Below are 144,179 nucleotides of genomic sequence, written 5' to 3' on the forward strand. Positions count from 1 at the left end.
GCCTCTTCCCAGGTCATTTCAACACAATGTAAAAGGTATTTTCCATGGTCATTTCAACACAGTGTAAAAATCCTCTTCCCTGGTCATTCCAACACAGTGTAAAATAACTTTTCCCAGGTCATTCAAAAACAGTGTAAAAGGCCTTTTCCCTGGTCATTCCAACACAGTGTAAAAGGCCTCTTCCCTGGTCAATCCAACATAGTGTAAAAGGCCTTTTCCCTGGTCATTCCAACACAGTGCAAAAGGCCTAATCGCTGGTCATTCCAACACAGTATAATAGTCATCTTTCTTGGTCATTCCGACACAGTGTAAATGGCCTTTTCCCTGGTCATTCCAACACAATGTAAAAGGCCTTTTCCCTGGTCATTTCAACACAATGTAAAAGGCCTTTTCCCTGGTCATTCCAACACAGTGCAAAAGGCCACTTCCCAGGTCATTTCAACACAGTGTAAAAGGCCTTTTCCCTGGTCATTCCAACACAGTGTAAAAGGCCTCTTCCCTGGTCATTCCAACACAGTGTAAAAGGCCTCTTCCCTGGTCATTCCAACACAGTGTAAAAGGCCTTTTCCCTGATCATTCCAACACAGTGTAAAAGTACTCTTCCTTCGTCATTCCAACACAGTGTAAAAGGCCTCTTCCCTGGTCATTCCAAAACAGTGTAAAAGGCCTTTTCCCTGGTCATTCCAACACAGTGCAAAAGGCCTCTTCGCTGGTCATTCCAACACAGTGTAATAGTCATCTTTCTTGGTCATTCCGACACAGTGTAAATGGCCTTGTCCCTGGTCATTACAACACATTGTAAAAGGCCTTTTCCCTGGTCACTTCAACACAATGTAAAAGGCCTTTTCCCTGGTCATTCCAAAACAGTGCAAAAGGCCTCTTCGCTGGTCATTCAAACACCGTGTAAAAGGCCTTTTCCCTGGTCATTCCAACACAGTGCAAAAGGCGTCTTCACTGGTCATTCCAACACAGTGTAAAAGGTCACTTCCCAGGTCATTTCAACACAGTGTAAAAGGCCTTTTCCCTGGTCATTCCAACACAGTGTAAAAGGCCTCTTCCTTCGTCATTCCAACACAATGTAAAAGGCCTCTTCCCTGGTCATTCCAACACAGTGTAAAAGGCCTTTTCCCTGGTCATTCCAACACAGTGCACAAGGCCTCTTCGCTGGTCATTCCAAAACAGTGTAAATGGCCTTTTCCCTGGTCATTACAACACAATGTAAAAGGCCTTTTCCCTGGTCATTTCAACACAATGTAAAAGGCCATTTCCCTGGTCATTCCAACACAGTGCAAAAGGCCTCTTCGCTGGTCATTCAAACACAGTGTAAAAGGCCTTTTCCCTGGTCATTCCAACACAGTGCAAAAGGCGTCTTCGCTGGTCATTCCAACACAGTGTAAAAGTCGTCTTTCTTGGTCATTCCAACACAGTGTAAATGACCTTTTCCCTGGTCATTCCAACACAGTGTAAAAGTCTTCTTCCCTGGTCATTCCAACATAGTGTAAAAGTCCTCTTCCCTGGTCATTCCTACACAGTGTAAAAGGCCTCTTCCATGGTCACTCCAACACAGTGTAAAAGGCCTTTTCCCTGGTCATTCCAACACAGTGCAAAAGGCCTCTTCCCAGGTCATTTCAACACAATGTAAAAGGTATTTTCCATGGTCATTTCAACACAGTGTAAAAGTCCTCTTCCCTGGTCATTCCAACACAGTGTAAAAGGACTTTTCCCAGGTCATTCCAACACAGTGTAAAAGACCTTTTCCCTGGTCATTCCAACACAGTGTAAAAGGCCTCTTCCCTGGTCATTCCAACACAGTGTAAAAGGGCTCTTCCCTAGTCATTCCAACACAGTGTAAAAGGCCTTTTCCCTGGTCATTCCAACACAGTACAAAAGGCCTCTTCGCTGGTCATTCCAATACAGTGTAAAAGTCATCTTTCTTGGTCATTCCAACACAGTGTAAAAGGCCTCTTCCCTGGTCATTCCAACACAATGTAAAAGGCCTTTTCCCTGGTCATTCCAACACAGTGTAAAAGGCCTTTTCCCAAGAGTTTCCAACACAGTGTAAAAGTCCTCTTCCCTGGTCATTCCAACACAGTGTAAACAGCCTTTTCCCTGGTCATTCCAACACAGTTTAAAAGGCCCCTTCCCAGGTCATTTCAACACAATGTAAAAGGTCTTTTCCATGGTCATTTCAACACAGTGTAAAAGTCCTCTTCCCTGGTCATTCCAACACAGTGTAAAATGCCTCTTCCCAGGTCATTCCAACACAGTGTAAAAGGCCTCTTCCCTGGTCAAACCAACACAGTGTAAAATGCCTTTTCCTTACTCATTCCAACACCGTGTAAAAGGCCTTTTCCCTGGTCATTCCAACACAGTGCAAAAGGCCTCGTAGCTGGTCATTCCAACACAGTATAAAAGGCCTCTTCCCTGGTCATTACAACACAGTGCAAAAGGCCTCTTCCCTGGTCATGCCAACACAGTGTAAAAGGCCTTTTCCCTGGTCATTCCAACCCAGTGTAAGAGGCCTCTTCCCTGGTCATTCCAACACAGTATAAAAGGCCTCTTCCCTGGTCATTCCAACACAGTGTAAACGGCCTTTTCCCTGGTCATTCCAACCCAGTGTAAGAGGCCTCTTCCCTGGTCATTCCAACACAGTATAAAAGGCCTCTTCGCTGGTCATTCCAACACAGTGTAAAAGTCCTCTTCCTTGGTCATTCCAACACAGTGTAAAATGCCTCTTCCCTGGTCATTCCAACACAGTGTAAAAGGCCTCTTCCCAGGTCATTTCAACACAATGTAAAAGGTATTTTCCATGGTCATTTCAACACAGTGTAAAAGTCCTCTTCCCTGGTCATTCCAACACAGTGTGAAATGCCTCTTCCCAGGTCATTCCAACACAATGTAAAAGGCCTCTTCCCTGGTCATTCCAACACAGTGCAAAAGGCCTCTTCGCTGGTCATTCCAACAGAGTGTAAAAGTCCTCTTCCTTGGTCATTCCAACACAGTGTAAAAGGCCTTTTCCCTGGTCATTCCAACACAGTGTAAAAGGCCCCTTCCCAGGTCATTTCAACACAATGTAAAAGGTCTTTTCCATGGTCATTTCAACACAGTGTAAAAGTCCTCTTCCCTGGTCATTCCAACACAGTGTAAAATGCCTCTTCCCAGGTCATTCCAACACAGTGTAAAAGGCCTCTTCCCTGGTCAAACCAACACAGTGTAAAATGCCTTTTCCTTACTCATTCCAACACCGTGTAAAAGGCCTTTTCCCTGGTCATTCCAACACAGTGCAAAAGGCCTCGTAGCTGGTCATTCCAACACAGTATAAAAGGCCTCTTCCCTGGTCATTACAACACAGTGCAAAAGGCCTCTTCCCTGGTCATGCCAACACAGTGTAAAAGGCCTTTTCCCTGGTCATTCCAACCCAGTGTAAGAGGCCTCTTCCCTGGTCATTCCAACACAGTATAAAAGGCCTCTTCCCTGGTCATTCCAACACAGTGTAAACGGCCTTTTCCCTGGTCATTCCAACCCAGTGTAAGAGGCCTCTTCCCTGGTCATTCCAACACAGTATAAAAGGCCTCTTCCCTGGTCATTCCAACACAGTGTAAAAGGCCTTTTCCCTAGTCATTCCAACACAGTGTAAAAGGCCTTTTCCCTGGTCATTCCAACAGAGTGTAAAAGTTCTCTTCCCAGGTCATTTCAACACAATGTAAAATGTATTTTCCATGGTCATTTCAACACAGTTTAAAAGTCCTCGTCCCTGGTCATTCCAACACAGTGTAAAAGGCCTATTCCCAGGTCATTCCAACACAGTGTAAAAAGCCTCTTCCCTGTTCATTCCAACACAGTGTAAAATGCCTTTTCCCTGGTCATTCCAACACAGTGTAAATGACCTTTTCCCTGGTCATTCCAACACAGTGTAAAAGGCTTCTTCCCTGGTCATTCCAACATAGTGTAAAAGGCCTCTTCGCTGGTCATTCCAACACAGTGTAAAAGGCCTCTTCCCTGGTCATTCAACCACAGTGTAAAAGTCCTCTTCGCTGGTCATTCCAACACAGTGTAATAGTCATCTTTCTTGGTCATTCCGACACAGTGTAAATGGCCTTGTCCCTGGTCATTACAACACAATGTAAAAGGCCTTTTCCCTGGTCATTTCAACACAATGTAAAAGGCCTTTTCCCTGGTCATTCCAACACAGTGCAAAAGGCCTCTTCGCTGGTCATTCAAACACCGTGTAAAAGGCCTTTTCCCTGGTCATTCCAACACAGTGCAAAAGGCGTCTTCACTGGTCATTCCAACACAGTGTAAAAGGCCACTTCCCAGGTCATTTCAACACAGTGTAAAAGGCCTTTTCCCTGGTCATTCCAACACAGTGTAAAAGGCCTCTTCCCTGGTCATTCCAACACAGTGTAAAAGGCCTCTTCCCTGGTCATTCCAACACAGTGTAAAAGGCCTTTTCCCTGATCATTCCAACACAGTGCAAAAGTCCTCTTCCTTCGTCATTCCAACACAGTTTAAAAGGCCTTTTCCCTGGTCATTCCAAGACAGTGCAAAAGGCCTCTTCTCTGGTCATTCCAACACAGTGTAAATGGCCTTTTCCCTGGTCATTACAACACAATGTAAAAGGCCTTTTCCCTGGTCATTTCAACACAATGTAAAAGGCCTTTTCCCTGGTCATTCCAACACAGTGCAAAAGGCCTCTTCCCTGGTCATTCAAACACAGTGTAAAAGGCCTTTTCCCTGGTCATTCCAACACAGTGCAAAAGGCGTCTTCGCTGGTCATTCCAACACAGTGTAAAAGTCGTCTTTCTTGGTCATTCCAACACAGTGTAAATGACCTTTTCCCTGGTCATTCCAACACAGTGTAAAAGGCTTCTTCCCTGGTCATTCCAACATAGTGTAAAAGTCCTCTTCCCTGGTCATTCCAACACAGTGTAAAAGGCCTCTTCCCTGGTCATTCCAACACAGTGTAAAAGGCCTTTTCCCTGATCATTCCAACACAGTGCAAAAGTCCTCTTCCTTCGTCATTCATACACAATGTAAAAGGCCTCTTCCCTGGTCATTCCAACACAGTGTAAAAGGCCTTTTCCCTGGTCATTCCAACACAGTGCACAAGGCCTCTTCGCTGGTCATTCCAACACAGTGTAAATGGCCTTTTCCCTGGTCATTACAACACAATGTAAAAGGCCTTTTCCCTGGTCATTTCAACACAATGTAAAAGGCCATTTCCCTGGTCATTCCAACACAGTGTAAAAGGCCTTTTCCCTGGTCATTCCAACACAGTACACAAGGCCTCTTCGCTGGTCATTCCAACACAGTGTAAATGGCCTTTTCCCTGGTCATTACAACACAATGTAAAAGGCCTTTTCCCTGGTCATTTCAACACAATGTAAAAGGCCATTTCCCTGGTCATTCCAACACAGTGCAAAAGGCCTCTTCGCTGGTCATTTCAACACAATGTAAAAGGCCATTTCCCTGGTCATTCCAACACAGTGCAAAAGGCCTCTTCGCTGGTCATTCAAACACAGTGTAAAAGGCCTTTTCCCTGGTCATTCCAACACAGTGCAAAAGGCGTCTTCGCTGGTCATTCCAACACAGTGTAAAAGTCGTCTTTCTTGGTCATTCCAACACAGTGTAAATGACCTTTTCCCTGGTCATTCCAACACAGTGTAAAAGGCTTCTTCCCTGGTCATTCCAACATAGTGTAAAAGTCCTCTTCCCTGGTCATTCCTACACAGTGTAAAAGGCCTCTTCCATGGTCACTCCAACACAGTGTAAAAGGCCTTTTCCCTGGTCATTCCAACACAGTGCAAAAGGCCTCTTCCCAGGTCATTTCAACACAATGTAAAAGGTATTTTCCATGGTCATTTCAACACAGTGTAAAAGTCCTCTTCCCTGGTCATTCCAACACAGTGTAAAAGGACTTTTCCCAGGTCATTCCAACACAGTGTAAAAGACCTTTTCCCTGGTCATTCCAACACAGTGTAAAAGGCCTCTTCCCTGGTCATTCCAACACAGTGTAAAAGGGCTCTTCCCTAGTCATTCCAACACAGTGTAAAAGGCCTTTTCCCTGGTCATTCCAACACAGTACAAAAGGCCTCTTCGCTGGTCATTCCAATACAGTGTAAAAGTCATCTTTCTTGGTCATTCCAACACAGTGTAAAAGGCCTCTTCCCTGGTCATTCCAACACAATGTAAAAGGCCTTTTCCCTGGTCATTCCAACACAGTGTAAAAGGCCTTTTCCCAAGAGTTTCCAACACAGTGTAAAAGTCCTCTTCCCTGGTCATTCCAACACAGTGTAAACAGCCTTTTCCCTGGTCATTCCAACACAGTTTAAAAGGCCCCTTCCCAGGTCATTTCAACACAATGTAAAAGGTCTTTTCCATGGTCATTTCAACACAGTGTAAAAGTCCTCTTCCCTGGTCATTCCAACACAGTGTAAAATGCCTCTTCCCAGGTCATTCCAACACAGTGTAAAAGGCCTCTTCCCTGGTCAAACCAACACAGTGTAAAATGCCTTTTCCTTACTCATTCCAACACCGTGTAAAAGGCCTTTTCCCTGGTCATTCCAACACAGTGCAAAAGGCCTCGTAGCTGGTCATTCCAACACAGTATAAAAGGCCTCTTCCCTGGTCATTACAACACAGTGCAAAAGGCCTCTTCCCTGGTCATGCCAACACAGTGTAAAAGGCCTTTTCCCTGGTCATTCCAACCCAGTGTAAGAGGCCTCTTCCCTGGTCATTCCAACACAGTATAAAAGGCCTCTTCCCTGGTCATTCCAACACAGTGTAAACGGCCTTTTCCCTGGTCATTCCAACCCAGTGTAAGAGGCCTCTTCCCTGGTCATTCCAACACAGTATAAAAGGCCTCTTCGCTGGTCATTCCAATACAGTGTAAAAGTCATCTTTCCTGGTCATTCCAACACAGTGTAAAATGCCTCTTCCCTGGTCATTCCAACACAGTGTAAAAGGCCTTTTCCCTGGTCATTCCAACACAGTGTAAAAGGCCTTTTCCCAGAGTCTTCCAACACAGTGTAAAAGTCCTCTTCCCTGGTCATTCCAACACAGTGTAAACAGGCCTTTTCCCTGGTCATTCCAACACAGTTTAAAAGGCCCCTTCCCAGGTCATTTCAACACAATGTAAAAGGTATTTTCCATGGTCATTTCAACACAGTGTAAAAGTCCTCCTCCCTGGTCATTCCAACACAGTGTAAAATGCCTCTTCCCAGGTCATTCCAACACAGTGTAAAAGGCCTCTTCCCTGGTCAAACCAACACAGTGTAAAATGCCTTTTCCTTACTCATTCCAACACCGTGTAAAAGGCCTTTTCCCTGGTCATTCCAACACAGTGCAAAAGGCCTCGTAGCTGGTCATTCCAACACAGTATAAAAGGCCTCTTCCCTGGTCATTACAACACAGTGCAAAAGGCCTCTTCCCTGGTCATGCCAACACAGTGTAAAAGGCCTTTTCCCTGGTCATTCCAACCCAGTGTAAGAGAAATCTTCCCTGGTCATTCCAACACAGTATAAAAGGCCTCTTCCCTGGTCATTCCAACACAGTGTAAACGGCCTTTTCCCTGGTCATTCCAACCCAGTGTAAGAGGCCTCTTCCCTGGTCATTCCAACACAGTATAAAAGGCCTCTTCGCTGGTCATTCCAACACAGTGTAAAAGTCCTCTTCCTTGGTCATTCCAACACAGTGTAAAATGCCTCTTCCCTGGTCATTCCAACACAGTGTAAAAGGCCTCTTCCCAGGTCATTTCAACACAATGTAAAAGGTATTTTCCATGGTCATTTCAACACAGTGTAAAAGTCCTCTTCCCTGGTCATTCCAACACAGTGTGAAATGCCTCTTCCCAGGTCATTCCAACACAATGTAAAAGGCCTCTTCCCTGGTCATTCAAACACAGTGCAAAAGGCCTCTTCGCTGGTCATTCCAACAGAGTGTAAAAGTCCTCTTCCTTGGTCATTCCAACACAGTGTAAAAGGCCTTTTCCCTGGTCATTCCAACACAGTGTAAAAGGCCCCTTCCCAGGTCATTTCAACACAATGTAAAAGGTCTTTTCCATGGTCATTTCAACACAGTGTAAAAGTCCTCTTCCCTGGTCATTCCAACACAGTGTAAAATGCCTCTTCCCAGGTCATTCCAACACAGTGTAAAAGGCCTCTTCCCTGGTCATACCAACACAGTGTAAAATGCCTTTTCCTTACTCATTCCAACACCGTGTAAAAGGCCTTTTCCCTGGTCATTCCAACACAGTGCAAAAGGCCTCGTAGCTGGTCATTCCAACACAGTATAAAAGGCCTCTTCCCTGGTCATTACAACACAGTGCAAAAGGCCTCTTCCCTGGTCATTCCAACACAGTGTAAACGGCCTTTTCCCTGGTCATTCCAACCCAGTGTAAGAGGCCTCTTCCCTGGTCATTCCAACACAGTATAAAAGGCCTCTTCCCTGGTCATTCCAACACAGTGTAAAAGGCCTTTTCCCTAGTCATTCCAACACAGTGTAAAAGGCCTTTTCCCTGGTCATTCCAACAGAGTGTAAAAGTTCTCTTCCCAGGTCATTTCAACACAATGTAAAATGTATTTTCCATGGTCATTTCAACACAGTTTAAAAGTCCTCGTCCCTGGTCATTCCAACACAGTGTAAAAGGCCTATTCCCAGGTCATTCCAACACAGTGTAAAAAGCCTCTTCCCTGTTCATTCCAACACAGTGTAAAATGCCTTTTCCCTGGTCATTCCAACACAGTGTAAATGACCTTTTCCCTGGTCATTCCAACACAGTGTAAAAGGCTTCTTCCCTGGTCATTCCAACATAGTGTAAAAGGCCTCTTCGCTGGTCATTCCAACACAGTGTAAAAGTCCTCTTCGCTGGTCATTCCAACACAGTGTAATAGTCATCTTTCTTGGTCATTCCGACACAGTGTAAATGGCCTTGTCCCTGGTCATTACAACACAATGTAAAAGGCCTTTTCCCTGGTCATTTCAACACAATGTAAAAGGCCTTTTCCCTGGTCATTCCAACACAGTGCAAAAGGCCTCTTCGCTGGTCATTCAAACACCGTGTAAAAGGCCTTTTCCCTGGTCATTCCAACACAGTGCAAAAGGCGTCTTCACTGGTCATTCCAACACAGTGTAAAAGGCCACTTCCCAGGTCATTTCAACACAGTGTAAAAGGCCTTTTCCCTGGTCATTCCAACACAGTGTAAAAGGCCTCTTCCCTGGTCATTACAACACAGTGTAAAAGGCCTCTTCCCTGGTCATTCCAACACAGTGTAAAAGGCCTTTTCCCTGATCATTCCAACACAGTGCAAAAGTCCTCTTCCTTCGTCATTCCAACACAGTGTAAAAGGCCTCTTCCCTGGTCATTCCAACACAGTTTAAAAGTTCTTTTCCCTGGTCATTCCAACACAGTGCAAAAGGCCTCTTCTCTGGTCATTCCAACACAGTGTAAATGGCCTTTTCCCTGGTCATTACAACACAATGTAAAAGGCCTTTTCCCTGGTCATTTCAACACAATGTAAAAGGCCTTTTCCCTGGTCATTCCAACACAGTGCAAAAGGCCTCTTCCCTGGTCATTCAAACACAGTGTAAAAGGCCTTTTCCCTGGTCATTCCAACACAGTGCAAAAGGCGTCTTCGCTGGTCATTCCAACACAGTGTAAAAGTCGTCTTTCTTGGTCATTCCAACACAGTGTAAATGACCTTTTCCCTGGTCATTCCAACACAGTGTAAAAGGCTTCTTCCCTGGTCATTCCAACATAGTGTAAAAGTCCTCTTCCCTGGTCATTCCAACACAGTGTAAAAGGCCTCTTCCCTGGTCATTCCAACACAGTGTAAAAGGCCTTTTCCCTGATCATTCCAACACAGTGCAAAAGTCCTCTTCCTTCGTCATTCCAACACAATGTAAAAGGCCTCTTCCCTGGTCATTCCAACACAGTGTAAAAGGCCTTTTCCCTGGTCATTCCAACACAGTGCACAAGGCCTCTTCGCTGGTCATTCCAACACAGTGTAAATGGCCTTTTCCCTGGTCATTACAACACAATGTAAAAGGCCTTTTCCCTGGTCATTTCAACACAATGTAAAAGGCCATTTCCCTGGTCATTCCAACACAGTGTAAAAGGCCTTTTCCCTGGTCATTCCAACACAGTGCACAAGGCCTCTTCGCTGGTCATTCCAACACAGTGTAAATGGCCTTTTCCCTGGTCATTACAACACAATGTAAAAGGCCTTTTCCCTGGTCATTTCAACACAATGTAAAAGGCCATTTCCCTGGTCATTCCAACACAGTGCAAAAGGCCTCTTCGCTGGTCATTTCAACACAATGTAAAAGGCCATTTCCCTGGTCATTCCAACACAGTGCAAAAGGCCTCTTCGCTGGTCATTCAAACACAGTGCAAAAGGCCTTTTCCCTGGTCATTCCAACACAGTGCAAAAGGCGTCTTCGCTGGTCATTCCAACACAGTGTAAAAGTCGTCTTTCTTGGTCATTCCAACACAGTGTAAATGACCTTTTCCCTGGTCATTCCAACACAGTGTAAAAGGCTTCTTCCCTGGTCATTCAAACATAGTTTAAAAGTCCTCTTCCCTGGTCATTCCTACACAGTGTAAAAGGCCTCTTCCATGGTCACTCCAACACAGTGTAAAAGGCCTTTTCCCTGGTCATTCCAACACAGTGCAAAAGGCCTCTTCCCAGGTCATTTCAACACAATGTAAAAGGTATTTTCCATGGTCATTTCAACACAGTGTAAAAGTCCTCTTCCCTGGTCATTCCAACACAGTGTAAAAGGACTTTTCCCAGGTCATTCCAACACAGTGTAAAAGACCTTTTCCCTGGTCATTCCAACACAGTGTAAAAGGCCTCTTCCCTGGTCATTCCAACACAGTGTAAAAGGGCTCTTCCCTAGTCATTCCAACACAGTGTAAAAGGCCTTTTCCCTGGTCATTCCAACACAGTACAAAAGGCCTCTTCGCTGGTCATTCCAATACAGTGTAAAAGTCATCTTTCTTGGTCATTCCAACACAGTGTAAAAGGCCTCTTCCCTGGTCATTCCAACACAATGTAAAAGGCCTTTTCCCTGGTCATTCCAACACAGTGTAAAAGGCCTTTTCCCAAGAGTTTCCAACACAGTGTAAAAGTCCTCTTCCCTGGTCATTCCAACACAGTGTAAACAGCCTTTTCCCTGGTCATTCCAACACAGTTTAAAAGGCCCCTTCCCAGGTCATTTCAACACAATGTAAAAGGTCTTTTCCATGGTCATTTCAACACAGTGTAAAAGTCCTCTTCCCTGGTCATTCCAACACAGTGTAAAATGCCTCTTCCCAGGTCATTCCAACACAGTGTAAAAGGCCTCTTCCCTGGTCAAACCAACACAGTGTAAAATGCCTTTTCCTTACTCATTCCAACACCGTGTAAAAGGCCTTTTCCCTGGTCATTCCAACACAGTGCAAAAGGCCTCGTAGCTGGTCATTCCAACACAGTATAAAAGGCCTCTTCCCTGGTCATTACAACACAGTGCAAAAGGCCTCTTCCCTGGTCATGCCAACACAGTGTAAAAGGCCTTTTCCCTGGTCATTCCAACCCAGTGTAAGAGGCCTCTTCCCTGGTCATTCCAACACAGTATAAAAGGCCTCTTCCCTGGTCATTCCAACACAGTGTAAACGGCCTTTTCCCTGGTCATTCCAACCCAGTGTAAGAGGCCTCTTCCCTGGTCATTCCAACACAGTATAAAAGGCCTCTTTGCTGGTCATTCCAACACAGTGTAAAATGCCTCTTCCCTGGTCATTCCAACACAGTGTAAAAGGCCTCTTCCCAGGTCATTTCAACACAATGTAAAAGGTATTTTCCATGGTCATTTCAACACAGTGTAAAAGTCCTCTTCCCTGGTCATTCCAACACAGTGTGAAATGCCTCTTCCCAGGTCATTCCAACACAATGTAAAAGGCCTCTTCCCTGGTCATTCCAACACAGTGCAAAAGGCCTCTTCGCTGGTCATTCCAACAGAGTGTAAAAGTCCTCTTCCTTGGTCATTCCAACACAGTGTAAAAGGCCTTTTCCCTGGTCATTCCAACACAGTGTAAAAGGCCCCTTCCCAGGTCATTTCAACACAATGTAAAAGGTCTTTTCCATGGTCATTTCAACACAGTGTAAAAGTCCTCTTCCCTGGTCATTCCAACACAGTGTAAAATGCCTCTTCCCAGGTCATTCCAACACAGTGTAAAAGGCCTCTTCCCTGGTCAAACCAACACAGTGTAAAATGCCTTTTCCTTACTCATTCCAACACCGTGTAAAAGGCCTTTTCCCTGGTCATTCCAACACAGTGCAAAAGGCCTCGTAGCTGGTCATTCCAACACAGTATAAAAGGCCTCTTCCCTGGTCATTACAACACAGTGCAAAAGGCCTCTTCCCTGGTCATGCCAACACAGTGTAAAAGGCCTTTTCCCTGGTCATTCCAACCCAGTGTAAGAGGCCTCTTCCCTGGTCATTCCAACACAGTATAAAAGGCCTCTTCCCTGGTCATTCCAACACAGTGTAAACGGCCTTTTCCCTGGTCATTCCAACCCAGTGTAAGAGGCCTCTTCCCTGGTCATTCCAACACAGTATAAAAGGCCTCTTCCCTGGTCATTCCAACACAGTGTAAAAGGCCTTTTCCCTAGTCATTCCAACACAGTGTAAAAGGCCTTTTCCCAAGAGTTTCCAACACAGTGTAAAAGTCCTCTTCCCTGGTCATTCCAACACAGTGTAAACAGCCTTTTCCCTGGTCATTCCAACACAGTTTAAAAGGCCTTTTCCCTGGTCATTCCAACACAGTGTAAAATGCCTTTTCCCTGGTCATTCCAACACAGTGCAAAAGGCCTCTTCGCTGGTCATTCCAACACAGTGTAAAAGTCCAGTTCCCTGGTCATTCCAACACAGTGTGAAATGCCTCTTCCCAGGTCATTCCAACACAGTCTAAAATGCCTTTTCCCTGGTCATTCCAACACAGTGCAAAAGGCCTCTTCGCTGGTCATTCCAACAGAGTGTAAAAGTCCTCTTCCTTGGTCATTCCAACACAGTGTAAAAGGCCTTTTCCCTGGTCATTCCAACACAGTGTAAAAGGGCCCTTCCCAGGTCATTTCAACACAATGTAAAAGGTCTTTTCCATGGTAATTTCAACACAGTGTAAAAGTCCTCTTCCCTGGTCATTCCAACACAGTGTAAAATGCCTCTTCCCAGGTCATTCCAACACAGTGCAAAAGGCCTCTTCGCTGGTCATTCCAACACAGTGTAAAAGTCCTCTTCCCTGGTCATTCCAACACAGTGTGAAATGCCTCTTCCCAGGTCATTCCAACACAGTCTAAAATGCCTTTTCCCTGGTCATTCCAACACAGTGCAAAAGGCCTCTTCGCTGGTCATTCCAACAGAGTGTAAAAGTCCTCTTCCTTGGTCATTCCAACACAGTGTAAAAGGCCTTTTCCCTGGTCATTCCAACACAGTGTAAAAGGGCCCTTCCCAGGTCATTTCAACACAATGTAAAAGGTCTTTTCCATGGTAATTTCAACACAGTGTAAAAGTCCTCTTCCCTGGTCATTCCAACACAGTGTAAAATGCCTCTTCCCAGGTCATTCCAACACAGTGTAAAAGGCCTCTTCCCTGGTCATACCAACACAGTGTAAAATGCCTTTTCCTTACTCATTCCAACACCGTGTAAAAGGCCTTTTCCCTGGTCATTCCAACACAGTGCAAAAGGCCTCGTAGCTGGTCATTCCAACACAGTATAAAAGGCCTCTTCCCTGGTCATTACAACACAGTGTAAAAGTCCTCTTCCCTGGTCATTCCAACACAGTGTAAAATGCCTCTTCCCAGGTCATTCCAACACAGTGTAAAAGGCCTCTTCCCTGGTCATGCCAACACAGTGTAAAAGGCCTTTTCCCTGGTCATTCCAACCCAGTGTAAGAGGCCTCTTCCCTGGTCATTCCAACACAGTATAAAAGGCCTCTTCCCTGGTCATTCCAACACAGTGTAAACGGCCTTTTCCCTGGTCATTCCAACCCAGTGTAAGAGGCCTCTTCCCTGGTCATTCCAACACGGTATAAAAGGCCTCTTCCCTGGTCATTCCAACACAGTGTAAAAGGCCTTTTCCCTAGTCATTCCAACACAGTGTAAAAGGCCTTTTCCCTGGTCATTCCAACAGAGTGTAAAAGTTCTCTTCCCAGGTCATTTCAACACAATGTAAAATGTATTTTCCATGGTCATTTCAACACAGTGTAAAAGTCCTCTTCCCTGGTCATTCCAACACAGTGTAAAAGGCCTATTCCCAGGTCATTCCAACACAGTGTAAAAAGCCTTTTCCCTGTTCATTCCAACACAGTGCAAAAGGCCTCGTAGCTGGTCATTCCAACACAGTATAAAAGGCCTCTTCCCTGGTCATTACAACACAGTGCAAAAGACCTCTTCCCTGGTCATGCCAACACAGTGTAAAAGGCCTTTTCCCTGGTCATTCCAACCCAGTGTAAGAGGCCTCTTCCCTGGTCATTCCAACACAGTATAAAAGGCCTCTTCCCTGGTCATTCCAACACAGTGTAAACGGCCTTTTCCCTGGTCATTCCAACCCAGTGTAAGAGGCCTCTTCCCTGGTCATTCCAACACAGTATAAAAGGCCTCTTCCCTGGTCATTCCAACACAGTGTAAAAGGCCTTTTCCCTGGTCATTCCAACACAGTGCAAAAGGCGTCTTCGCTGGTCATTCCAACACAGTGTAAAAGTCGTCTTTCTTGGTCATTCCAACACAGTGTAAATGACCTTTTCCCTGGTCATTCCAACACAGTGTAAAAGGCTTCTTACCTGGTCATTCCAACATAGTGTAAAAGTCCTCTTCCCTGGTCATTCCTACACAGTGTAAAAGGCCTCTTCCATGGTCATTCCAACACAGTGTAAAAGGCCTTTTCCCTGGTCATTCCAACACAGTGCAAAAGGCCTCTTCCCAGGTCATTTCAACACAATGTAAAAGGTATTTTCCATGGTCATTTCAACACAGTGTAAAAGTCCTCTTCCCTGGTCATTCCAACAGAGTGTAAAAGGACTTTTCCCAGGTCATTCCAACAGAGTGTAAAAGACCTTTTCCCTGGTCATTCCAACACAGTGTAAAAGGCCTCTTCCCTGGTCATTCCAACACAGTGTAAAAGGCCTCTTCCCTAGTCATTCCAACACAGTGTAAAAGGCCTTTTCCCTGGTCATTCCAACACAGTGTAAAAGGCCTTTTCCCAAGAGTTTCCAACACAGTGTAAAAGTCCTCTTCCCTGGTCATTCCAACACAGTGTAAACAGCCTTTTCCCTGGTCATTCCAACACAGTTTAAAAGGCCTTTTCCCTGGTCATTCCAACACAGTGTAAAATGCCTTTTCCCTGGTCATTCCAACACAGTGCAAAAGGCCTCTTCGCTGGTCATTCCAACACAGTGTAAAAGTCCTCTTCCCTGGTCATTCCAACACAGTGTAAAATGCCTTTTCCCTGGTCATTCCAACACAGTGCAAAAGTCCTCTTCCCTGGTCATTCCAACACAGTGTAAAAGGCCTCTTCCCAGGTCATTTCAACACAATGTAAAAGGTATTTTCCATGGTCATTTCAACACAGTGTAAAAGTCCTCTTCCCTGGTCATTCCAACACAGTGTGAAATGCCTCTTCCCAGGTCATTCCAACACAGTCTAAAATGCCTTTTCCCTGGTCATTCCAACACAGTGCAAAAGGCCTCTTCGCTGGTCATTCCAACAGAGAATAAAAGGCCTCTTCCCTGGTCATGCCAACACAGTGTAAAAGGCCTTTTCCCTGGTCATTCCAACCCAGTGTAAGAGGCCTCTTCCCTGGTCATTCCAACACAGTATAAAAGGCCTCTTCCCTGGTCATTCCAACACAGTGTAAACGGCCTTTTCCCTGGTCATTCCAACCCAGTGTAAGAGGCCTCTTCCCTGGTCATTCCAACAAAGTATAAAAGGCCTCTTCCCTGGTCATTCCAACACAGTGTAAAAGGCCTTTTCCCTAGTCATTCCAACACAGTGTAAAAGGCCTTTTCCCTGGTCATTCCAACAGAGTGTAAAAGTTCTCTTCCCAGGTCATTTCAACACAATGTAAAATGTATTTTCCATGGTCATTTCAACACAGTGTAAAAGTCCTCTTCCCTGGTCATTCCAACACAGTGTAAAAGGCCTATTCCCAGGTCATTCCAACACAGTGTAAAAAGCCTCTTCCCTGTTCATTCCAACACAGTGTAAAATGCCTTTTCCCTGGTCATTCCAACACAGTGTAAATGACCTTTTCCCTGGTCATTCCAACACAGTGTAAAAGGCTTCTTCCCTGGTCATTCCAACACAGTGTAAAAGTCCTCTTCCTTGGTCATTCCAACACAGTGTAAAATGCCTCTTCCCTGGTCATTCCAACACAGTGTAAAAGGCCTCTTCCCAGGTCATTTCAACACAATGTAAAAGGTATTTTCCATGGTCATTTCAACACAGTGTAAAAGTCCTCTTCCCTGGTCATTCCAACACAGTGTGAAATGCCTCTTCCCAGCTCATTCCAACACAGTCTAAAATGCCTTTTCCCTGGTCATTCCAACACAGTGCAAAAGGCCTCTTCGCTGGTCATTCCAACAGAGTGTAAAAGTCCTCTTCCTTGGTCATTCCAACACAGTGTAAAAGGCCTTTTCCCTGGTCATTCCAACACAGTGTAAAAGGGCCCTTCCCAGGTCATTTCAACACAATGTAAAAGGTCTTTTCCATGGTAATTTCAACACAGTGTAAAAGTCCTCTTCCCTGGTCATTCCAACACAGTGTAAAATGCCTCTTCCCAGGTCATTCCAACACAGTGTAAAAGGCCTCTTCCCTGGTCATACCAACACAGTGTAAAATGCCTTTTCCTTACTCATTCCAACACCGTGTAAAAGGCCTTTTCCCTGGTCATTCCAACACAGTGCAAAAGGCCTCGTAGCTGGTCATTCCAACACAGTATAAAAGGCCTCTTCCCTGGTCATTACAACACAGTGTAAAAGGCCTCTTCCCTGGTCATGCCAACACAGTGTAAAAGGCCTTTTCCCTGGTCATTCCAACCCAGTGTAAGAGGCCTGTTCCCTGGTCATTCCAACACAGTATAAAAGGCCTCTTCCCTGGTCATTCCAACACAGTGTAAACGGCCTTTTCCCTGGTTATTCCAACCCAGTGTAAGAGGCCTCTTCCCTGGTCATTCCAACACGGTATAAAAGGCCTCTTCCCTGGTCATTCCAACACAGTGTAAAAGGCCTTTTCCCTAGTCATTCCAACACAGTGTAAAAGGCCTTTTCCCTGGTCATTCCAACAGAGTGTAAAAGTTCTCTTCCCAGGTCATTTCAACACAATGTAAAATGTATTTTCCATGGTCATTTCAACACAGTGTAAAATTCCTCTTCCCTGGTCATTCCAACACAGTGTAAAAGGCCTATTCCCAGGTCATTCCAACACAGTGTAAAAAGCCTCTTCCCTGTTCATTCCAACACAGTGCAAAAGGCCTCGTAGCTGGTCATTCCAACACAGTATAAAAGGCCTCTTCCCTGGTCATTACAACACAGTGCAAAAGGCCTCTTCCCTGGTCATGCCAACACAGTGTAAAAGGCCTTTTCCCTGGTCATTCCAACCCAGTGTAAGAGGCCTCTTCCCTGGTCATTCCAACACAGTATAAAAGGCCTCTTCCCTGGTCATTCCAACACAGTGTAAACGGCCTTTTCCCTGGTCATTCCAACCCAGTGTAAGAGGCCTCTTCCCTGGTCATTCCAACACAGTATAAAAGGCCTCTTCCCTGGTCATTCCAACACAGTGTAAAAGGCTTTTTCCCTGGTCATTCCAACACAGTGCAAAAGGCGTCTTCGCTGGTCATTCCAACACAGTGTAAAAGCCGTCTTTCTTGGTCATTCCAACACAGTGTAAATTACCTTTTCCCTGGTCATTCCAACACAGTGTAAAAGGCTTCTTCCCTGGTCATTCCAACATAGTGTAAAAGGCCTCTTCCATGGTCATTCCAACACAGTGTAAAAGGCCTTTTCCCTGGTCATTCCAACACAGTGCAAAAGGCCTCTTCCCAGGTCATTTCAACACAATGTAAAAGGTATTTTCCATGGTCATTTCAACACAGTGTAAAAGTCCTCTTCCCTGGTCATTCCAACAGAGTGTAAAAGGACTTTTCCCAGGTCATTCCAACACAGTGTAAAAGACCTTTTCCCTGGTCATTCCAACACAGTGTAAAAGGCCTCTTCCCTGGTCATTCCAACACAGTGTAAAAGGCCTCTTCCCTAGTCATTCCAACACAGTGTAAAAGGCCTTTTCCCTGGTCATTCCAACACAGTGCAAAAGGCCTCTTCGCTGGTCATTCCAATACAGTGTAAAAGTCATCTTTCTTGGTCATTCCAACACAGTGTAAAAGGCCTCTTCCCTGGTCATTCCAACACAGTGTAAAAGGCCTTTTCCCTGGTCATTCCAACACAGTGTAAAAGGCCTTTTCCCAAGAGTTTCCAACACAGTGTAAAAGTCCTCTTCCCTGGTCATTCCAACACAGTGTAAAAGGCTTCTTCCCTGGTCATTCCAACACAGTGTAAAAGTCCTCTTCCTTGGTCATTCCAACACAGTGTAAAATGCCTCTTCCCTGGTCATTCCAACACAGTGTAAAAGGCCTCTTCCCAGGTCATTTCAACACAATGTAAAAGGTATTTTCCATGGTCATTTCAACACAGTGTAAAAGGCCTTTTCCCTGGTCATTCCAACACAGTATAAAAGGCCTCTTCCCTGGTCATTACAACACAGTGTAAAAGGCCTCTTCCCTGGTCATGCCAACACAGTGTAAAAGGCCTTTTCCCTGGTCATTCCAACCCAGTGTAAGAGGCCTCTTCCCTGGTCATTCCAACACAGTATAAAAGGCCTCTTCCCTGGTCATTCCAACACAGTGTAAACGGCCTTTTCCCTGGTTATTCCAACCCAGTGTAAGAGGCCTCTTCCCTGGTCATTCCAACACGGTATAAAAGGCCTCTTCCCTGGTCATTCCAACACAGTGTAAAAGGCCTTTTCCCTAGTCATTCCAACACAGTGTAAAAGGCCTTTTCCCTGGTCATTCCAACAGAGTGTAAAAGTTCTCTTCCCAGGTCATTTCAACACAATGTAAAATGTATTTTCCATGGTCATTTCAACACAGTGTAAAATTCCTCTTCCCTGGTCATTCCAACACAGTGTAAAAGGCCTATTCCCAGGTCATTCCAACACAGTGTAAAAAGCCTCTTCCCTGTTCATTCCAACACAGTGCAAAAGGCCTCGTAGCTGGTCATTCCAACACAGTATAAAAGGCCTCTTCCCTGGTCATTACAACACAGTGCAAAAGGCCTCTTCCCTGGTCATGCCAACACAGTGTAAAAGGCCTTTTCCCTGGTCATTCCAACCCAGTGTAAGAGGCCTCTTCCCTGGTCATTCCAACACAGTATAAAAGGCCTCTTCCCTGGTCATTCCAACACAGTGTAAACGGCCTTTTCCCTGGTCATTCCAACCCAGTGTAAGAGGCCTCTTCCCTGGTCATTCCAACACAGTATAAAAGGCCTCTTCCCTGGTCATTCCAACACAGTGTAAAAGGCTTTTTCCCTGGTCATTCCAACACAGTGCAAAAGGCGTCTTCGCTGGTCATTCCAACACAGTGTAAAAGCCGTCTTTCTTGGTCATTCCAACACAGTGTAAATTACCTTTTCCCTGGTCATTCCAACACAGTGTAAAAGGCTTCTTCCCTGGTCATTCCAACATAGTGTAAAAGGCCTCTTCCATGGTCATTCCAACACAGTGTAAAAGGCCTTTTCCCTGGTCATTCCAACACAGTGCAAAAGGCCTCTTCCCAGGTCATTTCAACACAATGTAAAAGGTATTTTCCATGGTCATTTCAACACAGTGTAAAAGTCCTCTTCCCTGGTCATTCCAACAGAGTGTAAAAGGACTTTTCCCAGGTCATTCCAACACAGTGTAAAAGACCTTTTCCCTGGTCATTCCAACACAGTGTAAAAGGCCTCTTCCCTGGTCATTCCAACACAGTGTAAAAGGCCTCTTCCCTAGTCATTCCAACACAGTGTAAAAGGCCTTTTCCCTGGTCATTCCAACACAGTGCAAAAGGCCTCTTCGCTGGTCATTCCAATACAGTGTAAAAGTCATCTTTCTTGGTCATTCCAACACAGTGTAAAAGGCCTCTTCCCTGGTCATTCCAACACAGTGTAAAAGGCCTTTTCCCTGGTCATTCCAACACAGTGTAAAAGGCCTTTTCCCAAGAGTTTCCAACACAGTGTAAAAGTCCTCTTCCCTGGTCATTCCAACACAGTGTAAAAGGCTTCTTCCCTGGTCATTCCAACACAGTGTAAAAGTCCTCTTCCTTGGTCATTCCAACACAGTGTAAAATGCCTCTTCCCTGGTCATTCCAACACAGTGTAAAAGGCCTCTTCCCAGGTCATTTCAACACAATGTAAAAGGTATTTTCCATGGTCATTTCAACACAGTGTAAAAGTCCTCTTCCCTGGTCATTCCAACACAGTGTGAAATGCCTCTTCCCGGGTCATTCCAACACAGTCTAAAATGCCTTTTCCCTGGTCATTCCAACACAGTGCAAAAGGCCTCTTCGCTGGTCATTCCAACAGAGTGTAAAAGTCCTCTTCCTTGGTCATTCCAACACAGTGTAAAAGGCCTTTTCCCTGGTCATTCCAACACAGTGTAAAAGGGCCCTTCCCAGGTCATTTCAACACAATGTAAAAGGTCTTTTCCATGGTAATTTCAATACAGTGTAAAAGTCCTCTTCCCTGGTCATTCCAACACAGTGTAAAATGCCTCTTCCCAGGTCATTCCAACACAGTGTAAAAGGCCTCTTCCCTGGTCATACCAACACAGTGTAAAATGCCTTTTCCTTACTCATTCCAACACCGTGTAAAAGGCCTTTTCCCTGGTCATTCCAACACAGTGCAAAATGCCTCTTCCCTGGTCATTACAACACAGTGTAAACGGCCTTTTCCCTGGTTATTCCAACCCAGTGTAAGAGGCCTCTTCCCTGGTCATTCCAACACGGTATAAAAGGCCTCTTCCCTGGTCATTCCAACACAGTGTAAAAGGCCTTTTCCCTGGTCATTCCAACACAGTGCAAAAGGCCTCTTCCCAGGTCATTTCAACACAATGTAAAAGGTATTTTCCATGGTCATTTCAACACAGTGTAAAAGTCCTCTTCCCTGGTCATTCCAACAGAGTGTAAAAGGACTTTTCCCAGGTCATTCCAACACAGTGTAAAAGACCTTTTCCCTGGTCATTCCAACACAGTGTAAAAGGCCTCTTCCCTGGTCATTCCAACACAGTGTAAAAGGCCTCTTCCCTAGTCATTCCAACACAGTGTAAAAGGCCTTTTCCCTGGTCATTTCAACACAGTGCAAAAGGCCTCTTCCCTGGTCATTCCAACACAGTGTAAAAGGCCTCTTCCCTGGTCATTCCAACACAGTGTAAAAGGCCTTTTCCCTGATCATTCCAACACAGTGCAAAAGTCCTCTTCCTTCGTCATTCCAACACAGTGTAAAAGGCCTCTTCCCTGGTCATTCCAACACAGTTTAAAAGGCCTTTTCCCTGGTCATTCCAACACAGTGCAAAAGGCCTCTTCTCTGGTCATTCCAACACAGTGTAAATGGCCTTTTCCCTGGTCATTACAACACAATGTAAAAGGCCTTTTCCCTGGTCATTTCAACACAATGTAAAAGGCCTTTTCCCTGGTCATTCCAACACAGTGCAAAAGGCCTCTTCCCTGGTCATTCAAACACAGTGTAAAAGGCCTTTTCCCTGGTCATTCCAACACAGTGCAAAAGGCGTCTTCGCTGGTCATTCCAACACAGTGTAAAAGTCGTCTTTCTTGGTCATTCCAACACAGTGTAAATGACCTTTTCCCTGGTCATTCCAACACAGTGTAAAAGGCTTCTTCCCTGGTCATTCCAACATAGTGTAAAAGTCCTCTTCCCTGGTCATTCCTACACAGTGTAAAAGGCCTCTTCCATGGTCATTCCAACACAGTGTAAAAGGCCTTTTCCCTGGTCATTCCAACACAGTGCAAAAGGCCTCTTCCCAGGTCATTTCAACACAATGTAAAAGGTATTTTCCATGGTCATTTCAACACAGTGTAAAAGTCCTCTTCCCTGGTCATTCCAACACAGTGTAAAAGGCCTCTTCCCTGGTCATTCCAACACAGTGTAAAAGGCCTCTTCCCTAGTCATTCCAACACAGTGTAAAAGGCCTTTTCCCTGGTCATTCCAACACAGTGCAAAAGGCCTCTTCGCTGGTCATTCCAATACAGTGTAAAAGTCATCTTTCTTGGTCATTCCAACACAGTGTAAAAGGCCTTTTCCCTGGTCATTCCAACACAGTGTAAAAGGCCTTTTCCCAAGAGTTTCCAACACAGTGTAAAAGTCCTCTTCCCTGGTCATTCCAACACAGTATAAACAGCCTTTTCCCTGGTCATTCCAACACAGTTCAAAAGGCCTTTTCCCTGGTCATTCCAACACAGTGTAAAATGCCTTTTCCCTGGTCATTCCAACACAGTGCAAAAGGCCTCTTCGCTGGTCATTCCAACACAGTGTAAAAGTCCTCTTCCTTGGTCATTCCAACAGAGTGTAAAATGCCTCTTCCCTGGTCATTCCAACACAGTGTAAAAGGCCTCTTCCCAGGTCATTTCAACACAATGTAAAAGGTATTTTCCATGGTCATTTCAACACAGTGTAAAAGTCCTCTTCCCTGGTCATTCCAACACAGTGTGAAATGCCTCTTCCCAGGTCATTCCAACACAATGTAAAAGGCCTCTTCCCTGGTCATTCCAACACAGTCTAAAATGCCTTTTCCCTGGTCATTCCAACACAGTGCAAAAGGCCTCTTCGCTGGTCATTCCAACAGAGTGTAGAAGTCCTCTTCCTTGGTCATTCCAACACAGTGTAAAAGGCATTTTCCCTGGTCATTCCAACACAGTGTAAAAGGGCCCTTCCCAGGTCATTTCAACACAATGTAAAAGGTCTTTTCCATGGTCATTTCAACACAGTGTAAAAGTCCTCTTCCCTGGTCATTCCAACACAGTGTAAAATGCCTCTTCCCAGGTCATTCCAACACAGTGTAAAAGGCCTCTTCCCTGGTCATACCAACACAGTGTAAAATGCCTTTTCCTTACTCATTCCAACACAGTGCAAAAGGCCTCGTAGCTGGTCATTCCAACACAGTATAAAAGGCCTCTTCCCTGGTCATTACAACACAGTGTAAAAGGCCTCTTCCCTGGTCATGCCAACACAGTGTAAAAGGCCTTTTCCCTGGTCATTCCAACCAAGTGTAAGAGGCCTCTTCCCTGGTCATTCCAACACAGTATAAAAGGCCTCTTCCCTGGTCATTCCAACACAGTGTAAACGGCCTTTTCCCTGGTCATTCCAACCCAGTGTAAGAGGCCTCTTCCCTGGTCATTCCAACACGGTATAAAAGGCCTCTTCCCTGGTCATTCCAACACAGTGTAAAAGGCCTTTTCCCTAGTCATTCCAACACAGTGTAAAAGGCCTTTTCCCTGGTCATTCCAACAGAGTGTAAAAGTTCTCTTCCCAGGTCATTTCAACACAATGTAAAATGTATTTTCCATGGTCATTTCAACACAGTGTAAAAGTCCTCTTCCCTGGTCATTCCAACACAGTGTAAAAGGCCTATTCCCAGGTCATTCCAACACAGTGTAAAAAGCCTCTTCCCTGTTCATTCCAACACAGTGTAAAATGCCTTTTCCCTGGTCATTCCAACACCGTGTAAAAGGCCTTTTCCCTGGTCATTCCAAAACAGTGCAAAAGGCCTCTTCGCTGGTCATTCCAACACAGTGTAAAAGTCCTCTTCCCTGGTCATTCCAACACAGTGTAAAAGGCCTCTTCCCTGGTCATTCAACCACAGTGTAAAAGTCCTCTTCGCTGGTCATTCCAACACAGTGTAAAAGTCCTCTTCCCTGGTCATTCCAACACAGTGTAAAAGGCCTCTTCCCAGGTCATTTCAACACAGTGTAAAAGTCCTCTTCCCTGGTCATTCCAACACAGTGTGAAAGGCCTCTTCCCAGGTCTATCAAACACAGTGTAAAAGGCCTTTTCCCAGGTCATTTCAACACAGTGTAAAAGGCCTTTTCCCTGGTCATTCCAACACAGTGTAAAAGGCCTCTTCCCAGGTCATTTCAATACAGTGTAAAAGTCCTCTTCCCTGGTCATTCCAACATAGTGTAAAATGCCTCTTCCCTGGTCATTCCAACACAGTGTAAAATGCCTTTCCCTGGTCATTCCAACACCGTGTAAAAGGCCTTTTCCCTGGTCATTCCAACACAGTGGAAAAGACCTCTTCGCTGGTCATTCCAACACAGTGTAAAAGTCCTCTTCCCTGGTCATTCCAACACAGTGTAAAAGGCCTCTTCCCAGGTCATTCCAACACAGTGTAAAAGGCCTCTTCCCTGGTCATTTCAACACAGTGTAAAAGGCCGTTCCCCTGTTCATTCCAACACAGTGTAAAAGGCCTTTTCCCAAGTCATTCCAACACAGTGTAAAAGTCCTTTTCCCTGGTCATTTCAACACACTGTAAAAGGCCTTTTCCCTGGTCATTCCAACACAGTGCAAAAGGCCTCTTCGCTGGTCATTCAACCACAGTGTAAAAGTCCTCTTCGCTGGTATTTTCCAACACAGTGTAAAAGTCCTCTTCCCTGGTCATTCCAACACAGTGTAAAAGGCCTCTTCCCAGGTCATTCAAACACAGTGTAAAAGGCCTTTTCCCAGGTCATTTCAACACAGTGTAAAAGGCCTTTTCCCTGGTCATTCCAACACAGTGTAAAAGTCCTCTTCCCTGGTCATTCCAACACAGTGTAAAAGGCCTTTTCCCTGGTCATTCCAACACAGTGTAAAAGTCCTCTTCCCTGGTCATTCCAACACAGTGTAAAAGGCCTCTTCCCAGGTCATTCAAACACAGTGTAAAAGGCCTCTTCCCAGGTCATTCCGACACAATGTAAATGGCTTTTTCCCTGGTCATTAAAACAAAGTGTAAAAGGCCTTTTCCCTGGTCATATCAACACAGTGTAACAGGCCTTTTCCCAGGTCATTTCAACACAGTGTAAAAGGCCTTTTCCCTGGTCATTCCAACACAGTGTAAAAGGCCTCTTCCCAGGTCATTTCAACACAGTGTAAAAGTCCTCTTCCCTGGTCATTCCAACACAGTGTAAAATGCCTCTTCCCTGGTCATACCAACAGAGTGTAAAATGTCTTTTCCCTGGTCATTCCAACACCGTGTAAAAGGCCTTTTCCCTGGTCATTCTAACAGAGTGTAAAAGTTCTCTTCCCAGGTCATTTCAACACAGTGTAAAAGCCTCTTCCCTGGTCATTCCAACACAGTGTAAAATGCCTTTCCCTGGTCATTCCAACACCGTGTAAAAGGCCTTTTCCCTGGTCATTCCAACACAGTGCAAAAGGCCTCTTCGCTGGTCATTCCAACACAGTGTAAAAGTCATCTTTCTTGGTCATTCCAACACAGTGTAAAAGGCCTCTTCCCTGGTCATTCCAACACAGTGTAAAAGGCCTCTTCCCAGGTCATTTCAAAACAATGTAAAAGGTCTTTTCCATGGTCATTTCAACACAGTGTAAAAGTCCTCTTCCCTGGTCATTCCAACACAGTGTAAAAGGCCTCTTCCCAGGTCATTCAAACACAGTGTAAAAGGCCTTTTCCCAGGTCATTTCAACACAGTGTAAAAGGCCTTTTCCCTGGTCATTCCAACACAGTGTAAAATGCCTCTTCCCAGGTCATTTCAACACAGTGTAAAAGTCCTCTTCCCTGGTCATTCCAACACAGTGTAAAATGCCTCTTCCCTGGTCATTCAAACACAGTGTAAAAGGCCTTTTCCCAGGTCATTTCAACACAGTGTAAAAGGCCTTTTCCCTGGTCATTCCAACATAGTGCAAAAGGCCTCTTCGCTGGTCATTCCAACACAATGTAAAAGTCATCTTTCTTGGTCATTCCGACACAGTGTAAATGTCTTTTTCCCTGGTCATTACAACAAAGTGTAAAAGGCCTCTTCCCAGGTCATTCCAACACAGTGTAAAAGGCCTCTTCCCTGGTCATTTCAACACAGTGGAAAAGACCTCTTCGCTGGTCATTCCAACACAGTGTAAAAGTCCTCTTCCCTGGTCATTCCAACACAGTGTAAAAGGCCTCTTCCCAGGTCATTCCAACACAGTGTAAAAGGCCTCTTCCCTGGTCATTTCAACACAGTGTAAAAGGCCGTTCCCCTGTTCATTCCAACACAGTGTAAAAGGCCTTTTCCCAAGTCATTCCAACACAGTGTAAAAGTCCTTTTCCCTGGTCATTTCAACACACTGTAAAAGGCCTTTTCCCTGGTCATTCCAACACAGTGCAAAAGGCCTCTTCGCTGGTCATTCAACCACAGTGTAAAAGTCCTCTTCGCTGGTATTTTCCAACACAGTGTAAAAGTCCTCTTCCCTGGTCATTCCAACACAGTGTAAAAGGCCTCTTCCCAGGTCATTCAAACACAGTGTAAAAGGCCTTTTCCCAGGTCATTTCAACACAGTGTAAAAGGCCTTTTCCCTGGTCATTCCAACACAGTGTAAAAGTCCTCTTCCCTGGTCATTCCAACACAGTGTAAAAGGCCTTTTCCCTGGTCATTCCAACACAGTGTAAAAGTCCTCTTCCCTGGTCATTCCAACACAGTGTAAAAGGCCTCTTCCCAGGTCATTCAAACACAGTGTAAAAGGCCTCTTCCCAGGTCATTCCGACACAATGTAAATGGCTTTTTCCCTGGTCATTAAAACAAAGTGTAAAAGGCCTTTTCCCTGGTCATATCAACACAGTGTAACAGAACTTTTCCCAGGTCATTTCAACACAGTGTAAAAGGCCTTTTCCCTGGTCATTCCAACACAGTGTAAAAGGCCTCTTCCCAGGTCATTTCAACACAGTGTAAAAGTCCTCTTCCCTGGTCATTCCAACACAGTGTAAAATGCCTCTTCCCTGGTCATACCAACAGAGTGTAAAATGTCTTTTCCCTGGTCATTCCAACACCGTGTAAAAGGCCTTTTCCCTGGTCATTCTAACAGAGTGTAAAAGTTCTCTTCCCAGGTCATTTCAACACAGTGTAAAAGCCTCTTCCCTGGTCATTCCAACACAGTGTAAAATGCCTTTCCCTGGTCATTCCAACACCGTGTAAAAGGCCTTTTCCCTGGTCATTCCAACACAGTGCAAAAGGCCTCTTCGCTGGTCATTCCAACACAGTGTAAAAGTCATCTTTCTTGGTCATTCCAACACAGTGTAAAAGGCCTCTTCCCTGGTCATTCCAACACAGTGTAAAAGGCCTCTTCCCAGGTCATTTCAAAACAATGTAAAAGGTCTTTTCCATGGTCATTTCAACACAGTGTAAAAGTCCTCTTCCCTGGTCATTCCAACACAGTGTAAAAGGCCTCTTCCCAGGTCATTCAAACACAGTGTAAAAGGCCTTTTCCCAGGTCATTTCAACACAGTGTAAAAGGCCTTTTCCCTGGTCATTCCAACACAGTGTAAAATGCCTCTTCCCAGGTCATTTCAACACAGTGTAAAAGTCCTCTTCCCTGGTCATTCCAACACAGTGTAAAATGCCTCTTCCCTGGTCATTCAAACACAGTGTAAAAGGCCTTTTCCCAGGTCATTTCAACACAGTGTAAAAGGCCTTTTCCCTGGTCATTCCAACATAGTGCAAAAGGCCTCTTCGCTGGTCATTCCAACACAATGTAAAAGTCATCTTTCTTGGTCATTCCGACACAGTGTAAATGTCTTTTTCCCTGGTCATTACAACAAAGTGTAAAAGGCCTTTTCCCTGGTCATATCAACATAGTGTAACAGGCCTTTTCCCTGGTCATTTCAACACAGTGTAAAAGTCCTCTTCCCTGGTCATTCCAACACAGTGTAAAAGGCCACTTCCCAGGTCATTCCAACACAGTGTAAAAGGCCTTTTCCCTGGTCATTCCAACACAGTGTAAAAGGCCTTTTCCCTGGTCATTCCAACACAGTGTAAAAGTCCTCTTCCTTCGTCATTCCAACACAGTGTGAAAGGCCGTTTCCCTGGTCATTCCAACACAGTGTAAAAGGCCTCTTCCCAGGTCATTTCAACACAGTGTAAAAGGCCTTTTCCCTGGTCATTCCAACACAGTGTAAAAGGCCTCTTCCCTGGTCATTCCAACACAGTGTAAAAGGCCTCTTCCCTGGTCATTCCAACACAGTGTAAAAGGCCTCTTCCCTGGTCATTCCAACACAGTGTAAAAGGCCTCTTCCCAGGTCATTCCAACACATTGTAAAAGGCCTTTTCCCTGGTCATTCCAACACAGTGTAAAAGGCCTCTTCCCTGGTCATTCCAACACAGTGTAAAATGCCTCTTCCCTGGTCATACCAACACAGTGTAAAATGTCTTTTCCCTGGTCATTCCAACACCGTGTAAAAGGCCTTATCCCTGGTCATTCCAACACAGTGTAAAAGGCCTCTTCCCTGGTCATTCCAACACAGTGTAAAATGCCTCTTCCCTGGTCATACCAACACAGTGTAAAAGGCCTTTTCCCTGGTCATTCCAACACAGTGTAAAAGGCCTCTTCCCTGGTCATACCAACACAGTGCAAAAGGCCTCTTCGCTGGTCATTCCAACACAGTGTTAAAGTCATCTTTCTTGGTCATTCCGACACAGTGTAAATGGCCTTTTTCCTGGTCAATACAACAAAGTGTAAAAGGCCTTTTCCCTGGTCATATCAACACAGTGTAACAGGCCTTTTCCCGGTCATTTCAACACAGTGTTATTGGCCTTTTCCCTGGTCATTCCAACACAGTGTAAAAGGCCTCTTCCCAGGTCATTTCAACACAGTGTAAAAGTCCTCTTCCCTGGTCATTCCAACACAGTGTAAAATGCCTCTTCCCTGGTCATACCAACAGAGTGTAAAATGTCTTTTCCCTGGTCATTCCAACACCGTGTAAAAGGCCTTTTCCCTGGTCATTCTAACAGAGTGTAAAAGTTCTCTTCCCAGGTCATTTCAACACAATGTAAAAGGTATTTTCCATGGTCATTTCAACACAGTGTAAAAGTCCTCTTCCCTGGTCATTCCAACACAGTGTAAAAGGCCTATTCCCAGGTCATTCCAACACAGTGTAAAAAGCCTCTTCCCTGGTCATTCCAACACAGTGTAAAATGCCTTTCCCTGGTCATTCCAACACCGTGTAAAAGGCCTTTTCCCTGGTCATTCCAACACAGTGCAAAAGGCCTCTTCGCTGGTCATTCCAACACAGTGTAAAAGTCATCTTTCTTGGTCATTCCAACACAGTGTAAAAGGCCTTTTCCCTGGTCATTCCAACACAGTGCAAAAGGCCTTTTCCCTGGTCATTCCAACATAGTGTAAAAGGCCTCTTCCCTGGTCATTCCAACACAGTGTAAAAGGCCTTTCCCCTGTTCATTCCAACACAGTGTGAAAGGCCTTTTCCCAAGTCATTCCAACACAGTGTAAAAGTCCTTTTCCCTGGTCATTTTAACACACTGTAAAAGGCCTTTTCCCTGGTCATTCCAACACAGTGTAAAATGCCTCTTCGCTGGTCATTCAACCACAGTGTAAAAGTCCTCTTCGCTGGTATTTTCCAACACAGTATAAAAGTCCTCTTCCCTGGTCATTCCAACACAGTGTAAAAGGCCTCTTCCCAGGTCATTTCAAAACAATGTAAAAGGTCTTTTCCATGGTCATTTCAACACAGTGTAAAAGTCCTCTTCCCTGGTCATTCCAACACCGTGTAAAAGGCCTCTTCCCAGGTCATTCAAACACAGTGTAAAAGGCCTTTTCCCAGGTCATTTCAACACAGTGTAAAAGGCCTTTTCCCTGGTCATTCCAACACAGTGTAAAATGCCTCTTCCCAGGTCATTTCAACACAGTGTAAAAGTCCTCTTCCCTGGTCATTCCAACACAGTGTAAAATGACTCTTCCCTGGTCATTCAAACACAGTGTAAAAGGTCTTTTCCCAGGTCATTTCAACACAGTGCAAAAGGCCTTTTCCCTGGTCATTCCAACACAGTGCAAAAGGCCTCTTCGCTGGTCATTCCAACACAGTGTAAAAGTCATCTTTCTTGGTCATTCCGACACAGTGTAAATGTCTTTTTCCCTGGTCATTACAACAAAGTGTAAAAGAACTTTTCCCTGGTCATATCAACACAGTGTAACAGGCCTTTTCCCTGGTCATTCCAACACAGTGTAAAAGGCCTCTTCCCAGGTCATTTCAACACAATGTAAAAGGTCTTTTCCATGGTCATTTCAACACAGTGTAAAAGTCCTCTTCCCTGGTCATTCCAACACAGTGTAAAAGGCCACTTCCCAGGTCATTTCAACACAGTGTAAAAGGCCTTTTCCCTGGTCATTCCAACACAGTGTAAAAGGCCTCTTCCCTTGTCATTCCAACACAGTGTAAAAGGCCTTTTCCCTGGTCATTCCAACACAGTGTAAAAGGCCTTTTCCCTGGTCATTCCAACACAGTGTAAAAGTCCTCTTCTTTCGTCATTCCAGCACAGTGTGAAAGGCCGTTTCCCTGGTCATTCCAACACAGTGTAAAAGGCCTCTTCCCAGGTCATTCCAACACAATGTAAAAGGTATTTTCCATGGTCATTTCAACACAGTGTAAAAGTCCTCTTCCCTGGTCATTCCAACACAGTGTAAAAGGCCTCTTCCCAGGTCATTTCAACACAGTGTAAAAGGCCTTTTCCCTGGTCATTCCAACACAGTGTAAAAGGCCTCTTCCCTGGTCATTCCAACACAGTGTAAAAGGCCTCTTCCCTGGTCATTCCAACACAGTGTCAAAGGCCTCTTCCCTGGTCATTCCAACACAGTGTAAAAGGCCTCTTCCCAGGTCATTCCAACACAGTGTAAAAGGCCTTTTCCCTGGTGATTCCAACACAGTGTAAAATGCCTCTTCCCTGGTCATTCCAACACAGTGTAAAATGCCTCTTCCCTGGTCATACCAACACAGTGTAAAATGTCTTTTCCCTGGTCATTCCAACACCGTGTAAAAGGCCTTATCCCTGGTCATTCCAACACAGTGCAAAAGGCCTCTTCGCTGGTCATTCCAACACAGTGTAAAAGTCATCTTTCTTGGTCATTCCGACACAGTGTAAATGGCCTTTTTCCTGGTCATTACAACAAAGTGTAAAAGGCCTTTTCCCTTGTCATATCAACACAGTGTAAAAGGCCACTTCCCAGGTCATTCCAACACAGTGTAAAAGGCCTTTTCCCTGGTCATTCCAACACAGTGTAAAAGGCCTTTTCCCTGGTCATTCCAACACAGTGTAAAAGTCCTCTTCCTTCGTCATTCCAACACAGTGTGAAAGGCCGTTTCCCTGGTCATTCCAACACAGTGTAAAAGGCCTCTTCCCAGGTCATTCCAACACAATGTAAAAGGTATTTTCCATGGTCATTTCAACACAGTGTAAAAGTCCTCTTCCCTGGTCATTCCAACACAGTGTAAAAGGCCTCTTCCCAGGTCATTTCAACACAGTGTAAAAGGCCTTTTCCCTGGTCATTCCAACACAGTGTAAAAGGCCTCTTCCCTGGTCATTCCAACACAGTGTGAAAGGCCTCTTCCCTGGTCATTCCAACACAGTGTAAAAGGCCTCTTCCCTGGTCATTCCAACACAGTGTAAAAGGCCTCTTCCCAGGTCATTCCAACACAGTGTAAAAGGCCTTTTCCCTGGTCATTCCAACACAGTGTAAAAGGCCTCTTCCCTGGTCATTCCAACACAGTGTAAAATGCCTCTTCCCTGGTCATACCAACACAGTGTAAAATGTCTTTTCCCTGGTCATTCCAACACCGTGTAAAAGGCCTTATCCCTGGTCATTCCAACACAGTGCAAAAGGCCTCTTCGCTGGTCATTCCAACACAGTGTAAAAGTCATCTTTCTTGGTCATTCCGACACAGTGTAAATGGCCTTTTTCCTGGTCAATACAACAAAGTGTAAAAGGCCTTTTCCCTGGTCATATCAACACAGTGTAACAGGCCTTTTCCCGGTCATTTCAACACAGTGTTATTGGCCTTTTCCCTGGTCATTCCAACACAGTGTAAAAGGCCTCTTCCCAGGTCATTTCAACACAGTGTAAAAGTCCTCTTCCCTGGTCATTCCAACACAGTGTAAAATGCCTCTCCCTGGTCATACCAACAGAGTGTAAAATGTCTTTTCCCTGGTCATTCCAACACCGTGTAAAAGGCCTTTTCCCTGGTCATTCTAACAGAGTGTAAAAGTTCTCTTCCCAGGTCATTTCAACACAATGTAAAAGGTATTTTCCATGGTCATTTCAACACAGTGTAAAAGTCCTCTTCCCTGGTCATTCCAACACAGTGTAAAAGGCCTATTCCCAGGTCATTCCAACACAGTGTAAAAAGCCTCTTCCCTGGTCATTCCAACACAGTGTAAAATGCCTTTCCCTGGTCATTCCAACACCGTGTAAAAGGCCTTTTCCCTGGTCATTCCAACACAGTGCAAAAGGCCTCTTCGCTGGTCATTCCAACACAGTGTAAAAGTCATCTTTCTTGGTCATTCCAACACAGTGTAAAAGGCCTCTTCCCTGGTCATTCCAACACAGTGTAAAAGGCCTTTCCCCTGTTCATTCCAACACAGTGTAAAAGGCCTTTTCCCAAGTCATTCCAACACAGTGTAAAAGTCCTTTTCCCTGGTCATTTTAACACACTGTAAAAGGCCTTTTCCCTGGTCATTCCAACACAGTGTAAAATGCCTCTTCGCTGGTCATTCAACCACAGTGTAAAAGTCCTCTTCACTGGTATTTTCCAACACAGTATAAAAGTCCTCTTCCCTGGTCATTCCAACACAGTGTAAAAGGCCTCTTCCCAGGTCATTTCAAAACAATGTAAAAGGTCTTTTCCATGGTCATTTCAACACAGTGTAAAAGTCCTCTTCCCTGGTCATTCCAACACCGTGTAAAAGGCCTCTTCCCAGGTCATTCAAACACAGTGTAAAAGGCCTTTTCCCAGGTCATTTCAACACAGTGTAAAAGGCCTTTTCCCTGGTCATTCCAACACAGTGTAAAATGCCTCTTCCCAGGTCATTTCAACACAGTGTAAAAGTCCTCTTCCCTGGTCATTCCAACACAGTGTAAAATGACTCTTCCCTGGTCATTCAAACACAGTGTAAAAGGTCTTTTCCCAGGTCATTTCAACACAGTGCAAAAGGCCTTTTCCCTGGTCATTCCAACACAGTGCAAAAGGCCTCTTCGCTGGTCATTCCAACACAGTGTAAAAGTCATCTTTCTTGGTCATTCCGACACAGTGTAAATGTCTTTTTCCCTGGTCATTACAACAAAGTGTAAAAGAACTTTTCCCTGGTCATATCAACACAGTGTAACAGGCCTTTTCCCTGGTCATTCCAACACAGTGTAAAAGGCCTCTTCCCAGGTCATTTCAACACAATGTAAAAGGTCTTTTCCATGGTCATTTCAACACAGTGTAAAAGTCCTCTTCCCTGGTCATTCCAACACAGTGTAAAAGGCCACTTCCCAGGTCATTTCAACACAGTGTAAAAGGCCTTTTCCCTGGTCATTCCAACACAGTGTAAAAGGCCTCTTCCCTTGTCATTCCAACACAGTGTAAAAGGCCTTTTCCCTGGTCATTCCAACACAGTGTAAAAGGCCTTTTCCCTGGTCATTCCAACACAGTGTAAAAGTCCTCTTCTTTCGTCATTCCAGCACAGTGTGAAAGGCCGTTTCCCTGGTCATTCCAACACAGTGTAAAAGGCCTCTTCCCAGGTCATTCCAACACAATGTAAAAGGTATTTTCCATGGTCATTTCAACACAGTGTAAAAGTCCTCTTCCCTGGTCATTCCAACACAGTGTAAAAGGCCTCTTCCCAGGTCATTTCAACACAGTGTAAAAGGCCTTTTCCCTGGTCATTCCAACACAGTGTAAAAGGCCTCTTCCCTGGTCATTCCAACACAGTGTAAAAGGCCTCTTCCCTGGTCATTCCAACACAGTGTCAAAGGCCTCTTCCCTGGTCATTCCAACACAGTGTCAAAGGCCTCTTCCCTGGTCATTCCGACACAGTGTAAATGGCCTTTTTCCTGGTCATTACAACAAAGTGTAAAAGGCCTTTTCCCTGGTCATATCAACACAGTGTAACAGGCCTTTTCCCAGGTCATTTCAACACAGTGTAAAAGGCCTTTTCCCTGGTCATTCCAACACAGTGTAAAAGGCCTCTTCCCAGGTCATTTCAACACAGTGTAAAAGTCCTCTTCCCTGGTCATTCCAACACAGTGTAAAATGCCTCTTCCCTGGTCATACCAACAGAGTGTAAAATGTCTTTTCCCTGGTCATTCCAACACCGTGTAAAAGGCCTTTTCCCTGGTCATTCTAACAGAGTGTAAAAGTTCTCTTCCCAGATCATTTCAACACAGTGTAAAAGGCCTCTTCCCTGGTCATTCCAACACAGTGTAAAAGGCCTCTTCCCAGGTCATTCCAACACAGTGTAAAAGGCCTTTTCCCTGGTCATTCCAACACAGTGTAAAAGGCCTCTTCCCTGGTCATTCCAACACAGTGTAAAATGCCTCTTCCCTGGTCATACCAACACAGTGTAAAATGTCTTTTCCCTGGTCATTCCAACACCGTGTAAAAGGCCTTATCCCTGGTCATTCCAACACAGTGCAAAAGGACACTTCGCTGGTCATTCCAACACAGTGTAAAAGTCATCTTTCTTGGTCATTCCGACACAGTGTAAATGGCCTTTTTCCTGGTCATTACAACAAAGTGTAAAAGGCCTTTTCCCTGGTGATATCAACACAGTGTAACAGGCCTTTTCCCAGGTCATTTCAACACAGTGTAAAAGGTCTTTTCCCTGGTCATTCCAACACAGTGTAAAAGGCCTCTTCACAGGTCATTTCAACACAGTGTAAAAGTCCTCTTCCCTGGTCATTCCAACACAGTGTAAAATGCCTCTTCCCTGGTCATACCAACAGAGTGTAAAATGTCTTTTCCCTGGTCATTCCAACACCGTGTAAAAGGCCTTTTCCCTGGTCATTCTAACAGAGTGTAAAAGTTCTCTTCCCAGGTCATTTCAACACAGTGTAAAAGCCTCTTCCCTGGTCATTCCAACACAGTGTAAAATGCCTCTTCCCTGGTCATTCCAACACCGTGTAAAAGGCCTTTTCCCTGGTCATTCCAACACAGTGCAAAAGGCCTCTTCGCTGGTCATTCCAACACAGTGTAAAAGTCATCTTTCTTGGTCATTCCAACACAGTGTAAAAGGCCTCTTCCCTGGTCATTCCAACACAGTGTAAAAGGCCTTTCCCCTGTTCATTCCAACACAGTGTAAAAGGCCTTTTCCCAAGTCATTCCAACACAGTGTAAAAGTCCTTTTCCCTGGTCATTTTAACACACTGTAAAAGGCCTCTTCCCAGGTCATTTCAAAACAATGTAAAAGGTCTTTTCCATGGTCATTTCAACACAGTGTAAAAGTCCTCTTCGCTGGTATTTTCCAACACAGTATAAAAGTCCTCTTCCCTGGTCATTCCAACACAGTGTAAAAGGCCTCTTCCCAGGTCATTTCAAAACAATGTAAAAGGTCTTTTCCATGGTCATTTCAACACAGTGTAAAAGTCCTCTTCCCTGGTCATTCCAACACCGTGTAAAAGGCCTCTTCCCAGGTCATTCAAACACAGTGTAAAAGGCCTTTTCCCAGGTCATTTCAACACAGTGTAAAAGGCCTTTTTCCTGGTCATTCCAACACAGTGTAAAATGCCTCTTCCCAGGTCATTTCAACACAGTGTAAAAGTCCTCTTCCCTGGTCATTCCAACACAGTGTAAAATGCCTCTTCCCTGGTCATTCAAACACAGTGTAAAAGGCCTTTTCCCAGGTCATTTCAACACAGTGCAAAAGGCCTTTTCCCTGGTCATTCCAACACAGTGCAAAAGGCCTCTTCGCTGGTCATTCCAACACAGTGTAAAAGTCATCTTTCTTGGTCATTCCGACACAGTGTAAATGTCTTTTTCCCTGGTCATTACAACAAAGTGTAAAAGGCCTTTTCCCTGGTCATATCAACACAGTGTAACAGGCCTTTTCCCTGGTCATTCCAACACAGTGCAAAACGCCTCTTCGCTGGTCATTCAAACACATTGTAAAAGTCCTCTTCCTAGGTCATTTCAACACAGTGTAAAAGGCCTTTTCCCTGGTCATTCCAACACAGTGTAAAAGGCCTCTTCCCAGGTCATTTCAACACAATGTAAAAGGTCTTTTCCATGGTCATTTCAACACAGTGTAAAAGCCCTCTTCCCTGGTCATTCCAACACAGTGTAAAAGGCCACTTCCCAGGTCATTTCAACACAGTGTAAAAGGCCTTTTCCCTGGTCATTCCAACACAGTGTAAAAGGCCTCTTCCCTGGTCATTCCAACACAGTGTAAAAGGCCTTTTCCCTGGTCATTCCAACACAGTGTAAAAGGCCTTTTCCCTGGTCATTCCAACACAGTGTAAATGTCCTCTTCCCTGGTCATTCCAACACAGTGTAAAAGGCCAATTCCCAGGTCATTTCAACACAGTGTAAAAGGCCTTTTCCCTGGTCATTCCAACACAGTGTAAAAGGCCTCTTCCCTGGTCATTCCAACACAGTGTAAAATGCCTCTTCCCTGGTCATACCAACACAGTGTAAAATGTCTTTTCCTGGTCATTCCAACACTGTGTAAAAGGCCTTATCCCTGGTCATTCCAACACAGTGCAAAAGGACACTTCGCTGGTCATTCCAACACAGTGTAAAAATCATCTTTCTTGGTCATTCCAACACAGTGTAAAAATCCTTTTTCCTGGTCATTACAACAAAGTGTAAAAGGCCTTTTCCCTGGTGATATCAACACAGTGTAACAGGCCTTTTCCCAGGTCATTTCAACACAGTGTAAAAGGTCTTTTCCCTGGTCATTCCAACACAGTGTAAAAGGCCTCTTCCCAGGTCATTTCAACACAGTGTAAAAGTCCTCTTCCCTGGTCATTCCAACACAGTGTAAAATGCCTCTTCCCTGGTCATACCAACAGAGTGTAAAATGTCTTTTCCCTGGTCATTCCAACACCGTGTAAAAGGCCTTTTCCCTGGTCATTCTAACAGAGTGTAAAAGTTCTCTTCCCAGGTCATTTCAACACAGTGTAAAAGCCTCTTCCCTGGTCATTCCAACACAGTGTAAAATGCCTTTCCTTGGTCATTCCAACACCGTGTAAAAGGCCTTTTCCCTGGTCATTCCAACACAGTGCAAAAGGCCTCTTCGCTGGTCATTCCAACACAGTGTAAAAGTCATCTTTCTTGGTCATTCCAACACAGTGTAAAAGGCCTCTTCCCTGGTCATTCCAACACAGTGTAAAAGGCCTTTCCCCTGTTCATTCCAACACAGTGTAAAAGGCCTTTTCCCAAGTCATTCCAACACAGTGTAAAAGTCCTTTTCCCTGGTCATTTTAACACACTGTAAAAGGCCTTTTCCCTGGTCATTCCAACACAGTGCAAAAGGCCTCTTCGCTGGTCATTCAACCACAGTGTAAAAGTCCTCTTCGCTGGTATTTTCCAACACAGTATAAAAGTCCTCTTCGCTGGTCATTCCAACACAGTGTAAAAGGCCTCTTCCCAGGTCATTTCAAAACAATGTAAAAGGTCTTTTCCATGGTCATTTCAACACAGTGTAAAAGTCCTCTTCCCTGGTCATTCCAACACCGTGTAAAAGGCCTCTTCCCAGGTCATTCAAACACAGTGTAAAAGGCCTTTTCCCAGGTCATTTCAACACAGTGTAAAAGGCCTTTTCCCTGGTCATTCCAACACAGTGTAAAATGCCTCTTCCCAGGTCATTTCAACACAGTGTAAAAGTCCTCTTCCCTGGTCATTCCAACACAGTGTAAAATGCCTCTTCCCTGGTCATTCAAACACAGTGTAAATGTCTTTTTCCCTGGTCATTACAACAAAGTGTAAAAGGCCTTTTCCCTGGTCATATCAACACAGTGTAACAGGCCTTTTCCCTGGTCATTCCAACACAGTGCAAAACGCCTCTTCGCTGGTCATTCAAACACATTGTAAAAGTCCTCTTCCTAGGTCATTTCAACACAGTGTAAAAGGCCTTTTCCCTGGTCATTCCAACACAGTGTAAAAGGCCTCTTCCCAGGTCATTTCAACACAATGTAAAAGGTCTTTTCCATGGTCATTTCAACACAGTGTAAAAGTCCTCTTCCCTGGTCATTCCAACACAGTGTAAAAGGCCACTTCCCAGGTCATTTCAACACAGTGTAAAAGGCCTTTTCCCTGGTCATTCCAACACAGTGTAAAAGGCCTCTTCCCTGGTCATTCCAACAAAGTGTAAAAGGCCTTTTCCCTGGTCATTCCAACACAGTGTAAAAGGCCTTTTCCCTGGTCATTCCAACACAGTGTAAAAGTCCTCTTCCTTTGTCATTCCAACACAGTGTGAAAGGTCGTTTCCCTGGTCATTCCAACACAGTGTAAAAGGCCTCTTCCCAGGTCATTCCAACACAATGTAAAAGGTATTTTCCATGGTCATTTCAACACAGTGTAAAAGTCCTCTTCCCTGGTCATTCCAACACAGTGTAAAAGGCCTCTTCCCAGGTCATTTCAACACAGTGTAAAAGGCCTTTTCCCTGGTCATTCCAACACAGTGTAAAAAGCCTCTTCCCTGGTCATTCCAACACAGTGTAAAAGGCCTCTTCCCTGGTCATTCCAACACAGTGTAAAAGGCCTCTTCCCTGGTCATTCCAACACAGTGTAAAAGGCCTCTTCCCAGGTCATTCCAACACAGTGTAAAAGGCCTTTTCCCTGGTAATTCCAACACAGTGTAAAAGGCCTCTTCTCTGGTCAATCCAACACAGTGTAAAAGGCCTTTTCCCTGGTCATTCCAACACCATGTAAAAGGCCTTTTCCCTGGTCATTCCAACACAGTGCAAAAGGCCTCTTCGCTGGTCATTCCAACACAGTGTAATAATCGTCTTTCTTGGTCATTCCAACACAGTATAAAAGGCCTCTTCCCTGGTTATTCCAACTCAGTGTAAAAAGCCTTTTCCCAAGTCATTCCAACACAGTGTAAAAGTCCTTTTCCCTGGTCATTTTAACACACTGTAAAAGGCCTTTTCCCTGGTCATTCCAACACAGTGCAAAAGGCCTCTTCGCTGGTCATTCAACCACAGTGTAAAAGTCCTCTTCGCTGGTATTTTCCAACACAGTATAAAAGTCCTCTTCGCTGGTCATTCCAACACAGTGTAAAAGGCCTCTTCCCAGGTCATTTCAAAACAATGTAAAAGGTCTTTTCCATGGTCATTTCAACACAGTGTAAAAGTCCTCTTCCCTGGTCATTCCAACACCGTGTAAAAGGCCTCTTCCCAGGTCATTCAAACACAGTGTAAAAGGCCTTTTCCCAGGTCATTTCAACACAGTGTAAAAGGCCTTTTCCCTGGTCATTCCAACACAGTGTAAAATGCCTCTTCCCAGGTCATTTCAACACAGTGTAAAAGTCCTCTTCCCTGGTCATTCCAACACAGTGTAAAATGCCTCTTCCCTGGTCATTCAAACACAGTGTAAATGTCTTTTTCCCTGGTCATTACAACAAAGTGTAAAAGGCCTTTTCCCTGGTCATATCAACACAGTGTAACAGGCCTTTTCCCTGGTCATTCCAACACAGTGCAAAACGCCTCTTCGCTGGTCATTCAAACACATTGTAAAAGTCCTCTTCCTAGGTCATTTCAACACAGTGTAAAAGGCCTTTTCCCTGGTCATTCCAACACAGTGTAAAAGGCCTCTTCCCAGGTCATTTCAACACAATGTAAAAGGTCTTTTCCATGGTCATTTCAACACAGTGTAAAAGTCCTCTTCCCTGGTCATTCCAACACAGTGTAAAAGGCCACTTCCCAGGTCATTTCAACACAGTGTAAAAGGCCTTTTCCCTGGTCATTCCAACACAGTGTAAAAGGCCTCTTCCCTGGTCATTCCAACACAGTGTAAAAGGCCTTTTCCCTGGTCATTCCAACACAGTGTAAAAGGCCTTTTCCCTGGTCATTCCAACACAGTGTAAAAGTCCTCTTCCTTTGTCATTCCAACACAGTGTGAAAGGTCGTTTCCCTGGTCATTCCAACACAGTGTAAAAGGCCTCTTCCCAGGTCATTCCAACACAATGTAAAAGGTATTTTCCATGGTCATTTCAACACAGTGTAAAAGTCCTCTTCCCTGGTCATTCCAACACAGTGTAAAAGGCCTCTTCCCAGGTCATTTCAACACAGTGTAAAAGGCCTTATCCCTGGTCATTCCAACACAGTGTAAAAAGCCTCTTCCCTGGTCATTCCAACACAGTGTAAAAGGCCTCTTCCCTGGTCATTCCAACACAGTGTAAAAGGCCTCTTCCCTGGTCATTCCAACACAGTGTAAAAGGCCTCTTCCCAGGTCATTCCAACACAGTGTAAAAGGCCTTTTCCCTGGTAATTCCAACACAGTGTAAAAGGCCTCTTCTCTGGTCAATCCAACACAGTGTAAAAGGCCTTTTCCCTGGTCATTCCAACACCATGTAAAAGGCCTTTTCCCTGGTCATTCCAACACAGTGCAAAAGGCCTCTTCGCTGGTCATTCCAACACAGTGTAAAAATCGTCTTTCTTGGTCATTCCAACACAGTATAAAAGGCCTCTTCCCTGGTTATTCCAACTCAGTGTAAAAAGCCTTTTCCCTGGTCATTCCAACACAGTGTAAAAGGCCTTTTTCCTAGTCATTCCAACACAGTGTAAAAGTCCTCTTCCCTGGTCATTCCTACACAGTGTAAAAGGCCTCTTCCCTGGTCATTCCAACACAGTGTAAAAGGCCTTTTCCCTGGTCATTCCAACACTGTGCAAAAGTCCTCTTCCCAGTTCATTTCAACACAATGTAAAAGGTATTTTCCATGGTCATTTCAACTCAGTGTAAAAGTCCTCTTCCCTGGTCATTCCAACACAGTGTAAAAGGCCTCTTCCCAGGTCATTCCAAAACAGTGTAAAAGGCCTCTTCCCTGGTCATTCCAACACAGTGTAAAATGCCTTTTCCCTGGTCATTCCAACCCTGTGTAAAAGGCCTTTTCCCTGGTCATTCCAACACAGTGCAAAATGCCTCTTCGCTGGTCATTCCAACACAGTGTAAAATACCTTTTCCCTGGTCATTCCAACACAGTGTAAAAGGTCTTTTCCATGGTCATTCCAACACAGTGTAAAAGGCCTCTTCCCTGGTCATTCCAACACAGTGTAAAAGGCCTTTTCCCTGGTCATATCAACACAGTGTAAAAGGCCTTTTCCCTGGTCATTCCAACACAGTGCAAAACGCCTCTTCGCTGGTCATTCAAACACATTGTAAAAGTCCTCTTCCTAGGTCATTTCAACACAGTGTAAAAGGCCTTTTCCCTGGTCATTCCAACACAGTGTAAAAGGCCTCTTCCCAGGTCATTTCAACACAATGTAAAAGGTCTTTTCCATGGTCATTTCAACACAGTGTAAAAGTCCTCTTCCCTGGTCATTCCAACACAGTGTAAAAGGCCACTTCCCAGGTCATTTCAACACAGTGTAAAAGGCCTTTTCCCTGGTCATTCCAACACAGTGTAAAAGGCCTCTTCCCTGGTCATTCCAACACAGTGTAAAAGGCCTTTTCCCTGGTCATTCCAACACAGTGTAAAAGGCCTTTTCCCTGGTCATTCCAACACAGTGTAAAAGTCCTCTTCCTTTGTCATTCCAACACAGTGTGAAAGGTCGTTTCCCTGGTCATTCCAACACAGTGTAAAAGGCCTCTTCCCAGGTCATTCCAACACAATGTAAAAGGTATTTTCCATGGTCATTTCAACACAGTGTAAAAGTCCTCTTCCCTGGTCATTCCAACACAGTGTAAAAGGCCTCTTCCCAGGTCATTTCAACACAGTGTAAAAGGCCTTTTCCCTGGTCATTCCAACACAGTGTAAAAAGCCTCTTCCCTGGTCATTCCAACACAGTGTAAAAGGCCTCTTCCCTGGTCATTCCAACACAGTGTAAAAGGCCTCTTCCCTGGTCATTCCAACACAGTGTAAAAGGCCTCTTCCCAGGTCATTCCAACACAGTGTAAAAGGCCTTTTCCCTGGTAATTCCAACACAGTGTAAAAGGCCTCTTCTCTGGTCAATCCAACACAGTGTAAAAGGCCTTTTCCCTGGTCATTCCAACACCATGTAAAAGGCCTTTTCCCTGGTCATTCCAACACAGTGCAAAAGGCCTCTTCGCTGGTCATTCCAACACAGTGTAAAAATCGTCTTTCTTGGTCATTCCAACACAGTATAAAAGGCCTCTTCCCTGGTTATTCCAACTCAGTGTAAAAAGCCTTTTCCCTGGTCATTCCAACACAGTGTAAAAGGCCTTTTTCCTAGTCATTCCAACACAGTGTAAAAGTCCTCTTCCCTGGTCATTCCTACACAGTGTAAAAGGCCTCTTCCCTGGTCATTCCAACACAGTGTAAAAGGCCTTTTCCCTGGTCATTCCAACACTGTGCAAAAGTCCTCTTCCCAGTTCATTTCAACACAATGTAAAAGGTATTTTCCATGGTCATTTCAACTCAGTGTAAAAGTCCTCTTCCCTGGTCATTCCAACACAGTGTAAAAGGCCTCTTCCCAGGTCATTCCAAAACAGTGTAAAAGGCCTCTTCCCTGGTCATTCCAACACAGTGTAAAATGCCTTTTCCCTGGTCATTCCAACCCTGTGTAAAAGGCCTTTTCCCTGGTCATTCCAACACAGTGCAAAATGCCTCTTCGCTGGTCATTCCAACACAGTGTAAAATACCTTTTCCCTGGTCATTCCAACACAGTGTAAAAGGTCTTTTCCATGGTCATTCCAACACAGTGTAAAAGGCCTCTTCCCTGGTCATTCCAACACAGTGTAAAAGGCCTTTTCCCTGGTCATATCAACACAGTGTAAAAGGCCTTTTCCCTGGTCATTCCAACACAGTGCAAAACGCCTCTTCGCTGGTCATTCAAACACATTGTAAAAGTCCTCTTCCTAGGTCATTTCAACACAGTGTAAAAGGCCTCTTCCCAGGTCATTTCAACACAATGTAAAAGGTCTTTTCCATGGTCATTTCAACACAGTGTAAAAGTCCTCTTCCCTGGTCATTCCAACACATTGTAAAAGGCCACTTCCCAGGTCATTTCAACACAGTGTAAAAGGCCTTTTCCCTGGTCATTCCAACACAGTGTAAAAGGCCTCTTCCCTGGTCATTCCAACACAGTGTAAAAGGCCTTTTCCCTGGTCATTCCAACACAGTGTAAAAGGCCTTTTCCCTGGTCATTCCAACACAGTGTAAAAGTCCTCTTCCTTCGTCATTCCAACACAGTGTGAAAGGCCGTTTCCCTGGTCATTCCAACACAGTGTAAAAGGCCTCTTCCCAGGTCATTCCAACACAATGTAAAAGGTATTTTCCATGGTCATTTCAACACAGTGTAAAAGTCCTCTTCCCTGGTCATTCCAACCCAGTGTAAAAGGCCTCTTCCCAGGTCATTTCAACACAGTGTAAAAGGCCTTTTCCCTGGTCATTCCAACACAGTGTAAAAGGCCTCTTCCCTGGTCATTCCAACACAGTGTAAAAGGCCTCTTCCCTGGTCATTCCAACACAGTGTAAAAGGCCTCTTCCCTGGTCATTCCAACACAGTGTAAAAGGCCTCTTCCCTGGTCATTCCAAAACAGTGTAAAAGGCCTTTTCCCTGGTCATTCCAACACAGTGTAAAAGGCCTCTTCTCTGGTCAATCCAACACAGTGTAAAAGGCCTTTTCCCTGGTCATTCCAACACCGTGTAAAAGGCCTTTTCCCTGGTCATTCCAACACAGTGCAAAAGGCCTCTTCGCTGGTCATTCCAACACAGTGTAAAAATCGTCTTTCTTGGTCATTCCAACACAGTGTAAATGACCTTTTCCCTGGTCATTCCAACACAGTGTAAAAGGCCTCTCCCTGGTCATTCCAACACAGTATAAAAGGCCTCTTCCCTGGTTATTCCAACACAGTGTAAAAAGCCTTTTCCCTGGTCATTACAACACCGTGTAAAAGGCCTTTTTCCTAGTCATTCCAACACAGTGTAAAAGTCCTCTTCCCTGGTCATTCCTACACAGTGTAAAAGGCCTCTTCCCTGGTCATTCCAACACAGTGTAAAAGGCCTTTTCCCTGGTCATTCCAACACAGTGCAAAAGGCCTCTTACCAGTTCATTTCAACACAATGTAAAAGGTATTTTCCATGGTCATTTCAACACAGTGTAAAAGTCCTCTTCCCTGGTCATTCCAACACAGTGTAAAAGGCCTCTTCCCAGGTCATTCCAAAACAGTGTAAAAGGCCTCTTCCCTGGTCATTCCAACACAGTGTAAAATGCCTTTTCCCTGGTCATTCCAACCCTGTGTAAAAGGCCTTTTCCCTGGTCATTCCAACACAGTGCAAAATGCCTCTTCGCTGGTCATTCCAACACAGTGTAAAATACCTTTTCCCTGGTCATTCCAACACAGTGTAAAAGGTCTTTTCCATGGTCATTCCTAAACAGTGTAAAAGGCCTCTTCCCTGGTCATTCCAACACAGTGTAAAAGGCCTTTTCCCTGGTCATTCCAACACAGTGCAAAAGGCCTCTTCGCTGGTCATTCCAACACAGTGCAAAAGGCCTCTTCCCAGGTCATTTCAACACAATGTAAAATGTATTTTCCATGGTCATTCCAACACAGTGTAAAAGGCCTTTCCCTGGTCATTCCAACATAGTGGAAAAGGCCTCTTCCCTGGTCATTCCAACACAGTGTAAAAGGCCTCTTCCTTGGTCATTCCAAAACAGTGTGAAAGGCCTTTTCCCTGGTCATTCCAACACAGTGTAAAAAGCCTCTTCCCAGGTCATTCCAACACAATGTAAAAGGTATTTTCCATGGTCATTTCAACACAGTGTAAAAGTCCTCTTCCCTGGTCATTCAAACACAGTGTAAAAGGCCTTTTCCCTGGTCATTCCAACACAGTGTAAAAGTCCTCTTCCTTGGTCATTCCAACACAGTGTAAAAGTCCTCTTCCTTGTTCATTCCAAAACAGTGTGAAAGGCCTTTTCCCTGGTCATTCCAACACAGTGTAAAAAGCCTCTTCCCAGGTCATTCCAACACAATGTAAAAGGTATTTTCCATGGTCATTTCAACACAGTGTAAAAGTCCTCTTCCCTGGTCATTCAAACACAGTGTAAAAGGCCTCTTCCCAGGTCATTTCAACACAGTGTAAAAGGTCTTTTCCCTGGTCATTCCAACACAGTGTAAAAGGCTTCTTCCCTGGTCATTCCAACACAGTGTAAAAGGCCTCTTCCCAGGTCATTTCAACACAGTGTAAAAGGCCTTTTCCCTGGTCATTCCAACACAGTGTAAAAGGCCTCTTCCCAGGTCATTCCAACACAGTGTAAAAGGCCTTTTTCCTGGTCATTCCAACACAGTGTAAAAGGCCTCTTCTCTGGTCATTCCAACACAGTATACAAGGCCTTTTCCCTGGTCATTCCAACACCGTGTAAAAGGCCTTTTCCCTGGTCATTCCAACACAGTGCAAAAGGCCTCTTCGCTGGTCATTCCAACACAGTGTAAAAGTCGTCTTTCTTGGTCATTCCAACCCTGTGTAAAAGGCCTCTTCCCTGGTCATTCCAACATAGTATAAAAGGCCTCTTCCCTGGTTTATCCAACACAGTGTAAAAGGCCTTTTCCCTGGTCATTCCAACACAGTGTAAAAGGCCTTTTCCCTAGTCATTCCAACACAGTGTAAAAGTCCTCTTCCCTGGTCATTCCTACACAGTGTAAAAGGCCTCTTCCCTGGTCATTCCAACACAGTGTAAAAGGCCTTTTCCCTGGTCATTCCAACACAGTGCAAAAGGCATCTTTCCAGGTCATTTCAAAACAATGTAAAAGGTTTTTTCCATGGTCATTTCAACACAGAGTAAAAGTCCTCTTCCCTGGTCATTCCAACACAGTGTAAAAGGCCTCTTCCCAGGTCATTTCAACACAGTGTAAAAGGCCTCTTCCTTGGTCATTCCAACACAGTGTAAAAGGCCTCTTCCCTGGTCATTCCAACACAATGTAAAAGGCCTTTTCCCTCGTCATTCCAACACAGTGTAAAAGGCCTCTTCCCAGGTCATTCCAACACAGTGTAAAAGGCCTTTTCCCTGGTCATTCCAACACAGTGTAAAAGGCCTTTTCCCTGGTCATTCCAACACAGTGTAAAAGGCCTCTTCCCAGGTCATTCCAACACAGTGTAAAAGGCCTCTTCTCTGGTCAATCCAACACAGTGTAAAAGGCCTTTTCCCTGGTCATTCCAACACCGTGTAAAAGGCCTTTTCCCTGGTCATTCCAACACAGTGCAAAAGGCCTCTTCGCTGGTCATTCCAACACAGTGTAAAAATCGTCTTTCTTGGTCATTCCAACACAGTGTAAATAACCTTTTCCCTGGTCATTCCAACACAGTGTAAAAGGCCTCTTCCCTGGTCATTCCAACACAGTATAAAAGGCCTCTTCCCTGGTTATTCCAACACAGTGTAAAAAGCCTTTTCCCTGGTCATTCCAACACAGTGTAAAAGGCCTTTTTCCTAGTCATTCCAACACAGTGTAAAAGTCCTCTTCCCTAGTCATTCCTACACAGTGTAAAAGGCCTCTTCCCTGGTCATTCCAACACAGTGTAAAAGGCCTTTTCCCTGGTCATTCCAACACAGTGCAAAAGGCCTCTTCCCAGTTCATTTCAACACAATGTAAAAGGTATTTTCCATGGTCATTTCAACACAGTGTAAAAGTCCTCTTCCCTGGTCATTCCAACACAGTGTAAAAGGCCTCTTCCCAGGTCATTCCAAAACAGTGTAAAAGGCCTCTTCCCTGGTCATTCCAACACAGTGTAAAATGCCTTTTCCCTGGTCATTCCAACCCTATGTAAAAGGCCTTTTCCCTGGTCATTCCAACACAGTGCAAAAGGCCTCTTCGCTGGTCATTCCAACACAGTGTAAAATACCTTTTCCCTGGTCATTCCAACACAGTGTAAAAGGTCTTTTCCATGGTCATTCCAACACAGTGTAAAAGGCCTCTTCCCTGGTCATTCCAACACAGTGTAAAAGGCCTTTTCCCTGGTCATTCCAACACAGTGTAAAAGGCCTTTCCCTGGTCATTCCAACATAGTGGAAAAGGCCTCTTCCCTGGTCATTCCAACACAGTGTAAAAGGCCTCTTCCCTGGTCATTCCAACACAGTGTAAAAGTCCTCTTCCCTGGTCATTCCAACACAGTGTAAAAGGCCTTTTCCCTGGTCATTCCAACACAGTGCAAAAGGCATCTTTCCAGGTCATTTCAAAACAATGTAAAAAGTATTTTCCATGGTCATTTCAACACAGTGTAAAAGTCCTCTTCCCTGGTCATTCCAACACAGTGTAAAAGGCCTCTTCCCAGGTCATTTCAACACAGTGTAAAAGGCCTCTTCCTTGGTCATTCCAACACAGTGTAAAAGGCCTCTTCCCTGGTCATTCCAACACAATGTAAAAGGCCTTTTCCCTCGTCATTCCAACACAGTGTAAAAGGCCTCTTCCCAGGTCATTCCAGCACAGTATAAAAGGCCTTTTCCCTGGTCATTCCAACACAATGTAAAAGGCCTCTTCCCTGGTCATTCCAACACAGTGTAAAAGGCCTCTTCCCTGGTCATTCCAACACAGTGTAAAAGGCCTCTTCCCTGGTCATTCCAACACAGTGTAAAAGGCCTCTTCCATGGTCATTCCAACTCAGTGTAAAAGGCCTCTTCCCTGGTCATTCCAACACAGTGTAAAAGGCCTTTTCCCTCGTCATTCCAACACAGTGTAAAAGGCCTCTTCCCAGGTCATTCCAGCACAGTATAAAAGGCCTTTTCCCTGGTCATTCCAACACAATGTAAAAGGCCTCTTCCCTGGTCATTCCAACACAGTGTAAAAGGCCTTTTCCCTGGTTATTCCAACACAGTATAAAAGGCCTCTTCCCTGGTTATTCCAACACAGTGTAAAAAGCCTTTTCCCTGGTCATTCCAACACAGTGTAAAAGGACTTTTTCCTAGTCATTCCAACACAGTGTAAAAGTCCTCTTCCCTGGTCATTCCTACACAGTGTAAAAGGCCTCTTCCCTGGTCATTCCAACACAGTGTAAAAGGCCTTTTCCCTGGTCATTCCAACACAGTGTAAAAGTCCTCTTCCCTGGTCATTCCAACACAGTGTAAAAGGCCTCTTCCCAGGTCATTCCAAAACAGTGTAAAAGGCCTCTTCCCTGGTCATTCCAACACAGTGTAAAATGCCTTTTCCCTGGTCATTCCAACCCTATGTAAAAGGCCTCTTCCCAGGTCATTCCAACACAGTGTAAAAGGCCTTTTCCCTGGTCATTCCAACACAGTGTAAAAGGCCTTTTCCCTGGTCATTCCAACACAGTGTAAAAGGCCTTTTCCCTGGTCATTCCAACACAGTGTAAAAGGCCTTTTCCCTGGTCATTCCAACACAGTGCAAAAGGCCTCTTCGCTGGTCATTCCAACACAGTGTAAAATTCGTCTTTCTTGGTCATTCCAAAACAGTGTAAATGACCTTTTCCCTGGTCATTCCAACACAATGTAAAAGGCCTCTTCCCTGGTCATTCCAGCACAGTATAAAAGGCCTCTTCCCTGGTTATTCCAACACAGTGTAAAAGGCCTTTTCCCTGGTCATTCCAACACAGTGTAAAAGGCCTTTTCCCTAGTCATTCAAACACAGTGTAAAAGTCCTCTTCCTTGGTCATTCCTACACAGTGTAAAAGGCCTCTTCCCTGGTCATTCCAACACAGTGTAAAAGGCCTTTTCCCTGGTCATTCCAACACAGTGCAAAAGGCCTCTTCCCAGGTCATTTCAACACAATGTAAAAGGTATTTTCCATGGTCATTTCAACACAGTGTAAAAGTCCTCTTTCCTGGTCATTCCAACACAGTGTAAAAGGCCTCTTCCTAGGTCATTCCAACACAGTGTAAAAGGCCTTTTCCCTGGTCATTCCTACACAGTGTAAAATGCCTTTTCCCTGGTCATTCCAACACTGTGTAAATGGCCTTTTCCCTGGTCATTCCAACACAGTGCAAAAGGCCTCTTCGCTGGTCATTCCAACACAGTGTAAAAGGCCTTTTCCCTGGTCATTCCAACACAGTGTAAAAGGCCTCTTCCCAGGTCATTCCAACACAGTGTAAAAGGCCTCTTCCCTGGTCATTCCAACACAGTGTAAAAGGCCTCTTCCCAGGTCATTCCAACACAGTGTAAAAGGCCTCTTCCCTGGTCATTCCAACACAGTGTAAAAGGCCTTTTCCCTGGTCATTCCAACACATTGTAAAAGTCTTCTTACTTCAAGACAACACATACCAACCAACGAATCAAAGCATCCTCCCCTTTAAAACAGAAAAATACACAGTTATAACACCTTACTGATTTTCTGTGATTCCAATGCGTCTTAGGGCTCTTACCTCAGTAACCCTCCTACTGGAAGTTTTTTAATTTATCTTAAGAAGATTTTTTTTTAATTAAAAAAATTATGTCATAAAGCTGGCAATGTAACAAAAGGAAAAACTAACAAATAGTTCCTAAACAACACTGACTTGATTTGTGGTCTTATGTAAGTTGGAATTGTGGAGATGCATGGCTCTTTGCTGCCACCCTGAGGGGTCAGACAGGTATCACATGTTTGGGCTCCGAGGGTTATCACTATCTCTGAGCCTTCTCTTATTTCAAATGTATTTCCATTGAATATGGCCATCATCTCACTCTCTCCTTGTGGGATAGCTGGATCTGACATTACATTTGAGACAGTGAGACGTGGCTAAGTAATTGTGTGTACATTCACTATGGATGAGGGTAATTCGGAATTGATTATATCTTATAATAGATTATGAGAAAATGCCCTTGGTCCTCACAGTACCAAACCGGTCACTAATGCACAATTTGAAGACAAATTGTGTAGCTCTTCATCTCACTCCTCTCTTTTGATATAGAAATCCTCATTTTATCGGGCACAATTAAAGGCCATGGGTTATGATTATTTTAAGTTCAATGCCATGCGCAGCAATTTCAGAGTTCATCTTAAAAATCTTGAAAGTCTTTGGAAACTCCAATTGGGGGATATCCAGATCAAATACAAAAGTTTCATTCAGCACTGACATGCAGGAAGGCAAATTAGGCCATGAAATGACATGAAATGAAACCCAGCAGACTTCAGTGTTCATCATGGTGCATTATGAATATAATATGAAAGCGTTATATTATTGAATAGGTTCCTCTTGTAGACGGAATGGAGGCGGACAGAGCAGAGAGACTGGTGTGTTTTGAGTTTTAAAAAGTGTGAAGGCTATGTTCGTATGGTAATATTTGATGGTCAGTAAGATGAGAAACTTTCTAAGCAACATACTAAATTTTAATTAACCCTGCCCATTTATTCAAGACATTCTAAGTATAATATTTTAGAAAGATTAAAACAGTTGTGTAATACTGTATGTGTGCCACTGTGTGTTGCAGGTCTACACTTTAAGATAATGTCTATAGAGAGGCCTCTGCTTACAGCTTATATGCATACAGTAGGCCTTTCTCACCTACCACAGACTTGGTTAAACTGAATTTGCTTTCTCGTCACCATTTTGGCTCAGGCCCAATGTCTTTAATCGCCTCATTATACATTTAGCTTCAACTAGCAGTTTAATGTAATTGAAGCTCTTTTATAGTGCAGGGAAACCACTGACCTCAGCGCTTTTATAATAACTTACTCAAGAAAGCTCAAGTCTGGCAGAGTGCCCTCCTGTTATTTTCGGTCTTATTGATTGTAATTGTGTACGTCAGAGGATGGGCAGGCAGGGAGAGCAGGACAATGTGTCATAGTGATTGACGATCCACCACCTCCATACTAAACCTCATCCCACAACCTGTATGAGGAGCTGTCTTATAAAGGGCTATGTCTTATCTCATATTGGTGACACCCTGTCTTCTATCACTGTGACGTGTAATTTATCAAGAGAGCTTCACATAGTGTGTGACAAAGGGCATGACTTTAACACTACCCTGTTTAAGCCACATGGTGGCGATGCAGCATAGAGTTTGAAAGAGATGAGCGGTGGGAAACTGTGGGCTTTGCGGTGTGGTTTCTGAAAATGAGGCTCAATGAACAGAGAGGACGAGTATGTGGGCATCAGAGTATAAATAAATATCCTAGGAATGCAGTTTATCAAAAGTGAAACAATGCTTCTGGAAGAGAAAAAATTCTCACACAGTTTTCATTTGATAAACATGTTCAAAGCCTATTCTGTGCATATGAGTTTCCTGGTAATATAATCAGGTAATAACTTTAGAGGGAGGGGGAGGAAGATAATTCCAAGGGTTCAGTCCGTGTTGGACTGTGGACTGTGTACTGTGCGCATCATCGGTAACATGGTGGGTCAGTCTCAAGTCATGTTCTGGGAGGCCTTTGATAACGTCAGCTGTCTGCACCGTCAGTTGTGACACACAACAATGTGTGGGTCATATCCCACCCGCACACAGAAGACAACTCTAACTTCCCCCCAGACTACTCTCTGTTCAACTTCTCAGCCTCCAGCAGTCCAATCAATTCGCTATGACCCTTGATAGTCAGTTGAACAATTCTTGGTTAAATAACTAGCCTGAACTAAGGATGTATTCAAACTAATTGATATTGTACAAACTCGCTCCCTAGACATCCAGTTGTCATATAGTCTGTTGATGAGGGTGTTGTGACAGATGCTGCTCCCCAGACAGACACAGAGATAAGCAAGAAGCTTCTTGGACAGCTCCTCTGGGGCTGGGAACATTCTGTAACATCCACCACCTCCTCCTTCATTATCACTGGTGCTGTTTTTACACACAGCTACTCTCATTCACCAGCTCTGGGTCCCTGTGAGTAACTCTGACCAATCAACTAAGTCAGGGATCATTTGTGTTGACAATTAGAACATTCAAACATATTTTTAAACAATCTTCTTCATGATGATCAATACGTGGACATGGAGATCAAAACAAATGGCTCTATATTGTGGCATAGGTATTCATAATACATGGTTTGTTTTACTTCAACAACCTTGAACTACTGTTTCTATTTTTAGCACCTGATTTGTAGCGGCATGTAAAATACAAAAACGAATCATCACTGAAGTGCCATGGAATTGCTAAAGCAAACATGCTTGAATGTGTCTGTGCAAGTGACACCCTTCCACAAAGGGACTTGCTCTCGTCACAGCAGAATTACTCCTAACATGAGGAGGAAACTGCTGCTATTATCATAATAAGGCCCATTATCCATCTGACAAAGCATGGACACATTGGTATTGGCTTTTCTAGAGAGGAGAGCGAATGGCTGCCCTGTCTAATGGTCTTCCTCACCAACCCAGTATTTTCCCCACTAATTCTTCTCCGCTCACTGGAGAGCCCTCCACATTTTGTCTCACAGATAGTGGGTCTCGGGGCCTAGCTTCCTGCCCAACCTGAAGCTGCCCTGGTAAAACAACCAGCCCCCCAAATGGCCTGTCCTGCACTAAGAGTTCACTGATGTGTGAGACTCATATTCTTCTGATTTGAATCAATAGTAGTTTGCTGTGTGACTATATCTGTATATTACAAGTGATGGAAAAACTTGATTAGCCCTAGTTAAATATTTAGTTAATGAGACACAAAATTGAGGATCTTACATTTTGTTTCACAAGCCTTTATGGATTAATTCAATTGATAGATAAGAGAGGCAGTGGTGGAGGGCACTATTTTCTGTGGAGTGCTGATATTTCTATCTCAGTATAAGGGTGGATGAATAATGTATGGGAATAGTACCTTTTCATTATCCTGGCTGAGTGATGCTCCTGACTTTATATGTTCAGCAGAGCGAGCCGAACTAGTGGTGTGCACCCAAAACTTTATTCATAGAATCTATAGATCCGTGAGGAAATCAACCCTACGTCATGCTATACACAGTGGGGTCTGAAATTATTAACACCCTAGATAAAGTTGAGCAGAAATTACTGTGTAAAATAATGAATACAAATACTGAGCTGTATTGTATGCAAAAAAAATGGAAATAGTTTTTGTTCTAATACTATTGCTCAAAGAAAGAGATTTTGTTTAACAAGTAATACTTTTTTTCTCTCAAAAGGGTAGGGGGTTGACACCCCTGTTTTCAATATCCTCACCTTGCGAGGGTAATGGCACTGAGCCTTTCTCTAAAATGTTTTATGAGTTGAACACATTGGGAGGGATCTTAGACCATTCTTCCATACAGAATCCATCCAGACCCTTGATATCCTTCGTCTGTGCTTATGGACTGCCCTCTTCAATTCAAACCACAGGTTTTTAATGGGTTCCAATTTCGGAGACTGAGATGGCCATTGCAAAATGTTGATATTGTGCCCAATTATTTGTAGATGTTGATGTGTGCTTGAGGTTACTGTCTCGCTGGAAGATCCACTTGGCGTCAAGTTTCAGCCTCCTGGCAGAGGCATCCAGGTTTTTAGCAAAAATGTCCCTGTACTGGGTAAAGTTCATGATGCCACTGACTTTAGCAAGGGCACCAGGACCAGTGGAAGCAAAATAGTCCCATAACATCAACGATCCACCACCATATTTTACAGTAGGTATGGGGTTCTTTTCTGCTCATGCATGCATACTCATTTCGAAGCCAAACCCACCACTGGTGTGCGTGGCCAAAGAGTTCTATTTTCATGTCATCTGACTAAAGCACCGGTTCCAATCCAAGTGCCAATGCTGTTTCGTAAACTCTAGGCGTTTACATTTGTTGGATGCCAAGAAAACAGAGCTCTTTGGCCACGCACACCAGTGGTGTATACCATACTACATACCTAGTGTGTCTCTTCTCATGGGTCGCTTGGTGGCAGGTCAGATGTTGTTTTGGTCCTCCCTACTGTCCCTGTTCCTTTAGGAGTAATGACTGGATTACAAGACAGTTATGCCCATATCTTGCCTGAAAGACCTGATAGAATTGTTGTCTGTTAAACAGGGCAGTATATCTTGTGCTCATGAACTCAGTGAAGTTTATATGTATTTGAGCAAAGACTTCCAAAACAGACGAGAAGTAGTTGACGCAAGAAACAGTGCTGGAAACTGAAAATATTAATTATTGCCGTCCACCCCACAATTATGTACAGTGCTACTGAGCAGCACCAGTTTATGACATCTTTCCCTAATCGTTATAGTGTCATCAGAACTTAAGGGACCAACCTCACTAATGGAGTCTTATTTCAAATGTTGTACAATTAGGCTTGAACTGTTTTCGAACCATCAAACTAATTCAATATGTGTTCATTTCTTTAAATAAAATGATACTAAATCAAAGAATCACAAGCCCCTGTCTAAGTGTTTAACTCTCCACAGTAAAATAGTTCAAAATAATACATTTTTTAGTGACAAGTATGTATGATTATTTGCAGGGTTGGGTGGATTACATGAAAAATGTAATCCTTTACTGATTACAGTTACATGAAAAATAAAGTCAAAAGTAACGTAATCCTTTGGATTACTCAAATTTAGTAAAATTATCTGATTACACTTGGATCACATTCACTTCTGACACCCATATTTTAAAATGTATAAAAAATATGCTACTAATTATTTAATTTACATATAGTAACATTACTATTTACAGACATGGTTAGTGTGAAAGCATTCATAATTCACATGTTTTATATTCTGTGTGTGAGAGCATCACGGGGCTCCAAACAAATGTTTTTCTTGAAGTTTTAAAGTTTTTAATTGGTGGCACAAGCTTATTATTTGGTCACGATTTTTTTGTGGGGTCAGGCAATATTTAAAAAAAATGTAGTCTAATGATCTTATCTAAACCCATTCAAAGTGCCTCATTCTAAGTGTAATAGACTACTAAAATTATGATTTAAGAAATACATTGTTTAAACAAATTAATGTCCAAGCAGGAATGCATGATTCAAGATACAGTACTTTGAGGCGCAACCTTAAACATTGACTGTCAAAATAGGGTTCCAGAATGTCCAGATACATTTTTTTTCAATATAGAGATGAATTTGACTATACCTTTTCTAATTATCAGATAAGATAATTAATTTGGGACTATTTCCTCAGCTAAGTTTAATGTAGGCTATAGGCCTGCACACTCACTCAGAGTGCCCTTCACTCAGTATAAGAGTTGATCAATAAACTGTCACCCTCTTCTTTTCAACATTAACAACAGTGTTCAAATCAGTGGAAGGGGAATGAAACATATGACTATGTTATGGGCATGTTCTGTGTTATATGGATCGGGTTGAATGAGATCAAATGTGACACGCCAGCCCAACGGGGGCTGTTGACTTAGCACATAGCTGCATGTACGACTACATGTGTTCATCCACAGCTCATTGAGGAAGTCAAGTATAAAGGGCCATACAGGCAAAGCAGCACACTGATAATGCATCCTGCAGCAAGCGTGAAAGACCCACCAACTACATTCATTTAAAATACTTTGTGTCAGAGAAGAACCTTTAACATCCTCATTAGAAACCTGAACTGAAATATATAGCGATCACCAGCTGACTTCAGCCCAGATGTCCTCCATAGGGACATGGTCACAACCCTTGCATGCACCCCCTCAAATAATTGCCTCCACAATCCACAGGGACAGTTGTTTCTTTGATAGAGTCCAAATCAAATCAGATCAAATTTTGCTTTTTACCTCTAATCGGCTTAACAATAGGACTGTCCTCGTCTCTATGCCGTCCACCCCACAAACAGTCTCTCCCAGTCCCAGTGCACGGCAGACTGTGCTGCTGCTCTCCCAGTCTCAGTGCACGGCAGACTGTGATGCTGCTCTCCCAGTCTCTCCCAGTCCCAGTGCACGGCAGACTGTGATGCTGCTCTCCCAGTCTCTCCCAGTCTCAGTGCACGGCAGACTATGATGCTGCTCTCCCAGTCTCAGTGCACGGCAGACTGTGATGCTGCTCTCCCAGTCTCTCCCAGTCTCAGTGCACGGCAGACTGGGATGCTGCTCTCCCAGTCTCAGTGCACGCAGACTGTGATGCTGCTCTCCCAGTCTCTCCCAGTCCCAGTGCACGGCAGACTGTGATGCTGCTCTCCCAGTCTCTCCCAGTCTCAGTGCACGGCAGACTATGATGCTGCTCTCCCAGTCTCAGTGCACGGCAGACTGTGATGCTGCTCTCCCAGTCTCTCCCAGTCCCAGTGCACGGCAGACTATGATGCTGCTCTCCCAGTCTCTCCCAGTCCCAGTGCACGGCAGACTATGATGCTGCTCTCCCAGTCTCTCCCAGTCCCAGTGCACGGCAGACTATGATGCTGCTCTCCCAGTCTCTCCCAGTCCCAGTGCACGGCAGACTATGATGCTGCTCTCCCAGTCTCTCCCAGTCTCAGTGCACGGCAGACTGTGATGCTGCTCTCCCAGTCTCTCCCAGTCCCAGTGCACGGCAGACTATGATGCTGCTCTCCCAGTCTCTCCCAGTCCCAGTGCACGGCAGACTGTGATGCTGCTCTCCCAGTCTCTCCCAGTCCCAGTGCACGGCAGACTGGGATGCTGCTCTCCCAGTCTCTCCCAGTCCCAGTGCACGGCAGACTGGGATGCTGCTTGCATATCTGATAGAGGATGGGTGTGTGTGGGTTTAAAGACAGTACAGGAAGACTCTTATCAAGAGTGTGGACTGGCCACTCTACTAATGGTATCTGGGTGTTCACAACACTTGACGTGGGCTTTCTTATCTCCATGGAGATATAGGATCTATTTGTCTATAGGGACAGACAGACAATAGCAGAGGAAACACACCATAGCAAACATTGGTCGTGCACAAAAGATCACCTGCTGTGATTAAACATAGATTCACGTAGAATAGTCTGAAAACTAACAGAAAATGACAACCACTCGCTGCTTTTAACCATTAGTCAGCCCGGTGTGTTTTGTCCTTAACCACATAAGAGTTTTACTTGGGTGAGTGAGAGATTGAAGGGTAAGGTGAGATGGACCGGCTACACACTGGGTTCTAGTGTAAGAGCTGTCGCTCTCCTCATCCTCAGATGAGGTGAGGAGAGAAGGATCTTCTGACCAAAATGCGGAGTCTGGGAAATATGCCATCTTTATTATAAATTACAAACGATGCAGATGGCAACACGAAAACTAAACAAAACACTTTCAAACTACAAAATAACAAAACGACGTAGAACGAAAACCTGAACATAAACCTACATAACTGAAACGTAAACTCACGAACAGGCAACAGACGACATCGAAACAAAACGAACAGCCAAACAGTCCCGTTTGTGAATATACATCGACAACGACACGAAGACATCACAGGAGACAATCACCCACAAACACACAGTGATAATGCCCTACCTAAATATGACTCTTGATTAGAGGAAAATGCAAACCACCTGCCTCTAATCAAGAGCCATACCAGGCACACCGAAACCAACATAGAAACAGATAACATAGACTGCCCACCCAAAACACATGCCCTGACCATAAACACATAAAAAACAACATAAAACAGGTCAGGACTGTTACAGTACCCCCCCCTCAAGATGCGCACGCCGGGCGCACAAGCACAAAGTCCAGGGGAGGGTCCGGGTGGGCAGTTGACCACGGTGGTGGTTCCGGCTCAGGACGCTGTCCCCATACCACCATAGTCACTCCCCTCTTCTTTCTACCCCTTCTAATGCCCACCCTAACACTACCTTCCCCTAAATAAACAGCTAGCACCAGGACAAGGGGCAGCACCGGGACAAGGGGTAGCACCGGGACAAGGGGCAGCACCAGAACAAGGGGCAGCACCAGGATAAGGACCATCACTGGGACAAGGGGCAGCACCGGGACAAGGGGCAGCACCGGGACAAGGGGCAGCACCGGGACAAGGGGCAGCACCGGGACAAGGGGCAGCACCGGGACAAGGGGCAGCACCGGGACAAGGGGCAACACCGGGACAAGGGGCAACACCGGGACAAGGGGCAGATCCCGGCTGAAGGACTCTGGCAGGTCCTGTTTGGACGGCTCTGGCAGGTCCATGCTGGCTGACGGCTCTCTACGCTCATGGCAGGCTGACGGCTCTTGACGCTCATGGCAGGCTGACGGCTCTCGACGCTCATGGCAGGCTGACGGCTCACGACGCTCATGGCAGGCTGACGGCTCTCGACGCTCATGGCGCTCTGACGGCTCTGGCTGCTCATGGCTCTCTGACGGCTCTGGCTGCTCATGGCTCACTGACGGCTCTGGCTGCTCATGGCTCTTTGACGGCTCTGGCTGCTCATGGCTCTCTGACGGCTCTGGCTGCTCATGGCTCTCTGACGGCTCTGGCTGCTCATGGCTCGCTGGCGGCTCTGGCAGATCCTGTCTGGTTGGCGGCTCTGGCAGATCCTGTCTGGTTGGCGGCTCTGGCAGATCCTGTCTGGTTGGCGGCTCTGGCAGATCCTGTCTGGTTGGCGGCTCTGGCAGATCCTGTCTGGTTGGCGGCTCTGGCAGATCCTGTCTGGCTGACGGCTCTAGCGGCTCCTGTCTGGCTGACGGCTCTAGCGGCTCCTGTCTGGCGGATGGCTCTGTAGGCTCATGGCAGACGGGCGGCTTTGCAGGCTCATGGCAGACGGGCGGCTTTGCAGGCTCATGGCAGACGGATGGCTCAGACGGCGCTGGGGAGACGGATGGCTCAGATGGCGCTGGAGAGACGGATGGCTCAGATGGCGCTGGGGAGACGGATGGCTCAGATGGCGCTGGGGAGACGGATGGCTCAGATGGCGCTGGGGAGACGGATGGCTCAGATGGCGCTGGGGAGACAGATAGCTCTGTAGGGAGGAGAAGGAGAGACAGCCTGGTGCGTGGTCTAGGCACCGGCTGCGCTGGAGAGGAGGAAACAGCAGGAGAGAGAACCCGGAGAGACAGCCTGGTACGGGGGGCTGCCACCGGAGGACTGGTACATGGAGGTGGCACCGGATATACCGGACCGTGAAGGAGGACACGTGCTCTTGAGCACCGAGCCTCCCCAACCCTACCAGGTTGAATGAACCCCGTAGCCCTGCCAGTGCGGCAAGGTGGAATAGCCCGCACTGGGCTATGCAGGCGAACCGGGGACACCACCTGTAAGGCTGGTGCCATGTACACCGGCCCGAGGAGACGTACTGGAGACCAGCTACGTTGGGCCGGCTTCATGGCACCCGGCTCGATGCCCAACCTAGCCCTCCCAGTGCGGCAAGGTGGAATAGCCCGCACTGGGCTAAGCACGCGTACTGGGGACACCGTGCGCTTTACCGCATAACACGGTGTCTTACCAGTACGACGCCTTCTACCTCCACGGTAAGCACGGGGAGTTGGCTCGGGTATCCTACCCGGCTTTACCACACTCCTCGTGTGCCCCCCCCCAAGAAATTTTTGGGTCTTACTCACGGGCTCCCAACCGCGTCGTCGCGCTGCCTCCTCATACCAGCGCTCCTGGGCTGTGGCTGCCCTCTTCTCCTCCTTAGGACGGCGATATTCCCCTGGTTGAGCCCAAGGTCCTCTACCGTCCAATATCTCCTCCCAAGTCCAGAAATCCTTATTGCTCCCTCGAGCATTCCCATACCGCTTGGTCTCTGTATTTTGGTGGGTGATTCTGTAAGAGCTGTCGCTCTCCTCATCCTCAGATGAGGTGAGGAGAGAAGGATCTTCTGACCAAAATGCGGAGTCTGGGAAATATGCCATCTTTATTATAAATTACAAACGATGCAGATGGCAACACGAAAACTAAACAAAACACTTTCAAACTACAAAATAACAAAACGACGTAGAACGAAAACCTGAACATAAACCTACATAACTGAAACGTAAACTCACGAACAGGCAACAGACGACATCGAAACAAAACGAACAGCCAAACAGTCCCGTTTGTGAATATACATCGACAACGACACGAAGACATCACAGGAGACAATCACCCACAAACACACAGTGATAATGCCCTACCTAAATATGACTCTTGATTAGAGGAAAATGCAAACCACCTGCCTCTAATCAAGAGCCATACCAGGCACACCGAAACCAACATAGAAACAGATAACATAGACTGCCCACCCAAAACACATGCCCTGACCATAAACACATAAAAAACAACATAAAACAGGTCAGGACTGTTACATCTAGAAAGAGCAGTCCCTGAACAAGCCATTATGGGCTGGGTTAAAATGACTCAACACTGAAGTTTATTCACATAAAAAACAGATGTGTGCTATTAAGATGTAATTCATTTAATTAAGAACTGAATAAGTAATTGAAATAGGAGGCCCAGTTGATTCAAATGTAATTAGCATATTCAGCTTGAAAACTAAATCTGTAACATTCCCATTCTTTGTAATTGTATTATCTGGTCATTGAAAGGCCATGATGTGATATGTTGGGCATTTGGGCGGGGTTGACAGAACATTGCTCCCAGTCCACTGACATTTCCATAATACTTGAAGGAAAACAACGTCTGTCTTTTTATCATTAGTTCTAGTAAGTGATCAACATCAGTGTTGTTGAATATGATAATTCAATAAAGAAACCACACGTGCTATTTACTTGAAAATGCTCTTTTGTATATTTTTTTTCTCCAAACAGAGCCTGGATGAACGGAAACTATTTGTCAGAAACTGTTGAAGGAGACACCACATCTCCAGTAAGTGGAGACATGATATTAAATGAATATGGGGCTATTCTCTTCCGCTTCTCCTCTTCTAAACATTTCCTGGCTGTTTCATGTGTCACACGTATTATAGATGAATCATGTCCAGCTTGCTCTTCCTGGCCTACTCAGGAAACATTCGTTTTTTGTGTGATTTTCTTTCCCATTGGCGTGACATAGCCTGTCATACTTTGGTACATGCACAGTTAAAGTCGGAAGTTTACATACACTTAGGTTGGAGTCATTAAAACTAGTTTTTCAACCACTCCACTGTAACGACGTTCGTCTGAGGAAGGAGAGGACCAAGGTGCAGCGTCGTACGTGTTCATGACTTTTAATAACACTGAACACTAGAACAAAAAAATAACAAAACGGAACAAACGAAACAGTCTTGTCTGGTGCAGACACAAAACAGAAAACAACTACCCACAAAACACAGGTGGGAAAAGGATACCTAAGTATGGTTCTCAATCAGAGACAACGATAGACAGCTGCCTCTGATTGAGAACCACACCCGGCCAAACGCACAGAAATAGAAAACAGAACAAAAACATTGAATGCCCACCCCAACTCACGCCCTGACCATCCAAAATAGAAACATAAAAAGGATCTCTAAGGTCAGGGCGTGACATCCACAAATTTCATGTTAACAAACTATAGTTTTGGCAAGTCGGTTAGGACATCTACTTTGTGCATGACTGTCATGATCATTGGTTGAATTAATGGACCAAGGTGCAGCGTACATAGAGTTCCACATGTTTATTTAAATGAAACTCACCAACAAAACAATAAACAGCAAACGAAATGTGATGTCTGGAGTGCTCACAGGCACTACACAAAAACAAGATCCCACAAACAGGTGGGAAAAGGCTGCCTAAATATGATCCCCAATCAGAGACAACGATAGACAGCTGCCTCTGATTGGGAACCATAACAGGCCAACAAAGAAATAGAAAACATAGATTGCCCACCCTAGTCACACCCTGACCTAACAAAATAGAGAATTAAAATGATCTCTAAGGTCAGGGCGTGACAATGGCACAAGTCATTTTTCCAACAATCGGTTTACAGACAGATTATTTCACTGTATCACAAATCCAGTGGGTCAGAAGTTTACATACACTAAGTTGACTGTGCCTTTAAACAGCTTGGAAAAGTCCAAAAGATGATGTCATGGCTTTAGAAGCTTCTGATAGGCTAATTGACATAATTTGAGTCAATTGGAGGTGTACCTGTGGATGTATTTCAAGGCCTACATTCCAACTCGGTGCGTCTTTGCTTGACATCATGGGAAAATCAAAAGAAATCAGCCAAGACTTCAGAAAAAAAATGTAGACCTCCACAAGTCTGGTTCATCCTTGGGAGCAATTTCCAAACGCCTGAAGGTACCACGTTCATCTGTACAAACAATAGTACGCAAGTATAAACACCATGGGACCACGCAGCCGTCATACCGCTCAGGAAGGAGACGCATTCTGTCTCCTAGAGATGAACGTTCTTTGGTGCGAAAAGTGCAAATCAATGCCAGAACAACAGCAAAGGACCTTGTGAAGATGCTGGAGGAAACAGGTACAAAAGTATCTATATCCACAGTAAAACGAGTCCTATATCGACATAACCTGAAAGCCCACTCAGCAAGGAAGAAGCCACTGCTCCAAAACTGCCATAAAAAAGCCAGACTACGGTTTGCAACTGCACATGGGGACAAAGATTGTACTTTTGGAGAAATGTCCTCTGGTCTGATGAAACAAAATTAGAACTGTTTGGCCATAATGACCATCGTTATGTTTGGAGGAAAAAGGGGGATGCTTGCAAGCCGAAGAACACCAAGAACACCGTGAAGCACGGGGGTGGCAGCATCATGTTGTGGGGGTGCTTTGCTGCAGGAGGGCCTGGTGCACTTCTCAAAATAGATGGCATCATGAGGATGAAAATTATGTGGATATATTGAAGCAACATCTCAAGACATCAGTCAGGAAGTTCAAACTTGGTCGCAAATGGGTCTTTCAAATGGACAATGACCCCAAGCATACTTCCAAAGTTGTGGCAAAATGGCTTAAGGACAACAAAGTCAAGGTATTGGAGTGGCCATCACAAAGCCCTGACCTCAATCCTATAGAAAATGTGTGGGCAGAACTGAAAAAGCGTGTGCGAGCAAGGAGGCCTACAAACTCTGCCAGGAGGAATGGGCCAAAATTCACCCAACTTATTGTGGGAAGCTTGTGTAAGGCTATCCAAAACGCTTGACCCAAGTTAAACAATTTAAATGCAATGCTAACAAATATTAATTGAGTGTATGTAATCTTCTGACCCACTTGGAATGTGATGAAAGAAATAAAAGCTGAAATAAATCATTCTCTCTACTATTATTCTGACATTTCACATTCTTAAAATGAAGTGGTGATCCTAACTGACCTAAGCCGGACAATTTTTACTAGGATTAAATGTCAGGAGTTGTGAAAAACTGAGTTTAAATATATTTGGCCAAGGTGTATGTAAACTTCCGACTTCAAATGTATATCTATATTCAGATTCTAAAGGTTTTGTGTGTTAAATGCTATAGAACATGAATCAGAATAAAGACTGATTGTGTAACTCCAAATGTATTGTTCTAACATGATCGGTTCTTAACCCCCCCGAAACCAGAACCTGCATAAATTGACTGTAAGTATGCAATGGATGTAAATGATTCTGATGGGATTTTTTAAGATCATTTAAGTAGTAATTTGCTCCTAGCACCCTGTGGCATTTCGATAACAAGTATTACCACTAACTAAAGCTAACGCAAATGTGATGAGCATTTTTGAGCATGCCATTACAATTATTACACATTAATGCCTGAGGCTATGGGTACGACCCCAGTTAGTAATGAATTTAAGCATTATTTCATTGGTTTGTAAAATACATGTTTTATGGTTGATATGGACCAATAATGCTTGAATTCAGAATGAGATTGTCCAATCCAACTAGCAAAGATTTTTTTTTAACCATTTGAGGAATAAAGTCCTGTTAAGGTCATGTTCCTCATGCAACACTAGTTCCTCCTACTCAGAGTGCATTTGATCAAGGTACATGGACAGTATATTCTCCTCTATTTCATGGCTTATTGGTAATCAGAATATGAATTGTTGAAGGATGACGGACAAACTATGAGTCATTGCAATTTAATGGTTCAGGAGTTCAGAGCACATTCTCAGATCAGCCCATTGGTAAAGCAAAGGGAGGGAGGAACTCACTGAGACATGTCACGACTGTAGGTCTACAGACTCTGTTCAAGTATAGTTATATTATAAATAAAACCTCTTACAATCACTACAATAAATAATAAATATATACCATGGATGTGTCTTGGAAATAAGGTCCTGTCAATTGATTGTGTACAGTATAAGTCATATTGGGGATGCCCTTTTTGGTTGTGGTTTTTGATTTGATTTATTAGGATCCCCATTAGCAAGCATAACTAGCATGTCAATGTCGACAGCTAGTCTTACAGGGGTCCGATATATACCAAAAAAGACATTACAGACAAAAGACTTTACAATTTGCATGTAGTGTAGTGTGTGTGTGCATCTATCAGGTACACAGTACATACACACAACAAGTAGGCCACATGGGAGAGAGGTGCTGTGTCGTGAGGTGTTGCTTTATTTGTTTTTTGAAACCAGGTTTGCTGTTCACTTGCGCTATATAAGATGGAAGGAATTTCCATGCACTCATGGCTCTGTATAATACTGCTGTGACAATGTTGCGTTAGGAGGTAGGTAAAGGAGTCAGATGCAGGAGAGCAGAGATGTCTGAGATGCGTACTTTAATAGGCAAGTCCACCAAGTACAGGTATGGCACCATGCAAAAGTAAACCGCCCTCGACAACAGAGACACCCGTTACTCACGCAAGGAGGAACAAACAACGCTCCTAAATAACACACTCTTATAAATGCGTGAAAACAAAAACTTGGGCTTGACCTCACCGAGCTACATCACAAATAAAACAATCCCGCACAAACCTAGGCAGGCAACAGGGTAAATATATACACACAGAAATTAAGGCAAATGAAACCAGGTGTGAACGAACCAAAGACAAAACAAACCGAAAAGGAAAAAAGGATCGGTGATGGCTAGTAGACCTGCAACTAAGCAGACTGCCGAGCTCTGCCCGAACAGGGAGAGGAACTACCTTCGGTGGAAATCGTGACAACTGCACATTTCCTTGAAATTGTTCTGGACCTGGAGACTGTGAAAAGACCCCGGGTGGCATGTCTGGTGGGGTAAGTGTGTTTGGAACAATTTGGAAATTCCAACACATTGTTTCTTATAAAAACAAGAAGTGGTGCAGTCAGTCTTTCCTCAACTTTTAGCCAAGAGAGACTAGCATGCATAGTTTTAAAGCAAGACGTGCCTCTGTTCTGGACCAGCTGCAGCTTAACTGGGTCTTTATTTGCAGCACCTAATCACATGACTAGACAATAATCAAGATAAGATAAAACTAGAGCCTGCAGTACTTGCTTTGCGGAGTGTGGAGTCAAAAAAGCAGAGTATCTCTTTATTACAGACAGACCTATCCCCATCTTTACAACCATTGAATCTATGTGTTTTGACCATGACAGTTTACAATCTAAGGTAGCGCCAAATAATTTAGTCTCCTCAACTTGTTCAACAGCCACACCATTCCTTACCAGATTGAGCTGAGATCTACAATTTAGGGAATGATTTGTACCAAATACAATGCTCTTAGTTTGAGAGGTGTTCAGGACCATTTTATTACTGGCCACCCATTCCAAAACAGACTGCAACTCTTTGTTAACCTCTCTGGGATATGTGGGACGCTAGCGTCCCGCATGGCCAACATCCAGTGAAAATGCAGAGCGCCAAATTCAAATAAATTACTATAAAAATTAAACTGCAATACACCAAATTAAAGCTACACTTGTTGTGAATCCAGCCAACATGTCAGATTTCAAAAAAGGCTTTACGACGAAAGCACACCAAACGATTATGTTAGGTCAGTACATAGCCACAGAAAAACACAGCCATTTTTCCAGCCAAAGAGAGGAGTCACAAAAAGCATAAATAGAGATAAAAATAATCACTAACCTTTGATGATCTTCATCAGATGACACTCATAGGACTTCATGTTACACAATACATGTATGTTTTGTTCGATAAAGTTCATATATATATCCAAAAATCCCAGTTTACATTGGCGCGTTACGTTCAGTAATGTTTTGCTTCCAAAACATCCGGTGATTTTGCAGAGAGCCACATCAATTTACAGAAATACTCATTATAAATGTTGATGAAAATAAATGTGTTATGCATGGAACTTTAGATAAACTTCTCCTTAATGCAACCGCTGTGTCAGATTTCAAAAAAGCTTTAGCGAAAAAGCACACCATGCAATAATCTGAGTACAGCGCTCAGAGCCCAAACAAGCCAAAGAGATATCCGCCATGTTGTGGAGTTAACAAAGTCAGAAATAGCATTATAAATATTCCCTTACCTTTGATGATCTTAATCAGAATGCACTCCCAGGAATCCCAATTCAACAATAAATGTTTGATTTGTTCGATAAAGTCCATCATTTATGTCCAAACACCTCCTTTTGTTTGCGTGTTTAGTACACAATTCAACCTGACGCGCTGGCAGGTCCAGGCGAAAGTTCAGACAAAAGTCATATTATAGTTCGTAGAAACATGTCAAACTAAGTATAGAATCAATCTTTAGCATGTTTTTATCATAAGTCTTCAAAAATGTTCAAACTGGAGAATTCCTTTGTCTTCAGAAATGCAATGGAACGCAAGCCACCTCTCATGTGAATGCGCGTGACCAGCTCGTGGCACTCTGCCAGACCTCTGACTCAATGCCCTCTCATTCCCCCCTCCTTTATAGTAGAAGCATCAAACAAGGTTCTAAAGACTGTTGACATCTAGTGGAAGCCGTAGGAAGTGCAATATGACCACATTTCCACTGTATCTTGGATAGGCAAAGAGTTTAAACACTACAAACCTTAGATTTCCCACTTCCTGGTTGGATTTCTTCTCGGGTTTTTGCCTGCCATATGAGTTCTGTTATACTCACAGACATCATTCAAACAGTTTCAGAAACTTCAGAGTGTTTTCCATCCAAATCTACTAATTATATGAATATTCTAGCTTTTAGGACAGAGTAGCAGGCAGTTTACTCTGGGCACCTTTTTATCCAAGCTACTCAATACTACCCCCTATCCCAAAGAAGTTAAAGGGTTTCAGTGACTTCATTAGCTGTGGTTGCTGATGTGTATATGGTTGAATCATCAGCATACATGGACACACATGCTTTGTTTGATGCCAGTGGCAGGTCATTGGTAAAAATAGAAAAGAGTAGAGGGCCTAGAGAGCTGCCCTGCGGTACACCACACTTTAAATGTTTGACATTAGAGAAGCTTCCATTAAAGAAAACCCTCTGTTCTATTAGATAGATAGTTCTGAATCCACAATATGGCAGAGGTTGAAAAGCCATATCACATACTGTACGTTTTCTCAACAACAGGTTATGGTCAATAATATCAAAGGCTCCACTGAAATCTAAAAGTACAGGTCCTGTAATATTCTTATTATCAATTTCTTTCAACCAAAAATCAGTAATTTGTGTGAGTGTAGTACATGTTGAGTACCCTTCTCTATAAGCATGCTGGAAGTCTGTTGTTAATTGGTTTACAGAGAAGTAGCGTTGTATTTGGTCAAACACTATTTTTTCCAACACTTTACTAAGAGCTGGCCGCAAGCTGACAGGTCTGCAGTAAAGGCCGCTTTACCACTCTTGGGTAGTGGAATGACTTAGACTTTCCTCTAGGCTCAGATTAAAGATATGACCGATAGGAGTGGCTATAGAGTCAGCTACCATCCTCAGTAACTTTTGATCTAAGTTGTCAATGCCAGGAGGTTTGTCATTATTGATCGATAAAAATAAATGTTCCACCTCTCCCACACTAACTTTAACAATTGTTTTTAAACATGACTACAATAGCTCACTGTTCATTGTTGGCATTTGCTGCCTAAATTTGCACACTTTGCCAATGACGAAATCATTAAAATAATTGCCAACGTAAAATGGTTTTGTGATGAATAAGCCATCTGATTCGATGAACGATGGAGTTGAATTTGTCTTTCTGCCTTTAATTTCATTGAATGTTTTCTTCATAATTCTTTATATAATTGGTCTTGGCTTCATAATACAGTTTTCTTCTTTGTTAAGTTTAGTTACGTAATTTTTTTAATTTGCAGTAAGTCCGCCAGTCAGATGTGCGGCCAGACGTACTAGCCACTCCTTTTGCCCCATCCCTTTCAGCCTTACAGTTTTTCAATTCCTCATCAACCCATGGAGCCTTAACAGTTCTAACAGTCAGTTTCTTAACAGGTGCATGTTTATCAATAAATTAATCAAGTGCAGCATCTGGATGTTCCTGATAAATCACATCAGACCAACAAATATTTTTAACATCATCCACATAACAGCCACAGGAAAATATTTTGTATAATCTCTTATACACTGTTTTAGATCCTCTGGTTTAATCAAACAATAGGCATATATGAAGAACCAGAGGATTGTGTGTGAACTTCACATTAAGAACAATATTTAATTGATGCAATGCCACAATCGCAACATGAATCCATTTTCAATAAATCAAAAAAGATTTTCAAGTCAATCTGTACAAACCAATTATAGTTTGGATTGGACATGTGTGTTATTTTATTGAACAGGTAGTGATTTGGCAAGGTCCTCCATGCATAGTCTAATGAGACTTTAGTTTCACTGGGATTACATTCAGTTTAGTTGCATGTGTTGATATCCACTCTGTATTGACTCAGCGGTGTTCAGTTGAAGATGGTATCAAAAACACAATCCCATTTTGTCCACTGAACAGATTGCAATTCTACACTGTAAGCTGTCACCCTGTTAGCTTTGAAGGGTGAAGTATTAATGATTTTATGTGTCTGTGAAACAGGGACATGTTGAAAACATTTTGTAATATTCCTATTCATGTCACTTTCATGGCACTCATACTTTGGCTTTACATGGAAGAATATACGTCAGTATTCATCTCGTTTGCCCAAGTAGGCCTACGTATATTCTCCATGAAGACACTGACAAACAGGTATTACAGTTTTTAGATGCTGTAAATAGGTGAAAATCTGTCTTTTCGTGTCTACAGCTTTCATAATAATTCACTCTAACATCTTAGACTACACATCCAAAAATAACAAAATATTTGAAAACAGATCAATACTTTATTTCTGGATGTTCAACTGATACACTTCACAATACATTTGTACCATCCATTCCAATTGGAATTGATGTAGGTCATGTTTGTGTAGCCAGGCAGCAATGTGTCATCTGGTTTTGGGCCAACGTGTCCATTTAATTTTCTATTAACAGGAGTCACAGATACCAACATGAAAAATAAATATTTGTTTCGCTCCCAAGCTGCCCCTCGGTACCATTCAGGAAAGAGGAGCTTACTTATATTAACTTTTATATATTCCTCTTCTGATCTCGTTAGGAGATGTGTACCATGTTCTGCTTCAATCAAAACAATTATCTACAGCCTGTCACGGCAGCCTTCCCTCTCTTCACTAAAAGAGGGGGTGAAACAGGGATCGGACCAACACGCAGCGTAGCCAGTGCTCAACATGTTTAATTAAACAAAAAACAGTGAACACTTACAACGAACAAAAAATAACAAAGTGTGGCAAACCGAAACAGTCCTATCTGGTGCAGAACACAAACACAGAGACAGGAAACAATCACCCACAATCCCCAGCACAAAACAAGCCACCTATATATGATTCTCAATCAGGGACAATGATTGACAGCTGTCTCTGATTGAGAACCATATTAGGCTGGACACAGAAACAGACAAACTAGACACACAACATAGAATTCCCACCCAGCTCACGTCCTGACCAACACTAAACAAGCAAAACACATAAGAACTATAGTCAGGACGTGACACAGCCAACCAGTATACATGTAGAAGCAGAGCTGAAGGAGCCAATACTACACAGTTATGTTGATAAGCTTCAGACTCATACTCATTAAGAAGACCACTTGGGTTTAGAGAGTTTGTATATCGTTATGGATATTATTAGAGTAGCTAACTGTGGTTTCAATTATTCCACGTAAAATAGAAAACAAATCAATACAGTAGCAAATAAAGTAGGATTTTTTTTTAAATATGACTCATTTTAGACAGCACCATGGGATCACTGAGAGTATGCTAGAAACCCTTGATGACACAGCTTGATTGCAGTGAGAGATGTGGTATGGCGGTCAGGCTATCCACCAAGCCCAGGATGACATGATTACACAATTATCACAAATTTGTCTTCAACTCAGTGTCGACTAAAAGACACAGTATAGCTGAGATCTGCACAACCAAACAGAATCACATTTTACCATAGTACATAGACATTCATCTCCTCATCATTGGTGTCATTATGTTTGAGTCAACATCCTTAAAGCCACAGGTATCTTACAATGCCCCATGATGTATGCTCTATAACTACAGGCATAGAGTATATCCATGTTATTATACAGATCACTGTTGCATAGGGACCAGCATAGACATTACAGAAGCTAAAGTGTGTTTGCTGTTACAGTACCAATTAGAGGCAATGGTATTTTCTTTCGAGGAATAGATAAAAGAGAATAGTCTGAAAGTGAACTAGAAAGTTGGCTGTCAGAAGTTTTACAATGTAAACATACTTTTAATCTGTCTGTCTGCATACTTCAAGACCAGTGGCAGTCATTGTAATTTAAGATGAGGGAGGACTATGTTATTTCATGAGCTTGTCCTTATTTCTATTACAGCATATTGGATGACTCTCATTCACATTCCATTCACCCAGTTCAATGTAACAGCGATAGGTTTAGGCTACTACATGATACTAGAATTGTCCCTATAAGCATCATGAGATTGCTACAATGAATAAAAAAACATAGATGCACACATGTCAAGAAACACATTTACATTGACCCATTTACCTTTATTTAACTATGCAAGTCAGTTAAGAACAATATCTTATTTCAATAATGGCCTACAGCAGGTTAACTGCCTTGTTCAGGGGCAGAATGACAGATTTTTACCTTGTCAGCTCAGGGATTTGATCTTGCAACCTTCAAGGTTACTAGTCCAACGCTCTAACCACTAGGCTACCTGCCACACATGGACAGACTATGACAATACTGCCTTGTACACTGTTGCCTGTATCTAGTTGATATAGGGTGTAATCATTTGTCCAACAGTTGCAAATGAGAGTTTCTATTTGACAAATGCAGTTATGTTTATCCCCGTTTTGTTCCACTTGCGAAACGTTTTTCAACAGAATCGCTGGAATGAATACAACACTTATCATGCGTAAACACAGTTCACTTTCATATCAGCCACATTGTATTCCTTTTCGCATCTATACCCTCTCCTCCTCTCATCTCCTCCCTTTGTTTGTGGATTTCAATGCACAACACATCAGCTTTAAGTGACCAGGCGATAAATCCTTTCCAAATTAAACCGCTGCACACAACCTACATCGTTGTCACCGTATTAGCTAAAGTAATGTCATAGTCAGCATAGCTAATAGAAATAACATGTTAGTAAACTCGCTACAATCATGCAGTAATGTTAGTGTACAGTCAGTACAGTTACACGGCAGGCCCCGGGGGCAATAAATTTGTAATATCAAAAGCTTACCTTGACTTGGAACAGTTCCAGTGTTGTGTTGGAAAGTCATAGCCAGCTAGCTAACATAGCATCCCTCTATTTGAGCAGTGTGTTTCAGTAGACTAAACTAGCTAGCTGCATTTGCAAGCTAAGTGAGTGAAACTGAAAGTGAAAAAAATGAAGAAATCTCTCTCTATTTCTCTCTTGCTTCTCCTTCATTTTGGAAAAACATAATTTGTTCAAAACTGTTCAACTATTGTCTTTCTCTCTCTTTGAGTCAACTACTCACCACATTTTATACACTGCAGTTCTAGCTAGCTGTATCTTATGCTTTCAGTACTAGATTAATTCTCTGATCCTTTGATTAGGTGTACAACTCTGACAGGCTGGAGGAGGTTCTCCGGAAGTTGTCATAATTACTGTGTAAGTCTATGGAAGGACCATGAGCCTCCAAGGTTTTGTATTGAAGTCAATGTACCCAGAGGAGGACAGAAGCTAGCTCCGACTACACCATGGTGCTACCCAACAGAATTCTTTTGAGGCAACTGTAGACCTTCTTTGCAAAATAGTGTGTTTTAATCAGTTATTTAAAGACGTGTGATTATATTTAGTATAGTGTTATCTAAAAAAAGGATAACTTTTTAAATGTTTTACAAATGTTTTAAATGAAATTAACTGAGGAGGATGGTCCTCCCCTTCCTCCTCTGAGAAGCCTCCACTGTTCAAGACATGGCATATGGTGGGGTAGTGAGATACCCAATGGGCTGGACGATTCTCTTCTCATCACTCATTTTGAAAAAACTCATACTAAAAACTTGGAAGTTTATCAACCTGCCATCATTGACACAATGGAATGATTTATTATTTAAATTTTGAAAGGGAAAGGGATAGCGGGATACATAGTCAGTTGTACAACTGAATGCCTTCAGAAATAGCATGGGCGACCAAGAAAAATAAATTAGAGCAATTATAGGGCCAAGTGGCAAACAGGCACTAGGGATGGAGGTGTGAGCATGCGGGTCTGGGTAGATTAGATGTAGTCATTGTTTGTGTGTGTCTGTAAATTGATGTTTGTATGTATACATTTGCATATGGAGTAATGGTATAGGTCTATGTTAGGAAATGTGCATCTTATTAATAAACTGCAGTAACAGTGTCCAGGCAGCCAGAATAATCATATTTGTTATATTCAAATTCATTGGCTGCCTTCCACTCAGTGACTCCTCAGCTTGATTTTCTTAAGTGCTCGCAACTTAATTCTGTCTTCTTTACTGATCGATCCAGTTTAGATATTTCTATTCTCCAACAGTGAGGCATGGAGGTGAAGACTTATTGTAGTCCATTTAGCTAATGACATCCTGCGGTAGAGAAATTACAGTATTGCTGTTTACAGTAAATGGGCCAATTAGCACATACTGTATATCCATTTTACAAGGCTCTTTTACGAAACGCGACTGTGCATCTCACTCAGTAATTATGAGGTTGTATCCATTTTTTTTCTCACACTGTAACAATAACAGGAGGCACTGCTAGTGTACATCCATTGTGTCTTCAGGATATTGATTTTGTAGTTTGTACTTTAGTCACTGTTACCTTGAATAACCTACAGACTTCCATAAAATCATAACCATCTATAATTCCCATCCAGTCATAACACTGGGAGTTTCCAGAATACTCAGAAGGTAACGTTCCTCCATTTCTGGTGCTCTGATTTGGTGCTCTGATTAGCACGATGACTTACTCACTGACTTGTGAATAGCAGCTAACCTTTTACACTTCGATTCAAACTACTGAGTCGATTTCAATCATGACTCCAGAAAGCACCATTGTTCCAGATCCCATATCCTCAAATTTTGGTGAAAATACTATTATTTTCTTGTCTGTGTAATGACTGATAATATTAGACTTTAGCATTGTGCTCACAATAATGGAGTAATGGAAATGTCTCTGCTTAAGTGTAAGTTGTGTACACTATATCAGACAGTAGAGGCCACTTTCTGCTTGTCTCAATGCATGTCCCTAGCCTCAAAGACAACCAATCACAGTACTGTGCATCCAGCTAGCTAACGTGCCATATGTCTTTGTGGATGTAAAAGGCACCAGGCCTCGACATACATGTTCTCAAAAAGTCTTTAACAATAACTCTAAAAAGTTGGCACATGATTCCATGGCACATGGTTTATGAACTTATACACAAAATGACACGGATTCAAAACGTAGAGTTTTTCAATTGAAATGATTAGAATGTTACCCCACAGAGTTGGGTAGGACTGCCTTCAGTTCCTTTGCACCTTATTTATGGAACAAACTGCAGATCCAACTTAAGTTAGACACTCTGGTGTCCCTTGCCCATTTTAAAATGTTTATGGAGGATCAATATGATGTTGTCTGTGATTGTTTCTGTTGAATTGTGTATGTTTTGAAATGTTCTTGTCTGTATGTCTTAAACTGTACATGTCAACATATTTACACAGGGCACAGCCGTAAAAGAGATCCAGGTCTCAGTCTGTTTTCCCTGTTAAAATAAAGATTTAAAAAAAAAAAAAAAAAATACGGGGAATACAACCACCCCAACTCTGCAGATTTTGCTGCGAAGAGACAGAGTCATTAGATCATTTGTTTTGTTACTGTCCATATGTAGCTTCATAATGTAGCTTGTTTTTAGTCGCAGGTTCAGGAATGGCTAAAGAATTGCAACATTTACCTGGAGCTAACTCTGCAAATAGCACTGCTGGGTAATTTGAAAAGTCCTAGTCAATCGATCAATAATTTAATAATACTCTTAGCAAAAAAAAAAATTTACAATCTGTAGAATCTATGGGAATAGAAATCAAAACTGGATGGTGTTCAGAGATTTGAGGGCAGCTGAAAGGAGGGACAAAAAATAAAACATAACTAATGTAAGATATACTGTAACGGTTTTCTTCGTCCTCCTCTGACGAGGAGTAAGAAATGTCGGACCAATGCGCAGCGTGGTATGTGTCCATAATATATTTTAATGATACAAACGAACACAGAAACAAAACAATAAGTGAAATACAAACCGAAACAGTTCCGTGTGGGACAAACACTGATACGGAAAATAACCACCCACGAAACCCAGGTGGAAAAAGGCTACCTAAGTATGATTCTCAAACAGAGACAACTAACGACACCTGCCTCTGATTGAGAATCATACCAGGCCAAACGAAAAAACCAACATAGAAAAACGAACATAGATAACCCACCCAACTCACGCCCTGACCATACTAAAACAAAGAAATAACAAAAGAACTAAGGTCAGAACGTGACATATACTGTGTTCCTAAAACGTATATAGGTTCAGAACTTTTGTGAAACATCACAGCACAGTTGAAAAATACATGGCAAATAGAAATCTAAACTGGATAGATAGAAGGTGTTGAGGGTAGCTGAAGGGTGGGACTAGTTTTTGTCGTGCCCTTTTCACGACTGTCTTGATGTGCTTGGCTCATTTTAGTTTGTTGGTGATGTGGACGCCAAGGAACTTGAAGCTCTCAACCTGCTCCACTGCAGCGCTGTCGATGTGAATGGGGGCGTGCTCGGTCCTCCTTTTCCTGTAGTCCACAATCATCTCCTTTCTTTTGATCACATTGAGGGAGAGGTTGTTGTCCTTGCACCACACGGTCAGGTCTCTGACCTCCTCCCAATAGGCTGTCTCATCGTTGTCGGTGATCAGACCTACCACTGTTGTGTCATCAGCAAACTTTATGATGGCGATGGAGTTGTGCCTGGCCGTGCAGTCATGAGTGAACAGGGAGTAGACTGAGCACGCACCCCTGAGAGGCCCCTGTGTTGAGAATCAGCGTGGCGGATGTGTTGTTACCTACCATTTCCACCTGGGGGAGGCCCATCAGGAAGTTTAGGATCCAGTTGCAGAGGGAGGTGTTTAATCCCACGGTCCTTAGCTTAGTGATGAGCTTTGATGGCACTATGATGTTGAACGCTGAGCTGTAGTCAATGAATAGTATTCTCACATAGGTGTTCCTTTTGTCCAGGGGGGAAAGGGCAGTGTGGAGTGCAATAGAGATTGTATCATCTGTGGATCTGTTGGTGCGGTATGCAAATTTGTAGTCTGTAATAGTTTGCAAGCCCTGCCACATCCGACAAGCGTCGGAGCCGCTGTAGTACGATTCGATCTTAGTCCTGTATTGATGCTTTGCCTGTTTGATTGTTCGTCGGAGGGTATAGTTATGGTCAGATTTGCCAAATGGATGGCAAGGGAGAGCTTTGTAAACGTCTCTGTGTGTGGAGTAAAGGTGGTCTAGAAATGTTTCCCCCTCTGGTTGCACATTTAACCTCTACGGAACCCACTCCCGGATCCGAGATCATCCTCATCAAAAAAGCTGACTAGCATAGCCTAGCCTAGCGCCACAGGGATATCATATAATATAATTTCATGAAATCACAAGTCCAATACAGCAAATGAAAGATCAACATCTTGTGAATCCAGCCAATATTTCCGATTTTTTAAGTGTTTTACAGCGAAAACACAATATATATTTATGTTAGCTCACCACAATAGCCAAATACACAACGCCATTTTTTCACCGCAAACATAGCTTTCACAAAACCCACAAATAGAGATAAAATTCATCGCTAACCTTTGAACAACTACATCAGCTGACAGTCATATAACATCATGTTATACAATACATTTATGTATTGTTCGAAAATGTGCATATTTATAGGTATAAATCGTAGTTTTACATTGCAGCCATCGTCACAAATAGCACCAAAACAGCCAGAATAATTACAGAGAGCAACGTGAAATACATAAATACTCATCATAAAACTTTTATGAAAAATACATGTTGTACAGCAAATGAAAGATAAACATCTTGTGAATCCAGCCAATATTTCCGATTTTTTAAGTGTTTTACAGCGAAAACACAATATATATTTATGTTAGCTCACCACAATAGCCAAACACACAACGCCATTTTTTCACCGCAAACATAGCTTTCACAAAACCCACAAATAGAGATAAAATTCATCGCTAACCTTTGAACAACTTCATCAGATGACAGTCTTATAACATTATGTTATACAATACATTTATGTTTTGTTCGAAAATGTGCATATTTATAGCTACAAATCCTGGTTTTACAACGCAGCCATCGTCACAAATAACACCAAAATGTCCGGAGACATTTTAGACAACGACGTAATCTAACCAAAAAACTCATCATAAACTTTGCTGAAAAATTCATGTTGTACAGCAAATGAAAGATACACTTGTTCTTAATGCAACCGCTGTGTTAGATTTAAAAAAATAACTTTAGTACAAAGCACAGCATGCAATAATCTGAGACAGCGCCCAGCCATTCTCCGCCATGTTGGAGCCAACATATTCCACAAAAATACGAAATAACATCATAAATATTCTCTTACCTTTGATGATCTTCCATCAGAATGCAGTGCAAGGAGTCCTAGTTCCACAGTAAATCGTTGTTTTGTTTTAGAATGTCCATTTCTTCTGTCGAATTAGCAACTTTGGCTAGCATGGTGGAGCGCACATGTCCATGAACTCTTGGCGCATGGAACGAAAAATTCCAAAAGTCATAATAAACGTCGAATAAACTGGTCAAACTAAGTTGAGAATCCATCTTTATGATGTTTTTCTCATATGTATCCAATAACGTCCAAGACGGAGCATTTCGTCGTGTCTACCTAACGCATTGCAGAAAATAATATGGTGCTCTCTGGTGCGCAGCAAAATACTGCCAATATGGCGGGCCTGTCACTCCAAAAGCTCTCATTCGGTCTCACATCAAGCTAGACTTCCCATTCAACATTCTACTGCCTGCTGACATCTAGTGGAAGGAGTATGAAGTGCATACAGATCCATAAATATAAGGCAATTGAATAGGCAAGGCCTTACACAGACACCCATTTTCAGAATTTTCACTTCCTGTTTGGAAGTTTGCTGCCAAATGAGTTCTGTTTTACTCACAGATATAATTCAAACAGTTTTAGAAACTTCAAAGTGTTTTCTATCCAATAATAATATGCATATCGTATGATCTAGAACAGAGTACGAAGCTGTTTAATTTGGGCACGATTTTTTCCCAAAGTGAAAACAACGCCCGCTATTAACAAAAGGTTTTAACATGCTGATAGAAATTCTGGGTGAGCATTTTCCTGTTTGCTTATGGCATCAGGCAAGTCAGTTAAGAACAAATTCTTATTTTCAATGACGGCCTAGGAACAGTAGGTTAACTGTCTTGTTCGGGGGTAGAATGACAGATTATGATCTTGTCAGCTCAGGGATTCGATCTTGCAACCTTCTGGTTACTAGTCCAATGCTCTAACCACTAGGCTATCTGCCACTCTGTGGTGGTATGTAGACAGCTACGAAAAGTACAGATGAAAACTCTCTAGGTAGATAGTGTGGACTACAGCTTATCACGAGATGCTCTACCTCAGGCGAGCAAAACTTTGAGACTTCCTTAGATATCGTGCACCAGCTGTTGTTTACATAAATGCATAGGCCCCCGCCCCGTGTCTTACCAGAGGCTGCTGTTCTATCCTGCCGATAGAGTGTATAACCCGCCAGCTGTATGTTCTTAATGTTGTCGTTCAGCCACAACTCGGTAAAACATAAGATATTACAGTTTTTAATGTCCCGTTTTTAGGATATACGTGCTTTCAGTTCGTCCCATTTATTTAGCGATTGAACGTTAGATAGCAGAATGGAAGGCAGGGGCAGATTAGCCACTCGTTGCCTGATCCTTGCAAGGCACCCACATCTTTTGCCTCTAAATCTCAGTTTCCTTCTCCAGCGAATCACGGGGATCAGGGCCTGGTCGGGTGTCTGCAGTTTGTCCCTCGTGTCTGACTCACTGAAGAATAACTGATGTTCTGATGCCCAGAAGCTCTTTTTGGTCATAAGAGACGGTAGCAGCAACATTATGTACAAAACAAGTTACGAACAACGCGAAAAAACAAACACAATAGCATGATTGGTTGAGAGTCGATAAGAAGGCAGCCCTACCCTCCGGCGCCATCATAAAGGAACAAGAGTAGCGTCTGAACATAACACAGAAACAATACTGCCTGATGGGTGATAACAAAGGAGTGCTTGATAAAGGGGGAGTAATCAGGGAAGTGATGAAGTCCAGGTGTGTCTAATGATGAGGCGAAGGTGTGCGTAATGAAGGTTGCCAGGTGAGCGTAACGATGGATGCCAGGACCGGTGGTTAGTAGACCAGCGACGTCGAGTGCGGGAGTAGACGTGACAAGAGGGGTGGTAGGGTTAGGGGGAAATAATAAAGGACATTTTATTTTTAAAATAATAATAATAAAATAATAATAATTGCAGCACTGTTTCTGTGTCCATTTCACTCTCCTGTGAGTCAATGCCTCAGTGACATTACCAATTGTCTACAATGACAGTATGCATCTTGAAGCTGCTGTCACAGTTAACATACCTGTACCTGTAGTCATATTCCAACTCTGTTGTAATATTTGTGAGGTAAAATTCTCCAGGTAACAGTGTATGTCTGATTGCGTACCAGAGGGAAATAAATAATTCACATCTACACTATCCTGTAGCGATAAAAAAGTGAGAAGATATCCTGTTGACATTGTTTCTGAATTGTGCTCTTCCTCAGTAGACACCATGGAATGATATAGCATGCACCATGTTTGTATTATATCTTTAGTCGCCCACATTCAATCCAAAGCCTAGGTTGACAAAACCATATTTCGTTGGAGAAAAGACATCTCTCGTATGAGACAGCACCATCAAATGGGATGGGATGGTTACCTCAGAGGAACAGAGATGAGATCAATGAGATGAGCTCTATTTCATGGCTAAGATGAGCTCAATGAGAAAGAAAGACGATAGTTGCACATGAATTACCTCGAAAAATGAGGATACAAGCCATTACGTAGATACAGAGGAATTCGTCCCTGAAATAGTTAGGACCTGTTGACTGTCAGCTGACAAATTATAATGGATGCGTCGGTGGTAAAGCATCTGCAGCACAAGAACCTGTAAAACTATAGAAAGATGAAGAATGGAGGGATGGAGGGATAGAGGGTTGAAGGAATTGAAGAATGGAGGGCTGGGGGATGGAAGGCTAGGAGGGATGTAGGACTGGAGGGCTGGGGGATGGAGGGATGGTGGGCTGGGGGAGGGAGGGATGGAGGGCTGGGGATGGAGGGATGGAGGGCTGGGGGATGGAAGGCTAGGAGGGATGTAGGGCTGGAGGGCTGGGGGATGGAGGGATGGTGGGCTGGGGGATGGAGGGATGGAGGGCTGGGGGATGGAGGGATGGAGGGATGGAGGGCTGGGGGATGGAAGGCTAGGAGGGATGTAGGGCTGGAGGGCTGGGGGATGGAAGGCTAGGAGGGATGTAGGGCTGGAGGGCTGGGGGATGGAAGGCTAGGAGGGATGTAGGGCTGGAGGGCTGGGGGATGGAGGGATGGAGGGCTGGGGGATGGAAGGCTAGGAGGGATGTAGGGCTGGAGGGCTGGGGGATGGAGGGATGGAGGGCTGGGGGATGGAAGGCTAGGAGGGATGTAGGGCTGGAGGGCTGGGGGATGGAGGGATGGAGGGCTGGGGGATGGAATGCTAGGAGGGATGTAGGGCTGGAGGGCTGGGGGATGGAGGGATGGAGGGCTGGGGGATGGAAGGCTAGGAGGGATGTAGGGCTGGAGGGCTGGGGGATGTAGGGCTGGGGGATGGAAGGCTAGGAGGGATGTAGGACTGGAGGGCTGGGGGATGGAGGGATGGTGGGCTGGGGGAGGGAGGGATGGAGGGCTGGGGGATGGAGGGATGGAGGGCTGGGGGATGGAAGGCTAGGAGGGATGTAGGGCTGGAGGGCTGGGGGATGGAGGGATGGAGGGCTGGGGGATGGAGGGCTGGGGGATGGAAGGCTAGGAGGGATGTAGGACTGGAGGGCTGGGGGATGGAGGGATGGTGGGCTGGGGGAGGGAGGGATGGAGGGCTGGGGGGTGGAGGGATGGAGGGCTGGGGGATAGAAGGCTAGGAGGGATGTAGGGCTGGAGGGCTGGGGGATGGAGGGCTGGGGGATGGAAGGCTAGGAGGGATGTAGGACTGGAGGGCTGGGGGATGGAGGGATGGTGGGCTGGGGGAGGGAGGGATGGAGGGCTGGGGGATGGAGGGATGGAGGGCTGGGGGATGGAAGGCTAGGAGGGATGTAGGGATGGAGGGCTGGGGGATGGAGGGATGGAGGGCTGGGGGATGGAGGGATGGAGGGCTGGGGGATGGAAGGCTAGGAGGGATGTAGGGCTGGAGGGCTGGGGGATGGAGGGATGGAGGGCTGGGGGATGGAAGGCTAGGAGGGATGTAGGGCTGGAGGGCTGGGGGATGGAGGGATGGTGGGTTGGGGGATGGAGGGATGGAGGGCTGGGGGATGGAGGGCTGGAGGATGGAGGGTTGAAGGGATGGAGGGTTGGAGGGGTGGAGGGCTGGAGGATGGAGGGTTGAAGGGATGGAGGGTTGGAGGGGTGGAGGGATGGATGGAGGGCTGGAGGGCTGGGGGATGGAGGGATGGAGATCTGGGGGATAGAGGGATGGAGGGGGCGGGAGAGACGAAGCAAACTCTTCTTATAAACTGAGTCGCTACTATGGTATGAAAACAGCCAGGTTATTAATCAACAAAGTCTCAGCTCCCTGGATGGGATACATTTCACCAGGGTGAAGTAAGTACAACACCTGTGATGGCTGTTGTTGTTGCAGAAGATTATGATGATGGGAGAATTATGAAACACAGAATGAGGCCTATTTGTAATCCAGATGACGGAAAAACAGACCTATAGTATGCAATGTGCGTTGTACTGTATATGATGTACATTCTGCATATGACTCAAATGCAACACAATGCACACGTCAGTATACATCCATATGTAGTTCTGTCCTTGAGATGTTCGTGTCTATTCATGTTCTGTATTATGTCATGTTTCATGTTTTGTGTGGACTACAGGAAGAGTAGCTGCTGCTTTTGCAACAGCTAATGGGGATCCTGATAAAATACCAAATACCATATACAACATCCATGTACTGTAGTATTATCCATGATACAGATACATGTAGTTCATACAAATCAACAGCTTTGCTACCGCTAATGCCATGCTACAATATTCCCCACTGGATATATTAAAAGCTGATAAACCTGTTATCATTACTATAATACAATTCATTCGGTGGTGTAAAAAAAGAACCGTCTTATTAAGCAGAGCTCCTTAGGGGGTTGAAATGAATTGATACTTGTGAAAACAAACCAGAGCCTCCTCTCCCAGAAGAGGAACTGAAAAGAGAGGTCAAAGTAGTGGGAGAACAAGCACGTCAATTAGGGAAGACAAGCAGGCGTGAAGCTCTGCAAATCAGAGTCTGTCTTCACAGAGACCCAGGAGACTACATTGCCTTTAACAATGCACAAAGGAGCTAATAAGGCAATAACATGTGGGCCTTGTGAGTTGTGTCTGTAATCTGTTGACAAGAGGTCAGAGTAACTGTCACCATCTTAACAACAGAATATATTTTACGTGCAAATCACTACCTCACAAAGCCGATACACAACACTGATGTGGAAGCTCTACTATTGATAAGGATTGTACCTCTTTCCATCCCTTGATTTGGTTTAATGTATCCCAGAAAAACTTTTCATTACTTTTATGCTCAGTCCCATTATATTTCAGAAATATTATTAACAATGTCAATCACTGCACTTTTTATTCACCCCGACACAGAATATGCATTAAACCTCAAAATAACTCAAACAATAAAATAACAGTGCTATGAAAATATATTTATTCTTTATTCATGGATAAATGTAAATATAACAGAATAGTTATCCCAGTGGGCGGTGTATGGCTCTGTGACATGTGATTTAGCTGTGTAGGGTGTAGTATCTTGGAGAGACCAAGTGGGCACTTGATTAAATTGGGGACAGCAAAGCTAATGGAGATGCTGTCTAAATCATATTGGCAGGGCTGGGCGTGGACCTGGCTACAGAAATACACTGAAAATACTCTAGATCAGTATACCTAACTCACAGACTAGTGCAACACATATAGGCCTATGTTACTGAAACATATGTACCTATATGTGCCTTTATTAAAGTCATTATTGATCTGAAACAAAAAATCATGTTATTGGTGACATCAGTATGAAATATGAAAAGGTATGTCTTTATAAGTTCAATGGAGAATACAACTAGAACGTTTGGTATAGACTACGTTCTCTGTATCGTTGGTACTCATTTGTTGTGTTTAGGGAGTAAGAATTAATAAACAATATCAACATGGTCCTGGATGTGGTTGTGGTATGTAAAATAGCCTTTTGCTTTTGTCCTGGAAAGATCAGTGTATAAACACTATATACCTTTTCTTAAATGTGGATACATGCATGATGTTTCTTCTGTAACCATTAGGTCAAATTCAATTAAATAATATATGGTATATAATGTGGAACACTGCATTGTGATCAAGGCTATGTTGATGATCTGAGCATATACAGCATGATACGTTGGAAATGAAGGAGATGTTAAGTGTCATGTACCATAATAAATTGCTCATGTTGTTAATGTTAAGTGTAATGTACCATAATAAACTGCTCATGCTGGTAATGTTAAGTGTCATGTACCATAATAAACTGCTCATGTTGGTAATGTTAAGTGTAATGTACCATAATAAACTGCTCATGCTGGTAATGTTAAGTGTCATGTACCATAATAAACTGCTCATGTTGGTAATGTTAAGTGTCATGTACCATAATAAACTGCTCATGTTGGTAATGTTAAGTGTCATGTACCATAAGAAACTGCCCAAGATGGTAATGTTAAGTGGCACGTACCATAATAAACTGCTCATGTTGGTAATGTTAAGTGTCATGTACCATAATAAACTGCTCATGGTGGTAATGTTAAGTGTCACGTACCATAAAAAACTGCTCATGGTGGTAATGTTAAGTGTCATGTACCATAATAAACTGCTCATGTTGGTAAAGTTAAGTGGCATGTACCATAAGAAACTGCTCATGTCGGTAATGTTAAGTGTCATGTACCATAAGAAACTGCTCATGTTGGTATTGTTAAGTGTCATGTACCATAAGAAACTGCACATGATAGTAATGTTAAGTGTCATGTACCATAATAAACTGCTCATGTTGGTAATGGAAAGTGTCAAGTGCCATAATAAACTGCCCATGTTGGTAGTGTTAAGTGTCATGTACCATAAGAAACTGCTCATGTTGGTAATGTTAAGTGGCATGTACCATAAGAAACTGCTCATGTTGGTAATGTTAAGTGGCATGTACCATAAGAAACTGCTCATGATGGTAATGTTAAGTGTCTTGTACCATAATAAACTGCTCATGTTGGTAATGTTAAGGGTCATGTACCATAAGAAACTGTGCATGTTGGTAATGTTAAGTGTCATATACCATAAGAAACTGCTCATGTTGGTAATGTTAAGTGTCATGTACCATAAGAAAATACTCATGTTGGTAATGTTAAGTGTCATGTACCATAAGAAACTGCTCATGTTGGACATGTTAAATGTAGTGTACCATAAGAAACTGCTCGTGTTGGTAATGTTAAGTGTCATGTACCATAGGAAACTGCTCATGATGGTAATGTTAAGTGTGTTGTACCATAAGAAACTGCTCATGTTGGTAATGTTAAGTGTCACGTACCATAGAAACTGCTCATGTTGGACGTGTTAAATGTAGTGTACCATAAGAAACTGCTCGTGTTGGTAATGTTAAGTGTCATGTACCATAAGAAAGTGCTCATGTTGGTAATGTTAAGTGTGATGTACCATAATAAACTGCTCATGATTGTAATGTTATGTGTCATTACCACAATAAACTGCGCGTGTTGGTAATGTTAAGTGTCATGTACCATAAGAAACTTCTCATGTTGGTAATGTTAAGTGTCATGTACCATAAGAAACTGCTCGTGTTGGTAATGTTAAGTGTCATGTACCATAAGAAACTTCTCATGTTGGTAATGTTAAGTGTCATGTACCATAAGAAACTGCTCATGTTGGTAATGTTAAGTGTGATGTACCATAAGAAACTGCTCATTTTGGTAATGTTAAGTGTCATGTACCATAATAAACTGCTCATGTTGGTCATATTAAGTGGCATGTACCATAATAAACTGCTCATGTTGGTAATGTTGTGTCATGTACCATAGTAAACTTCTCATGTAGGTAATGTTAAGTGTCATGTACCATAAGAAACTGCTCATGTTGGAAATGTTAAGTGTCATGTACCATAAGAAACTGCACATGTTGGAAATGTTAAGTGTCATATACCATAAGAAATGGCTCATGTTGGTAATGTTAAGTGGCATGTACCACAATAAACTGCTCGTGTGCGTAATGTTAAGTGTCATGTACCATAAGAAACTTCTCATGTTGGTAATGTTAAGTGCCATGTACCATAATAAACTGCTCATGATTGTACTGTTATGTGCCATTACCATAATAAACTGCTCATGTTGGTAATGTTAAATGACATGTACCATAATACACTGCTCATGGTGGTAATGTTAAGTGTCATGTACCATAATAAACTGCTCATGTTGGTAATGGTAAGTGTCAAGTGCCATAATAAACTGCCCATGTTGGTCATGTTAAGTGTCATATACCATAAGATACTGCTCAAGTTGGTAATGTTAAATGACATGTACCATAATACACTGCTCATGATGGTAATGTTAAGTGTCATGTACCATAATAAACTGCTCATGTTGGTAATGGTAAGTGTCAAGTGCCATAATAAACTGCCCATGTTGGTAGTGTTAAGTGTCATGTACCATAAGGAACTACTCATGTTGGTAAAGTTAAGTGGCATGTACCATAAGAAACTGCTCATGTCGGTAATGTTAAGTGTCATGTACCATAAGAAACTGCCCAAGATGGTAATGTTAAGTGTCATGTACCATAATAAACTGCTCATGTTGGTAATGTTAAGTGTCATGTACCATAATAAACTGCTCATGGTGGTAATGTTAAGTGTCACGTACCATAAAAAAACTGCTCATGGTGGTAATGTTAAGTGTCATGTACCATAATAAACTGCTCATGTTGGTAAAGTTAAGTGGCATGTACCATAAGAAACTGCTCATGTCGGTAATGTTAAGTGTCATGTACCATAAGAAACTGCTCATGTTGGTATTATTAAGTGTCATGTACCATAAGAAACTGCTCATGATGGTAATGTTAAGTGTCATGTACCATAATAAACTGCTCATGTTGGTAATGGAAAGTGTCAAGTGCCATAATAAACTGCCCATGTTGGTAGTGTTAAGTGTCATGTACCATAAGAAACTGCTCATGTTGGTAATGTTAAGTGGCATGTACCATAAGAAACTGCTCATGTTGGTAATGTTAAGTGGCATGTACCATAAGAAACTGCTCATGATGGTAATGTTAAGTGTCTTGTACCATAATAAACTGCTCATGTTGGTAATGTTAAGGGTCATGTACCATAAGAAACTGTGCAAGTTGGTAATGTTAAGTATCATATACCATAAGAAACTGCTCATGTTGGTAATGTTAAGTGTCATGTACCATAAGAAAATACTCATGTTGGTAATGTTAAGTGTCATGTACCATAAGAAACTGCTCATGTTGGACTTGTTAAATGTAGTGTACCATAAGAAACTGCTCGTGTTGGTAATGTTAAGTGTCATGTACCATAGGAAACTGCTCATGATGGTAATGTTAAGTGTGTTGTACCATAAGAAACTGCTCATGTTGGTAATGTTAAGTGTCACGTACCATAGAAACTGCTCATGTTGGACGTGTTAAATGTAGTGTACCATAAGAAACTGCTCGTGTTGGTAATGTTAAGTGTCATGTACCATAAGAAAGTGCTCATGTTGGTAATGTTAAGTGTGATGTACCATAATAAACTGCTCATGATTGTAATGTTATGTGTCATTACCACAATAAACTGCGCGTGTTGGTAATGTTAAGTGTCATGTACCATAAGAAACTTCTCATGTTGGTAATGTTAAGTGTCATGTACCAATAGAAACTGCTCGTGTTGGTAATGTTAAGTGGCATGTACCATAAGAAACTTCTCATGTTGGTAATGTTAAGTGTCATGTACCATAAGAAACTGCTCATGTTGGTAATGTTAAGTGTCATGTACCATAATAAACTGCCCATGATTGTAATGTTATGTGTCATTACCATAAGAAACTGCTCATGTTGGTAATGTTAAATGACATGTACCATAAGAAACGGTTCATGTTGGTAATGATAAGTGTCATGTACCACAATAAACTGCTCGTGTTGGTAATGTTAAGTGTCATGTACCATATGAAACTTCTCATGTTGGTAATGTTAAGTGTCATGTACCATAATAAACTGCTCATGTTGGTAATGTTAAGTGTCATGTACCATAAGAAACTGCTCATGTCGGTAATGTTACGTGTCATGTACCACAAGAAACTGCTCATGTTGGTAATGTTAAGTGTCATGTACCATAAGAAACTGCTCCTGTTGGTAATGTTAAGTTTCATGTACCATAATAAACTGCTCATGTTGGTAATGTTACGTGTCATGTACCATGGGAAACTGCTCATGTTGGTAATGTTAAGTGTCATGTACCATAAGAAACTGATCATGTTGGTAATGTTAAGTGTGATGTACCATAATAAACTGCTCATGTAGGTAATGTTAAGTGTCATGTACCATAAGAAACTGCTCATGTTGGTAATGTTAAGTGTGATGTACCATAAGAAACTGCTCATTTTGGTAATGTTAAGTGTCATGTACCATAATAAACTGCTCATGTTGGTCATATTAAGTGGCATGTGCCATAATAAACTGCTCATGTTGGTAATGTTGTGTCATGTACCATAATAAACTTCTCATGTAGGTAATGTTAAGTGTCATGTACCATAAGAAACTGCTCATGTTGGAAATGTTAAGTGTCATGTACCATAAGAAACTGCACATGTTGGAAATGTTAAGTGTCATATACCATAAGAAATGGCTCATGTTGGTAATGTTAAGTGGCATGTACCACAATAAACTGCTCGTGTGCGTAATGTTAAGTGTCATGTACCATAAGAAACTTCTCATGTTGGTAATGTTAAGTGCCATGTACCATAATAAACTGCTCATGATTGTACTGTTATGTGCCATTACCATAATAAACTGCTCATGTTGGTAATGTTAAATGACATGTACCATAATACACTGCTCATGGTGGTAATGTTAAGTGTCATGTACCATAATAAACTGCTCATGTTGGTAATGGTAAGTGTCAAGTGCCATAATAAACTGCCCATGTTGGTCATGTTAAGTGTCATATACCATAAGAAACTGCTCAAGTTGGTAATGTTAAATGACATGTACCATAATACACTGCTCATGATGGTAATGTTAAGTGTCATGTACCATAATAAACTGCTCATGTTGGTAATGGTAAGTGTCAAGTGCCATAATAAACTGCCCATGTTGGTAGTGTTAAGTGTCATGTACCATAAGAAACTGCTCATGTTGGTAATGTTAAGTGGCATGTACCATAAGAAACTGCTAATGATAGTAATGTTAAGTGTCTTGTACCATAATAAACTGCTCATGTTGGTAATGTTAAGGGTCATGTACCATAAGAAACTGCGAATGTTGGTAATGTTAAGTGTCATATACCATAAGAAACTGCTCATGTTGGTAATGTTAAATGACATGTACCATAATACACTGCTCATGATGGTAATGTTAAGTGTCATGTACCATAATAAACTGCTCATGTCGGTAATGGTAAGTGTCAAGTGCCATAATAAACTGCCCATGTTGGTAGTGTTAAGTGTCATGTACCATGAGAAACTTCTCATGTTGGAAATGTTAAGTGTCATGTACCATAAGAAACTGCACATGTTGGAAATGTTAAGTGTCATGTACCGCAAGAAACGGCTCATGTTGGTAATGTTAAGTGTCATGTACCACAATAAACTGCTCGTGTGCGTAATGTTAAGTGTCATGTACCATAAGAAACTTCTCATGTTGGTAATGTTAAGTGTCATGTACCATAATAAACTGCTCATGATTGTACTGTTGTGTGTCATTACCATAATAAACTGCTCATGTTGGTAATGTTAAATGACATGTACCATAATACACTGCTCATGGTGGTAATGTTAAGTGTCATGTACCATAATAAACTGCTCATGTTGGTAATGGTAAGTGTCAAGTGCCATAATAAACTGCCCATGTTTGTAATGTTAAGTGTCATATACCACAAGAAACTGCTCAGGTTGGTAATGTTAAATGACATGTACCATAATACACTGCTCATGATGGTAATGTTAAGTGTCATGTACCATAATAAACTGCTCATGATGGTAATGGTAAGTGGCATGTACCATAGGAAACTGCTAATGATGGTAATGTTAAGTGTCTTGTACCATAATAAACTGCTCATGTTGGTAATGTTAAGGGTCATGTACCATAAGAAACTGCGCATGTTGGTAATGTTAAGTGTCATATACCATAAGAAACTGCTCATGTTGGTAATGTTAAATGACATGTACCATAATACACTGCTCATGATGGTAATGTTAAGTGTCATGTACCATAATAAACTGCCCATGTTGGTAGTGTTATGCGTCATTACCATAATAAACTGCTCATGTTGGTAATGTTAAGTGACATGTGCCATAATACACTGCTAATGATGGTAATGTTAAGTGTCTTGTACCATAATAAACTGCTCATGTTGGTAATGTTAAGGATCATGTACCATAAGAATCTGCGCATGTTGGTAATGTTAAGTGTCATATACCATAAGAAACTGCCCATGTTGGTAATGTTAAATGACATGTACCATAATACACTGCTCATGATGGTAATGTTAAGTGTCATGTACCATAATAAACTGCTCATGATGGTAATGTTATGCGTCATTACCATAATAAACTGCTCATGTTGGTAATGTTAAGTGACATGTACCATAATACACTGCTCATGATGGTAATGTTAAGTGTCATGTACCATAAGAAACTGCTCATGTTGGTAATATTAAGTGGCATGTACCATAAGAAACTGCTCATGACGGTAATGTTAAGTGTCTTGTACCATAATAAACTGCTCATGTTGGTAATGTTAAGGGTCATGTACCATAAGAAACTCTGCATGTTGGTAATGTTAAGTGTCATATACCATAAGAAACTGCTCATGTTGGTAATGTTAAGTGTCATGTACCATAAGAAAATGCTCATGGTGGTAATGTTAAGTTTCATGTACCATAATAAACTGCTCATGTTGGTAATGTTAAGTGTCATGTACCATGGGAAACTGCTCATGTTGGTAATGTTAAGTGTCATGTACCATAAGAAACTGATCATGTTGGTAATGTTAAGTGTGATGTACCATAATAAACTGCTCATGTAGGTAATGTTAAGTGTCATGTACCATAAGAAACTGCTCATGTTGGTAATGTTAAGTGTGATGTACCATAAGAAACTGCTCATTTTGGTAATGTTAAGTGTCATGTACCATAATAAACTGCTCATGTTGGTCATATTAAGTGGCATGTGCCATAATAAACTGCTCATGTTGGTAATGTTGTGTCATGTACCATAATAAACTTCTCATGTAGGTAATGTTAAGTGTCATGTACCATAAGAAACTGCTCATGTTGGAAATGTTAAGTGTCATGTACCATAAGAAACTGCACATGTTGGAAATGTTAAGTGTCATATACCATAAGAAATGGCTCATGTTGGTAATGTTAAGTGGAATGTACCACAATAAACTGCTCGTGTGCGTAATGTTAAGTGTCATGTACCATAAGAAACTTCTCATGTTGGTAATGTTAAGTGCCATGTACCATAATAAACTGCTCATGATTGTACTGTTACGTGCCATTACCATAATAAACTGCTCATGTTGGTAATGTTAAATGACATGTACCATAATACACTGCTCATGGTGGTAATGTTAAGTGTCATGTACCATAATAAACTGCTCATGTTGGTAATGGTAAGTGTCAAGTGCCAAAATAAACTGCCCATGTTGGTCATGTTAAGTGTCATATACCATAAGAAACTGCTCAAGTTGGTATGTTAAATGACATGTACCATAATACACTGCTCATGATGGTAATGTTAAGTGTCATGTACCATAATAAACTGCTCATGTTGGTAATGGTAAGTGTCAAGTGCCATAATAAACTGCCCATGTTGGTAGTGTTAAGTGTCATGTACCATAAGAAACTGCTCATGTTGGTAATGTTAAGTGGCATGTACCATAAGAAACTGCTAATGATAGTAATGTTAAGTGTCTTGTACCATAATAAACTGCTCATGTTGGTAATGTTAAGGGTCATGTACCATAAGAAACTGCGAATGTTGGTAATTTTAAGTGTCATATACCATAAGAAACTGCTCATGTTGGTAATGTTAAATGACATGTACCATAATAGACTGCTCATGATGGTAATGTTAAGTGTCATGTACCATAATAAACTGCTCATGTCGGTAATGGTAAGTGTCAAGTGCCATAATAAACTGCCCATGTTGGTAGTGTTAAGTGTCATGTACCATGAGAAACTTCTCATGTTGGAAATGTTAAGTGTCATGTACCATAAGAAACTGCACATGTTGGAAATGTTAAGTGTCATGTACCGCAAGAAACGGCTCATGTTGGTAATGTTAAGTGTCATGTACCACAATAAACTGCTCGTGTGCGTAATGTTAAGTGTCATGTACCATAAGAAACTTCTCATGTTGGTAATGTTAAGTGTCATGTACCATAATAAACTGCTCATGATTGTACTGTTGTGTGTCATTACCATAATAAACTGCTCATGTTGGTAATGTTAAATGACATGTACCATAATACACTGCTCATGGTGGTAATGTTAAGTGTCATGTACCATAATAAACTGCTCATGTTGGTAATGGTAAGTGTCAAGTGCCATAATAAACTGCCCATGTTTGTAATGTTAAGTGTCATATACCACAAGAAACTGCTCAGGTTGGTAATGTTAAATGACATGTACCATAATACACTGCTCATGATGGTAATGTTAAGTGTCATGTACCATAATAAACTGCTCATGATGGTAATGGTAAGTGGCATGTACCATAGGAAACTGCTAATGATGGTAATGTTAAGTGTCTTGTACCATAATAAACTGCTCATGTTGGTAATGTTAAGGGTCATGTACCATAAGAAACTGCGCATGTTGGTAATGTTAAGTGTCATATACCATAAGAAACTGCTCATGTTGGTAATGTTAAATGACATGTACCATAATACACTGCTCATGATGGTAATGTTAAGTGTCATGTACCATAATAAACTGCCCATGTTGGTAGTGTTATGCGTCATTACCATAATAAACTGCTCATGTTGGTAATGTTAAGTGACATGTGCCATAATACACTGCTAATGATGGTAATGTTAAGTGTCTTGTACCATAATAAACTGCTCATGTTGGTAATGTTAAGGGTCATGTACCATAAGAATCTGCGCATGTTGGTAATGTTAAGTGTCATATACCATAAGAAACTGCTCATGTTGGTAATGTTAAATGACATGTACCATAATACACTGCTCATGATGGTAATGTTAAGTGTCATGTACCATAATAAACTGCTCATGATGGTAATGTTATGCGTCATTACCATAATAAACTGCTCATGTTGGTAATGTTAAGTGACATGTACCATAATACACTGCTCATGATGGTAATGTTAAGTGTCATGTACCATAAGAAACTGCTCATGTTGGTAATATTAAGTGGCATGTACCATAAGAAACTGCTCATGACGGTAATGTTAAGTGTCTTGTACCATAATAAACTGCTCATGTTGGTAATGTTAAGGGTCATGTACCATAAGAAACTCTGCATGTTGGTAATGTTAAGTGTCATATACCATAAGAAACTGCTCATGTTGGTAATGATAAGTGTCATGTACCATAAGAAAATGCTCATGTTGGTAATGTTAAGTTTCATGTACCATAAGAAACTGCTCATGTTGGACATGTTAAATGTAGTGTACCATAAGAAACTGCTCGTGTTGCTAATGTTAAGTGTCATGTACCATAGGAAACTGCTCATGATGGTAATGTTAAGTGTGATGTACCATAAGAAACTGCTCATGTTGGTAATGTTAAGTGTCACGTACCATAGAAACTGCTCATGTTGGACGTGTTAAATGTAGTGTACCATAAGAAACTGCTCGTGTTGGTAATGTTAAGTGTCATGTACCATAAGAAACTGCTCATGTTGGTAATGTTAAGTGTGATGTACCATAATAAACTGCTCATTATTGTAATGTTATGTGTCATTACCACAATAAACTGTGCGTGTTGGTAATGTTAAGTGTCATGTTCCATAAGAAACTTCTCATGTTGGTAATGTTAAGTGTCATGTACCATAAGAAACTGCTCGAATTGGTAATGTTAAGTGTCATGTACCATAAGAAACTTCTCATGTTGGTAATGTTAAGTGTCATGTACCATAAGAAACTGCTCATGTTGGAAATGTTAAGTGTCATGTACAATAAGAAACTGCTCATGTTGGTAATGTTACGTGTCATGTGCCATAATAAACTGCTCATGTTGGTAATGTTAAGTGTCATGTACCATAATAAACTGCTCATGATTGTAATGTTATGTGTCATTACCATAAGAAACTGCTCATGTTGGTAATGTTAAATGACATGTACCATAAGAAACGGCTCATGTTGGTAATGATAAGTGTCATGTACCACAATAAACTGCTCGTGTTGGTAATGTTAAGTGTCATGTACCATATGAAACTTCTCATGTTGGTAATGTTAAGTGTCATGTACCATAAGAAACTGCTCATGTTGGAAATGTTAAGTGTCATGTACAATAATAAACTGCTCATGTTGGTAATGTTAGGTGTCATGTACCATAATAAACTGCTCATGTTGGTAATGTTAAGTGTCATGTACCATAATACACTGCTCATGATGGTAATGTTAAGTGTCATGTACCATAAGAAACTGCTCATGTTGGTAATATTAAGTGGCATGTACCATAAGAAACTGCTCATGACGGTAATGTTAAGTGTCTTGTACCATAATAAACTGCTCATGTTGGTAATGTTAAGGGTCATGTACCATAAGAAACTCTGCATGTTGGTAATGTTAAGTGTCATATACCATAAGAAACTGCTCATGTTGGTAATGATAAGTGTCATGTACCATAAGAAAATGCTCATGTTGGTAATGTTAAGTTTCATGTACCATAATAAACTGCTCATGTTGGTAATGTTAAGTGTCATGTACCATGGGAAACTGCTCATGTTGGTAATGTTAAGTGTCATGTACCATAAGAAACTGATCATGTTGGTAATGTTAAGTGTGATGTACCATAATAAACTGCTCATGTAGGTAATGTTAAGTGTCATGTACCATAAGAAACTGCTCATGTTGGTAATGTTAAGTGTGATGTACCATAAGAAACTGCTCATTTTGGTAATGTTAAGTGTCATGTACCATAATAAACTGCTCATGTTGGTCATATTAAGTGGCATGTGCCATAATAAACTGCTCATGTTGGTAATGTTGTGTCATGTACCATAATAAACTTCTCATGTAGGTAATGTTAAGTGTCATGTACCATAAGAAACTGCTCATGTTGGAAATGTTAAGTGTCATGTACCATAAGAAACTGCACATGTTGGAAATGTTAAGTGTCATATACCATAAGAAATGGCTCATGTTGGTAATGTTAAGTGGAATGTACCACAATAAACTGCTCGTGTGCGTAATGTTAAGTGTCATATACCATAAGAAATGGCTCATGTTGGTAATGTTAAGTGGAATGTACCACAATAAACTGCTCGTGTGCGTAATGTTAAGTGTCATGTACCATAAGAAACTTCTCATGTTGGTAATGTTAAGTGCCATGTACCATAATAAACTGCTCATGATTGTACTGTTATGTGCCATTACCATAATAAACTGCTCATGTTGGTAATGTTAAATGACATGTACCATAATACACTGCTCATGGTGGTAATGTTAAGTGTCATGTACCATAATAAACTGCTCATGTTGGTAATGGTAAGTGTCAAGTGCCATAATAAACTGCCCATGTTGGTCATGTTAAGTGTCATATACCATAAGAAACTGCTCAAGTTGGTAATGTTAAATGACATGTACCATAATACACTGCTCATGATGGTAATGTTAAGTGTCATGTACCATAATAAACTGCTCATGTTGGTAATGGTAAGTGTCAAGTGCCATAATAAACTGCCCATGTTGGTAGTGTTAAGTGTCATGTACCATAAGAAACTGCTCATGTTGGTAATGTTAAGTGGCATGTACCATAAGAAACTGCTAATGATAGTAATGTTAAGTGTCTTGTACCATAATAAACTGCTCATGTTGGTAATGTTAAGGGTCATGTACCATAAGAAACTGCGAATGTTGGTAATTTTAAGTGTCATATACCATAAGAAACTGCTCATGTTGGTAATGTTAAATGACATGTACCATAATAGACTGCTCATGATGGTAATGTTAAGTGTCATGTACCATAATAAACTGCTCATGTCGGTAATGGTAAGTGTCAAGTGCCATAATAAACTGCCCATGTTGGTAGTGTTAAGTGTCATGTACCATGAGAAACTTCTCATGTTGGAAATGTTAAGTGTCATGTACCATAAGAAACTGCACATGTTGGAAATGTTAAGTGTCATGTACCGCAAGAAACGGCTCATGTTGGTAATGTTAAGTGTCATGTACCACAATAAACTGCTCGTGTGCGTAATGTTAAGTGTCATGTACCATAAGAAACTTCTCATGTTGGTAATGTTAAGTGTCATGTACCATAATAAACTGCTCATGATTGTACTGTTGTGTGTCATTACCATAATAAACTGCTCATGTTGGTAATGTTAAATGACATGTACCATAATACACTGCTCATGGTGGTAATGTTAAGTGTCATGTACCATAATAAACTGCTCATGTTGGTAATGGTAAGTGTCAAGTGCCATAATAAACTGCCCATGTTGGTAATGTTAAGTGTCATATACCACAAGAAACTGCTCAGGTTGGTAATGTTAAATGACATGTACCATAATACACTGCTCATGATGGTAATGTTAAGTGTCATGTACCATAATAAACTGCTCATGATGGTAATGGTAAGTGGCATGTACCATAGGAAACTGCTAATGATGGTAATGTTAAGTGTCTTGTACCATAATAAACTGCTCATGTTGGTAATGTTAAGGGTCATGTACCATAAGAAACTGCGCATGTTGGTAATGTTAAGTGTCATATACCATAAGAAACTGCTCATGTTGGTAATGTTAAATGACATGTACCATAATACACTGCTCATGATGGTAATGTTAAGTGTCATGTACCATAATAAACTGCCCATGTTGGTAGTGTTATGCGTCATTACCATAATAAACTGCTCATGTTGGTAATGTTAAGTGACATGTGCCATAATACACTGCTAATGATGGTAATGTTAAGTGTCTTGTACCATAATAAACTGCTCATGTTGGTAATGTTACGGGTCATGTACCATAAGAATCTGAGCATGTTGGTAATGTTAAGTGTCATATACCATAAGAAACTGCTCATGTTGGTAATGTTAAATGACATGTACCATAATACACTGCTCATGATGGTAATGTTAAGTGTCATGTACCATAATAAACTGCTCATGATGGTAATGTTATGCGTCATTACCATAATAAACTGCTCATGTTGGTAATGTTAAGTGACATGTACCATAATACACTGCTCATGATGGTAATGTTAAGTGTCATGTACCATAAGAAACTGCTCATGTTGGTAATATTAAGTGGCATGTACCATAAGAAACTGCTCGTGTGCGTAATGTTAAGTGTCATATACCATAAGAAATGGCTCATGTTGGTAATGTTAAGTGGAATGTACCACAATAAACTGCTCGTGTGCGTAATGTTAAGTGTCATGTACCATAAGAAACTTCTCATGTTGGTAATGTTAAGTGCCATGTACCATAATAAACTGCTCATGATTGTACTGTTATGTGCCATTACCATAATAAACTGCTCATGTTGGTAATGTTAAATGACATGTACCATAATACACTGCTCATGGTGGTAATGTTAAGTGTCATGTACCATAATAAACTGCTCATGTTGGTAATGGTAAGTGTCAAGTGCCATAATAAACTGCCCATGTTGGTCATGTTAAGTGTCATATACCATAAGAAACTGCTCAAGTTGGTAATGTTAAATGACATGTACCATAATACACTGCTCATGATGGTAATGTTAAGTGTCATGTACCATAATAAACTGCTCATGTTGGTAATGGTAAGTGTCAAGTGCCATAATAAACTGCCCATGTTGGTAGTGTTAAGTGTCATGTACCATAAGAAACTGCTCATGTTGGTAATGTTAAGTGGCATGTACCATAAGAAACTGCTAATGATAGTAATGTTAAGTGTCTTGTACCATAATAAACTGCTCATGTTGGTAATGTTAAGGGTCATGTACCATAAGAAACTGCGAATGTTGGTAATTTTAAGTGTCATATACCATAAGAAACTGCTCATGTTGGTAATGTTAAATGACATGTACCATAATAGACTGCTCATGATGGTAATGTTAAGTGTCATGTACCATAATAAACTGCTCATGTCGGTAATGGTAAGTGTCAAGTGCCATAATAAACTGCCCATGTTGGTAGTGTTAAGTGTCATGTACCATGAGAAACTTCTCATGTTGGAAATGTTAAGTGTCATGTACCATAAGAAACTGCACATGTTGGAAATGTTAAGTGTCATGTACCGCAAGAAACGGCTCATGTTGGTAATGTTAAGTGTCATGTACCACAATAAACTGCTCGTGTGCGTAATGTTAAGTGTCATGTACCATAAGAAACTTCTCATGTTGGTAATGTTAAGTGTCATGTACCATAATAAACTGCTCATGATTGTACTGTTGTGTGTCATTACCATAATAAACTGCTCATGTTGGTAATGTTAAATGACATGTACCATAATACACTGCTCATGGTGGTAATGTTAAGTGTCATGTACCATAATAAACTGCTCATGTTGGTAATGGTAAGTGTCAAGTGCCATAATAAACTGCCCATGTTGGTAATGTTAAGTGTCATATACCACAAGAAACTGCTCAGGTTGGTAATGTTAAATGACATGTACCATAATACACTGCTCATGATGGTAATGTTAAGTGTCATGTACCATAATAAACTGCTCATGATGGTAATGGTAAGTGGCATGTACCATAGGAAACTGCTAATGATGGTAATGTTAAGTGTCTTGTACCATAATAAACTGCTCATGTTGGTAATGTTAAGGGTCATGTACCATAAGAAACTGCGCATGTTGGTAATGTTAAGTGTCATATACCATAAGAAACTGCTCATGTTGGTAATGTTAAATGACATGTACCATAATACACTGCTCATGATGGTAATGTTAAGTGTCATGTACCATAATAAACTGCCCATGTTGGTAGTGTTATGCGTCATTACCATAATAAACTGCTCATGTTGGTAATGTTAAGTGACATGTGCCATAATACACTGCTAATGATGGTAATGTTAAGTGTCTTGTACCATAATAAACTGCTCATGTTGGTAATGTTAAGGGTCATGTACCATAAGAATCTGCGCATGTTGGTAATGTTAAGTGTCATATACCATAAGAAACTGCTCATGTTGGTAATGTTAAATGACATGTACCATAATACACTGCTCATGATGGTAATGTTAAGTGTCATGTACCATAATAAACTGCTCATGATGGTAATGTTATGCGTCATTACCATAATAAACTGCTCATGTTGGTAATGTTAAGTGACATGTACCATAATACACTGCTCATGATGGTAATGTTAAGTGTCATGTACCATAAGAAACTGCTCATGTTGGTAATATTAAGTGGCATGTACCATAAGAAACTGCTCATGACGGTAATGTTAAGTGTCTTGTACCATAATAAACTGCTCATGTTGGTAATGTTAAGGGTCATGTACCATAAGAAACTCTGCATGTTGGTAATGTTAAGTGTCATATACCATAAGAAACTGCTCATGTTGGTAATGATAAGTGTCATGTACCATAAGAAAATGCTCATGTTGGTAATGTTAAGTTTCATGTACCATAAGAAACTGCTCATGTTGGACATGTTAAATGTAGTGTACCATAAGAAACTGCTCGTGTTGCTAATGTTAAGTGTCATGTACCATAGGAAACTGCTCATGATGGTAATGTTAAGTGTGATGTACCATAAGAAACTGCTCATGTTGGTAATGTTAAGTGTCACGTACCATAGAAACTGCTCATGTTGGACGTGTTAAATGTAGTGTACCATAAGAAACTGCTCGTGTTGGTAATGTTAAGTGTCATGTACCATAAGAAACTGCTCATGTTGGTAATGTTAAGTGTGATGTACCATAATAAACTGCTCATTATTGTAATGTTATGTGTCATTACCACAATAAACTGTGCGTGTTGGTAATGTTAAGTGTCATGTTCCATAAGAAACTTCTCATGTTGGTAATGTTAAGTGTCATGTACCATAAGAAACTGCTCGAATTGGTAATGTTAAGTGTCATGTACCATAAGAAACTTCTCATGTTGGTAATGTTAAGTGTCATGTACCATAAGAAACTGCTCATGTTGGAAATGTTAAGTGTCATGTACAATAAGAAACTGCTCATGTTGGTAATGTTACGTGTCATGTGCCATAATAAACTGCTCATGTTGGTAATGTTAAGTGTCATGTACCATAATAAACTGCTCATGATTGTAATGTTATGTGTCATTACCATAAGAAACTGCTCATGTTGGTAATGTTAAATGACATGTACCATAAGAAACGGCTCATGTTGGTAATGATAAGTGTCATGTACCACAATAAACTGCTCGTGTTGGTAATGTTAAGTGTCATGTACCATATGAAACTTCTCATGTTGGTAATGTTAAGTGTCATGTACCATAAGAAACTGCTCATGTTGGAAATGTTATATGTCATGTACCATACGAAACAGCTCATAATGGTAATGTTAAGTGTCATGTACCATAATAAACTGCTCATGATGGTAATGTTAAGTGTCATGTACCATAAGAAACTGCTCATGTTGGTAATGTTAAGTGGCTTGTACCATAAGAAACTGCTCATGATGGTAATGTTAAGTGTCTTGTACCATAATAAACTGCTTATGTTGGTAATGTTAAGGGTCATGTACCATAAGAAACTGCGCATGTTGGTAATGTTAAGTGTCATGTACCATAAGAAACTGCTCATGTTGGTAATGTTAAGTGTCATGTACCATAATAAACTGCTCATGTTGGTAATGTTAAGTGTCATGTACCATAATAAACTGCTCACGTTGGTAATGTTAAGTGTCATATACCAAAGAAACTGCTCATGTTTGACATGTTAAATGTAGTGTATCATAAGAAACTGCTCATGTTGGACATGTTAAATGTAGTGTACCATAAGAAACTGCTCGTGTTGGTAATGTTAAGTGTCATGTACCATAAGAAACTGCTCATGTTGGTAATGTTAAGTGTGATGTACCATAATAAACTGCTCATTATTGTAATGTTATGTGTCATTACCACAATAAACTGCGCGTGTTGGTAATGTTAAGTGTCATGTACCATAAGAAACTGCTCGTATTGGTAATGTTAAGTGTCATGTACCATAAGAAACTTCTCATGTTGGTAATGTTAAGTGTCATGTACCATAAGAAACTGCTCATGTTGGAAATGTTAAGTGTCATGTACAATAAGAAACTGCTCATGTTGGTAATGTTAGGTGTCATGTACCATAATAAACTGCTCATGTTGGTAATGTTAAGTGTCATGTACCATAATAAACTGCTCATGATTGTAATGTTATGTGTCATTACCATAAGAAACTGCTCATGTTGGTAATGTTAAATGACATGTACCATAAGAAACAGCTCATGTTGGTAATGATAAGTGTCATGTACCACAATAAACTGCTTGTGTTGGTAATGTTAAGTGTCATGTACCATATGAAACTTCTCATGTTGGTAATTTTAAGTGTCATGTACCTTAAGAAACTGCTCATGTTGGAAATGTTATGTGTCATGTACCATACGAAACAGCTCATAATGGTAATGTTAAGTGTCATGTACCATAATAAACTGCTCATGATGGTAATGTTAAGTGTCATGTACCATAAGAAACTGCTCATGTTGGTAATGTTAAGTGGCATGTACCATAAGAAACTGCTCATGATGGTAATGTTAAGTGTCTTGTACCATAATAAACTGCTTATGTTGGTAATGTTAAGGGTCATGTACCATAAGAAACTGCGCATGTTGGTAATGTTAAGTGTCATGTACCATAAGAAACTGCTCATGTTGGTAATGTTAAGTGTCATGTACCATAATAAACTGCTCGTGTTGGTAATGTTAAGTGTCATGTACCATAATAAACTGCTCACGTTGGTAATGTTAAGTGTCATATACCATAGAAACTGCTCATGTTGGACATGTTAAATGTAGTGTATCATAAGAAACTGCTCATGTTGGACATGTTAAATGTAGTGTATCATAAGAAACTGCTTGTGTTGGTAATGTTAAGTGTCATGTACCATAAGAAACTGCTCATTTTGGTAATGTTAAGTGTCATGTACCATAATAAACTGCTCGTGTTGGTCATGTTAAGTGGCATGTACCATAATAAAATGCTCATGTTGGTAATGTTAAGTGTCATGTACCATAATACACTGCTCATGTTGGTAATGTTAAGTGTCATGTACCATAAGAAACTGCTCATGTTTGTAATGTTAAGTGTCATGTACCATAATAAACTGCTCATGTTGGTAAAGTTAAGTGTCATGTACCATAATAAACTGCTCATGATGGTAATGTTATGCGTCATTAACATAATAAACTGCTCATGTTGGTAATGTTAAGTGTCATGTACCATAAGAAACTGCTCGTGTTGGTAATGTTAAGTGTAGTGTACCATAAGAAACTGCTCATGTTGGACATGTTAAGTGTCATGTACCATAATAAACTGCTCGTGTTGGTAATGTTAAGTGTCATGTACCATAAGAAACTGCTCACGTTGGTAATGTTAAGTGTCATATACCATAGAAACTGCTCATGTTGGACATGTTAAATGTAGTGTATCATAAGAAACTGCTCATGTTGGACATGTTAAATGTAGTGTATCATAAGAAACTGCTTGTGTTGGTAATGTTAAGTGTCATGTACCATAAGAAACTGCTCATTTTGGTAATGTTAAGTGTCATGTACCATAATAAACTGCTCGTGTTGGTCATGTTAAGTGGCATGTACCATAATAAAATGCTCATGTTGGTAATGTTAAGTGTCATGTACCATAATACACTGCTCATGTTGGTAATGTTAAGTGTCATGTACCATAAGAAACTGCTCATGTTTGTAATGTTAAGTGTCATGTACCATAATAAACTGCTCATGTTGGTAAAGTTAAGTGTCATGTACCATAATAAACTGCTCATGATGGTAATGTTATGCGTCATTAACATAATAAACTGCTCATGTTGGTAATGTTAAGTGTCATGTACCATAAGAAACTGCTCGTGTTGGTAATGTTAAGTGTAGTGTACCATAAGAAACTGCTCATGTTGGACATGTTAAGTGTCATGTACCATAATAAACTGCTCATGTTGGTAATGGAAAGTGTCATATACCATAAGAAACTGCTCATGTTGGTAATGTTAAATGACATGTACCATAATACACTGCTCATGATGGTAATGTTAAGTGTCATGTACCATAATAAACTGCTCATGTTGGTAATGGTAAGTGTCAAGTGCCATAATAAACTGCCCATGTTGGTAGTGTTAAGTGTCATGTACCATAAGAAACTGCTCATGTTGGTAATGTTAAGTGGCATGTACCATAAGAAACTGCTCATGTTGGTAATGTTAAGTGGCATGTACCATAAGAAACTGCTCATGATGGTAATGTTAAGTGTCTTGTACCATAATAAACTGCTCATGTTGGTAATGTTAAGGGTCACGTACCATAAGAAACTGTGCATGTTGGTAATGTTAAGTGTCATATACCATAGGAAACTGCTCATGTTGGTAATGTTAAGTGTCATGTACCATAAGAAAATGCTCGTGTTGGTAATGTTAAGTGTCATGTACCATAAGAAACTGCTCATGTTGAACATGTTAAATGTAGTGTACCATAAGAAACTGCTCATGTTGGTAATGTTGAGTGTCATGTACCATAGGAAACTGCTCATGATGGTAATGTTAAGTGTGATGTACCATAAGAAACTGCTCATGTTGGTAATGTTAAGTGTCACGTACCATAGAAACTGCTCATGTTGGACGTGTTAAATGTAGTGTACCATAAGAAACTGCTCGTGTTGGTAATGTTAAGTGTCATGTACCATAAGAAACTGCTCATGTTGGTAATGTTAAGTGTGATGTACCATAATAAACTGCTCATGATTGTAATGTTATGTGTCATTACCACAATAAACTGCGCGTGTTGGTAATGTTAAGTGTCATGTACCATAAGAAACTTCTCATGTTGGTAATGTTAAGTGTCATGTACCATAAGAAACTGCTCGTGTTGGTAATGTTAAGTGTCATGTACCATAAGAAACTTCCCATGTTGGTAATGTTAAGTGTCATGTACCATAAGAAACTGCTCATGTTGGTAAAGTTAAGTGTCATGTACCATAATAAACTGCTCATGATGGTAATGTTATGCGTCATTAACATAATAAACTGCTCATGTTGGTAATGTTAAGTGACATGTACCATAATACACTGCTCATGATGGTAATGTTAAGTGTCTTATACCATAATAAAATGCTCATGTTGGTAATGTTAAGGGTCATGTACCATAAGAAACTGCTCATGTTGGTAATATTAAGTGTCATATACCATAATAAACTGCTCATGTTGGTAATGTTAAGTATCATGTACCATAATAAACTGCTCATGATGGTAATGTTATGTGTCATTACCATAATAAACTGCTCATGTTGGTAATGTTAAGTGTCATGTACCATAAGAAACTGCTCGTGTTGGTAATGTTAAGTGTAGTGTACCATAAGAAACTGCTCATGTTGGACATGTTAAGTGTCATGTACCATAATAAACTGCTCATGTTGGTCATGTTAAGTGGCATGTACCATAATAAACTGCTCATGTTGGTAAAGGTAAGTGTCAAGTGCCATAATAAACTGCCCATGTTGGTAGTGTTAAGTGTCATGTACCATAAGAAACTGCTCATGTTGGTAATGTTAAGTGGCATGTACCATAAGAAACTGCTCATGTTGGTAATGTTAAGTGGCATGTACCATAAGAAACTCCTCATGATGGTAATGTTAAGTGTCTTGTACCATAATAAACTGCTCATGTTGGTAATGTTAAGGGTCATGTACCATAAGAAACTGTGCATGTTGGTAATGTTAAGTGTCATATACCATAGGAAACTGCTCATGTTGGTAATGTTAAGTGTCATGAACCATAAGAAAATGCTCGTGTTGGTAATGTTAAGTGTCATGTAACATAAGAAACTGCTCATGTTGGACATGTTAAATGTAGTGTACCATAAGAAACTGCTCATGTTGGTAATGTTAAGTGTCATGTACCATAGGAAACTGCTCATGATGGTAATGTTAAGTGTCACGTACCATAGAAACTGCTCATGTTGGACGTGTTAAATGTAGTGTACCATAAGAAACTGCTCGTGTTGGTAATGTTAAGTGTCATGTACCATAAGAAACTGCTCATGTTGGTAATGTTAAGTGTGATGTACCATAATAAACTGCTCATGATTGTAATGTTATGTGTCATTACCACAATAAACTGCGCGTGTTGGTAATGTTAAGTGTCATGTACCATAAGAAACTTCTCGTGTTGGTAATGTTAAGTGTCATGTACCATAAGAAACTGCTCGTGTTGGTAATGTTAAGTGTCATGCGCCATAAGAAACTTCTCATGTTGGTAATGTTAAGTGTCATGTACCATAAGAAACTGCTCATGTTGGAAATGTTAAGTGTCATGTACAATAAGAAACTGCTCATGTTGGTAATGTTACGTGTCATGTGCCATAATACACTGCTCATGTTGGTAATGTTAAGTGTCATGTACCATAATGAACTGCTCATGATTGTAATGTTATGTGTCATTACCATAAGAAACTGCTCATGTTGGTAATGTTAAGTGTCATGTACCATAAGAAACTGCTCATGTTTGTAATGTTAAGTGTCATGTACCATAATAAACTGCTCATGTTGGTAAAGTTAAGTGTCATGTACCATAATAAACTGCTCATGATGGTAATGTTATGCGTCATTACCATAATAAACTGCTCATTTTGGTAATGTTAAGTGACATGTACCATAATACACTGCTCATGATGGTAATGTTAAGTGTCATGTACCATAATAAACTGCTCATGTTGGTAATGGTAAGTGTCATGTACCATAATAAACTGCTCATGTTGGTAATGTTAAGTGGCATGTACCATAATACACTGCTCATGTTGGTAATGTTAAGTGTCATGTACCATAATAAACTGCTCATGTTGGTCATGTTAAGTGGAATGTACCATAATAAAATGCTCATGTTGGTAATGTTAAGTGGCATGTACCATAATACACTGCTCATGTTGGTAATGTTAAGTGTCATGTACCATAATAAACTGCTCATGATGGTAATGTTAAGTGTCATGTACCATAATAAACTGCTCATGTTGGTAATGGTAAGTGTCATGTACCATAAGAATCTGCTCATGATTGTAATGTTAAGTGTCTTATACCATAATAAACTGCTCATGTTGGTAATGTTAACGGCCATGTACCATAAGAAACTGCTCATGTTGGTAATGTTAAGTGTCATGTACCATAATAAACTGCTCATGTTGGTGATGTTAAGTGTCATGCACCATAATAAACTGCTCATGATGGTAATGTTATGTGTCATGTACCATAATAAACTGCTCATGTTGGTAATGTTAAGTGTCATGTACCATAATACACTGCTCATGATGGTAATGTTAAGTGTCATGTACCATAATAAACTGCTCATGTTGGTAATGGTAGGTTGCATGTACCATAATAAACTGTTCATGTTGGTAATGTTACGTGTCATGTACCATATTAAACTGCTCGTGTTGGAAATGTTAAATGTAGTGTACCATAAGAAACTGCTCGAGTTGGTAATGTTAAGTGGCATGTACCATAAGAAACTGCTCATGTTGGTAATGTTAAGTGTGATGTACCACAAAATACAGCTCATGTTGGTAATGTTAAGTGTCATGTACCATAAGAAACTGCCCATGTTGGTAATGTTAAATGCCATGTACCATAAGAAACTTCTCATGTTGGTAATGTAAGTGTCAAGTACCATAAGAAACTGCACAAGTTGGAAATGTTAAGTGTCATGTACCATAAGAAACTGCTCATGTTGGTAATGTTAAGTGTCATGTACCATAAGAAACTGCTCATGTTGGAAATGTTAAGTGTCATGTACAATAAGAAACTGCTCATGTTGGTAATGTTACGTGTCATGTGCCATAATAAACTGCTCATGTTGGTAATGTTAAGTGTCATGTACCATAATAAGCTGCTCATGATTGTAATGTTAAGTGTCTTTACCATAAGAAACTGCTCATGTTGGTAATGTTAAATGACATGTACCATAAGAAACGACTCATGTTGGTAATGATAAGTGTCATGTACCACAATAAACTGCTCGTGTTGGTAATGTTAAGTGTCATGTACCATATGAAACTTCTCAGGTTGGTAATGTTAAGTGTCATGTACCATATGAAACTCCTCATGTTGGAAATGTTATGTGTCATGTACCATACGAAACAGCTCATAATGGTAATGTTAAGTGTCATGTACCATAATAAACTGCTCATGATGGTAATGTTAAGTGTCATGTACCATAAGAAACTGCTCATGATGGTAATGTTAAGTGTCTTGTACCATAATAAACTGCTTATGTTGGTAATGTTAAGGGTCATGTACCATAAGAAACTGCGCATGTTGGTAATGTTAAGCGTCATGTACCATAAGAAACTGCTCATGTTGGTAATGTTAAGTGTCATGTACCATAATAAACTGCTCATGTTGGTAATGTTAAGTGTCATGTACCATATTAAACTGCTCACGTTGGTAATGTTAAGTGTCATATACCATAGAAACTGCTCATGTTGGACATGTTAAATGTAGTGTATCATAAGAAACTGCTCATGTTGGACATGTTAAATGTAGTGTATCATAAGAAACTGCTTGTGTTGGTAATGTTAAGTGTCATGTACCATAAGAAACTGCTCATTTTGGTAATGTTAAGTGTCATGTACCATAAGAAACTGCTCATTTTGGTAATGTTAAGTGTCATGTACCATAATAAACTGCTCGTGTTGGTCATGTTAAGTTGCATGTACCATAATAAAATGCTCATGTTGGTAATGTTAAGTGTCATGTACCATAATACACTGCTCATGTTGGTAATGTTAAGTGTCATGTACCATAAGAAACTGCTCATGTTGGTAATGTTAAGTGTCACGTACCATAGAAACTGCTCATGTTGGACGTGTTAAATGTAGTGTACCATAAGAAACTGCTCGTGTTGGTAATGTTAAGTGTCATGTACCATAAGAAACTGCTCATGTTGGAAATGTTAAGTGTGATGTACCATAATAAACTGCTCATGATTGTAATGTTATGTGTCATTACCACAATAAACTGCGTGTGTTGGTAATGTTAAGTGTCATGTACCATAAGAAACTTCTCATGTTGGTAATGTTAAGTGTCATGTACCATAAGAAACTGCTCGTGTTGGTAATGTTAAGTGTCATGCACCATAAGAAACTTCTCATGTTGGTAATGTTAAGTGTCACGTACCATAAGAAACTGCTCATGTTGGAAATGTTAAGTGTCATGTACAATAAGAAACTGCTCATGTTGGTAATGTTACGTGTCATGTGCCATAATAAACTGCTCATGTTGGTAATGTTAAGTGTCATGTACCATAATAAACTGCTCATGATTGTAATGTTATGTGTCATTACCATAAGAAACTGCTCATGTTGGTAATGTTAAGTGTCATGTACCATAAGAAACTGCTCATGTTTGTAATGTTAAGTGTCATGTACCATAATAAACTGCTCATGATGGTAATGTTATGCGTCATTACCATAATAAACTGCTCATGTTGGTAATGTTAAGTGACATGTACCATAATACACTGCTCATGATGGTATTGTTAAGTGTCATGTACCATAATAAACTGCTCATGTTGGTAATGGTAAGTGTCATGTACCATAATAAACTGCCCATGTTGGTAATGTTAAGTGTCATGTACCATAAGAAACTGCTCATGTTGGTAATGTTAAGTGGCATGTACCATAATACACTGCTCATGATGGTAATGTTAAGTGTCTTATACCATAATAAACTGCTCATGTTGGTAATGTTAAGGGTCATGTACCATAAGAAACTGCTCATGTTGGTAATATTAAGTGTCATATACAATAATAAACTGCTCATGTTGGTAATGTTAAGTATCATGTACCATAATAAACTGCTCATGATGGTAATGTTATGTGTCATTACCATAATATACTGCTCACGTTGGTAATGTTAAGTGTCATATACCATAGAAACTGCTCATGTTGGACATGTTAAATGTAGTGTATCATAAGAAACTGCTCATGTTGGACATGTTAAATGTAGTGTATCATAAGAAACTGCTTGTGTTGGTAATGTTAAGTGTCATGTACCATAAGAAACTGCTCATTTTGGTAATGTTAAGTGTCATGTACCATAAGAAACTGCTCATTTTGGTAATGTTAAGTGTCATGTACCATAACAAACTGCTCGTGTTGGTCATGTTAAGTTGCATGTACCATAATAAAATGCTCATGTTGGTAATGTTAAGTGTCATGTACCATAATACACTGCTCATGTTGGTAATGTTAAGTGTCATGTACCATAAGAAACTGCTCATGTTGGTAATGTTAAGTGTCACGTACCATAGAAACTGCTCATGTTGGACGTGTTAAATGTAGTGTACCATAAGAAACTGCTCGTGTTGGTAATGTTAAGTGTCATGTACCATAAGAAACTGCTCATGTTGGTAATGTTAAGTGTGATGTACCATAATAAACTGCTCATGATTGTAATGTTATGTGTCATTACCACAATAAACTGCGCGTGTTGGTAATGTTAAGTGTCATGTACCATAAGAAACTTCTCATGTTGGTAATGTTAAGTGTCATGTACCATAAGAAACTGCTCGTGTTGGTAATGTTAAGTGTCATGCACCATAAGAAACTTCTCATGTTGGTAATGTTAAGTGTCATGTACCATAAGAAACTGCTCATGTTGGAAATGTTAAGTGTCATGTACAATAAGAAACTGCTCATGTTGGTAATGTTACGTGTCATGTGCCATAATAAACTGCTCATGTTGGTAATGTTAAGTGTCATGTACCATAATAAACTGCTCATGATTGTAATGTTATGTGTCATTACCATAAGAAACTGCTCATGTTGGTAATGTTAAGTGTCATGTACCATAAGAAACTGCTCATGTTTGTAATGTTAAGTGTCATGTACCATAATAAACTGCTCATGTTGGTAAAGTTAAGTGTCATGTACCATAATAAACTGCTCATGATGGTAATGTTATGCGTCATTACCATAATAAACTGCTCATGTTGGTAATGTTAAGTGACATGTACCATAATAAACTGCTCATGATGGTAATGGTAAGTGTCATGTACCATAATAAACTACCCATGTTGGTAATGTTAAGTATCATGTACCATAATAAACTGCTCATGATGGTAATGTTATGTGTCATTACCATAATATACTGCTCATGTTGGTAATGTTAAGTGTCATGTACCATAAGGAACTGCTCATGTTGGTAATGTTAAGTGTCATGTACCATAATAAACTGCTCATGTTGGTCATGTTAAGTGGCATGTACCATAATAAAATGCTCATGTTGGTAATGTTAAGTGGCATGTACCATAATACACTGCTCATGTTGGTAATCTTAAGTGTCATGTACCATAATAAACTGCTCATGATGGTAATGTTAAGTGTCATGTACCATAAGAATCTGCTCATGATTGTAATGTTAAGTGTCTTATACCATAATAAACTGCTCATGTTGGTAATGTTAAGGGCCATGTACCATAAGAAACTGCTCATGTTGGTAATGTTAAGTGTCATGTACCATAATAAACTGCTCATGTTGGTAATGGTAGGTGGCATGTACCATAATAAACTGTTCATGTTGGGAATGTTACGTGTCATGTACCATAATAAACTGCTCATGTTGGAAATGTTAAATGTAGTGTACCATAAGAAACTGCTCGAGTTGGTAATGTTAAGTGGCATGTACCATAAGAAACTGCTCATGTTGGTAATGTTAAGTGTGATGTACCACAAAATACTGCTCATGTTGGTAATGTTAAGTGTCATGTACCATAAGAAACTGCCCATGTTGGTAATGTTAAATGCCATGTACCATAAGAAACTTCTCATGTTGGTAATGTAAGTGTCAAGTACCATAAGAAACTGCACAAGTTGGAAATGTTAAGTGTCATGTACCATAAGAAACTTCTCATGTTGGTAATGTTAAGTGTCATGTACCATAAGAAACTGCTCGTGTTGGTAATGTTAAGTGTCATGTACCATAAGAAACTTCTCATGTTGGTAATGTTAAGTGTCATGTACCATAAGAAACTGCTCATGTTGGAAATATTAAGTGTCATGTACAATAAGAAACTGCTCATGTTGGTAATGTTACGTGTCATGTGCCATAATAAACTGCTCATGTTGGTAATGTTAAGTGTCATGTACCATAATAAGCTGCTCATGATTGTAATGTTATGTGTCTTTACCATAAGAAACTGCTCATGTTGGTAATGTTAAATGACATGTACCATAAGAAACGACTCATGTTGGTAATGATAAGCGTCATGTACCACAATAAACTGCTCGTGTTGGTAATGTTAAGTGTCATGTACCATATGAAACTTCTCAGGTAGGTAATGTTAAGTGTCATGTACCATAAGAAACTGCTCATGTTGGAAATGTTATGTGTCATGTACCATACGAAACAGCTCATAATGGTAATGTTAAGTGTCATGTACCATAATAAACTGCTCATGATGGTAATGTTAAGTGTCATGTACCATAAGAAACTGCTCATGTTGGTAATGTTAAGTGGCATGTACCATAAGAAACTGCTCATGATGGTAATGTTAAGTGTCTTGTACCATAATAAACTGCTTATGTTGGTAATGTTAAGGGTCATGTACCATAAGAAACTGCGCATGTTGGTAATGTTAAGCGTCATGTACCATAAGAAACTGCTCATGTTGGTAATGTAAAGTGTCATGTACCATAATAAACTGCTCATGTTGGTAATGTTAAGTGTCATGTACCATAATAAACTGCTCACGTTGGTAATGTTAAGTGTCATATACCATAGAAACTGCTCATGTTGGACATGTTAAATGTAGTGTATCATAAGAAACTGCTCATGTTGGACATGTTAAATGTAGTGTATCATAAGAAACTGCTTGTGTTGGTAATGTTAAGTGTCATGTACCATAAGAAACTGCTCATTTTGGTAATGTTAAGTGTCATGTACCATAATAAACTGCTCGTGTTGGTCATGTTAAGTGGCATGTACCATAATAAAATGCTCATGTTGGTAATGTTAAGTGTCATGTACCATAATACACTGCTCATGTTGGTAATGTTAAGTGTCATGTACCATAAGAAACTGCTCATGTTTGTAATGTTAAGTGTCATGTACCATAATAAACTGCTCGTGTTGGTAATGGTAAGTGTCATGTACCATAAGAATCTGCTCATGATTGTAATGTTAAGTGTCTTATACCATAATAAACTGCTCATGTTGGTAATGTTAACGGCCATGTACCATAAGAAACTGCTCATGTTGGTAATGTTAAGTGTCATGTACCATAATAAACTGCTCATGTTGGTGATGTTAAGTGTCATGCACCATAATAAACTGCTCATGATGGTAATGTTATGTGTCATTACCATAATAAACTGCTCATGTTGGTAATGTTAAGTGTCATGTACCATAATACACTGCTCATGATGGTAATGTTAAGTGTCATGTACCATAATAAACTGCTCATGTTGGTAATGGTAGTTTGCATGTACCATAATAAACTGTTCATGTTGGTAATGTTACGTGTCATGTACCATATTAAACTGCTCGTGTTGGAAATGTTAAATGTAGTGTACCATAAGAAACTGCTCGAGTTGGTAATGTTAAGTGGCATGTACCATAAGAAACTGCTCATGTTGGTAATGTTAAGTGTGATGTACCACAAAATACAGCTCATGTTGGTAATGTTAAGTGTCATGTACCATAAGAAACTGCCCATGTTGGTAATGTTAAATGCCATGTACCATAAGAAACTTCTCATGTTGGTAATGTAATTGTCAAGTACCATAAGAAACTGCACAAGTTGGAAATGTTAAGTGTCATGTACCATAAGAAACTGCTCATGTTGGTAATGTTAAGTGTCATGTACCATAAGAAACTGCTCATGTTGGAAATGTTAAGTGTCATGTACAATAAGAAACTGCTCATGTTGGTAATGTTACGTGTCATGTGCCATAATAAACTGCTCATGTTGGTAATGTTAAGTGTCATGTACCATAATAAGCTGCTCATGATTGTAATGTTAAGTGTCTTTACCATAAGAAACTGCTCATGTTGGTAATGTTAAATGACATGTACCATAAGAAACGACTCATGTTGGTAATGATAAGTGTCATGTACCACAATAAACTGCTCGTGTTGGTAATGTTAAGTGTCATGTACCATATGAAACTTCTCAGGTTGGTAATGTTAAGTGTCATGTACCATAAGAAACTGCTCATGTTGGAAATGTTATGTGTCATGTACCATACGAAACAGCTCATAATGGTAATGTTAAGTGTCATGTACCATAATAAACTGCTCATGTTGGTAATGGTAGTTTGCATGTACCATAATAAACTGTTCATGTTGGTAATGTTACGTGTCATGTACCATATTAAACTGCTCGTGTTGGAAATGTTAAATGTAGTGTACCATAAGAAACTGCTCGAGTTGGTAATGTTAAGTGGCATGTACCATAAGAAACTGCTCATGTTGGTAATGTTAAGTGTGATGTACCACAAAATACAGCTCATGTTGGTAATGTTAAGTGTCATGTACCATAAGAAACTGCCCATGTTGGTAATGTTAAATGCCATGTACCATAAGAAACTTCTCATGTTGGTAATGTAAGTGTCAAGTACCATAAGAAACTGCACAAGTTGGAAATGTTAAGTGTCATGTACCATAAGAAACTGCTCATGTTGGTAATGTTAAGTGTCATGTACCATAAGAAACTGCTCATGTTGGAAATGTTAAGTGTCATGTACAATAAGAAACTGCTCATGTTGGTAATGTTACGTGTCATGTGCCATAATAAACTGCTCATGTTGGTAATGTTAAGTGTCATGTACCATAATAAGCTGCTCATGATTGTAATGTTAAGTGTCTTTACCATAAGAAACTGCTCATGTTGGTAATGTTAAATGACATGTACCATAAGAAACGACTCATGTTGGTAATGATAAGTGTCATGTACCACAATAAACTGCTCGTGTTGGTAATGTTAAGTGTCATGTACCATATGAAACTTCTCAGGTTGGTAATGTTAAGTGTCATGTACCATAAGAAACTGCTCATGTTGGAAATGTTATGTGTCATGTACCATACGAAACAGCTCATAATGGTAATGTTAAGTGTCATGTACCATAATAAACTGCTCATGATGGTAATGTTAAGTGTCATGTACCATAAGAAACTGCTCATGATGGTAATGTTAAGTGTCTTGTACCATAATAAACTGCTTATGTTGGTAATGTTAAGGGTCATGTACCATAAGAAACTGCGCATGTTGGTAATGTTAAGCGTCATGTACCATAAGAAACTGCTCATGTTGGTAATGTTAAGTGTCATGTACCATAATAAACTGCTCATGTTGGTAATGTTAAGTGTCATGTACCATATTAAACTGCTCACGTTGGTAATGTTAAGTGTCATATACCATAGAAACTGCTCATGTTGGACATGTTAAATGTAGTGTATCATAAGAAACTGCTCATGTTGGACATGTTAAATGTAGTGTATCATAAGAAACTGCTTGTGTTGGTAATGTTAAGTGTCATGTACCATAAGAAACTGCTCATTTTGGTAATGTTAAGTGTCATGTACCATAAGAAACTGCTCATTTTGGTAATGTTACGTGTCATGTGCCATAATAAACTGCTCATGTTGGTAATGTTAAGTGTCATGTACCATAATAAACTGCTCATGATTGTAATGTTATGTGTCATTACCATAAGAAACTGCTCATGTTGGTAATGTTAAGTGTCATGTACCATAAGAAACTGCTCATGTTTGTAATGTTAAGTGTCATGTACCATAATAAACTGCTCATGTTGGTAAAGTTAAGTGTCATGTACCATAATAAACTGCTCATGATGGTAATGTTATGCGTCATTACCATAATAAACTGCTCATGTTGGTAATGTTAAGTGACATGTACCATAATAAACTGCTCATGATGGTAATGGTAAGTGTCATGTACCATAATAAACTGCCCATGTTGGTAATGTTAAGTGTCATGTACCATAAGAAACTGCTCATGTTGGTAATGTTAAGTGGCATGTACCATAATACACTGCTCATGATGGTAATGTTAAGTGTCTTATACCATAATAAACTGCTCATGTTGGTAATGTTAAGGGTCATGTACCATAAGAAACTGCTCATGTTGGTAATATTAAGTGTCATATACAATAATAAACTGCTCATGTTGGTAATGTTAAGTATCATGTACCATAATAAACTGCTCATGATGGTAATGTTATGTGTCATTACCATAATATACTGCTCATGTTGGTAATGTTAAGTGTCATGTACCATAAGGAACTGCTCATGTTGGTAATGTTAAGTGTCATGTACCATAATAAACTGCTCATGTTGGTCATGTTAAGTGGCATGTACCATAATAAAATGCTCATGTTGGTAATGTTAAGTGGCATGTACCATAATACACTGCTCATGATGGTAATGTTAAGTGTCATGTACCATAATAAACTGCTCATGTTGGTAATGGTAAGTGTCATGTACCATAAGAATCTGCTCATGATTGTAATGTTAAGTGTCTTATACCATAATAAACTGCTCATGTTGGTAATGTTAAGGGCCATGTACCATAAGAAACTGCTCATGTTGGTAATGTTAAGTGTCATGTACCATAATAAACTGCTCATGTTGGTGATGTTAAGTGTCATGCACCATAATAAACTGCTCATGATGGTAATGTTATGTGTCATTACCATAATAAACTGCTCATGTTGGTAATGTTAAGTGTCATGTACCAAAATACACTGCTCATGATGGTAATGTTAAGTGTCATGTACCATAATAAACTGCTCATGTTGGTAATGGTAGGTGGCATGTACCATAATAAACTGTTCATGTTGGGAATGTTACGTGTCATGTACCATAATAAACTGCTCATGTTGGAAATGTTAAATGTAGTGTACCATAAGAAACTGCTCGAGTTGGTAATGTTAAGTGGCATGTACCATAAGAAACTGCTCATGTTGGTAATGTTAAGTGTGATGTACCACAAAATACTGCTCATGTTGGTAATGTTAAGTGTCATGTACCATAAGAAACTGCCCATGTTGGTAATGTTAAATGCCATGTACCATAAGAAACTTCTCATGTTGGTAATGTAAGTGTCAAGTACCATAAGAAACTGCACAAGTTGGAAATGTTAAGTGTCATGTACCATAAGAAACTTCTCATGTTGGTAATGTTAAGTGTCATGTACCATAAGAAACTGCTCGTGTTGGTAATGTTAAGTGTCATGTACCATAAGAAACTTCTCATGTTGGTAATGTTAAGTGTCATGTACCATAAGAAACTGCTCATGTTGGAAATATTAAGTGTCATGTACAATAAGAAACTGCTCATGTTGGTAATGTTACGTGTCATGTGCCATAATAAACTGCTCATGTTGGTAATGTTAAGTGTCATGTACCATAATAAGCTGCTCATGATTGTAATGTTATGTGTCTTTACCATAAGAAACTGCTCATGTTGGTAATGTTAAATGACATGTACCATAAGAAACGACTCATGTTGGTAATGATAAGCGTCATGTACCACAATAAACTGCTCGTGTTGGTAATGTTAAGTGTCATGTACCATATGAAACTTCTCAGGTTGGTAATGTTAAGTGTCATGTACCATAAGAAACTGCTCATGTTGGAAATGTTATGTGTCATGTACCATACGAAACAGCTCATAATGGTAATGTTAAGTGTCATGTACCATAATAAACTGCTCATGATGGTAATGTTAAGTGTCATGTACCATAAGAAACTGCTCATGTTGGTAATGTTAAGTGGCATGTACCATAAGAAACTGCTCATGATGGTAATGTTAAGTGTCTTGTACCATAATAAACTGCTTATGTTGGTAATGTTAAGGGTCATGTACCATAAGAAACTGCGCATGTTGGTAATGTTAAGCGTCATGTACCATAAGAAACTGCTCATGTTGGTAATGTTAAGTGTCATGTACCATAATAAACTGCTCATGTTGGTAATGTTAAGTGTCATGTACCATAATAAACTGCTCACGTTGGTAATGTTAAGTGTCATATACCATAGAAACTGCTCATGTTGGACATGTTAAATGTAGTGTATCATAAGAAACTGCTCATGTTGGACATGTTAAATGTAGTGTATCATAAGAAACTGCTTGTGTTGGTAATGTTAAGTGTCATGTACCATAAGAAACTGCTCATTTTGGTAATGTTAAGTGTCATGTACCATAATAAACTGCTCGTGTTGGTCATGTTAAGTGGCATGTACCATAATAAAATGCTCATGTTGGTAATGTTAAGTGTCATGTACCATAATACACTGCTCATGTTGGTAATGTTAAGTGTCATGTACCATAAGAAACTGCTCATGTTTGTAATGTTAAGTGTCATGTACCATAATAAACTGCTCGTGTTGGTAATGGTAAGTGTCATGTACCATAAGAATCTGCTCATGATTGTAATGTTAAGTGTCTTATACCATAATAAACTGCTCATGTTGGTAATGTTAACGGCCATGTACCATAAGAAACTGCTCATGTTGGTAATGTTAAGTGTCATGTACCATAATAAACTGCTCATGTTGGTGATGTTAAGTGTCATGCACCATAATAAACTGCTCATGATGGTAATGTTATGTGTCATTACCATAATAAACTGCTCATGTTGGTAATGTTAAGTGCCATGTACCATAATACACTGCTCATGATGGTAATGTTAAGTGTCATGTACCATAATAAACTGCTCATGTTGGTAATGGTAGGTTGCATGTACCATAATAAACTGTTCATGTTGGTAATGTTACGTGTCATGTACCATATTAAACTGCTCGTGTTGGAAATGTTAAATGTAGTGTACCATAAGAAACTGCTCGAGTTGGTAATGTTAAGTGGCATGTACCATAAGAAACTGCTCATGTTGGTAATGTTAAGTGTGATGTACCACAAAATACAGCTCATGTTGGTAATGTTAAGTGTCATGTACCATAAGAAACTGCCCATGTTGGTAATGTTAAATGCCATGTACCATAAGAAACTTCTCATGTTGGTAATGTAAGTGTCAAGTACCATAAGAAACTGCACAAGTTGGAAATGTTAAGTGTCATGTACCATAAGAAACTGCTCATGTTGGTAATGTTAAGTGTCATGTACCATAAGAAACTGCTCATGTTGGAAATGTTAAGTGTCATGTACAATAAGAAACTGCTCATGTTGGTAATGTTACGTGTCATGTGCCATAATAAACTGCTCATGTTGGTAATGTTAAGTGTCATGTACCATAATAAGCTGCTCATGATTGTAATGTTAAGTGTCTTTACCATAAGAAACTGCTCATGTTGGTAATGTTAAATGACATGTACCATAAGAAACGACTCATGTTGGTAATGATAAGTGTCATGTACCACAATAAACTGCTCGTGTTGGTAATGTTAAGTGTCATGTACCATATGAAACTTCTCAGGTTGGTAATGTTAAGTGTCATGTACCATAAGAAACTGCTCATGTTGGAAATGTTATGTGTCATGTACCATACGAAACAGCTCATAATGGTAATGTTAAGTGTCATGTACCATAATAAACTGCTCATGATGGTAATGTTAAGTGTCATGTACCATAAGAAACTGCTCATGATGGTAATGTTAAGTGTCTTGTACCATAATAAACTGCTTATGTTGGTAATGTTAAGGGTCATGTACCATAAGAAACTGCGCATGTTGGTAATGTTAAGCGTCATGTACCATAAGAAACTGCTCATGTTGGTAATGTTAAGTGTCATGTACCATAATAAACTGCTCATGTTGGTAATGTTAAGTGTCATGTACCATATTAAACTGCTCACGTTGGTAATGTTAAGTGTCATATACCATAGAAACTGCTCATGTTGGACATGTTAAATGTAGTGTATCATAAGAAACTGCTCATGTTGGACATGTTAAATGTAGTGTATCATAAGAAACTGCTTGTGTTGGTAATGTTAAGTGTCATGTACCATAAGAAACTGCTCATTTTGGTAATGTTAAGTGTCATGTACCATAAGAAACTGCTCATTTTGGTAATGTTAAGTGTCATGTACCATAATAAACTGCTCGTGTTGGTCATGTTAAGTTGCATGTACCATAATAAAATGCTCATGTTGGTAATGTTAAGTGTCATGTACCATAATACACTGCTCATGTTGGTAATGTTAAGTGTCATGTACCATAAGAAACTGCTCATGTTGGTAATGTTAAGTGTCACGTACCATAGAAACTGCTCATGTTGGACGTGTTAAATGGAGTGTACCATAAGAAACTGCTCGTGTTGGTAATGTTAAGTGTCATGTACCATAAGAAACTGCTCATGTTGGTAATGTTAAGTGTGATGTACCATAATAAACTGCTCATGATTGTAATGTTATGTGTCATTACCACAATAAACTGCGTGTGTTGGTAATGTTAAGTGTCATGTACCATAAGAAACTTTTCATGTTGGTAATGTTAAGTGTCATGTACCATAAGAAACTGCTCGTGTTGGTAATGTTAAGTGTCATGCACCATAAGAAACTTCTCATGTTGGTAATGTTAAGTGTCACGTACCATAAGAAACTGCTCATGTTGGAAATGTTAAGTGTCATGTACAATAAAAAACTGCTCATGTTGGTAATGTTACGTGTCATGTGCCATAATAAACTGCTCATGTTGGTAATGTTAAGTGTCATGTACCATAATAAACTGCTCATGATTGTAATGTTATGTGTCATTACCATAAGAAACTGCTCATGTTGGTAATGTTAAGTGTCATGTACCATAAGAAACTGCTCATGTTTGTAATGTTAAGTGTCATGTACCATAATAAACTGCTCATGTTGGTAAAGTTAAGTGTCATGTACCATAATAAACTGCTCATGATGGTAATGTTATGCGTCATTACCATAATAAACTGCTAATGTTGGTAATGTTAAGTGACATGTACCATAATACACTGCTCATGATGGTAATGTTAAGTGTCATGTACCATAATAAACTGCTCATGTTGGTAATGGTAAGTGTCATGTACCATAATAAACTGCCCATGTTGGTAATGTTAAGTGTCATGTACCATAAGAAAATGCTCATGTTGGTAATGTTAAGTGGCATGTACCATAATACACTGCTCATGATGGTAATGTTAAGTGTCTTATACCATAATAAACTGCTCATGTTGGTAATGTTAAGGGTCATGTACCATAAGAAACTGCTCATGTAGGTAATATTAAGTGTCATATACAATAATAAACTGCTCATGTTGGTAATGTTAAGTATCATGTACCATAATAAACTGCTCATGATGGTAATGTTATGTGTCATTACCATAATATACTGCTCATGTTGGTAATGTTAAGTGTCATGTACCATAAGGAACTGCTCATGTTGGTAATGTTAAGTGTCATGTACCATAATAAACTGCTCACGTTGGTAATGTTAAGTGTCATATACCATAGAAACTGCTCATGTTGGACATGTTAAATGTAGTGTATCATAAGAAACTGCTCATGTTGGACATGTTAAATGTAGTGTATCATAAGAAACTGCTTGTGTTGGTAATGTTAAGTGTCATGTACCATAAGAAACTGCTCATTTTGGTAATGTTAAGTGTCATGTACCATAAGAAACTGCTCATTTTGGTAATGTTAAGTGTCATGTACCATAACAAACTGCTCGTGTTGGTCATGTTAAGTTGCATGTACCATAATAAAATGCTCATGTTGGTAATGTTAAGTGTCATGTACCATAATAAACTGCTCATGTTGGTAATGTTAAGTGTCATGTACCATATTAAACTGCTCACGTTGGTAATGTTAAGTGTCATATACCATAGAAACTGCTCATGTTGGACATGTTAAATGTAGTGTATCATAAGAAACTGCTCATGTTGGACATGTTAAATGTAGTGTATCATAAGAAACTGCTTGTGTTGGTAATGTTAAGTGTCATGTACCATAAGAAACTGCTCATTTTGGTAATGTTAAGTGTCATGTACCATAAGAAACTGCGCGTGTTGGTAATGTTAAGTGTCATGTATCATAAGAAACTTCTCATGTTGGTAATGTTAAGTGTCATGTACCATAAGAAACTGCTCGTGTTGGTAATGTTAAGTGTCATGCACCATAAGAAACTTCTCATGTTGGTAATGTTAAGTGTCATGTACCATAAGAAACTGCTCATGTTGGAAATGTTAAGTGTCATGTACAATAAGAAACTGCTCATGTTGGTAATGTTACGTGTCATGTGCCATAATAAACTGCTCATGTTGGTAATGTTAAGTGTCATGTACCATAATAAACTGCTCATGATTGTAATGTTATGTGTCATTACCATAAGAAACTGCTCATGTTGGTAATGTTAAGTGTCATGTACCATAAGAAACTGCTCATGTTTGTAATGTTAAGTGTCATGTACCATAATCAACTGCTCATGTTGGTAAAGTTAAGTGTCATGTACCATAATAAACTGCTCATGATGGTAATGTTATGCGTCATTACCATAATAAACTGCTCATGTTGGTAATGTTAAGTGACATGTACCATAATAAACTGCTCATGATGGTAATGTTAAGTGTCATGTACCATAATAAACTGCTCATGTTGGTAATGGTAAGTGTCATGTACCATAATAAACTGCCCATGTTGGTAATGTTAAGTGTCATGTACCATAAGAAACTGCTCATGTTGGTAATGTTAAGTGGCATGTACCATAATACACTGCTCATGATGGTAATGTTAAGTGTCTTATACCATAATAAACTGCTCATGTTGGTAATGTTAAGGGTCATGTACCATAAGAAACTGCACATGTTGGTAATATTACGTGTCATATACAATAATAAACTGCTCATGTTGGTAATGTTAAGTATCATGTACCATAATAAACTGCTCATGATGGTAATGTTATGTGTCATTACCATAATATACTGCTCATGTTGGTAATGTTAAGTGTCATGTACCATAAGGAACTGCTCATGTTGGTAATGTTAAGTGTCATGTACCATAATAAACTGCTCATGTTGGTCATGTTAAGTGGCATGTACCATAATACACTGCTCATGTTGGTAATGTTAAGTGTCATGTACCATAATAAACTGCTCATGATGGTAATGTTAAGTGTCATGTACCATAATAAACTGCTCATGTTGGTAATGGTAAGTGTCATGTACCATAAGAATCTGCTCATGATTGTAATGTTAAGTGTCTTATACCATAATAAACTGCTCATGTTGGTAATGTTAAGGGCCATGTACCATAAGAAACTGCTCATGTTGGTAATGTTAAGTGTCATGTACCATAATAAACTGCTAATGTTGGTGATGTTAAGTGTCATGCACCATAATAAACTGCTCATGATGGTAATGTTATGTGTCATTACCATAATAAACTGCTCATGTTGGTAATGTTAAGTGTCATGTACCATAATACACTGCTCATGATGGTAATGTTAAGTGTCATGTACCATAATAAACTGCTCATGTTGGTAATGGTAGGTGGCATGTACCATAATAAACTGTTCATGTTGGGAATGTTACGTGTCATGTACCATAATAAACTGCTCATGTTGGAAATGTTAAATGTAGTGTACCATAAGAAACTGCTCGAGTTGGTAATGTTAAGTGGCATGTACCATAAGAAACTGCTCATGTTGGTAATGTTAAGTGTGATGTACCACAAAATACTGCTCATGTTGGTAATGTTAAGTGTCATGTACCATAAGAAACTGCCCATGTTGGTAATGTTAAATGCCATGTACCATAAGAAACTTCTCATGTTGGTAATGTAAGTGTCAAGTACCATAAGAAACTGCACAAGTTGGAAATGTTAAGTATCATGTACCATAAGAAACTTCTCATGTTGGTAATGTTAAGTGTCATGTACCATAAGAAACTGCTCGTGTTGGTAATGTTAAGTGTCATGTACCATAAGAAACTTCTCATGTTGGTAATGTTAAGTGTCATGTACCATAATAAACTGCTCATGTTGGTCATGTTAAGTGGCATGTACCATAATAAAATGCTCATGTTGGTAATGTTAAGTGGCATGTACCATAATACACTGCTCATGTTGGTAATGTTAAGTGTCATGTACCATAATAAACTGCTCATGATGGTAATGTTAAGTGTCATGTACCATAATAAACTGCTCATGTTGGTAATGGTAAGTGTCATGTGCCATAAGAATCTGCTCATGATTGTAATGTTAAGTGTCTTATACCATAATAAACTGCTCATGTTGGTAATGTTAAGGGCCATGTACCATAAGAAACTGCTCATGTTGGTAATGTTAAGTGTCATGTACCATAATAAACTGCTCATGTTGGTGATGTTAAGTGTCATGCACCATAATAAACTGCTCATGATGGTAATGTTATGTGTCATTACCATAATAAACTGCTCATGTTGGTAATGTTAAGTGTCATGTACCATAATACACTGCTCATGATGGTAATGTTAAGTGTCATGTACCATAATAAACTGCTCATGTTGGTAATGGTAGGTGGCATGTACCATAATAAACTGTTCATGTTGGGAATGTTACGTGTCATGTACCATAATAAACTGCTCATGTTGTAAATGTTAAATGTAGTGTACCATAAGAAACTGCTCGAGTTGGTAATGTTAAGTGGCATGTACCATAAGAAACTGCTCATGTTGGTAATGTTAAGTGTGATGTACCACAAAATACTGCTCATGTTGGTAATGTTAAGTGTCATGTACCATAAGAAACTGCCCATGTTGGTAATGTTAAATGCCATGTACCATAAGAAACTTCTCATGTTGGTAATGTAAGTGTCAAGTACCATAAGAAACTGCACAGGTTGGAAATGTTAAGTATCATGTACCATAAGAAACTTCTCATGTTGGTAATGTTAAGTGTCATGTACCATAAGAAACTGCTCGTGTTGGTAATGTTACGTGTCATGTGCCATAATAAACTGCTCATGTTGGTAATGTTAAGTGTCATGTACCATAATAAGCTGCTCATGATTGTAATGTTATGTGTCTTTACCATAAGAAACTGCTCATGTTGGTAATGTTAAATGACATGTACCATAAGAAACGACTCATGTTGGTAATGATAAGCGTCATGTACCACAATAAACTGCTCGTGTTGGTAATGTTAAGTGTCATGTACCATATGAAACTTCTCAGGTTGGTAATGTTAAGTGTCATGTACCATAAGAAACTGCTCATGTTGGAAATGTTATGTGTCATGTACCATACGAAACAGCTCATAATGGTAATGTTAAGTGTCATGTACCATAATAAACTGCTCATGATGGTAATGTTAAGTGTCATGTACCATAAGAAACTGCTCATGTTGGTAATGTTAAGTGGCATGTACCATAAGAAACTGCTCATGATGGTAATGTTAAGTGTCTTGTACCATAATAAACTGCTTATGTTGGTAATGTTAAGGGTCATGTACCATAAGAAACTGCTCGTGTTGGTAAAGTTAAGTGTCATGTACCATAATAAACTGCTCATGTTGGTAAAGTTAAGTGTCATGTACCATAATAAACTGCTCATGTTGGTAAAGTTAAGTGTCATGTACCATAATAAACTGCTCATGATGGTAATGTTATGCGTCATTACCATAATAAACTGCTCATGTTGGTAATGTTAAGTGACATGTACCATAATAAACTGCTCGTGTTGGTCATGTTAAGTGGCATGTACCATAATAAAATGCTCATGTTGGTAATGTTAAGTGTCATGTACCATAATACACTGCTCATGTTGGTAATGTTAAGTGTCATGTACCATAAGAAACTGCTCATGTTTGTAATGTTAAGTGTCATGTACCATAATAAACTGCTCGTGTTGGTAAAGTTAAGTGTCATGTACCATAATAAACTGCTCATGTTGGTAAAGTTAAGTGTCATGTACCATAATAAACTGCTCATGATGGTAATGTTATGCGTCATTACCATAATAAACTGCTCATGTTGGTAATGTTAAGTGACATGTACCATAATACACTGCTCATGATGGGAATGTTAAGTGTCATGTACCATAATAAACTGCTCATGTTGGTAATGGTAAGTGTCATGTACCATAATAAACTGCCCATTTTGGTAATGTTAAGTGTCATGTACCATAAGAAACTGCTCATGTTGGTAATGTTAAGTGGCATGTACCATAATACACTGCTCATGATGGTAATGTTAAGTGTCTTATACCATAATAAACTGCTCATGTTGGTAATGTTAACGGCCATGTACCATAAGAAACTGCTCATGTTGGTAATATTAAGTGTCATATACCATAATAAACTGCTCATGTTGGTAATGTTAAGTATCATGTACCATAATAAACTGCTCATGATGGTAATGTTTTGTGTCATTACCATAATAAACTGCTCATGTTGGTAATGTTAAGTGTCATGTACCATAAGGAACTGCTCATGTTGGTAATGTTAAGTGTCATGTACCATAAGAAACTGCTCATGTTGGTAATGTTAAGTGTGATGTACCATAAGAAACTGCTCATGTTGGTAATGTTAAGTGTCATGTACCATAATAAACTGCTCATGTTGGTCATGTTAAGTGGCATGTACCAAAATAAAATGCTCATGTTGGTAATGTTAAGTGTCATGTACCATAATACACTGCTCACTGCTCATCCGGTTTGGAGCGAGCGGTCGCATTTGCATTCGCTCTGCAGGTAATATAACTTTTCATTACATTTCATTACATTTCATTATAGTACAACGGTTTAATTTGTCCAACCTTAGCAATTTCTTCTTAGCTAGCTACATAGCCGTCTGTGTATCAAAGATAATTGCGTAATTATCGTATTTCGTCGTCTATCGTAGTCCACACTGCTATCTGCCCAGCAGCTAGCCAGCTAGCAAACGTCCACCGTCTACCGAATAGTAGTATAACTTTTCATTACATTTCATTATAGTACAACGGTCTGATTTTCATTTTCATTACAGTACAACGGTTTGATTTGTTTATTCTTAGCTAGCTACATAGCCGTCTTTGTATCAAACATAATTGTGTAGTTATTGAGGTTCGCTAGCCAGCTATTCTCGTCCTAACGTAACGCAACGTAGCCAACACTGCTAGCTAGCCAGCTTGCCACCGAATAGCAGCATTGTAGAAACGAGTGCATTACAACGGAACGACTTGATCAGTGTAGTGTTAGCTGGCTACACAGTTGTCTTTGCTATCTTTGATTTGTTTGATCTTAGCTAGCTACTTAGCTGGCTACATAGCCGTCTTTGTATCAAAGATAATTGTGTAGTTATCGAGGTTCACTGAGGTTCGCTAGCCAGGTATTCTCGTCCTAACGTAACGTAACGTAACGTAGTCAACCCTGCTAGCTAGCCAGCTAGCCACCGATTAGCAGCACTGTAGAAACGATTACATTACAACGGAACGACTTGATTTGTGTAGTGTTAGCTAGCTACATAGTTTTCTTTGCTATCTTTGTATCTAAGATAATTGTGTAGCTTTGAGTAATTATCGGTTAGCTAGCCAGCTATTTTCGCCTGCCGCGCTGCCGTCCTCCTACCTAGCCAACACTGCTAGCTAACACTGCTAGCTAGCCAACTTCTACCGAATAGCAGCACTGTAGAAACTTACATTACAACGGAACGACTTGATTAGCGTAGTGTTAGCTAGTTGTCTTTGCTGTCCTTGTATCCATGATAATTGTGTAGTTTAGAGAAATTTAGAGAAATTGTCGAGGTCACCTAGCCAGCTTCACTTTCAACAACGCAGCCACTGCTAGCCAGGCTACTTCACCAGCCAGCAGTACTATATCATTTTAGTCAATCAGATCAGATTTTTTTGCAACGTAAGCTTAACTTTCTGAACATTCGAGACCTGTAGCCCACTTGTCATTCTAATCTCCTTTGCTTTAGCGTAGCCTCTTCTGTAGCCTGTCAACTATGTGTCTGTCTATCCCTGTTCTCTCCTCTCTGCACAGACCATACAAACGCTTCACACCGCGTGGCCGCGCCCACCCTAACCTGGTGGTCCCAGCCCGCACGACCCACGTGGAGTTCCAGGTCTCCGGTAGCCTCTGGAACTGCCGATCCGCGGCCAACAAGGCAGAGCTCATCTCAGCCTATGCGTCCCTCCAGTCCCTCGACTTCTTGGCACTGACGGAAACATGGCTCACCACAGATAACACTGCTACTCCTACTGCTCTCTCTTCGTCTGCCCACGTGTTCTCGCACACCCCGAGAGCTTCTGGTCAGCGGGGTGGTGGCACCGGGATCCTCATCTCTCCCAAGTGGTCATTCTCTCTTTCTCCCCTTACCCATCTGTCTATCGCCTCCTTTGAATTCCATGCTGTCACAGTTACCAGCCCTTTCAAGCTTAACATCCTTATCATTTATCGCCCTCCAGGTTCCCTTGGAGAGTTCATCAATGAGCTTGATGCCTTGATAAGCTCCTTTCCTGAGGACGGCTCACCTCTCACAGTTCTGGGTGACTTTAACCTCCCCATGTCTACCTTTGACTCATTCCTCTCTGCCTCCTTCTTTCCACTCCTCTCCTCTTTTGACCTCACCCTCTCACCTTCCCCCCCTACTCACAAGGCAGGCAATACGCTTGACCTCATCTTTACTAGATGCTGTTCTTCCACTAACCTCATTGCAACTCCCCTCCAAGTCTCCGACCACTACCTTGTATCCTTTTCCCTCTCGCTCTCATCCAACACTTCCCACACTGCCCCTACTCGGATGGTATCGCGCCGTCCCAACCTTCGCTCTCTCTCCCCCGCTACTCTCTCCTCTTCCATCCTATCATCTCTTCCCTCTGCCCAAACCTTCTCCAACCTATCTCCTGATTCTGCCTCCTCAACCCTCCTCTCCTCCCTTTCTGCATCCTTTGACTCTCTATGTCCCCTATCCTCCAGGCCGGCTCGGTCCTCCCCTCCCGCTCCGTGGCTCGACGACTCATTGCGAGCTCACAGAACAGGGCTCCGGGCAGCCGAGCGGAAATGGAGGAAAACTCGCCTCCCTGCGGACCTGGCATCCTTTCACTCCCTCCTCTCTACATTTTCCTCTTCTGTCTCTGCTGCTAAAGCCACTTTCTACCACTCTAAATTCCAAGCATCTGCCTCTAACCCTAGGAAGCTCTTTGCCACCTTCTCCTCCCTCCTGAATCCTCCTCCCCCTCCCCCCTCCTCCTCCCTCTCTGCAGACGACTTCGTCAACCATTTTGAAAAGAAGGTCGACGACATCCGATCCTCGTTTGCTAAGTCAAACGACACCGCTGGTTCTGCTCACACTGCCCTACCCTGTGCTTTGACCTCTTTCTCCCCTCTCTCTCCAGATGAAATCTTGCGTCTTGTGACGGCCGGCCGCCCAACAACCTGCCCGCTTGACCCTATCCCCTCCTCTCTTCTCCAGACCATTTCCGGAGACCTTCTCCCTTACCTCACCTCGCTCATCAACTCATCCTTGACCGCTGGCTACGTCCCTTCCGTCTTCAAGAGAGCGAGAGTTGCACCCCTTCTGAAAAAACCTACACTCGATCCCTCCGATGTCAAAAACTACAGACCAGTATCCCTTCTTTCTTTTCTCTCCAAAACTCTTGAACGTGCCGTCCTTGGCCAGCTCTCCTGCTATCTCTCTCAGAATGACCTTCTTGATCCAAATCAGTCAGGTTTCAAGACTAGTCATTCAACTGAGACTGCTCTTCTCTGTATCACGGAGGCACTCCGCACTGCTAAAGCTAACTCTCTCTCCTCTGCTCTCATCCTTCTAGACCTATCGGCTGCCTTCGATACTGTGAACCATCAGATCCTCCTCTCCACCCTCTCCGAGTTGGGCATCTCCGGCGCGGCCCACGCTTGGACTGCGTCCTACCTGACAGGTCGCTCCTACCAGGTGGCGTGGCGAGAATCTGTCTCCTCACCACGCGCTCTCACCACTGGTGTCCCCCAGGGCTCTGTTCTAGGCCCTCTCCTATTCTCGCTATACACCAAGTCACTTGGCTCTGTCATAACCTCACATGGTCTCTCCTATCATTGCTATGCAGACGACACACACAATTAATCTTCTCCTTTCCCCCTTCTGATGACCAGGTGGTGAATCGCATCTCTGCATGCCTGGCAGACATATCAGTGTGGATGACGGATCACCACCTCAAGCTGAACCTCGGCAAGACGGAGCTGCTCTTCCTCCCGGGGAAGGACTGCCCGTTCCATGATCTCGCCATCACGGTTGACAACTCCATTGTGTCCTCCTCCCAGAGCGCTAAGAACCTTGGCGTGATCCTGGACAACACCCTGTCGTTCTCAACTAACATCAAGGCGGTGGCCCGTTCCTGTAGGTTCATGCTCTACAACATCCGCAGAGTACGACCCTGCCTCACACAGGAAGCGGCGCAGGTCCTAATCCAGGCACTTGTCATCTCCCGTCTGGATTACTGCAACTCGCTGTTGGCTGGGCTCCCTGCCTGTGCCATTAAACCCCTACAACTCATCCAGAACGCCGCAGCCCGTCTGGTGTTCAACCTTCCCAAGTTCTCTCACGTCACCCCGCTCCTCCGCTCTCTCCACTGGCTTCCAGTTGAAGCTCGCATCCGCTACAAGACCATGGTGCTTGCCTACGGAGCTGTGAGGGGAACGGCACCTCAGTACCTTCAGGCTCTGATCAGGCCCTACACCCAAACAAGGGCACTGCGTTCATCGCTTCCCTACCACTAAGGAAGTACAGTTCCCGCTCAGCCCAGTCAAAACTGTTCGCTGCTCTGGCACCCCAATGGTGGAACAAACTCCCTCACGACGCCAGGACAGCGGAGTCAATCACCACCTTCCGGAGACACCTGAAACCCCACCTCTTCAAGGAATACCTAGGATAGGATAAAGCAATCCTTCTGCCCCCCCCCCCCCCTTAAAAGATTTAGATGCACTACTGTAAAGTGGCTGTTCCACTGGATGTCATAAGGTGAATGCACCAATTTGTAAGTCGCTCTGGATAAGAGCGTCTGCTAAATGACTTAAATGTAAATGTAATGTTAAGTGTCATGTACCATAATAAACTGCTCATGATGGTAATGTTAAGTGTCATGTACCATAATAAACTGCTCATGTTGGTAATGGTAAGTGTCATGTACCATAAGAATCTGCTCATGACTGTAATGTTAAGTGTCTTATACCATAATAAACTGCTCATGTTGGTAATGTTAAGGGCCATGTACCATAAGAAACTGCTCATGTTGGTAATGTTAAGTGTCATGTACCATAATAAACTGCTCATGTTGGTAATGTTAAGTGTCATGCACCATAATAAACTGCTCATGATGGTAATGTTATGTGTCATTACCATAATAAACTGCTCATGTTGGTAATGGTAGGTGGCATGTACCATAATAAACTGTTCATGTTGGTAATGTTACGTGTCATGTACCATAATAAACGGCTCATGTTGGAAATGTTAAATGTAGTGTACCATAAGAAACTGCTCGAGTTGGTAATGTTAAGTGGCATGTACCATAAGAAACTGCTCATGTTGGTAGAGTTAAGTGTGATGTACCACAAAAAACTGCTCATGTTGGTAATGTTAAGTGTCATGTACCATAAGAAACTGCCCATGTTGGTAATGTTAAATGCCATGTACCATAAGAAACTTCTCATGTTGGTAATGGTAAGTGTCATGTACCATAAGAAACTGCACAAGTTGGAAATGTTAAGTGTCATGTATCACAAGAAACGGCTCATGTTGGTAATGTTAAGTGTCATGTACCATAATAAATTGCTCATGTTGGAAATGTTAAATGTAGTGTACCATAAGAAACTGCTCATGTTGGTAATGTTAAGTGGCATGTACCATAATACACTGCTCATGATGGTAATATTAAGTGTCTTGTACCATAATAAACTGCTCATGTTGGTAATGTTAAGGGTCATATACCATAAGAAACTGCTCATGTTGGTAATGTTAAGTATCATGTACCATAATAAACTGCTCATGATGGTAATGTTATGTGTCATTACCATAATACACTGATCATGTTGGTAATGTTAAGTGTCATGTACCATAAGACACTGCTCATGTTGGTAATGTTATGTGTCATGTACCATAAGAAACTGCTCATGTTGGACATGTTAAATGTAGTGTACCATAAAAAACTGCTCGTGTTGGTAATGTTTAGTGTCATGTACCATAAGAAACTGTTCATGTTGGTAATGTTAAGTGTGATGTACCATAAGAAACTGCTCCTGTTGGTAATGTTAAGTGTCATGTACCATAATAAACTGCTCATGTTGGTCATGTTAAGTGGCATGTACCATAATAAAATGCTCATGTTTGTAATGTTAAGTGTCATGTACCATAATACACTGCTCATGTTGGACATGTTAAATGTAGTGTATTATAAGAAACTGCTCATGTTGGACATGTTAAATGTAGTGTATCATAAGAAACTGCTTGTGTTGGTAATGTTAAGTGTCATGTACCATAAGAAACTGCTCATGTTGGTAATGTTATGTGTCATGTACCATAAGAAACTGCTCATGTTGGACATGTTAAATGTAGTGTACCATAAAAAACTGCTCGTGTTGGTAATGTTTAGTGTCATGTACCATAAGAAACTGTTCATGTTGGTAATGTTAAGTGTGATGTACCATAAGAAACTGCTCCTGTTGGTAATGTTAAGTGTCATGTACCATAATAAACTGCTCATGTTGGTCATGTTAAGTGGCATGTACCATAATAAAATGCTCATGTTTGTAATGTTAAGTGTCATGTACCATAATACACTGCTCATGTTGGACATGTTAAATGTAGTGTATTATAAGAAACTGCTCATGTTGGACATGTTAAATGTAGTGTATCATAAGAAACTGCTTGTGTTGGTAATGTTAAGTGTCATGTACCATAAGAAACTGCTCATTTTGGTAATGTTAAGTGTCATGTACCGTAATAAACTGCTCGTGTTGGTCATGTTAAGTGGCATGTACCATAATAAAATGCTCAGGTTGATAATGTTAAGTGTCATGTACCATAATACACTGCTCATGTTGGTAATGTTAAGTGTCATGTACCATAAGAAACTGCTCATGTTTGTAATGTTAAGTGTCATGTACCATAATAAACTGCTCATGTTGGTAAAGTTAAGTGTCATGTACCATAATAAACTGCTCATGTTGGTAAAGTTAAGTGTCATGTACCATAATAAACTGCTCATGATGGTAATGTTATGCGTCATTACCATAATAAACTGCTCATGTTGGTAATGTTAAGTGACATGTACCATAATACACTGCTCATGATGGGAATGTTAAGTGTCATGTACCATAATAAACTGCTCATGTTGGTAATGGTAAGTGTCATGTACCATAATAAACTGCCCATGTTGGTAATGTTAAGTGTCTTATACCATAATAAACTGCTCATGTTGGTAATGTTAACGGTCATGTACCATAAGAAACTGCTCATGTTGGTAATATTAAGTGTCATATACCATAATAAACTGCTCATGTTGGTAATGTTAAGTATCATGTACCATAATAAACTGCTCATGATGGTAATGTTATGTGTCATTACCATAATAAACTGCTCATGTTGGTAATGTTAAGTGTCATGTACCATAAGGAACTGCTCATGTTGGTAATGTTAAGTGTCATGTACCATAAGAAACTGCTCATGTTGGTAATGTTAAGTGTGATGTACCATAAGAAACTGCTCATGTTGGTAATGTAAAGTGTCATGTACCATAATAAACTGCTCATGTTGGTCATGTTAAGTGGCATGTACCAAAATAAAATGCTCATGTTGGTAATGGTAAGTGTCATGTACCATAATAAACTGCCCATGTTGGTAATGTTAAGTGTCTTATACCATAATAAACTGCTCATGTTGGTAATGTTAACGGTCATGTACCATAAGAAACTGCTCATGTTGGTAATATTAAGTGTCATATACCATAATAAACTGCTCATGTTGGTAATGTTAAGTATCATGTACCATAATAAACTGCTCATGATGGTAATGTTATGTGTCATTACCATAATAAACTGCTCATGTTGGTAATGTTAAGTGTCATGTACCATAAGGAACTGCTCATGTTGGTAATGTTAAGTGTCATGTACCATAAGAAACTGCTCATGTTGGTAATGTTAAGTGTGATGTACCATAAGAAACTGCTCATGTTGGTAATGTAAAGTGTCATGTACCATAATAAACTGCTCATGTTGGTCATGTTAAGTGGCATGTACCAAAATAAAATGCTCATGTTGGTAATGTTAAGTGTCATGTACCATAATACACTGCTCATGTTGGTAATGTTAAGTGTCATGTCCCATAATAAACTGCTCATGATGGTAATGTTAGGTGTCATGTACCATAATAAACTGCTCATGTTGGTAATGGTAAGTGTCATGTACCATAAGAATCTGCTCATGACTGTAATGTTAAGTGTCTTATACCATAATAAACTGCTCATGTTGGTAATGTTAAGGGCCATGTACCATAAGAAACTGCTCATGTTGGTAATGTTAAGTGTCATGTACCATAATAAACTGCTCATGTTGGTAATGTTAAGTGTCATGCACCATAATAAACTGCTCATGATGGTAATGTTATGTGTCATTACCATAATAAACTGCTCATGTTGGTAATGGTAGGTGGCATGTACCATAATAAACTGTTCATGTTGGTAATGTTACGTGTCATGTACCATAATAAACGGCTCATGTTGGAAATGTTAAATGTAGTGTACCATAAGAAACTGCTCGAGTTGGTAATGTTAAGTGGCATGTACCATAAGAAACTGCTCATGTTGGTAGAGTTAAGTGTGATGTACCACAAAAAACTGCTCATGTTGGTAATGTTAAGTGTCATGTACCATAAGAAACTGCCCATGTTGGTAATGTTAAATGCCAATGTCCATAAGAAACTTCTCATGTTGGTAATGGTAAGTGTCATGTACTATAAGAAACTGCACAAGTTGGAAATGTTAAGTGTCATGTACCATAAGAAACTGCTCATGTTGGTAATGTTAAGTGTGATGTACCATAAGAAACTGCTCATGTTGGTAATGTAAAGTGTCATGTACCATAATAAACTGCTCATGTTGGTCATGTTAAGTGGCATGTACCAAAATAAAATGCTCATGTTGGTAATGTTAAGTGTCATGTACCATAATACACTGCTCATGTTGGTAATGTTAAGTGTCATGTCCCATAATAAACTGCTCATGATGGTAATGTTAAGTGTCATGTACCATAATAAACTGCTCATGTTGGTAATGGTAAGTGTCATGTACCATAAGAATCTGCTCATGACTGTAATGTTAAGTGTCTTATACCATAATAAACTGCTCATGTTGGTAATGTTAAGGGCCATGTACCATAAGAAACTGCTCATGTTGGTAATGTTAAGTGTCATGTACCATAATAAACTGCTCATGTTGGTAATGTTAAGTGTCATGCACCATAATAAACTGCTCATGATGGTAATGTTATGTGTCATTACCATAATAAACTGCTCATGTTGGTAATGGTAGGTGGCATGTACCATAATAAACTGTTCATGTTGGTAATGTTACGTGTCATGTACCATAATAAACGGCTCATGTTGGAAATGTTAAATGTAGTGTACCATAAGAAACTGCTCGAGTTGGTAATGTTAAGTGGCATGTACCATAAGAAACTGCTCATGTTGGTAGAGTTAAGTGTGATGTACCACAAAAAACTGCTCATGTTGGTAATGTTAAGTGTCATGTACCATAAGAAACTGCCCATGTTGGTAATGTTAAATGCCAATGTCCATAAGAAACTTCTCATGTTGGTAATGGTAAGTGTCATGTACTATAAGAAACTGCACAAGTTGGAAATGTTAAGTGTCATGTATCATAAGAAACGGCTCATGTTGGTAATGTTAAGTGTCATGTACCATAAGGAACTGCTGATGTTGGTAATGTTACGTGTCATGTACCATAAAACTGCTCATGTTGGTAATGGTAAGTGTCATGTACCATAATAAACTGCCCATGTTGGTAATGTTACGTGTCATGTACCATAATAAATTGCTCATGTTGGAAATGTTAAATGTAGTGTACCATAATAAACTGCTCATGTTGGTAATGTTAAGTGGCATGTACCATAATACACTGCTCATGATGGTAATATTAAGTGTCTTGTACCATAATAAACTGCTCATGTTGGTAATGTTAAGGGTCATATACCATAAGAAACTGCTCATGTTGGTAATGTTAAGTATCATGCACCATAATAAACTGCTCATGATGGTAATGTTATGTGTCATTACCATAATAAACTGCTCATGTTGGTAATGGTAGGTGGCATGTACCATAATAAACTGTTCATGTTGGTAATGTTACGTGTCATGTACCATAATAAACGGCTCATGTTGGAAATGTTAAATGTAGTGTACCATAAGAAACTGCTCGAGTTGGTAATGTTAAGTGGCATGTACCATAAGAAACTGCTCATGTTGGTAGAGTTAAGTGTGATGTACCACAAAAAACTGCTCATGTTGGTAATGTTAAGTGTCATGTACCATAAGAAACTGCCCATGTTGGTAATGTTAAATGCCAATGTCCATAAGAAACTTCTCATGTTGGTAATGGTAAGTGTCATGTACTATAAGAAACTGCACAAGTTGGAAATGTTAAGTGTCATGTACCATAAGAAACTGCTCATGTTGGTAATGTTAAGTGTGATGTACCATAAGAAACTGCTCATGTTGGTAATGTAAAGTGTCATGTACCATAATAAACTGCTCATGTTGGTCATGTTAAGTGGCATGTACCAAAATAAAATGCTCATGTTGGTAATGTTAAGTGTCATGTACCATAATACACTGCTCATGTTGGTAATGTTAAGTGTCATGTCCCATAATAAACTGCTCATGATGGTAATGTTAAGTGTCATGTACCATAATAAACTGCTCATGTTGGTAATGGTAAGTGTCATGTACCATAAGAATCTGCTCATGACTGTAATGTTAAGTGTCTTATACCATAATAAACTGCTCATGTTGGTAATGTTAAGGGCCATGTACCATAAGAAACTGCTCATGTTGGTAATGTTAAGTGTCATGTACCATAATAAACTGCTCATGTTGGTAATGTTAAGTGTCATGCACCATAATAAACTGCTCATGATGGTAATGTTATGTGTCATTACCATAATAAACTGCTCATGTTGGTAATGGTAGGTGGCATGTACCATAATAAACTGTTCATGTTGGTAATGTTACGTGTCATGTACCATAATAAACGGCTCATGTTGGAAATGTTAAATGTAGTGTACCATAAGAAACTGCTCGAGTTGGTAATGTTAAGTGGCATGTACCATAAGAAACTGCTCATGTTGGTAGAGTTAAGTGTGATGTACCACAAAAAACTGCTCATGTTGGTAATGTTAAGTGTCATGTACCATAAGAAACTGCCCATGTTGGTAATGTTAAATGCCAATGTCCATAAGAAACTTCTCATGTTGGTAATGGTAAGTGTCATGTACTATAAGAAACTGCACAAGTTGGAAATGTTAAGTGTCATGTATCATAAGAAACGGCTCATGTTGGTAATGTTAAGTGTCATGTACCATAAGGAACTGCTGATGTTGGTAATGTTACGTGTCATGTACCATAAAACTGCTCATGTTGGTAATGGTAAGTGTCATGTACCATAATAAACTGCCCATGTTGGTAATGTTACGTGTCATGTACCATAATAAATTGCTCATGTTGGAAATGTTAAATGTAGTGTACCATAATAAACTGCTCATGTTGGTAATGTTAAGTGGCATGTACCATAATACACTGCTCATGATGGTAATATTAAGTGTCTTGTACCATAATAAACTGCTCATGTTGGTAATGTTAAGGGTCATATACCATAAGAAACTGCTCATGTTGGTAATGTTAAGTATCATGTACCATAATAAACTGCTCATGATGGTAATGTTATGTGTCATTACCATAATACACTGATCATGTTGGTAATGTTAAGTGCCATGTACCATAAGACACTGCTCATGTTGGTAATGTTATGTGTCATGTACCATAAGAAACTGCTCATGTTGGACATGTTAAATGTAGTGTACCATAAAAAACTGCTCGTGTTGGTAATGTTTAGTGTCATGTACCATAAGAAACTGTTCATGTTGGTAATGTTAAGTGTGATGTACCATAAGAAACTGCTCCTGTTGGTAATGTTAAGTGTCATGTACCATAATAAACTGCTCATGTTGGTCATGTTAAGTGGCATGTACCATAATAAAATGCTCATGTTTTTAATGTTAAGTGTCATGTACCATAATACACTGCTCATGTTGGACATGTTAAATGTAGTGTATTATAAGAAACTGCTCATGTTGGACATGTTAAATGTAGTGTATCATAAGAAACTGCTTGTGTTGGTAATGTTAAGTGTCATGTACCATAAGAAACTGCTCATTTTGGTAATGTTAAGTGTCATGTACCATAATAAACTGCTCGTGTTGGTCATGTTAAGTGGCATGTACCATAATAAAATGCTCAGGTTGGTAATGTTAAGTGTCATGTACCATAATACACTGCTCATGTTGGTAATGTTAAGTGTCATGTACCATAAGAAACTGCTCATGTTTGTAATGTTAAGTGTCATGTACCATAATAAACTGCTCATGTTGGTAAAGTTAAGTGTCATGTACCATAATAAACTGCTCATGTTGGTAAAGTTAAGTGTCATGTACCATAATAAACTGCTCACGATGGTAATGTTATGCGTCATTACCATAATAAACTGCTCATGTTGGTAATGTTAAGTGACATGTACCATAATACACTACTCATGATGGGAATGTTAAGTGTCATGTACCATAATAAACTGCTCATGTTGGTAATGGTAAGTGTCATGTACCATAATAAACTGCCCATGTTGGTAATGTTAAGTGTCATGTACCATAATAAACTGCTCATGTTGGTAATGTTAAGTGGCATGTACCATAATACACTGCTCATGATGGTAATGTTAAGTGTCTTATACCATAATAAACTGCTCATGTTGGTAATGTTAACGGTCATGTACCATAAGAAACTGCTCATGTTGGTAATATTAAGTGTCATATACCATAATAAACTGCTCATGTTGGTAATGTTAAGTATCATGTACCATAATAAACTGCTCATGATGGTAATGTTATGTGTCATTACCATAATAAACTGCTCATGTTGGTAATGTTAAGTGTCATGTACCATAAGGAACTGCTCATGTTGGTAATGTTAAGTGTCATGTACCATAAGAAACTGCTCATGTTGGTAATGTTAAGTGTGATGTACCATAAGAAACTGCTCATGTTGGTAATGTAAAGTGTCATGTACCATAATAAACTGCTCATGTTGGTCATGTTAAGTGGCATGTACCAAAATAAAATGCTCATGTTGGTAATGTTAAGTGTCATGTACCATAATACACTGCTCATGTTGGTAATGTTAAGTGTCATGTCCCATAATAAACTGCTCATGATGGTAATGTTAAGTGTCATGTACCATAATAAACTGCTCATGTTGGTAATGGTAAGTGTCATGTACCATAAGAATCTGCTCATGACTGTAATGTTAAGTGTCTTATACCATAATAAACTGCTCATGTTGGTAATGTTAAGGGCCATGTACCATAAGAAACTGCTCATGTTGGTAATGTTAAGTGTCATGTACCATAATACACTGCTCATGTTGGTAATGTTAAGTGTCATGTACCATAAGAAACTGCTCATGTTTGTAATGTTAAGTGTCATGTACCATAATAAACTGCTCGTGTTGGTAAAGTTAAGTGTCATGTACCATAATAAACTGCTCATGTTGGTAAAGTTAAGTGTCATGTACCATAATAAACTGCTCATGATGGTAATGTTATGCGTCATTACCATAATAAACTGCTCATGTTGGTAATGTTAAGTGACATGTACCATAATACACTGCTCATGATGGGAATGTTAAGTGTCATGTACCATAATAAACTGCTCATGTTGGTAATGGTAAGTGTCATGTACCATAATAAACTGCCCATTTTGGTAATGTTAGGTGTCATGTACCATAAGAAACTGCTCATGTTGGTAATGTTAAGTGGCATGTACCATAATACACTGCTCATGATGGTAATGTTAAGTGTCTTATACCATAATAAACTGCTCATGTTGGTAATGTTAACGGCCATGTACCATAAGAAACTGCTCATGTTGGTAATATTAAGTGTCATATACCATAATAAACTGCTCATGTTGGTAATGTTAAGTGTCATGTACCATAATAAACTGCTCATGATGGTAATGTTTTGTGTCATTACCATAATAAACTGCTCATGTTGGTAATGTTAAGTGTCATGTACCATAAGGAACTGCTCATGTTGGTAATGTTAAGTGTCATGTACCATAAGAAACTGCTCATGTTGGTAATGTTAAGTGTGATGTACCATAAGAAACTGCTCATGTTGGTAATGTTAAGTGTCATGTACCATAATAAACTGCTCATGTTGGTCATGTTAAGTGGCATGTACCAAAATAAAATGCTCATGTTGGTAATGTTAAGTGTCATGTACCATAATACACTGCTCACTGCTCATCCGGTTTGGAGCGAGCGGTCGCATTTGCATTCGCTCTGCAGGTAATATAACTTTTCATTACATTTCATTACATTTCATTATAGTACAACGGTTTAATTTGTCCAACCTTAGCAATTTCTTCTTAGCTAGCTACATAGCCGTCTGTGTATCAAAGATAATTGCGTAATTATCGTATTTCGTCGTCTATCGTAGTCCACACTGCTATCTGTCCAGCAGCTAGCCAGCTAGCAAACGTCCACCGTCTACCGAATAGTAGTATAACTTTTCATTACATTTCATTATAGTACAACGGTCTGATTTTCATTTTCATTACAGTACAACGGTTTGATTTGTTTATTCTTAGCTAGCTACATAGCCGTCTTTGTATCAAACATAATTGTGTAGTTATTGAGGTTCGCTAGCCAGCAATTCTCGTCCTAACGTAACGCAACGTAGCCAACACTGCTAGCTAGCCAGCTTGCCACCGAATAGCAGCATTGTAGAAACGAGTGCATTACAACGGAACGACTTGATCAGTGTAGTGTTAGCTGGCTACACAGTTGTCTTTGCTATCTTTGATTTGTTTGATCTTAGCTAGCTACTTAGCTGGCTACATAGCCGTCTTTGTATCAAAGATAATTGTGTAGTTATCGAGGTTCACTGAGGTTCGCTAGCCAGGTATTCTCGTCCTAACGTAACGTAACGTAACGTAGTCAACCCTGCTAGCTAGCCAGCTAGCCACCGATTAGCAGCACTGTAGAAACGATTACATTACAACGGAACGACTTGATTTGTGTAGTGTTAGCTAGCTACATAGTTTTCTTTGCTATCTTTGTATCTAAGATAATTGTGTAGCTTTGAGTAATTATCGGTTAGCTAGCCAGCTATTTTCGCCTGCCGCGCTGCCGTCCTCCTACCTAGCCAACACTGCTAGCTAACACTGCTAGCTAGCCAACTTCTACCGAATAGCAGCACTGTAGAAACTTACATTACAACGGAACGACTTGATTAGCGTAGTGTTAGCTAGTTGTCTTTGCTGTCCTTGTATCCATGATAATTGTGTAGTTTAGAGAAATTTAGAGAAATTGTCGAGGTCACCTAGCCAGCTTCACTTTCAACAACGCAGCCACTGCTAGCCAGGCTACTTCACCAGCCAGCAGTACTATATCATTTTAGTCAATCAGATCAGATTTTTTTGCAACGTAAGCTTAACTTTCTGAACATTCGAGACGTGTAGCCCACTTGTCATTCTAATCTCCTTTGCTTTAGCGTAGCCTCTTCTGTAGCCTGTCAACTATGTGTCTGTCTATCCCTGTTCTCTCCTCTCTGCACAGACCATACAAACGCTTCACACCGCGTGGCCGCGCCCACCCTAACCTGGTGGTCCCAGCCCGCACGACCCACGTGGAGTTCCAGGTCTCCGGTAGCCTCTGGAACTGCCGATCCGCGGCCAACAAGGCAGAGCTCATCTCAGCCTATGCGTCCCTCCAGTCCCTCGACTTCTTGGCACTGACGGAAACATGGCTCACCACAGATAACACTGCTACTCCTACTGCTCTCTCTTCGTCTGCCCACGTGTTCTCGCACACCCCGAGAGCTTCTGGTCAGCGGGGTGGTGGCACCGGGATCCTCATCTCTCCCAAGTGGTCATTCTCTCTTTCTCCCCTTACCCATCTGTCTATCGCCTCCTTTGAATTCCATGCTGTCACAGTTACCAGCCCTTTCAAGCTTAACATCCTTATCATTTATCGCCCTCCAGGTTCCCTTGGAGACTTCATCAATGAGCTTGATGCCTTGATAAGCTCCTTTCCTGAGGACGGCTCACCTCTCACAGTTCTGGGTGACTTTAACCTCCCCATGTCTACCTTTGACTCATTCCTCTCTGCCTCCTTCTTTCCACTCCTCTCCTCTTTTGACCTCACCCTCTCACCTTCCCCCCCTACTCACAAGGCAGGCAATACGCTTGACCTCATCTTTACTAGATGCTGTTCTTCCACTAACCTCATTGCAACTCCCCTCCAAGTCTCCGACCACTACCTTGTATCCTTTTCCCTCTCGCTCTCATCCAACACTTCCCACACTGCCCCTACTCGGATGGTATCGCGCCGTCCCAACCTTCGCTCTCTCTCCCCCGCTACTCTCTCCTCTTCCATCCTATCATCTCTTCCCTCTGCCCAAACCTTCTCCAACCTATCTCCTGATTCTGCCTCCTCAACCCTCCTCTCCTCCCTTTCTGCATCCTTTGACTCTCTATGTCCCCTATCCTCCAGGCCGGCTCGGTCCTCCCCTCCCGCTCCGTGGCTCGACGACTCATTGCGAGCTCACAGAACAGGGCTCCGGGCAGCCGAGCGGAAATGGAGGAAAACTCGCCTCCCTGCGGACCTGGCATCCTTTCACTCCCTCCTCTCTACATTTTCCTCTTCTGTCTCTGCTGCTAAAGCCACTTTCTACCACTCTAAATTCCAAGCATCTGCCTCTAACCCTAGGAAGCTCTTTGCCACCTTCTCCTCCCTCCTGAATCCTCCTCCCCCTCCCCCCTCCTCCTCCCTCTCTGCAGACGACTTCGTCAACCATTTTGAAAAGAAGGTCGACGACATCCGATCCTCGTTTGCTAAGTCAAACGACACCGCTGGTTCTGCTCACACTGCCCTACCCTGTGCTTTGACCTCTTTCTCCCCTCTCTCTCCAGATGAAATCTTGCGTCTTGTGACGGCCGGCCGCCCAACAACCTGCCCGCTTGACCCTATCCCCTCCTCTCTTCTCCAGACCATTTCCGGAGACCTTCTCCCTTACCTCACCTCGCTCATCAACTCATCCTTGACCGCTGGCTACGTCCCTTCCGTCTTCAAGAGAGCGAGAGTTGCACCCCTTCTGAAAAAACCTACACTCGATCCCTCCGATGTCAAAAACTACAGACCAGTATCCCTTCTTTCTTTTCTCTCCAAAACTCTTGAACGTGCCGTCCTTGGCCAGCTCTCCTGCTATCTCTCTCAGAATGACCTTCTTGATCCAAATCAGTCAGGTTTCAAGACTAGTCATTCAACTGAGACTGCTCTTCTCTGTATCACGGAGGCACTCCGCACTGCTAAAGCTAACTCTCTCTCCTCTGCTCTCATCCTTCTAGACCTATCGGCTGCCTTCGATACTGTGAACCATCAGATCCTCCTCTCCACCCTCTCCGAGTTGGGCATCTCCGGCGCGGCCCACGCTTGGACTGCGTCCTACCTGACAGGTCGCTCCTACCAGGTGGCGTGGCGAGAATCTGTCTCCTCACCACGCGCTCTCACCACTGGTGTCCCCCAGGGCTCTGTTCTAGGCCCTCTCCTATTCTCGCTATACACCAAGTCACTTGGCTCTGTCATAACCTCACATGGTCTCTCCTATCATTGCTATGCAGACGACACACAATTAATCTTCTCCTTTCCCCCTTCTGATGACCAGGTGGTGAATCGCATCTCTGCATGCCTGGCAGACATATCAGTGTGGATGACGGATCACCACCTCAAGCTGAACCTCGGCAAGACGGAGCTGCTCTTCCTCCCGGGGAAGGACTGCCCGTTCCATGATCTCGCCATCACGGTTGACAACTCCATTGTGTCCTCCTCCCAGAGCGCTAAGAACCTTGGCGTGATCCTGGACAACACCCTGTCGTTCTCAACTAACATCAAGGCGGTGGCCCGTTCCTGTAGGTTCATGCTCTACAACATCCGCAGAGTACGACCCTGCCTCACACAGGAAGCGGCGCAGGTCCTAATCCAGGCACTTGTCATCTCCCGTCTGGATTACTGCAACTCGCTGTTGGCTGGGCTCCCTGCCTGTGCCATTAAACCCCTACAACTCATCCAGAACGCCGCAGCCCGTCTGGTGTTCAACCTTCCCAAGTTCTCTCACGTCACCCCGCTCCTCCGCTCTCTCCACTGGCTTCCAGTTGAAGCTCGCATCCGCTACAAGACCATGGTGCTTGCCTACGGAGCTGTGAGGGGAACGGCACCTCAGTACCTTCAGGCTCTGATCAGGCCCTACACCCAAACAAGGGCACTGCGTTCATCGCCTCCCTACCACTGAGGAAGTACAGTTCCCGCTCAGCCCAGTCAAAACTGTTCGCTGCTCTGGCACCCCAATGGTGGAACAAACTCCCTCACGACGCCAGGACAGCGGAGTCAATCACCACCTTCCGGAGACACCTGAAACCCCACCTCTTCAAGGAATACCTAGGATAGGATAAAGCAATCCTTCTGCCCCCCCCCCCCCCTTAAAAGAGTTAGATGCACTACTGTAAAGTGGCTGTTCCACTGGATGTCATAAGGTGAATGCACCAATTTGTAAGTCGCTCTGGATAAGAGCGTCTGCTAAATGACTTAAATGTAAATGTAATGTTAAGTGTCATGTACCATAATAAACTGCTCATGATGGTAATGTTAAGTGTCATGTACCATAATAAACTGCTCATGTCGGTAATGGTAAGTGTCATGTACCATAAGAATCTGCTCATGACTGTAATGTTAAGTGTCTTATACCATAATAAACTGCTGATGTTGGTAATGTTAAGGGCCATGTACCATAAGAAACTGCTCATGTTGGTAATGTTAAGTGTCATGTACCATAATAAACTGCTCATGTTGGTAATGTTAAGTGTCATGCACCATAATAAACTGCTCATGATGGTAATGTTATGTGTCATTACCATAATAAACTGCTCATGTTGGTAATGGTAGGTGGCATGTACCATAATAAACTGTTCATGTTGGTAATGTTACGTGTCATGTACCATAATAAACGGCTCATGTTGGAAATGTTAAATGTAGTATACCATAAGAAACTGCTCGAGTTGGTAATGTTAAGTGGCATGTACCATAAGAAACTGCTCATGTTGGTAGAGTTAAGTGTGATGTACCACAAAAAACTGCTCATGTTGGTAATGTTAAGTGTCATGTACCATAAGAAACTGCCCATGTTGGTAATGTTAAATGCCATGTACCATAAGAAACTTCTCATGTTGGTAATGGTAAGTGTCATGTACCATAAGAAACTGCACAAGTTGGAAATGTTAAGTGTCATGTATCACAAGAAACGGCTCATGTTGGTAATGTTAAGTGTCATGTACCATAATAAATTGCTCATGTTGGAAATGTTAAATGTAGTGTACCATAAGAAACTGCTCATGTTGGTAATGTTAAGTGGCATGTACCATAATACACTGCTCATGATGGTAATATTAAGTGTCTTGTACCATAATAAACTGCTCATGTTGGTAATGTTAAGGGTCATATACCATAAGAAACTGCTCATGTTGGTAATGTTAAGTATCATGTACCATAATAAACTGCTCATGATGGTAATGTTATGTGTCATTACCATAATACACTGATCATGTTGGTAATGTTAAGTGTCATGTACCATAAGACACTGCTCATGTTGGTAATGTTATGTGTCATGTACCATAAGAAACTGCTCATGTTGGACATGTTAAATGTAGTGTACCATAAAAAACTGCTCGTGTTGGTAATGTTTAGTGTCATGTACCATAAGAAACTGTTCATGTTGGTAATGTTAAGTGTGATGTACCATAAG

Source organism: Salvelinus fontinalis, chromosome 35, assembly GCF_029448725.1.
Source record: "Salvelinus fontinalis isolate EN_2023a chromosome 35, ASM2944872v1, whole genome shotgun sequence".
NCBI lineage: Eukaryota > Metazoa > Chordata > Actinopteri > Salmoniformes > Salmonidae > Salvelinus > Salvelinus fontinalis.